This window comes from Lygodium microphyllum, chromosome 24 (assembly GCF_053477565.2).
Source record: "Lygodium microphyllum isolate KBCC chromosome 24, Lygodium_microphyllum_v1.1.10, whole genome shotgun sequence".
Taxonomy (NCBI): Eukaryota; Viridiplantae; Streptophyta; class Polypodiopsida; order Schizaeales; family Lygodiaceae; genus Lygodium; species Lygodium microphyllum.
This window is the reverse complement of record NC_141158.1, coordinates 106,047,260-106,191,438: the sequence shown is the minus strand read 5'-3', so window position 1 is coordinate 106,191,438 and position 144,179 is coordinate 106,047,260. Positions and strand designations below refer to the sequence as shown.

At 42.7% G+C, this 144,179-nt stretch overlaps 2 protein-coding genes and 1 pseudogene across 4 annotated transcripts; 1 reads left to right on the top strand and 2 right to left on the bottom strand.

Annotated features, from left to right (window-relative positions):
• Positions 1-27,662: 27,662 nt before the first annotated feature.
• LOC148015484 (uncharacterized) lies at positions 27,663-28,541 on the top strand. The gene is made up of 2 exons (XM_087665213.1): positions 27,663-27,959; positions 28,029-28,541. Exons 1-2 carry the CDS (start codon positions 27,663-27,665, stop codon positions 28,539-28,541), a joined length of 810 nt encoding a protein of 269 aa, XP_087521339.1.
• Positions 28,542-49,955: 21,414 nt separating this feature from the next.
• Positions 49,956-126,157, bottom strand: LOC148015482 (phenylacetaldehyde reductase-like). Of its 2 annotated transcripts, XM_087665561.1 has the most exons (7): positions 125,919-126,157; positions 119,371-119,540; positions 83,991-84,029; positions 51,430-51,618; positions 51,101-51,263; positions 50,814-51,003; positions 49,956-50,422 (listed from the first exon to the last, which is right to left on the bottom strand). In XM_087665561.1, exons 1-7 carry the CDS (start codon positions 126,022-126,024, stop codon positions 50,257-50,259), a joined length of 1,023 nt encoding a protein of 340 aa, XP_087521687.1. In that variant the 5' UTR covers positions 126,025-126,157; the 3' UTR covers positions 49,956-50,256. The 2 variants fall into 2 exon arrangements, with proteins under 2 accessions (XP_087521687.1, XP_087521688.1); XM_087665562.1 differs by lacking the exon at positions 83,991-84,029 and having other exon boundaries at positions 125,919-126,150.
• LOC148015483 (uncharacterized) lies at positions 70,289-77,966 on the bottom strand (annotated as a pseudogene). Its single transcript, XR_015688377.1, has 2 exons — positions 70,797-77,966; positions 70,289-70,668 (listed from the first exon to the last, which is right to left on the bottom strand). The product of XR_015688377.1 is annotated as an uncharacterized LOC148015483 (transcript).
• Positions 126,158-144,179: the final 18,022 nt, after the last annotated feature.

The following is a 144,179-nucleotide window of genomic DNA, read 5'->3' as shown; positions in this document are numbered from 1 at the left end:
GCTATTGGAGATCCTTGTGACGAGGTATTTCCATTGCCATAAGCTAACTATTTTAGCTATTGTTCTTCACATCCTTTTTTCATCAAGTGATTAACCACGTCCTTAGTCTCCATATCCTTTTTTCTTCAAGTGATGAACCAAGTCCTTTTTGGTGTGCTCTAGAGGCATTAGGTTGATCTCATGTATCTGTTCCATAGTTTCTAAGGTATCAATAATCAAATTCAATTGTGATTTGAGCTCCTCAAGATCCTCTATTTGTGGAGTGCAAGCCAATAATGATACTTCTTTAAAGAGTTTTTTATATTTAGCCATGATGTATTTATAGATTTTCATATGGACTCTATGTTGGTTCTTGCTATATAGAATTATATTCTATGTTACCAGTGGATATTTTTATCAAGGTTCCTTCATAAAGCCTTTGGGTCTCATTTTTCACTATGCCAATAGCTCCTATTAGACTGGCTAACTATGGTCTCATGTAAGCTTGTGTATGTAGCCTTCCATCACCTTGCACCTACCCTTGTCTTTCTCTCTCATGAAGGTGTTCTTTACCTTATCTTGTGTAAGTTGGAGTGCAACATTTGATGAAGGTAGTCTTTGCCTTCTCTTGTGTAGGCTAGAGTGAAATATTTGTTTATTGGTCATTGATCTCTATCATTTGTTTCTATAACTCTTCCAATTCTTCCTCCCTAGCTTTAATTATTGACTCACGCTCTTTGAATTGAGCATAGAATTTTTGTACCTGCTAATCTGATTGTACAATGAATTTTCTATAGGCTTCTTTAGTCTCATTTAGCTTATCTTAAAGTTCTTGTTTGACATTGATTGTATCTACTTTGTCTCTCCTGAGTTTTCCACATAGTATGTTTTGTCATTTTAGGTGATCTTGTGTGTTCTTGGTGGACTCAGTGGGGTTCTAGCCTTTTGTTCTAGTTGTGCTCATGACTTCTTATGTGGGCATTGCCTTGATAAGCTCTATAATCTATGCTTGAATGTCCCTTATTTTTGGCATGAGTTCTTGGATGCTTACCAAGTCAACTAGCTCTAGTTCATCTGCTACTTTCTCCTTCCCTTTCTTAGAATTATCTCCTCTCTCTCATCTATGATTTCTACCACTTGTTATGAAATGGACTAGTCTTATTTTTTCATTGCTTCCTCAAAGGATTCTCGTATTTTTATTTTGTATTCTTCTTTGTTTTGCTACATCTCATCTTTGTAATACATGGGGTGTTCATTGTCTTTGGACATACTTTTTTGTTCCTACTTTGATCCCCAGGTTCTCTTCTATTAGCTTTGGATTGAATTCAATTTTCACCTCCCTATCTTTATAGTAGTAGCCAAATTTTTGTGAATAGATGAAACTCTTGGTTTTAGTGCCTAGGAACATAATTCCTCTAGAGAGTTGTACATGTCATAAAGTGGATTCATATTCCTGAGGCTTAACTTAATCACCTAATCCACAATTGGCCATGAGTTCCTTGGTGGTTTGATACTTCTGAACAAGGCTTTGAAGGTTGGATGGAATTTGCAATCAAAGAATATTGATTCCCCACATGCTCACCTCGATGTTAAATTCCTATCTTTACCACGTGGAGAACACTATTTTATCTTCATTCTTCAGGGGATCTTTGTTGACCATTGGAAGTGGTGTGGGTTTAAGTGGAGGAGGCCATTGAGCTGCCATCTGCAAGTTAATAAGAAAGAGTACCCATTATCTAGTGAGAAAAATTAAGTCCAATTTACTTACCTCCTTTTTACCCATTTATCAAGTCATCAAAAAATTCACTCCTACAAATATGAATCTTGTGGATCTGCTCACTAAAAGCTTCCCGGTAGAATGATATGCCTTTCCTAAGAAGATGATGGGCTTAGGATGAGACAGTGTCTCTTCCTCATCCTGTTGTACTTTCATGTACACTTTGTACTTTGTCACTTTTTTTCTTGTTTCCTCCACACTTGGACACACTTGCCTTTAAATGGGAGGTTGTTGAGGGTTAAAGGTTGCCTATGCCTAGCCACCTATGTTTACTTGTATATTGTACCCACATACATGTACACCGCAAGTCGCAAAAGGCAAGTCACACATTTTGATTGTTGGAGTTTCCACACACCAATCCCTCTCTTCTTCCTTGAACCTCTATAGTGCGCTCTTCTTGCTTCTGCTCGTACTTTCACTTCCACTCCACATTTTAATACATCCATATACACATACATCAATATTTAACATGGAGAGTTGAAGGGTTTTAGATCCTATATAGGATTATCGTAAGTTGTTCCCTCTAGTTGAAATGTAGGCACATGAAATGAAACACCAAGAAACAAGACCACGGGTCTATATAGTCCTATCACACAACATAGAGAAATCAATCTTATGCCATACAAATATCTAGGGTTCTAAAATTGAAGTTTTCAAGATGCGGTTAACACTTTAAACTCAGATTCCAATAATTTTTTTGCAAGAAAAATATATGAAATCAAATCTCCTTATTTCATTATTTGAAAGTTTTTACAAGGTTCAATTGGAGTAATATTGAGGTCGAGTTCAAGGATCCCTAAACTTTATAATCAATACCTTAGGGGTACTTTTGTTACATCAATGATGGTAATGGGATAATACATCTAATAATACATTTAGTATTAGGAATATGAGATTTTTGGGGAAAAAATATAGTTCAATTTGCTTTCATAACCCTTATAAGCTACGAAATACACTTCAAATTGGCTTTGTGACCTTTATAAGCTATGAATAAGTGTATTGATTTCAATCAATAAATTGACCATCTACTAAGATGTTAGCATTGGGATCCCTAGTCCAAGCTCTAGTCTCAAGGAACCACTAGTAAAATAGGGGGACAACAACAATGGCAATTCTACCACTTAAAATAGGGGGACAACAACAAAAGGAAAAGGAAAGATTGTTGTAGTTACCTTCAAGCAACAAGAAGAAGAGAAAGCCACTATGGAGGCTAAAATAGAAAAAGAAATAGCTCATGCTACCCTCAACAAGCAAGGACTCAATCACCAACTTTTGATTATTCAAATTCCTAAAAATTATCAAGGTCAATGTTTCAAAATTCTACTCAATTGTGAAAGCACTCATTTCTTCACCTCACCAAATTGTGCAAGAAGAAAGGGATAGAAACTACACTTACATCCAAGCTTTTGGTAAAAATAGCCAATGGAAAAGATGCCATCTCATCAAAACAATCTAGAAAGGTTGGATTTGATCTAGGTAATGTACCAATATGAGATTCCATGTCATGAGTTTGGATGCTTACAAATGCCTGATAGGGAGGATTGGTTAATCCCAATCATGTCCACATCCATTTCTAGAAACATGAATTTGGGTGCTTATAAGTGCCTTCTAGGGAGGATTGGCTAATCCCCAATGATGTCCATATCCATTGCTAGAAATGCTAAGCCTCATATAAAATTGGAAGGGAAGCCAAGTAATTACGCATGGTGAAGTTGCAAAGTCAAAGATTCAATTAGCGAAGACCTGACATATTGTTCTAAGCCTAAGAAAAGGGTTACCCATCTGGTTAATCCAACTTAAAAAAGATTAACTAGGATAAGGAGTCAGAAGAAGAACCTTCTTGAATAAAGAAATATGCGCATGTTTTCCTTGTCAAATTGATTGAAGTAATTAGGATAAGGATTTAAAAGAAGAAGCTTCTTGGATGAAGGAATACACACATGTTTTCCTTGTCAAATTGACTTAAGTAATTAGGATAAGGATTCAAAAGAAGAACCTTCTTGGATGAAGGAATATGCACATGTTTTCCTTGTCAAATTGATTGAATTTTCTTCGAAAAGGAAAGTTAACTATGAGCTTAAACTTGTACTAGGAGTTAGACCAGAGGCAAGGTGGCCTTATCAAATGTCAATCCCCGAGCCCATTGAGTTGAAGAAACAACTCAAGTAGTTGCTAGGCCAAGGCTACATCCAACCAAGTAGCTCATCATGGGGAGCCCCAATCCTATTTCAAAGGAAGAAGACGGTACTTGTCATCTCTGCATAGACTACAGTGGGCTAAACTAAGTGATAGTTAAGAACCAATATCAAATTCCCAAGATCAATGAACTTATTCACAAACTTCAAGGAGTAAATATTTTCTCAAAGACTGACCTATCAAGCTACTACCAAATCAAGATTAAAGAAGAAGATATCCCTAAAATTGCCTTCAACACAAGGTATGGACATTATGAGTTCATTGTAATGTCCCTTGGTTTGACTAATGCCTCAACCACTTGCAACTAGATGGTACAAGATATCTTTAGGCCTTATCTTGATGAGTACATCCTAGTCTCCTTCGATGATATCCTAACTTATTCCAAGGAGGAAGGAGATTGTGAAGGACAACTTAGATTGTGCTTGAGACCTTAATAGCACACAAGCTCCATGCTAAAAAGAGCAAGTATGCATTCTTTAATAGACAAATACAATACCTTCGATTTATAGTACCCAAGAAGGGAATTGTGGTAGATCTAGCTAAGGTCAAGGATGTACAAGAATGTTTGCTTTTGAATTTAATCAAGGAAGTACAAAGCTTTCTAGCTTAACTGGATGGTATAGAATTTTCATTGAGTATGCCTTGATAGTTGCACCTCTTACTGATTTACTCAAGAAGAGGATTGGGACCTAATATCAATCCAAAAACTATTTTTCTATTTCTCTAACACCTAAACAGTTTGCTTTTTCATTTTTCTAACTTTTGATTATTATTTTTAGTAGTTTGTTACATTTTGACTCTAGGATGCTTTTTCTTTGATTGTTAATCTTTGTTGATTGTAGTTTATCCATCTTTGACTTTGACTTCCTTAGAATTTATGACCTCTATTGTTTTGATTGTGGGGCATGACCCTTAGGCTTTCAATACTCTTATTAAGCTTTAATTAGCCCATCGAGTAAGTCTTTACCCCCCTTGCTGAAGGAGCTATATATGGAAGGTGTTCCTTCTCTTCACTTTTTTATCATAATCTTTATCCCCTTTGTTGAAAGCTATTATGATTGTTACATTGGATAGGTTTAGGTGATTTCATTGCACAATATGAGGCTTTTTCTTGAAAGCGTGAGAAAGACTAAGGATGGAACAATGACACTTGGACTCCCTATGAAAGGTAAAGAAAGGGCTATTTTTGTGCCTCTTGGTAGGATAGATCTAGATGTTTTAGTATCTAGAGTTCTTGTGTTTGTATTAGGAAAGGGTTCCTAGTATTCTCCCATGACTAGTAGGGCTTTACTTGGAGCCATGACTATCTATTCTAGGGTTTTGATTTGATGCAGAGAGTATGATAAATGCTAAGATTTGAGGTTCTATAGGGTCGATCTCAAGGTTAGCATGCTTGATGACATGTGTATACCTTGAGCTAGCTTGCATGTTGGGCTATGGTGGACTCATTAGGAGAGTATGAGTTGTTGTTGTTGTGATAGTGCTCTAGTATGCTATATGTATAGTTGAGTAGAGAGCCCATGAAGAGAATTATGGACCTAGTCATGTGGCTAGGTGGAAATATAACCTTCATGGAGGCTTTTAGCATGTCCAAGAATGGTGGAAGCCATGTAAATGGCATAGAGGAGCTAAAGGTAGAGGTGGAAAACTACACAATGCATGGAATGGTTAGTGTGGCCATGTTGATTGAGGAGATGACATTGATGGTGCTAACATCAATTTTGATGTGGCACAATACGTGCCTTTGTGGTAGTGACTTTTCCATTACCTAATTTGTTGGGAAGAAGCTATCATGACATAGTAAGCTTTAGCAAAATGCTACTTCTATGTTTAAGTCAAAAAACTTTGGTGAAGCTTTTAAAACATTATGATAGAGAAAGTCGTCCATTTTCACCCATCTCAAAAGTATATAAGGAAGAGACATGCAAGATATTGAGAGAGGAGGACAAAGATGATGGTAGGATGTGGGGGGAGAGGGAAGGATGAAAGTGTGAAGGTGACTATGGACAAGTTGATGGAGTTTGAGAAGCTAAGGTGGATGTGGAATCAAAATAAGATTTCTTGGGATTGAAGATCATGAAGAAGACTATGCATGTACTCATGAATTGAGAATGGTCCCCATAGCTTGTGTGAGACTTTAGAGCTGAAGTCATTGTAAAGGATGATCCAAGATGTTCTACTTGCCCACTTGCTTTGGAGTTGTAGAAAATTGTGATGTTGATGCTATTGATGTGCAACCTTTGGGTTCACATCAAATTTTTTTTGGATGGAGACTATTTGTACAAAGGGGTGATCATGTTTGAAGCTGAGGGTTTGTGTGTATTAATTATGCTTTTGAAGAGAAGGATTTGAAGGGAGTGAACCTTGAAGTGGAAGCATGGAGTGAAAGCAATAGCCATGGTAGAAGAAGAAAGAGCAAGAGAGAGGGAGACCCAAGATGTGGGAACTCCAATAGTCATAATGTGTGACTGGCCTTTCCTTTTTCAAATGTCACTGAAAAAATAAAGAATAAATTGACAGTGATGGGCACCCACCACTTGTTGCAAGGTACAGGTGTGCGGGTAATAAATACATAGTACTAGGCACATGTGCTTTTACCCCTAACAACCTCCCACTTAAAGACAAATGTGCCCCTAGTAAGGAGAGAACAAGAAAAAAGTGACAAAGTACAAGTGTACATAGAGTACAATAGGATGAGGAAAGATGCCATCTCATCTAATGCCCATTAACTTCCTAAGGCAAAATGCTCCACTAACAGACTTTTAGTGAGCAGATCTACAGGATTTTGGTCAGTTGATATCTTAATAATCTCAATGGACTTATCCTCAATGAACTCTCTAATAAAGTGGTAATACACCTACCTCAATGTACTTTATCTTCGCATAGAAGATCGAATTCTTAACCAAGTGAATAGCACTCATAGAATTTGAATGCAATGTAAGGACCACATCAATAATGCTAAGATTTGCCACCAAATAGCCTAACCAGAGAGCCTCCTTGCAAGCCTCAGTGGCTGCAACATACTTTGCCTCTATAGTGGATAAGGTTGTGCATTTCTGCACATTGGACATCCAAGAAACAACACCTCTATTAGAGGTGAAGACATAGCCAGAGGTGGACTTTCTAGTATCTACATGTCCTGCATAATCAGAAACAATATACCCCATGGTTCCTATACCTTGGACACCATAACACATACACATAGCTGATATGCCCTTCAAGTACCTCATGATACCCTTGATAGCATCCCAATGTTGTCTGCCAAATGTAGCCATATAGCAACATGTCACAACTCCCACTACAAATGCCATGTTAGGACGAGTGGCTATCATGGCATACATCAAACTGCCCACTACAGATGTATAAGGGATCTTGGCCATCTTGGCCTTCTACTCATCAAACTGTAGACAATCGGCCTCACTAACCTTAACATGAGAAGTTAAAGAACAACCAATAGGCATAATATCTTGCAAATGAAACTGCTCAAGGAACTTTTGGATGTACTCTTTTTGTGATAAGTAAAGGAGCCCCTTAGAGCAATTGTGCATAATGCGCACCCCAAAAATATGTGAGGCACGTCCCATGTCCTTCATCTCAAAGCTCTTCTTGAGATGACCTTTCAAGGCATCTAGCTTATCATGAGCACTTTGTTCCATATAGAGTATCAAAATCATAAGTCTACCATCATGAGCCTTATTTGTGTATAAACATGGATCCATATTACTATGGGAATATTTCTCTGAATGAATAAAAGTATCAAACTTGTAATGCCATGCCCTAGGTGCATGCTTAAGGCCATAAAGGCTCTTTCTCAATTGGCACGCCAGGTGGTCCTTGCTAGGTTCTGCAAAGCCCTTAGGCTACTCCATGTAGATCTCATCATGCAAGCCCCCATAAAGAAACACCATCTTGACATCCATCTAATAAAGATCCAAGTTAAGCTAAGCAACCAAAGCTAGTACCAAGCATAGGATAGTCATCTTCATAACAGGAGAAAAAACTTCATTAAAGTCAACACCATGCTCTTGCTTGAAACCTTTAGCAACCAATCTAGCCTTGTATGCCAGCTTGGGACATCCAAGGATCCTTTTCAACTTGTACACTGACTTGCATAGCAAAGCAAGCTTTCCACTAGGCAAATGAACCAAATCCCATGTATGATTTTTCTAGAGTTAGTTATACTTTGACTGCATGGGCCTCTTCCAAGAGTGACTATCACCTTTATGCATTGCCTCATCATAAGTAAGAGGCTCACCAACATCTATCATCATAACATAATCCATAAAGGGTGCATGCTATGGTCTATCTCCAGTAGACCGTCGTCTCAAGACAGGTTGTGGAGCCTATACATCCTGTGGAGAATCAGAGACCTAGGCCACTAAAGCATGAGCCATTGTTGTAGGCTATCTAGCTAGCTGTAGAGTAGCACAAGGCTCCTCCTGAAATATCACCTTGCATACGTCAACAAGATTCTTAGACTGCTTATGCATTTTCTCCTCATGGAAAACATGGGGATTGATCAATCAAGTGTACGACAATAGTAACTGCATCAACCCAAAAATGATGTGGTAAGCCTGCCTAGCTAAGCACACTATGGACTCACTCCTGAATTTTCATATTTATACGCTCAACATACCATTCTTGGGTGGGATGTATGGGGTAGTCAACCGGTACTTAATATCCCTTTCATCACAAAACTTATCAAAGGCTTTATAAAATTATGAGCAAGCTATGAAGCTTTCCAATGAGAAAGAATCAAAGATGGTTAGATCGACTCATTTGAAGAAACATGAAATAACATTGACTAAAACCCTTACCAATGGAGAAACCTCCTAGAACTCCTCCTATGCTGCAAAGTGTTGCATCCACTAGAGAGACTTTATTACACAATCCACAAAAGGAGAAAGTCTCAATGATGGATAGAATGGAGGATAAATCTAATCAACTACAAAATCTAAACATCTATGTCATGAAGGAACCACAACGAGAGGAGAATTATGGAGACAAAGGAGCCTTAACTGTGATGTTGAGGATATGAGACCACAAGTTATAGGATGAGAATTGGCATCAAGCTATAATGGAAATGAAGTAGTCCATCTATGTCCCAAGTGCCCATATTTTCCTAGAAGAGGAGGAGACATGCATTTGAAACATTGGATCGTTTTGAATTGGAGGGATGATTATATTATAGAGATCAATATTGAAGCAATAACCTATGGAGTAGAAGCAAAAGATAAAAGGAAATAGTGTGACAAATTCAATAAGCATGGATGATGTTTTAGTGGCCCTAGTGAGGAGAGCTTGGATGGAGAGAAAAGACGTTGGAAGGTTCCTAGATTCATAGATATAAAAAGGTTTTAGAGGTAGAAGCCAGTGGAACAAAGAAGATGTTGAGACCTAGGAAAACATCCAAGACAAGATTTGCTCCTTGAAGAAGGACAAGAAAACTATTCATTACAGAGAGTGGTGAATGCAACCAAAGTAGAACCAAAGAAGGGATAATACATGTGCGGAGCTTGGAGAATCTTCTAAACATGTACCCTTCCATGGAAGCCTAGTATCATAAATAGAATATTTGGGAGGTAATTACAAAGGGTGGTGCTCAAGTATATTTGGGGGGAAATTGCTTATGGTAGTGCTCAAGTAAATGTGATAACATAAGCTTGTGCACAAAGGCTAGATTTGGAGATGATAGGTCTTTCAAAATCTTGGACTAGGCTTGCCAATTAGTCAAATATTAGATGTGCAGGAGTCATCCAAGACTTGGAGGTAAAAGTTTCTAGTATTTCCACAAAAATAAATTGTCATGTGATGCATTTAGGTTTAGGAGCTTTTCTGTTGATCTTGGGAAGAATCATGACTAGAATGAATTAGATTTATGCCCATAGGTTTAGGAACTTTTCCATTAATATTGGGAAGAACCACAATTGAGATCAATTAGTGCCATCCAAAACTAGGGATGGGGTCTTATTACTTACTATCTATGGCATGAATTGATTCAAAAGGAAGTTTAGTGTGGAAAGCCAATGGAGGATGAAAGTGAAGAGGTGGAAAGGACATGAAGTAATTCCAAAGAAAGTTTAGCATGGGGACCCAAAAGCCAATGGAGGATGAAAGTGAAGAGGAGGAAAGGACAAAAAGTGAGTCTTCCCTTTCAGAGAAGATGGAGAAAGATCAAGATCAAATATTGGTTCCAAACACAAAGGTATCTACTATTCTTTTAGAAGGGAGATCTATTCTCATCAATGTAATGGAAGAGGAAGATAATGGCGGCAAAGAAGAGAATATGGAGGAGCTATCAAAATGATAATACCCAAATAAGAGAGATGATGCTATCTAGGAGGAGAAGAAGGATTACCCATGATATGCTCAGTAAATACCCAGACATGTCCATTACTCTTTTTGAGGAGATTTGAGGGTAGAAAGGACAGAAATTACACATAGAATTGAAAGGATAAAGTCAAGCATGTGTGTTAGAGATTAAGTCCCTTATCAAATAAGCAAGATATAGTCTTGAAGAAAGTTGTGGATAAACTTCTAAAGGTAGGAATCATATAATAAGTATTCTTAAAACTTAAAATTTCAATGCATCGAGCTCATTCCTATGAAAATTAGAAAGCAATTTGCAAGTAAAACATAAAATCTCAAGTGTGTATGAAAGTCCACAAATATATTTAATCTATGAAGTGTACCACAGTTATTCGACAAATCCAATGCCTGTAAATTAAAATCCCATTACTAATTCAATGGATGAGAGAGAGAGAAGGGGGGAGAGAGTGTGTGTATGTTTGTGCTATCCTATGTGTTTAAACTTCAAAATAATAAAATCTCTCATTCTTGTGGTTGCAACTTTCTTGTTCTTCTTCTTTCATCTCCTTCATGCTTCATGCAACCATAGCTTGAGAGAGAGAGAAGAGAGAGAGAGAGAGAGAGAGAGAGAGAGAGAGAGAGAGAGAGAGAGAGAGAGAGAGAGAGAGAGAGAGAGAGAGAGAGAGAGAGAGAGAGAGAGAGAGAGAGAGAGAGAGAGAGAGAGTATATATGTATGTATGTATGTATGTATATATATATATATATAGAGAGAGAGAGAGAGAGAGAAAGACCCATCTTCTCCATCTCCTTGAGCATAGTGTGTGGAGTGGTAGATCAAATCAAGGAAGAGAGCTTGGAGCTTGCAGATGAAACCTTACTTGGATAGTTGGGTATCCTCAAAGCTTCAATTGTACTTGAGGAAGAGGTCACAATGAGTCTATCTCCTATCTTGTTTATTGATTTTTTCTTGATTAATCCAGAGAATGTGAAAGAAGGGGGCATGAGATAGGGAGAGAGAGAACTTGGAGTGGAGGACTATCAAGTGAGAGACAACAATGTAGAGAGAGTGCCATGGAGTCCTTGAAGGAATAAGGCTACCTCCCTTTAGGTCCCTTTGGTGAGGTGTAAGCCTCTACAGCAATAGTATACAACAATAGAATAGGAAATCACATTGTAGTAAAGAAAGGGTCAACATAAAGCACAAGGACTAGTTTTAACAAAGTTTGAGGCCCATATTATCATTGCATTGAAAGATAGCATGCAACATGAAACTCCACAAGGTGATCACCAATCTCCCCTATCCATCTCAATGACACTCTCCATCCATCTACCTTGTCATATATCATTAGGTCAATCTCCCTCCACTTTCCCATCTTGTACACCCTCCTCAATTCCTACATGACCTTTTCCTCACAAACAGTCCTTTAACCCTATGCATCTATAGGATTCAAAGAATTTTTCTCCTAACATAATGTAGGAGAAGAAAGATCCAACAAAAGCGATTGAAGTAGATAGCACATGTATTTACAAGAAAACAAATTAAAAATATGATCCTAAGAGTTGTATCATATTGACTAGAGTAGGATGAGAGTTGTTTTTTGAGAGCATCATTGTTTGAGCGATTACACCAACATATTAAATGGGAAAATAAGTTGCTGATTGAACATCTTATCAAAGCCTTCTTACTCATTTGTTGTCCACTTCAAAGCTTGCCTTTGTAAGAGACATTGGCACTACTTTTGTGTTTTAAAAATTATTTGTTATCACAATTTTCTATGTTTTTAAAATTCTCTTTGTCCACATGGCAATCAATTCCCTCCAATGTGGCTCCCCAACCATTAAACAAGCATTGGTAAATTTACCTATGGATCCTATATATAGGTAAACAAGCATGAGAAGAACATAGAATTTACATTCATGTTTGTAAGCAAGGCAAACCTTACCAGAGACAAAAACAAGACATTCACATATAAAAATTATCCAAATTAATGAATAAGTATGCATATGCATACACCAACAAATGTCTCTCTTGCCTTGAAGGGAGGATAGCCCATATGGCACAGATCATGTGAGAATGTAAAGTAAGATGGTATATTGAGAGGAGTTGCCATATCCCATACATATTTGGTTCTTGCTACATATATTTGGCATGAATACTAGCAACATACACTACAAGGATAGATTGGAATAGCGACGGGCAGTTCCGATGCAAATTAGCAGTGTTGCAAATGCGACGCAAATAGTGACGGTACTCAGACAAAAAAAACGGCCCGACACTCGAGCGTGGCATTTTTTCGCAAAGAGCAAAAGAGAGAGCGAAGCACTAGCACTAGCACTAGCACTAGCAACAGGAGTAGGAGCAGGAGCAGTAGAAGTAGCAGTAGCAGTAGCAGTAGCAGTAGCAGTAGCAGTAGCAGTAGCAGTAGCAGTAGCAGTAGCAGTAGCAGTAGCAGTAACAGTAGAGAGAGAGAGAGAGAGGGTGCACCTTGGGTGTATTCGACACTTCGGGAAGGCGCGAAAGGCCTATGTCTCCACGCCCAGTAAAGCGAAAGAGAGATTGTACTTGGAGGTGAATGGATGGTTTTCTTGACATGCTTTGCATATCTCCTCCTACACTCTGTATATCGAGTCACACATAAAGGAAAAAATGTGGTGAGGTCCGGTGCAATACCACGGGATGGCCAACGTAGGGTAGCTAGTCCCTCGCCCCCATGCATAACATATTAGACTTTACATACTATAGGCCTGCCCATAAGGGGATGGAGAGAAACAAAGAGAGGGGCAATAAAGAAAGAGAGAGAGAGAGAAAGAAAAATAGAAAATAAGAGAGGGAGAATAAGAAAGCATGTGGAAGAGAGAACGAGAAAGAGAGAATAAACATGAAAGACAAAGAAAACATGAAAGAGAAAGGGGAAAGAACATAAAACGAAGAGCATAAAGAAATGTTGTTTGTCGTAACATAGATCAAATGGAAAATGATGAAGGTCGTGATGTTCAAGATCACGAAGTATATCTTAATCAGTGTGTCCCATGTCCTTGCTCTTAATGCAAACTGGCAATTAGATGAAAATGTCGATTGTCTATAGAACATGTACAACGCTACGGCAAGTTTCAATTGAAGATCATTGATTAGGTAATCTCAAACTTTCAGCAAACGGTAAGAAAAGTGTATATCAATCATGCATTGTATTTGCAAACTAATTGAATATCATATACAAAAACATTGGATGTGGTCGTAAAATTTATTACAGGGAGGTGACGTCTCATCCCAAGGAGGAGTGAACCTATCGCGGCTAGTTAGAAGAGTTTGTGGGTGTCCAATGGATGGAGTGTCTGATCCAATCCACCACTTCGAAGGCACTACCCAATCTATACCGTCAATACTAAAGGAGACAAGCAGTCTTTCAGACTTTCCTACAATCTTGGAGCTTGAGATGGAGACAATGATCGATGCATTGATGCCCATGGATGTCGAGACATCTGATCCACTTAGAGAGGAAGCATCCATATCATTAGATGATGGATTCCGAGTATCTCGCCTGAAGACGTTGTTTGCACTTTTCAGTGTGCAAGCGAAATACAGGTGGAGCGATGCAAGTGTGACCGAGTTGTTCAGGTACCATTATTTTTTTAAAAAAAATTTCAAGGTGTTTTGTGATTTCTTTTTAGGTTGCTAAAGTATCATATATTACCACTTACAAATACCATACATAAGTCTCATGATGATGTACGGCATGTTTTACGAAAGCTTGGCACAGACTACAATAGCATCCATGCATGTGTCAATGATTGTGTAATGTTTTGAGGAGAGTACAAGACTATGGAGACATGTCTAAAGTGTGGTGCTCACAGGTATCGTCAGGACATGCAAGGGAAAACCACTCCTCAAAAAGTTTTTAGACACTTTCCACTTATCCCCCGTATATATCACATGTTTCACACATCCGGCCTGGCAAGCTTGACAACGTGGCATGCGCAGAATAGATCCACAGATGGAGTCCAATGAATATCAGTGAATTTACGCACATGGAGCCACATTGACTCTACCTTTCCAAGCTTTGCATGGGAGCCAAGGAATCTTCGACTCGGTCTTGCTATGGATGGCGTGAATCCTTTCGATCTCCACTCAACTTCTTACAATGTGTGGCTTGTAGTCCTTGTTAACTACAACATTCCACCATATCTTTCTATGAAGAAAAGTCACCTGATTCTTAGCTTGCTCGTTCTTGACCACTACAAAGTCAAGAATATGGATGTCTATCTCCATCCATTAGTTGATGAGCCTAAGATCTTGTGGGAGGAGGGGGTTATAGTGGAAGATATGAGCAAGTGTGATGGTCGATAGTTCACCAATATATGAGCCATTCTCATATGGACCATGCATGACTTTTCGAGATTCGCGGAGTGCTCAGGTAAATAGGCTTCCGTTCTCATTGGTAATATCTATTATAACTCGTTCAAGTTTGTATTCACAAGATAGAGGTGTTGGGACAAGTCTCGTTACCTTAGGTTATCATGCATATCCATTGTGTGGGCCACAGTTAGAATCCCGAAGGTTATGAATCATGAAGAAGATGGTATATCAAAGACACGCCGCTTTCTTACTGGAGGGTCATGAACTAAGAGAAGGTTTTCTTGGATGACCTCCAGCATGTGTCACTAAATTGATTGCTTATTACACATTCTCTATTTACTAAATTTATATCAATAAATTAATGACTTACTTTTCTTTAAGTGTTGATGATGATCTAGCATGGGGATGAGACCATTTAGAGATCAGTATTCCTAGTGCATCACTTAATGGGGTGATCAGAGCACTGTGACAGGTATATCTGGTACATGTGGTACATGTTATGAAGGGGGAAGGAAGTGTCTACCAAGTGTAAGAGTGTACACAAGAACCACGGAGTTACACATAAATGAAGATGGATTGAGTTCTAAAAAGAGGAAGTGCATTAGCATTGTGTGTATGTATCTATATGTACATTCAGGGACGCCTGGGAACGTTTACTTGTGTGTAATGAGCATTGCATTCATTTGGGGTCATCCTCTCCCTTACAAGTCAAGGTTTAAGGTCTTTTCTTTCATTAAGAAAGACAAGAGAGGTAATTCTCTCACTAAGAAAGACAAGAGACGTGATCAGGAAGTGAGGAGAGAAGTGATTTTCTCTTTCTAAGGTCTAAGATGACACAAGCTTTTGTGGGAAGTCAATCTTAAGATTGAGGCCCAAGGCAATCTAATGAACTCTCCTTATCTATGGCTCAAGGTGGTTGCATGGACCACAAGTTAAGAGTATACTTTAAAAGGCTATTTTTTAAAATATACATGGTGAATCCATTTTTGAAATATATCGCGATAGAAAGCTGATATCTAAAAACGGCCCTTGTGGGTTATCGAAAACAACGACATCTACAACTTTTGTTTTGGATGTTTTTCCAACCGAACAACGCACAGAGAGATATCCCGAAATTGGTGTTGCAGTGTAGGTCCTGGAACAGCCACATCTTGCATGAAGATCAACCTTTCCAATCTTGGCACTCAAGTCTCTCTCCAAGAAGAGAAGCCCTTGAAAGCCTATAAAAGAGGAGGCTCTCCTTGGGTATGGGAGAGGTGAAGGAAGCATCACTTTGCATGCATCCAAGAGGAGGAGAGAAGGTTCCAGTGCTATGGAAGCCCTACTAAAATCAAGTTCCAAGAGGAGAAGAAAAGGTGCAAGTGCTACAGAAGCCCTAGTGAAATCAAGTTCCAAGAGAAAGAGAGATGGTGCAAGTGTTGTGGAAGCTCTGCTGAAATCAAGCTCCAAGAGAAAAACCCTACACATATTGTGTAGGAGAGAAGGAGAGACTCAAGAAAGATCAAAAGGTGCCAACTTCCAAGTTGTGAAAGTGTTAGCCGGTTGTATACCATGTAAGGAATCGTGATCTTGTTCCCAAGATCTACAAGTTAAGAACTAGTTTAAGTGTAATGGAGGAGCTTGCTCCTTGTCAGTAATATAAATCCACAAGGGGGGGGGGGGAGGGGGGGGGGGAGGGGGGGGGACTGGCCCATCTTCCAGTCCCTAGTGTGTTGTCAATCTCTCTATCTTTCTCTCTGTATACATCTTTCTTTTCTCTCATATGTTCTCTCTCTGTGCTACCATAATATTTACCATATATCTTTTAAGTATATAAGAAAGTCAAGCGTGTATCACGGATCTTATAATAGTGGTATCAAAGCAGATCTCTTTGCTTTTGTCAAAGTAAAGGCAATCCTTGTAAGAAGAAGGTAAAGATGGCAACTGATGAACCACCTACAAGTAAGCAATTACAGGCTCAATTGACAAAGTATCCTAGCTTGTTGGAGATTCCTGAAGTACGTCAATTGATTGACAACTTAAGGGCAAGGGAAGAAGCTACTTATGAATAACCAAATCCTCCAAAAGATGGCGATACTAGAGGAAACACCATTGCACCAATTGATGGTGAAGGTGGAAAGTATCCAATTGCTGAGAAGCTTCCTGGAAGGAAGAAGGCCTCTCAGGTCAAGAACAGTAAAAAGATATCACCTTGAGTGAGGTGGATAAGGAGGGAGTCATCTCCCTCAATAAACTAGCTACTCCCCTGATTACTCAAGTTCCTCCTCCTCCTCATCAACTTCTAGTTCCTATTCTCTTGGTTCTAAGTCTCGTGCAATCCGCAAACGGACAAAGAGGGACCATAAGAGGAGCAAGCTTAAGAAGAATAAGACTTTCAAGTTTGGGGATAAGGACATAAAGTTTGACTCTTACTCCAGTAAAAGAGATCCTACTAAGGCGTTAGCCTTTGTCAGGCAATTTAAAGTTACTTTTTCTGATAGTAATTTCTCAAAAAAGTCCAAGCTCAGGCATGTAGGCATGCACTTGAAAGACACTACTAGCAATTGGTGGTTGACTCTCATTTGGAGGAAAGAAAACCTATGACTTGGGAAAAGTTCAAGAAGAAGTTTTATGCTCAATTCTTGCCTCCTGATTTTGAGAATGATATCAAGGAGTGGAATTGGCTAGACCAGAAAGAGCATGAAAAGGTCACTAGCTATGTGGACAAGTTTTGGTCTACTCTTCTCAAGGTTGCTCCTTTCATGGAGATCAATGATGAAGAGAAAAAAATGAAGTTTGAAGCTGGCCTACTCCCTCATTTACACAGAACCATGAACATGTCATGGGGGATTAACTAGTAGTAATAAGGAGACGCCACATGTGTGCAAGAAATATATGAAAATACCCCTTATCTACCCCCTATTTATGGAACCTTACCTTATAAAATGTACCTTCCTTCCCTTAAATAACCTCCCTCCCTTACACTCACGTGGTACCATATGGTAAATCCTAGTGGACCCCCAGGGAAGGTGGATCCACATGAAACCTTATCTCGCATAATGGAGTTTGCCATCATAGCTGAAAGTTTGCATACACCTAGTACATCTCGAAAGTGAGATGAATTCTTATAGAGGTAGACAAGAGCAATTCTATGATTAACTAAGAGACATGACTAATCAAAGAAGACCTACCTTTACCCATGACCAATATTCAAAGCCAGAGGGTAACAAGAAGAAGCGCAAGTATCTCTCACCCTCTGAGATACAAAAGTACAAAGAGGAAGGAAGGTGCTTTCTTTGTGGTGTGTTAAGGCATATGAAGCCTGATTGTCCTTTTAAAAGAAAGGAAGTAAATGTGGTTAAAGATCCTCCTCCACCATCCTCAAATTCTATTCCAAATGTGCAAGCTAACACTCATTCAAATGAGAAAAAAAGACAACTCTTAAAGGGTTGGGGGACACTCAACAATCAACGAGTTTTGATACTCTTTGATCCAGGGTCCACATATAATTTTGTGCCAACAGACACTGTTGAAAGGCTACAAATTCCACCGGATCAATTGGGAACACCAATTGGATCAGGTTTGGCATTTGAAGGACTTACAACCAATTCTACTCCTATTCAAGGGAAGTTGAATCTTAGAATTGGGTATTACCACAACCAAGAATCTTTTCTACTTGCACCCATAGGTAACTGTGATGTTATCTTAGGCATGCATTGGCATTATAAGATTAGACCTCTTCTCAATTTTGTTAAGAAGACCCTTGCATTTCAATTCAAGGGTCGGAACATAATATGCATTGCTGATGTTGGAGATTGGCTTGTGCAATGGTTAGTCATGTTAAAATTTCTAAAAAAATGAAGAAAGCTATTTCTACATACATGATTTTTGTGAGAGTCAAAAGAAGCTAATGATTCAAGGGCACTTGATGCTTCTAATGAACACACAATATCAACTAATGCTTCTAAGTCTTAGAATTTAAAAGAACCCCTCTCTTTAATTGATGAAGCCAGACATGATTTTATTAAACAATATGAAGATTGTTTTAGTGATTCACTCCCAGGAGAGTTACCTCCTAAGCACCCGAAAGATCACACAATTGATCTTATCCTAGGCAGTTCACCACCTAACCAACCGCCTTATCGAGTTAGTGCAAGTCAGCAACAAGAGGAGATCCTAAAACAAGAAAACGAACTGTTGGAAAAAGGGTTAGTTCAACCTAGCTCTTCTCCATACTGCTCTCCAGTCTTACTTGTTCAAAAGAAAGACGCTTTTTTCCATATGTGCATAAACTACAGATATTTGAATAAAATCATAATCAAGAATCGTTTTCCTATCCCAAGGATAGATAATATCTTCGATAAGTTGCAAGGGGCTATTATCTTTAGCCACATTGATCTCAAGAGCAGTTATCACCAGATACAGATAGCACATGAAGATGTTTATAAGATAGCTTTTCGTACAATGTTTGGACTATACGAGTTATTAGTCATGCCATTTGGTTTGACTAATGCACCCTCCACATTCAATTGAATGATGGAGAGAATTTTCAAACCTTACTTAAAGTTCACAGGTGTCTTCTTTGATGATATTATTTTCACAGTCTAAAGAAGATAGAAAACTGTGGAAGCTCTCGCTCCACCGCCAAGACCCACAGACCGCTTATTACTTCAAGTGTTCCAAGTGAGCTCTAATGGCTACCTCTCACACAGCCGATGCACCTTCAAACCTACAAATGTAGTGAGCTATGGGAGCTCTCGCTCAATCGCCAAGACCCGCGGACCGCTTATTGTTTCAAGCGTTCCAAGCGAGCTCTAATGGCTATCTCTCACCTAGCCAACGCGCCGTCGATCCTACGAGTGTAGTGAGCTTACCTTAGTGCCGATATGAGTTGCCTCCTCTCTCACACACGCCGGTAGCTCCACGATCCTAGATGCTAGCTCAAGTATCCTCAAGCCTCCTCCACCTCCAAGCTCCATCCTCCATAGTCGCGCACGCAAGAAGAGAGAAGAGAAGAGAAGAAGAGAAGAGAAGAAGAGAAGAAGAGAAGAGGAGAAGGTGAAGAGCTTCACCCTCTTGATCCCTCACTCTCACATACTCACTCCCTCACACTCTCACACTCCCTCTCTCAAGAGCACACACTAGCAAGAAGATGAGAAGGAGAGAAGAAGAAGAAGACTCCTGTTGCCACACACTAAAGAATAAGCTCTCATTCACTTTTTGAACTTTATATATACAAATCCTAAAATCCCATGGGCACCCATCCCTTTTTTACATGACCGGCCATTGTGGCAAGGTCCTTTTTCCCTTTCCCTCTTCTAGCCTTGTGCCTCTAGCCTACACCCATCTAATATTTTACAATTGGCACAGGAGGGAGCCTGGCGCTCTTTTACAAGAGTTTTCTGAGTTTTTTGAGGCGCCTTTTCATTTAAAGTTACGCTTTTTACCCCGGTTCATCTTTAGAGGCCGCATGTGTGTCTTTGCTCTTTTTCCATCTTCCTTTTACTTTTTCCTTCATTTTTCCGCCATCTTGACTTGGGGTTAACATTACCCCCCTCCTAGACGGGTGCCAATCCCATGGCACTTCGGCATTGGGTTGGTGTAAGGGTGAGGGCCACATGTAAACTCAGGTGTTTGTGGAAGCTTAAGAATGATGTTTGTCGGAGCAGCCAACTAGATGTCATGGGTTGACGAGGGCCTCTGAAGTTGGTGGTTGGGTGCTTTTGGGGTGTCTGAAGGAGAAGGTGCAGTGCTCTACCTAAGGGGGATGCTTCCTCAGCGTGTCGGTGCATTGTGCTCGTGCTAGTGGAATGGGGAGGTGGGTCTAACCGCAGGCGAGCCTGGGTGATATCCTACACTTGAGGACCCCATTTGTGCCAAGGGGGTGCGGTGCCAATGGCTTAGGGTGACAGGTCTAACCATAGGTGAGTGTTGCCTCCCTAGGTGTGTCCTGCCCTTGATGTGCCCTAAGCGTGAAGTGGGGGAGCAAAAAGGGCTAGGGGGTTAGAAGCGGAGCCAGTCGACCGAAGCCATCGGATACGCCTAACTTAAGGACCCCTAGGTGTAGTGATCGTCCTTTTCTGGTGCTAAGTGGTTCTACAAGTGAGTTTTTCCATCCATTCAGTGTGGAATGGCGTTCGTGCTTTTCTTTTCTTCTGTTCTTTTCTTTTTTTCTTCTTCTTCTTCTTCTTTTTTTTGGGATACATTTAGGGATAATATTACATTAGGAGTATGACAGCCAAGTCTAATTCTCATCATCTGAATGAGGGGGGGGAGGAGGGCGGATGGATTTGCCCAAAAATTGGTGGCTTTGCATGTACCCTTTCAGGTTCATGCGGACGTGGAGAGAGGTGGTGGATAGGAAGGGGTGATTACACCTAGTGAATTGGCTGTCACTCATGTCCTCTAAGAGAGCTAGGCAAAAGGAAGGTAGTAGACTAGCTCTCATCATTAAGCATGCCATAGCACAGCTATCGATAGCATTGGGATCAAAAAAGAGGGGAGACAAGCCATTTTCCAGTGGTGCCGAATCTTGCTTGAGTAGGAGCTTAAAGAGCCTAAGGTAATTACATGTAGTTATGAAAGCGGGATCGGGACAAGAGGAGAATTCCGCGAGGAAGCGCGTCATGGAGTCGGTTAAGCTTCCTAAATCAAAAAGTAGAGCATCCTCGAAGGAGGTGGCGTTGGAATTATAGATGACGGGGAAGTCATGCCTCCCATGGAGGGTGGCGACAAAATCCACGCCTACCCTACTAGGATACGCCATGAATGTGGGTTCGTTCCTCTCGTAGGGTAGGGTGTTGCAAAATGCCATCCAGGCGAGCATGTTAGTATTGCATATTCGCCTTCTCCAGAGGGGTTGGCAGTCGTAGCCCCTTACGGTGTGTGGCACTTTGTACACTTTGTCTTGCCAAAATTCTGCTTCCTCCGTGCCCCACAAAGTGGGGGTCTTTGCCCTGTCATCCAGCCACTTTTGGCCCATTCGGCTGCTAGTCGCGATCACCTCCTCCATTACTTTGATCGGCAGGACCCTTCTCACGCTGTTAGGCATAAGGAAGCTAAAAGAGAAAGGGTCCTTTTCGATTTCCTGCCGTTCCTAGACCACCAGCTCCGCGTGGAATTGCGTTGGGAGGTCACCGGGGCATGGTGGGAGGGATGTGGATGGCCACACAACTGGCTTGGCTTGCAGCCTTTTCCTGGCTTCTTCCACCAATTTTTTCCGTCACTCCTTGAGCGTGGCTTGTATGTCCAAGGGCGGGTCAAGTGGTTGATGTTCCTGAATGTGCTGCGAGGGGGGTTGTGGGATCACATCTTCCGTGAATCTGTTCGCGTCGACTTCGAGTTCAGCTTCCTCCCCCTGTCGGTTTTCCTGTGGTGCGCATACCCTAATCTTACTGTTCTTCTTCATTACAATGACTATAGGTGATACCCAGTATGTGTGCTCAATTTCGTAGATGAACCCCGCTCTCATCAACTTGTTGATCTCTTCTTTGACCGCATGGGCATGCTTGGGATTCACGGGGTACAATCGCTGCTTGGCTGGCATTGCATCTGGCATCATAGCTATGTTATGACTTACTATACTTGGGTCTACCCCCTTGAGTTCTTCTAAGGACCAGGCGAATATGTCTACATACTCTCGTAAGAGGGTAATGAGACGTGTCTCCTCCTTATCCGTCGAGTCATTGGCAATGAAGACAGGTCGTGATGTCTCCCCCTCCAGGGCTAGGTTCACCTCCTTGACCTTAGTGGGGCCTTCAATGGGTTCACTTATTTGCCCTTGACGTTTAACACCCTGCAGGATCACTACCCTATCGCCCTTTTTGAATCTCGTAAACCTTTTGGGGAGGTCATGTGCTTTTCGTTGTTCGTCCACTCTTGCGTCCTTAGACTGGTCCGGTCTTTCTTCTTTCAAGCGTCTGCGCCTCAGGTGGATGGGTAGGTCCCCCTTGGTATGCCTAGCCTTGGGATGCCTCGGTATTTTTAGGTCGCTTTCTAAGCTTAATTTCTACACGGAATCGAATTCTCCGCCTTTGATAGGTGAGGTAGTCTCCCTTGGTGGTCGCAACTTAGAGGGTGACTCTATTTTAAGCACTGGTGTGTTACCTGGTTGGGTTAGGCCTGCTTGTTCCAGATCTATGGCTCTTACACGTTCCAACCAAGTGCGGTTACAATCCACATGCATGATCCCTTGCTCCACCCCAAAGGTGTTTTTTCTCTTCGGCCTGGAGTTTGCCCATATATGTTCCATCACTCGTCCTTCAATGTCGTATTCTATGGTGTCTACCTCGTCCTCACCCTCTTTACTGAAGCGGCGGCGGTCCTTACATTTGTCATTGGAAGTATCTTCATCTGACCGCTCATCGTCTCCTAGGTCTTGGTCTGTTTCATGTGGTTTTCTAGGAATCAGAGCCCAATTGTACCTGAGGTTTAGGTCATGCACCCTAGCCCATCGCCACCTTGGTTCATTCAAGAGATCTTGGAGTGGCTTGAAGTTTGCTGCTGGATTGCCTGCTAGCTTGTCGGTCAAATACTCTACCACCCCCTGGAGCTCCCTCCAATTGGTTGGCACTTGAAAGGTGACAGGGTTGGGCCTTTCGCGAAGGCTTCCTGCCATCATGCAGATTGGCACACTGAGGGTGCACTCTTGGGTTCACTGATCATCTTAAGGGCCTGTTTGTACTCCTCGTCATCTGAAAACGGCAGGTCGATGGTAGCAAGGACATGCATCTAGTCTCGCTCCTCTTCAAGACATGGGATATACTTAATTAGGGGCCCATAGGGTTTCCTAATCTGGGTACCACCCTTGAGCATCTCCGAGATGGCGTTGAGATCAACTAGTGTAGTTTTCCAGGAGTCCATTTCTACCCTCATGACCATTGTTCTATTGCCTAGAAAGATGAGACCATTCCCCCAATCTTCTATCACTCTAGTGTTGCGCATCTAGGGTCGACCCAATAGAACATCGTAGTCCACTCCCTTCATGACTATAAAGTCAACCGAGAATTGGATTCCAACAATTCTTACCTGCCAGTTTTTTAGCAACCCAAATGGCTTTACTTTCATTCTGTTAGCTAATGTGATGTGAACCTAGCAGTCTCGACAGGTGGCTTGCCCTAAGTTAGGAGCACTGCATGACTCAGTACACTGACTCTCTCCCCTATGTCTACAATCCCCTTCCTTGTTATGTCACCTAGGGCTGAGACTGGCAAGACAGCGTGTTTATCGATGCCTTCCTAGAAAGCGTTAATGTGCAAGGATTTGGGCATGGAGTGTAACGTCAAACTCGGTATTTGCATCTCTGCATCATGTTCTTGTAGGTCTGCAATAGCTTGCTCTTGTGACCCTTCAACCCACTGCCTCAAGTCCTGCCATAGACTCGGTTGTTGCCTAAGCAAATCTCCCAGGTTTATCGTCATTGGGGTGGTCACTAGAGTGGTAAGGAGGTCATTGGCTACCCGTCCTTCTCCTATTCCGAATCGTCCTAGCCAGTGCCCCTGGCTCGGTTGCTGGCCCATGGAGTCAAGGCCTTGCCTAAGCGGTACTACTTGTGGCACCACCGCATTCGACGGAGGGGGTGAGAGCAGCGTGCTGATACTAGATAGATCCTCGATCTCATCCTCCAAGATGGGGTCCACATCTTTCAGGTGTTCCTAAGCCTCCTTTACCCACTCCTTCACCTTCTCAATGGTCTCTAGTTGGCGCTTTGAGTCGGGGTACTCCCCTACCTTAGTGCTTCCCTTTTCAGCAGTCTTCAGGGCTAATGTCTCTGCTTCAGCATCAGTGACTTTCTTTCCAACAGGTAGTGTTGTGGCGCTCTAAGTTTTCAGTGTGATTTTAGCTTCGGGTCTCTTCTTCCTCTGCCTATGGCTCTTCTTCCCTATTGAGGCTATGTCAAGATTGCTAGGGTCCGGTAGTGACATGCCAGCCTACTTCATTTGTGCACGGGTCATGACATGCAATGGTATAGGTGTAGCTTCATTGTCCAAATTCTCGACACCAAACAGCCCCAATGGGACGGATGGCACATTAGCTAAGTTTGAGGGTGTTTTTCACTTTGGATAGTCAACGAAAAGATGAGTGACTCCACACTCAGGACACCTTAAGTCAGCCTTGTCTCTATTTTGTTGCTCTCTTTCGGGATAGTGTGAAGAGATGTGTCTTGGGTGGCCATAAGTCCAACACATGATTGGTTCCTAGGTCTGCCCTCCTAGGTCTCTACCTCGTCCCCTACCCAGCGCCATCATTGGTACTGGTCGATAGTCCATAAGGACTGCATTGCCCTCATCATCATATGAAATGTAAGGGTATAGGTAAGGCTCCTCCTTATTTTGCTCTTCCACGTAGTGGATTGGCGCGTCGCTTGGCAGATGTATCACATAGGGTCCCGGTGGTATGGGTATGCTAGTGGGATTTATATCCATTCTAGGAACAGCCGCTTTAGCATCGTTTGGCACAGGAAGGGCCAATGGCGCTCTCCTTTCGAAGAATTGTTGCAGCCTGCTTGCTAGGTACGGATGATTGTACGGTTGTGAGTATGGAAGTCTTCTAGGCAATCTCCAATGTGCACTATCGTGACCAAGCCTACCACAGTTAGCACAAGGCCACGACTTGGGACCTTGACACTCAACCGACAAGTGGTTCCTGCCACAGTACATGCACTGGACATGTGGTCGTGTTGGTCATCTTAGCATTTCCTGCATCTTGGCTATTTCCATTTTCATATCAGCTAATTCTTGGTTGGTGTATGCAGCCTTTCCCTTGTCTTGGGTGCTTGTGTCTGATCGCTCGTCGGATGCTGAAGCTCTCTCCGAACTTCTCGAGTGGTTCTCGTCTTGGGTCAAGTTCCCAGAGATCCTCTCCTTCAATTGGTCGTCAATCCGAATGGCCTCTTCGAACACCCTTGCTAGCGTGTCTCGCTGCAAGCTCGAGTTGCCTGCCAAGGCTTTATACAGCTCTTCATTTCGTATCCCATTGATAAATACTGTCGACACTGCTCTTTTGGTCGATCGTTCACTCGTCAAGATTCTCTTGAAGAGACTCCTTACATGGGTCACATAGTCACGAATATCCTCTTTTTCTTTCTGCTTGACATTCATAAGGCGTACTAGCAAGTTATTCGAGTATCCGAGCTCAAAAAATCTCTTAATGAAGAGGTTTTTCAATCCATTGAAGTTTACTCGCTCCGCGGGATCTAGACTCATGTATCAAGTTCAACCCTTGTCTCCCAAGCAAAGCCGGAATGCTTGAGAGCGTTGAGTCAAGTCGGTGAGACCGTTGTCCTCACAGACCTGCTAAAACTACTCTGTAAAGTCGTACGGATTGTCCTGGGGCTGGTACTTATCGAGCTGCTTCATGACCACTGGTATCTTAGGCTGGCTCTTGAAGCCTTGGTTCACCCCTAACCCCGCTAGCAGTGATGTGGCCAATGCTGTAGCGCTCTGCTCTGCTGCTATGTTGTCTAGCAATCGCTTCGTGAGAAGCTCACTTAGCATCATATCTCCTTCTAGCGCTCTCTCGTGGTCAGTTCGATTACTGCCTACTAGGTTCAGCACTCGTTGTATCTCTCTCATCTCCACGTTCTGCCTCAAGCTCCTAGTTTAGTAGTCCCCGTTGTATTCCATTATGCCTCACAATGCTTTGTGGGCTAGTTTTCCTTTTTTCTCTAGGTCGGCTATAATGGCTTCTGCCGCTCTACCACGGTGCTCATATCGAGCGTGAGAGTCATAGTTACTCACCAACTGTTGGATTGCTTCTGAAAAAGCTCTTAAGTCGAATTCCGCGGGTGTTCTCCCTGTGGTCTGAGCTTTCCTCCGACATGGTTAGGGTCTCTTGCTCCACTAAGCTGTCGATAAGCCCAAGGAGGTCGGGTAGAGACAAGTATTCTGTTGCTATTGGCTTAGTCCTACACTGGGCTCCAATTGTCTGTTTACGTCTCCACTAGCTATTGTTAAGGCATTGACTCTCTTGACAACCTACTCTAGCTGCTAAGCAGCTGCATCTTGCAAAATTGCCTATTCCTTAAGCCAAAATCGAGTTCCGACCGTCGGGGTGGCTCACAAAGGTGAGCACCATTAAGATCTAGCTGGATCTGGTGTAAACTTCCACAAGATATGCAACAGTCTGACTCGGCCCAACTCATCTGAGTTATAGGGGCCGAGTAGTGACCTTGGACAACTGAATAGATATGTTTGAGGGCCAGAGGACAATAGTGGGCCAAGAGCCGAATACAAGACACTGGGCTGAGGGTCGAATGACAAGTTGGTCCGAATGCTTGATTCGAACGGCCGAGCAAAGGGCGTCCGAGTACAATGGGCCAAGTGGTTGATTCGGCCGAGGGCCGAATAGTAACTTGTTCGAGTGGGTTGGCCGAGAGCTTAGTGTCCGAGTGGGCTAAGGGCCAAATGGTCTGATTCTGGGGCTCGAATCTACTCGGACGGGTTGAGCCGTGCGTGACGACGACTGCGCCGGGGATGATCTCGTTGAATCTAACGATCCACACAAACACCAAGCACGCCACTTTCCAGATCACAACAAATACACAACAGGGAGGTTCTGATATACCTGAATCGTATGAAGAACTCCCAATGGCAAGGTCAAATCGAATCAATGCTGGAAACACACACACACACACACTCAGTAGCAGGGGAGCTGTGGATAGATCCATTGCCAGGCAAGAGAGTGGAGCACTTGGGTGTGAAAGTTGAACTTCTTGGGCAAATAGAGTTGTCTTTAGAAAGAGGTCATGTATACGACTTCAGATCTTTGGGCATTGGAGGATCTGGCATTTTTGCTCTCGCTTTTCATGCTCTAAAACAGCCTGCCCAGCCTGGGGTCACATACATTCACATTCGTAGTGTGCAGGATTTTTCTGTTCTTCCAAAGGGTTACACATTGTCAAGCTTAGAGGCATTGCAGAAGGAAGGCTCCTCGAATGTGCAAGCTGGGACAGCATTTGTGGATGTGCAGTTTCAGGAGGAGGTGAAAAGTGGGAAACTTTCTTCATTGAAGGTGGTCTCTCTGACATTCAACAGGTCTATCGAGGGGGCTTTTTCCCCGTGAGGCGACATGCCGCTCGAGCTCCATAACGTGGAGCTTCTAATCAGCCAGGCTATCAAGGAGGCAAAGAAAGATTTCAAGAAGGATGCGGATAATGCCTTGAACCAAGAAACCCGCCGGCTCCATGAGAGGATCCGGCGACTGGAGGAGATGGTGAAGACACTCACGGAAGAGAAGAGGGATCTCAAAACCGACCTGGACAAGCTACAAACGGAAGTGTCACATCTACGGGAGGCAAGAGAGGATGCGGATTTCAAAGCGGACCTCCGAGAGGTTATCACGAAGGAATGCCGAGAGGACCTCCAGGTATGCATTAAAACCGAAGTTGAGGCTTCGAGAGAGGGATGGGAGGAAAAAATCAAAGCAAACATGAAGGAAGAATTAGAAGGTAATAAGGAGGGGTGGATTGAGGTAGTGAAGAAGAACATTAAGAAGGAGGTCCAGGAAGAAAATAAAAAGGAGGAGGTAGTCCGGGTTCAGGAGACCTTAGAGGAGGAGAGGCTCAGGAACGCGCGTAGATTGAACGTGCGTATTACCGGGCTCCCCGAAGGGGCCTCTCCGGAGGAGGACACACGTGGGCTATGCACCCCACTAGGGTATACGAGCATGCCCTTTACTCAAGCATGGCGTGCAGGACGAGATACTACCAGGGTCAGAGCTCTGATATTACATATGAGCACACCGGAGGACAGAGCCGCTTTCTTTCGGAAGCGGATTTCGCTCCGAGGGATGACTGGGGCTCCCATCTTCATGGATGAGGACCTGACTCAGATGCAGATTGCACACAGACGAGCATGCATGCCACAGATACTCCAAGCACGTAGAGAAGGCCGTAAGGCCTTCTATCGAGATGGCCGGATTTTTATAGATGGACGCCCCACCAAATAGGGGGGTGTGGCCTATGAGACGGGGCAGAGGACTGTACAGGAGACCCCGATACATGTGGCAGTTTGGAACTGCAACGGCTCCCTATGGTCACGATCGGACAGGCTTGAGGAGATTTTACCCGACCATGATGTTATATGCCTCACAGAGACACATGAGAGTCTAGAGAGAGGGCTCCCACGCATTACAGGATTTGAGTGGGTATCTGCATACCGGGCTACTACTAGGCAGAGCACATCTAGGGGCTCAGGAGGGGTGGCAGTTCTATTCCGTCAGGGGATACAGAGACATATCCAGTTAGTGAGACGAGATGAGGAGGCCAATTACATATGGATCAGAGTGCAGATATCAGATGAGAGATGGATCTATATGGCAGTATGCTACTTTTCACCACGAGGGTCCAGATATGCTACTACGCAGGGTGATATTCAGGCCAGAGATTCCCCCTCCCCTTATTCACAGCTCTCAGAGAACATTATTCTATATTCTAGTTTGGGTGAGGTCTTCCTTATGGGGGACTTCAACGGGCGCACACAGAGCCGACAGTGTGAGAGTTTTGATATGGAGCAGCCAGAGATCATGAGAGCATTAGACCCTGAGGAGTTGGGGATCAGTAGGGAGTCAGCAGATACTGGGCCAGATGCCACAGGGTATGGAGGGCATTTACTTGAGCTTGGTAGTAGATATCATCTCGTTATTTATAACGGGATGGCACGATGGCCGTATTCAGGAGGTCTTACATGCTTCCCACGTGGGGGGGCGAGAGTACTGTAGATTATCTGCTCGGACCGATCGATGGGATGCATACTATCGAGTCCTTCGGCCTTGGGAGACTTCCACTCGGTGCCGATCACACCTTTCTCAGTTTCTCACTCCTCACCTCATTACCATCACCACCTGCAGATATCATACCCCACATGCATACTACCATACACTTCACTCATGAGCTCTCACATGTTTACTCACAGCATCTGGAGGAGCACATCACGTCACTTGATCCATACACACCCCTTGATACACTGACCACTGATATCACATGCATTCTGCATGATTATGCTACACTCAGTTTTCCACATCACACATACACGCACCCCCTCGGACCGGTACCATGCCACAGAACAGGTGGTATGATGATGAATGCAGAGATCTACGTCGACAGCTACGTGATTTGGAGGCCAGAGGAGAGATCACACACAGACATGCGCAGAGACGCATGCACCGCTTGACCCGCCGTAAAAAGCGGGAATGGGAGGAGGAGAGATATTGGGATATATATACCACCTTCTTATGAGCAGAGATTGTGTAGAGGCATGGAGGCAGATCAGAGAACCACTCTCACCCACACCGATACATGACCCTGCAGTATGGCATGGATACGCATAGAGTTTATATGATGTACCCGCACAGCCGCTGATACCCACACCATGTACACCGAGACCAGGTATTTCATCCTTTTTCACCACTAGTATGGTGAAACATGCTATCTCACGGTTACAGCATGGCCGCGCTCGAGACCAGTTTGATCTTCAGGCAGAGCATATTATATATGGCAGAGACACATTGGCTCCACTCATTGCTCACCTCTTCAACCGTGCATTGTCTGAGGGGTTCCCTGACTCGTGGACAGAGCACACCATTGTACCTATCCACAAGTCAGGGGATCCTATGGATCCTAACACATATAGGACCATCATGATTGGGCCAGTTTTGTCCAAAATTTATGGCACGGTGATGGAGAAGGAGCTCAGCATGCTAGCAGAGAGAGAGTGCATGCGCACACCCGGACAGGCAGGGTTCAGACGGGCATTTTCTACCATAGACCACATCTTCACTCTCCGTTGTCTGATCGACCAGACACGAGTGAAGAAACAGAGATTGTACTGTTGCTTTGTGGATTTCCGCAAAGCCTTTGACACGATTCCGAGAGAGAGGCTTTTCAGACGCCTACTTGATCTGGGGGTGGATGATGACATGATGTGGGGTATTTATGCACTATATGAGCGGGTTACTGGCAGAGTTAGATGTCCGGGAGGTATATCAGATCCCCTTGTGAGCACCATTGGTGTGAAGCAAGGATGCCCACTCTCACCGACTCTATTTGGGCTATACATTGATGAGATAGCAGAGTTTATTCAACAGCGAGCCGGTGGAGGTATAGATCTCAGTGGAGCCACAGTTCATATCTTACTATATGCAGATGACATTGTGTTGGTCTCAGACTCAGCTCAGGGATTACAGCAGCATTTATTAGCATTGGATGATTTTTGCATACAGAGAGGCATGACAGTGAACCTTGGTAAAACCAAGGTTCTTATATTCCATACATCAGCTCAGATATGCAGACAGAGTATTTTCATGGCAGCAGGAGGGAGTATTGAGGTCACTGGATCATATGTATATTTGGGAGTCACCTTTACAGCAGCTTCAGGGACTTTCTCGATGACACAGGCAGCTCGTGACCGCCTCACTAGAGGATACTCAGCATTGGCTCTTATGGAGCGACAGTGTCATCAGGCACATTTCCAGGAGCCCCGCACCAAGGGGTGGCTCTTTGATACTCTAGTCACTCCAGCACTGATGTATGGAGCAGCTATATGGGGGCCATGCCTTGCTGATTATGTATGGACATTGATGGAGAGACCTCAGGTGATCATGATATCTAGATTGATTCGCAGCAAGGCCTCAGTCCCACATGACATTGTGCGAGCAGAGCTTGCCACACCGCCCATGCTAGTCGAGGCATTATTTCAGACAGTCTGCTTCCTACACAGATTTCAGGATATGGACAGAGATCGCATTGCATATAGAGCATATATGGCATCTCAGGAGATGGCTCGAGCGGGGGATACCACATCATGGTATGCACAGACTAGAGCTTGGTTTGACATACATGGGCTGGACATTGATAGACTCCCACCTCTTCTATATGATACTCAGGCTCCCACTTACACCCTCTCTATCTCTGAGAGGAACAGAGTCATCAGACAGGAGATATGGCATATTTATATACAGAGGACATGCGTTAGCCCTGCACAGCCACTGCCATCGAAGATGGCACATTATTATACACAGTTCTTGAGGATATCAGAGCAGGGATTCATAGAGATTCCGAGATATATGCAGATCTATATGCCACATCGATTGAGAGTTCTTATTGGACAGCTCAGGGTATCATCACATCATCTTATGATTGAGAGTGGCAGAGCCAGTGGCATCCCGCGAGAGGAGAGGATATGCCCCCTTTGTAGATCAGAGGTGGAGAGTGAGGAGCATTTTGTTCTCAGATGCCCGGCATACTCAGAGTTGAGATCTAGATACACATTGAGCAGCTCACTTCAGGGATGTATGACTGATATGGATCAGAGATCATTTGGCCGTTTTCTAGGAGAGGCATGGCACATCAGAGAGCAGAGCACACAGCGGGTCCTAGTTAGAGAGGGGCCCACCCAGACGACTATTACACAGTTCTTTCAGACAGACAAAGTGAGAGCTACTGTACCAGCCTCCAGCCAGACCTCCGAGCTCACACTACAGTAGGCTGAGGACCAGCGTACCCGACACCGCACGAGGATCCGTGGGTTTCGGACCCCACAGCCACACCGACAGGAGATCCGGAGGATTCTTGATCTACATCGACAACAACAGATTGAGATCCGATGACACTCGACACATTGGATCTCAGATCTCCAGTTTGCTCTTTCTCCACCCCCGATGTACCACATCCTGCATCCAGGAGGGATCACCTACTATTAACGACTTCGACGACTACTACTACATCCCAGGATAGTATATCTCCGTGCATCTGTTACATATACACATCGCACCACTTTATCACAGCCGACAGTTGTTCCCCTATCACAGCCAACATTTGTTCCCCTTTTGTAGCCATTATCTGGAGTACCAGAGCTACATACGCACATACACATACACGACACTTATCACTCACAGCACCATATTTTCAATTTTCAGTTTTTAGCTTTTCATTCAGCACTTTTATTTTGGATAGTTGGACCTCATCAGTTGTATCACAGTTTGTCTCATAGGCCAGTTTTGGTATTTAGAAGGCGTTAATATAACTTTCTTTCTTTCTTTCTCTCTCTTTCACTGCTATGGTGATAAATGAGCTCCTCTATAGTCCCCTGGCCCTTAAAACCCTTCCTGAGTAGGGTTTTGCCATCCCCAATCACTCCCTTGCCGGTATTAATCGTTCCAACCACTCTTTTTTCCCATTTACCCCGATCTATGCCGATTTTTCCCTATTTTACAGCAGTAACCCTATGCTTCTCCAAATCGATTTCATAATCCTATCCTATACTAAATGCAACCAGAATCAAAAGCAAATGACTAAAAGGATCTCCACTTCTTTCCCAATCATACAACAACCAAAATAACCAGAATACTTACTTGTATCCGCTATTCAAAAGCCCCAATTTTCTACCTATCTAAAGCTCCAGTTCGGGGATGAATCCCTTACTTCGATGCTCGATATGAGGCGCGCAAGCGCTCAAGCTTGAATCTATTTGTCCCGGTAACGGAACCAAAATGTGGGAGCTCTCGCTCAACCTCCAAGACCCACGGACCGCTTATTGCTTCAAGCGTTCCAAGGAGCTCTAATGGCTACCTCTCACATAGCCGACGTGCCTTCAAACCTACGAATGTAGTGAGCTTACCTCAATGCCGGAATGAGTTGCCTCCTTCACGCACACCGGTAGCTCCTCAATGCCGGAATGAATTGCCTCCTTCACACACACCGGTAGTTCCACGATCCTTGATGCTAGCTCAAGCACCCTCAAGCCTCCTCCATCAAGCTCCATCCACCATGGCCGTGCTTACACGAGCAAGGAGAAGAGAGGATAAGAAGAGAAGTGGACATGGTGAAGAGCTTCACCCTCTTAATCCCTCACTCCCACACACTCACTCCCTCACACTCTCACACTCCATCCACCATGGCCGTGCTTACAAGAGCTCCATCCACCATGGCCGTGTTTACACGAGCAAGGAGAAGAGAGAATAAGAAGAGAAGTGGACATGGTGAAGAGCTTCACCCTCTTAATCCCTCACTCCCTCACACTCTCACACTCCCTCCCTTAAGAGCACACACATACAAGCAAAGAGAAGGGGAGAAAGGAAGAAGAGAGATCTCTTGTTAGCCACACACCAAAGAATGAGCTTCCATTCACTTTTTAAACTTTATATATACAAGCCCTAAAATAACAAGGGCACCCATCCTTTTTACATGGCCGGCCGGGCCCTTTTTTCCATTGTCCTCCTATCTTCCTAGCTTCCTTCCTACCGCCCATCTACCTTTACAAATTGCACGGGTGAGAGACCAGCACTCTTAAAATAAAGCTTGACGCTCTTTTACAAGAGTTTTTAGAGTTTTTTCAGGCGTCTTCTCTTTAAAATTGTACTTTTGCCTCCGCTTAGTCTTTTAAGGGCCGCCTTTGTATCCTTGCTCTTTTTCTATTATTTTTCTACATTTTGCTTCATTTTTTTGTTATCTTGAACTAAGGTTAACAAAAACATATATCTATTGTTTTTCAAGAGCTTCACAAGCATAGACTATAGGTCAATGCTAAGAAGAGTGAATTTTTCCTTTCGGAAATTCATTACTTGGGCCATATCGTTTCTCACAATTTGGTGAGAATGGATCCTGAGAAGATTCGAGCCATTGTTGAATGGCCTACACCTACTTCTGTACATGAAGTTAGAAGTTTCTTGGGCCTATGTTTATACTACAGGAGGTTCATACGAGGTTTTGTGTATGTTGCATCTCCTTTACATGACCTTACTAAGAAGCAAATGCCTTTTCGCTAGGGATCAATGCAACTATAAGCCTTTGAAAGAATTAAGTTTCTTGTAACTCAAGAACCAATTCTCGTAGTTCCGGATCTTCAAAAACCTTTTGAAGTTCACTGTGATGCTTTTGGGGATTGCATTGGAGCTATGCTCAACCAAGAGCATCATGCAGTAGCATTTGAGAGTCGATGCCTCAAGGACCATGAGCTCCATGCTCTAGTATATGAGAAAGAGCTTATGGCAGTGGTACATTCTCTTCAAGTATAGAAACACTATTTACTTGGTACAGATTTTGTTTATTAAAACAGATCACCAAATTCTAAGATACTTCCTCACTTAAAAGAAGCTCTCAGGGAAACAGATGCATTGGGAAAATTTCTTATCTATGTTTTATTTTCAAATCCTTCACACATCTGGAACTAAGAATGTGGTAGCAGATGCTCTATCATGGCGACCTCGAGTGAATGCAATCATAATTGTTTACCATAACGACTTCTTGGATTTACCCAAAATATATGCAACTGATCCCGACTTCTCAACCATATAGGATCAGTTTAACTCGGGTCAGTCGATTACACCTTACTCAATTCGAGATGGTTATTGGTATCATCATCAAGCAATTTGTGTAGCATTACCATTGCGACACAAGGTAATGGATGAAGCACATGCATCTCCATATGCTGGACATATAGGTATTCTACCCACTACTCAAGCATTGGAAAGATATTTCTTTTGGCCCACTCTTAGAGCTGACATTGAAAGATATGTCCGCGAGTGCAAGATATGCCAAAAAGTAAAGTATGACAGGCATAAACCACTTGGTCTACTGAAGCCATTACCTATTCCCAATGAGCCTTGGGAAAGTATAGCCATGGACTTTATCATGGAGATTCCTTGCACGCAAGCAGGCAATGATGAAATTTGGACTATCATTGATAGATTCAATAAGCAAGCTCACCCTATACCTGTGCGAAAGACAATCAAAGCTTCACTGCTCATATTTTCAAGCATCATGGCATGCTATATGGCTAAGCTATTCACTGCTCATATTTTCAAGCATCATGGCATGCTAAGTCCATTATAAGTGATCGAGATCCCCACATGACCAGCCTCTTTTGGCAAGCTCTCTTCGAAAACCTTGGGACAAAGTTAAAGTTTTCATCCTCTTATCATCCTCAAATGGATGGGCAAAGTAAAAGTGCTAATTCTAGTGTTCTGGACCTTTTGAAATCCTATGTCTTTGATAATCAAAGAGAATGGAAAAAATATTTACCTTTAGTAGAGTTTGTATACAATAATACGGTGCACTCTAGTACCACTGGTAAGGCACCCTTTGAGATCATCTATGGTAAGCCTCATTTACCACCCATTCTTCTTACGAAGGATAAGATCTTTGTAGCACATGAGTTTGCTAGAGACATTGATACAACTTTCACTCAAGTAAAAGCTGCTATCCAAAGGACACAAGAGAAGCATAAGCGCAAAGCTAATAAGCATCATCGTAAGTTAGATCTCAAGTTGGGACAATAAGTTCTTCTTAAGTTTGAGAAGGCTCGCTTGAAGAAGCAAAAAGGTCAAAAGGGTAAAGTGGTTAAGCTTTCTAATTACTATTATGACCCTTTCAAGATCACAAATAAGATAAACGATGTGAATTTTTGTTTGGATCTACCAAGTCATTGAAACATTCATAATGCTTTTCATATAAGTATGCTACATCCCTATATTGGAGAACCTCAAATGAAACCAATCAAGGAAGATTTACCTGACATAGAAGAAACATAAGAGTTCCTTGTGCCTGAAATAATTTTACACCATCAAGACAATACTTTAAGGTCAGGTAAGGTATTACTGAAATATCTGGTTAAGTTTAAGAATTATCCCCCATTGGACACTCAGTTTATGACTCTGAGAGAACTACAAGACTTTCCAGTTCTTCTTAAGGACTATTTATCCCCTCTACAGTTGAGGTCAACTGTTTAGAAGCAAAAGAGATATCACTAAATTGATTGCTTATTATGCATTCTCTATTTAATAAATTTATATCAATAAATCAATGACTCTCTTTTCTTTAAGTGTTGATGATGATCTAGCATGGCCATGCGACCATTTAGAGACCAGTATTCCTATGTATCACTTAATGGGGTGATTAGAGCACCGTGACGGGGATATCTGGTACATACAGTACAAGTTATGAAGGGGGAAGGAAGTGTGTGCCAAGTATAAGAGTGTACACAAGAACCAAGAAGTTACACATAAATGAAGATGGATTGAGTTTTAAGAAGAGGAAGTGCATTAACATTGTGTATATATATCTATGTGTGCATTCGGGGACGCCTGGAAACGTTTACTTGTGTGTAATGAGCATTGCATTCATTTGGGATCAGCCTCTCCCTTACAAGTCAAGGTTTAAGATATTTTCTTTCATTAAGAAAGCCGAGAGAGGTAATTCTCTCACTAAGAAAGACAAGAGACATGATCCTCTGGAAGTAAGGAGAGAAGTGTTTTTCTCTTTCTAAGGTCTAAGATGACACAAGCTTTTGTGGGAAGTCAATCTTAAGGTTAAGGCCCAAGGCAATCTAATGAACTCTCCTTATTTATGGCTCAAGGTGGTTGCATGGACCACAAGTTAAGAGTACAATTTAAAAAGTTTTTTTAAAAAAATAGACATGGTAAATCCATTTTTAAAATATCTCGTGATAGAAAGTCGATCTCTAAAAATGACCCACAAGGATTGTTGGAAACAACGAGATCTACAACTTTTGTGTTGGGCGTTTTTCCATCCAAACAATACACAGAGAAATATTCCAAAATTAGTGTTGCAGAGTAGGTCTTGGAACAGCCACATCTTGCATGAAGATCAACCTTTCCAATCTTGGCACTCAAGTCTCTCTCCAAGAAGAGAAGCTTTTGAAAGCCTATAAAAGAGAAGGCTCTCCTTGGGTGTGGGAGAGCTGAAGGAAGTATCACTTTGCATGCATCCAAGAGGAGGAGAGAAGGTGCAAGTGCTGCAAAATCCCTGTTGAAATCAAGTTCCAAGAGGAGAAGAGAAGGTGCAAGTGTTGCAGAAGCTCTACTGAAATCAAGCTCCAAGAGAAAAGCCCTACACATATTGGGTAGGAGAGAAGGAGAGACTCAAGAAGGATCAAAAGGTGCCAACTTCCAAGTTGTGCAAGTGTTAGCCGATTGTATACCGTGCAAGGAATTGTGATCTTGTTCCCAATATCTACAAGTTAAGAACTGGTTTATGTGTAACAGAGGAGCTTGCTCCTTGTCAATAATATAACTCCACAAGGGGGGGACTGGCCCATCTTCCAGTCCCTAGTGTGTTGTCAATCTCTCTCTATCTCTCTCTACATCTTTTTTTTCTCTCATATGTTCTCTCTGTGTCAGCATAATATTTACTATATATATTTTAAGTATATATAAGAAAGTCAAGTGTGTATCTCAGATCTTATAATAGCACGAATGAACGTCCAAAGCTGGTACGAGCTGAAAATGGTCAACACGGAGTCGCATCCAAACAGAATGTGACGGTTCTCAGTTTTCTACAAGTTGCCTTATTGGATCCAATTACAGATCAACCACTTGTTAGTTCCCATACATATTTTCAAGAATGTGGGTAGCTTACTATGGGACCACATCATAGGAAAGAGACACTGCAGTGGTGCAAATGGATTTGAAGGAGGTAAGCAAGATGGAGGTGCTTTAGCCCCAGTCCAGTGCTGATGGTTGCTTGCAACTACCTCACGCTCCTTAGGTTTTGTCTACTAAAGAAGAGCGCTTTGTGAAGCAAATTATCATGTCTATCTGTACTTCAACGAGTATGATGCGTTCTCTCATATCCGCATTTTCTAAAGATGAAAAATTATCAGGGCTAAAATCCCATGATTGGTATAAGATATGTCAAGTTTGTACTACGAATGGATTGTAAGTGGCCTACCTATTTTGCTATTTGGAGTGTAGTCATTGTTCGTAATGCTTCTTCATTTGTGGCAATTTGTACTACCGATCGTAATCGTAGGATGTCTCACTCCAAAAATACGTGGAGCGATTTACAGGTTGTCAAATTTAGTGCAATGGATCTCATAGAAGGAGATCAAGACATCCTCTATTGAATCCGCAAGGCGGGGAGCAGTGGAGACGGTCTGTCTCTTTGAGAAGTACCTACCCATCAGCATGCTCACGATATAAGCCTACCTCTTGGCGCATCTTGTAGATGAAGTGGAGATTGCGGGACCTGTCCATACGCGATGGATGTTCTTCTTGGAGTACTTTGTGAAAACCTTGAAAGGCTTTGTGCGACAACGAGCTCGGCTAGAAGGTAGCATGGCTGAAGGTTGGTTGGTGTCCAAGGCATTAGTGCATATCTAACAATAGCTACTAACGGTGGATTCAGATAACAGTATGCTATGGTCGCTGAAGGATGATGATAGATTGACCGAAGATGTGGTGGTTGGAAATGGGGTAGAAAAAAGAATGGATGTTGTAAAGGATAAGAAAGTGAATCATTTTTGTATGTTGCACCATGCCTCCATGGAGACGTGGCTCGCTAGGTACGAGCAAGCCAGGGAAAATCAAGAAGAAGTTTGATTCAAATTTCAGCATAGTAAGCGCCATCGACCAATTCGATATCCCGAGGGCATAGAGGAGATGCTGCGGTTTATGTCTATGCGATGGTTATATGGAGCTTTGATTGCAGCCTCTTGCGAAGGGGTGGAGGTCTCTATTGAGGAGTGAGAATTCTCGAGGGGATGTAGTCCAAAGGTGACCACATGTTTTATAAGCTATCGTATCATGATTTTATATGTAACAACTAATTAACTATTTCGATGTACAATACAAAATATACAATGTGGCGTGGTCGCACGAACAACATTTTCGCGTGGTGTGTATCGACAAAATGCACTCTACAATGGATTGTGATATCATGGCAAAGTTTGAGCAAGAGAGCCAACGGCGAGCCACGGATCCAAACACCGTTATAGAAGAGATAGAGTCTTTTGAAAACTTGCAAAGTATTATCGCGGTGGATTACCATAGCTTCTCCATGATCCTATTCGATGTGTAGTGGTTCAAAGAGGTACTAAAAGGAGCCAAGTCAACTTTTCGACGAGGTCCATTTGGATTTATCGAAATAGATTCCGAAAAAACGTGGACGAATTTGCGCGACACGTTTGTATTGCCGGCCCATTGTAAATAGGTGCATGAACTCATGTTTTTTAAAATTTTAATACGATATGGTATATGTCACAAATGTTAAATCTCTCTTGTACGTGATTTTGAATAGATAATTTTCTATCCAAACCCCTGACAACCTCGATGGTTGTATGTTGTACCTTCAGCTCCCTAAAGTGCGAGAGTATATGATGAAAGCAATGTTCCCAGCGTAGATAATGATAATATGCACATAGAGGGATTGATATTGCAAGGGTGGAGGCCGCCCAAAGCTTAGAGCATGTAGAGGAGGCAAAATCAGGTAACAATGATGAAAAGACAAGGGGCCAAGAATTCTTTGAGAACGAGGTGGACTCATCCTTTTGTGGTGATATTTCTATCGACCTTCTAGTGTATGCGGAGTTATGTCAGGAGATTGACATGGGGCCATAGGAGGCTACATCATACTTGGAGCATCCACCTACTCAATTCGTTGATGAATCGCTTATAAGGGTGCTCTAGAATATGCATTTTAAGTAAGATCATTTTTTTAGAGTTATATTACTGTGCTTTGCTTGAATCTTTATATTGATTATGCTAACATCAATTTTTGTCTGTACAGGTGACCTTTGTGGATATTTGAACAGCACAATGAGTCGAGGGATGAGCAACAAGGAGCTACAGGAGATCTTTACACATATGTCTCTAGATCAAATGGCTTGATTCAGAGATATGGCAGACTAGGAGCTGTCTCGGATACCATTAGGTCATTCCGTTATATCTACCTCGATACGCTCTGTTGCTTCAGTTTCTAAGAGACGAGATCGATGCTCTAGACTTGGACCGGATGGAGGGAGTGGTTTTGGGGCATGCTGCGGATACGTGGATGCGGTGAGCCCGCAGTCGGCTCAAGATACATGTGCTACTCCTCACTCTCGTGCAGGTTCGAGAGGGTATGGCTCTGGTGGTTGTTGTGGAGGTACCGACACAGTTTCTCCGGCCATCTCGTCATTCTATTGGAGTTGTGTCACCTATGGGATTTGTCACACTTGTGGGAACATCTACTTCAGTCACTTTAGCTTTTGCACTCAACCGTGCATAGGTGACACCCCTATGAGTGCTACTCTGAGAGATCCGAGATATACCATTCCTGTGGGTACACCAAATGTATAAGGGTCTCCTTGATATGCCCAGAAGCATGGTCACAGGTGCGAGACATATCTTAGATGTATCCCAGAGGGACATGGATACCTTGTAGATGATAGGACAGGAGCCGTCATCATGAATGATGAAGGGAGGAGGATGATGGCTCGTATGAGAGAATAGTACCAACAAGTTTTTCGACACAATGTCTTGGATCTTTGGAAGAACATATTGGAGTGAAGTAAGAACTACATAGAAGCATCCTTGTATAAGGAGTTTCCAATACCCACAACAACAAATAGGTTTATCACAGACTAGATGATGAAGTGCATGCGTGTATACATGTCATATAGACGATCGGACACATACAAGGCACTTAGGAGTGGAGCCTCAAGCCGGAGTGGCTAGATACAGATGACTAGCGCCAACTCAAGGAGAAGGCTAAAAAAATTCTCCAGGACGTTGGAGACAGCAGCGCGAGGCAATGAGGGCACGAGTGGAGGCAGAAGTGGTCAATCATCTTGGGAGTGACAGCCATATGACTTATCTGGAGGACTTTGTAAGTTTTTCTTTTGCTCTTTTTGCTTCTTCTTTTTTTACAATATCGCTTGTACTGGCAATCATATTTCTAACAGTTGTATTTTGTTTTCTTTGCAGCACTCCATTACAAACTGTGATTCCACAGGTCTAGAGACTCAATATGCAGATAGACACAGTCTCACTACATTGATCGATAGATTGTATATATACGGCGGCCCAGTAAGTCACTCATCTTTCTTGTTCATAGTTACTAATTTTAATTAAAATGCATTATTGTATGGTGGATTGATGTGTAGTTGTTTCTTTTTTTGTCGTTTGATGCTCCTTTGTGGCGGGACGACAGCTTTGGGATGGCAAGGATCTATAACTCATGCTTGGATCCCTGGAGTGCACATCCTCTTTTTTTTTTGTCCTGTGATTTATGTAGGCATTTTCTATGCACTATGTTATTATTATCCTTTATATCTTGCCATGATTCCATGAGCGCGCTTTCATTAAGTGATCTTGTATTTATTTTATGTATCAGTCTTGTGGATTCAAGTACACTTTACCTTCATTTTGACGACTATTGTACACTTTACTCTAACCCTTTTGTATGGCCCAAATACAACACATAGTGCTACATGTCAAACTGCCTTGCTACAATTTTTTTCCTCTGTAACCATCATTATTAGCATCGCAAACTTACATGCATGCGTCACTATTATTGTCGTAGTTTGTGTCGCAAAATGTCGCTATTTGTGTCACATTTGCGATGCAGATAGCGATACAAATAGAGATGCCAATAGCAACGGTTCTATGGCATCGCTAATACCGATGTATTTAGGACAAGGAAACTTTTGTTGTGAACATTTTCGTCACTTTGAACGTCGGTATGAGGTATGTATCTTGTAGTGATATACACAAATCTGGCAAGAGACAAGCAATCATTGGTTGCATGTGCTAAAAAAATCCTACAAAGAGAGATGTAAACATGTGAGATACTTGAGCTCATCACATATTGCCATGGTTACTCAAATGGGTGCCCATTTTATGGGGGCATATATTTTGATGGTAGGCAATCATCTTGTCCACTGTCATTTACATAGTGGGTAGTGGATAATTTACAATGTTAAAATGGTGGGCAATCTTGTGTTCTCATTGTTCTTTACACATCGACCACCTACCAAAGCATATTCTAGCTCTTCCTTCTGTATTTCTTGGTTATTGATCGAGGCACTAAAAAAAATGCATGGACCACCTATGGGCAATGAAGCACCCTAACCCCTAAAAATAGAGAAAATGGACAAGCAATGTAGTATAACACAATCAAGAAAGCTTGTGGGCCGAACCCTATGTAAAGGGAATTGCACTTGGTAGCTTGCCCCATAAAATCAAGGTTTTCATTGGTTCTTTAACATACTAGTCCCCCCACCCTATCTGTAACCACCCTGAACCTAGATAAATGGATTAGGTTTTCTTTGAAAACAATGCATTTTGTAGTTTATCTAACACTCTAAATTGAAATGCTTGTGGTAGTACTCCGCTTGGATTCTTTTCTAGTTCCTAGTACTTCACACGAGGGTTCAAAGGCACATTTCATGTGCCAAGAGGATTTATGGGAGATTGATATAAGGAATATAATTTAAACTAAATTAAAGATAACTATTTATAATAGTGAAATATTAATACATAATGTAAGTATTAATTCTAAATACATGTATGAATTATAGATCACATATAATTTATATTATGATAATAATAATATAAAATTATAATAAGGATATGGTATCTTGAAGATATATATATATATATATATATATATTCTTCTCCCTACCTATGGAATAGGACAAAACTTCCAATGTGTAGAGAGATCATAAACAAAGAAAAAAGCTCCAAAGGGAAAGATTTTATATGTTATCTTGTTCATGTCCATAATATGTGTATGTGAGTACATGCATATATATGTATATGTCTTTGTGTAGTCTCATAAATGTGTGCCCTCTCTTTTCTTATCATTTTGATTCTCTTTTCTTTTTTTTCATGTCTCTATCTTGCTTCATTTCATATGTGTGCATGTGTTTTTGCATATGTGCATATATGCATGTTTCTAAGTGCGTGTTTTATAAGTGTGTATCCATTCTCTCTTCTTCTTTCCTCACTCGTATGTTTACATGTATATGAGCATGTATGCATACATGTGTATATATATACATATATGTACACGTGTTTACACATATATGTGCTCACATGTATGTATATAGGTGCATGTATTGATCATGTGTTTTTAATATCTCTTTTTTTTTCAAGTAAAATGTGGCTGATTATATTACTCAAAAAGCTGATTACAACAGAGTGTTCCTGCTCAATAGACTAGCTGGAGCTGAAGCAGAGTCACTAGTACATAATGTAAACAAGCCTCTCAGGGCGGTCTAGGGGGGATGGGGGCAAGAAGCCATTGGGGGGGGGTGGTAATATCGCCAAATGGGGCTGCCTGCCTGCATCACAAAGAATAGACCCTGGCCACCACAGGTGCACATGAAGTGACCACGGAGCTCCTGACGAGCCTTGGACTCGCCCTGCACCTGATCCAATTGGCCGCGGAGGGAATGGATGATGGAGGTCCATAGCTCTGCTAAGGTCGCAAGTGCTAAAAGTCTCTCTCTGCCGAAAGCCATCTGGCATCGCGCCTTCCAAATATGCCATCCAGTAAGACTCCCTATGATCTTCCATATCTCTGAGCTGTCTACTGTGGGCTCTAGTACCGGGCCGGCCTCCCACCCAGCCCACTGGATGTGGGGGCGCTCACCTATCTGTGCCCCTTCCCTATCTTTGACCTGGAGGTTCCAGATCACTAGTTGACAGTCTATTTTCTCCTAGCAACCTGGGAGGCTCTGGATTAGGGCCTGACGGAGGCCCTGCCACACGCGGAGTAGGCTCTGCAGGAAAGGTGATCTGGGCTGATGTGAAGATCCATCTCAGGGACGGCCTCCACTCACCGCCAAGCCTCGGTTTACAATCCTGAAGGCCCTCCTGTAGTAAGACCTTCCAGGTCAGCCCGCCTGGTGTGAGACCGTGGACAATAGCTTGCCCAACAGGGCCATACTCTGATATTCTGGGTCTATGATCCCAAGCCCTCCCTCTGATCGATGTCATATGATGGTCGCCCACGCCACCTTGGCCCTGGAGTCTCTGGAGCCATCAGACCCAGACCAAAGGAAATTCTGCACTAGGCAACGAAGCTACCCTACGCACGATGAGGAGAAGCACCAACACGAGGCGATGTACCAGGCCGTCGCTAGGAGGACCTGGTTAACCACTAGGGCTCGACCGGCTAGTGAGAGGCGAACCGTGAGGTCAGTTTCCTCCAAATAGAATCTAGGACAGGAAGAAACTGCTGGGCAGGAGTGATGTCGAGTCCCACTTGGAACCCTAGGTATCAGACGGTCTGCCCTCTGCTCACCCATCTAAATCCCAGGTGGATGCCCTACTCCGTGCTGGAGTCCGGGTCTGTGAGGAAACCAACCGACTTTCGCCAGTTGATTTTCGCACCCGCTGCAACGCAGAACACATCAAGAGCCAGTCTCATTCTCTCCAGCATCACCTCATCGTCCTCTATGTAGAGGCCTTTGTCGTCTGCGTACTCTGAGTCTAACAACTCAGTCTCCTCTCTCATTGAAAGTCGGAGACCGCGTAGTCTGCTCACACGTGACCTGAGGAAGTGAGACATTGCCTCTGCGAAGAGTAGGAACATGTATGGGGCCAGGGGACAGCCTTGTCGGACCGATCTCTCCAGCCGAAACTCCTCCCCTCGCCTTCCGCCTATGAGAACCCTGCTAGTGGCTGATCTGTACAGGCCGGAGACCCCGCGAATCCAAGCGTAGGGGAATCCCAACTTCACCATGGTGCCCTCTAGAAAATCCCACTCCACCCTATCATAAGCTTTCTCGAAATCCAATAGTAGTACTGCCAGTCTCTGCCCCCTGTGCTGAGCCCACTCTGTTGCCTCAAAGAATGTAAATACATTGTCTAGGATGCTCCTATCCTGGACAAAGCCTGTCTGTGTGTCATGAATGATATATGGAAGCATGGGGCGTAGTCGCCTACCAATCATCTTTGCCATTGCCTTATAGGCCACTGACAATAAGGTGATCGGTCTCCACTAGGAGAGCTCCAACCGGTCTCCCCCTTTGGGGGGAAGACTGATAAGGCCTGCCGAGAGACTCTCTAGTATCTATCCTGAGGTGAAGATCTCCTAGAAAGCCCTCAGTAGGGGGTCCTTCACCACATCCCAGTAGATAGTGAAGAAAGCCTTAGAGAGGCCATCCTCCCCCGGGCATTTCTGCCCATCCTGTGTATGGAAAGCCTCCTCTAGTTCCTTCTCTGTGAAGGGGGCTAGGAGGGAGTGTCCTATCTCCTCTGTGACGAGGGACGAGGTGTGATCCCATACCTGGTGTCTGCATCTCTAACCTCTAGCTGAAGCTGTCTCCTGCTGGAAGAGGCACGTGTAATAGTCGGTGGCAATCTCCATCGCCTCATCAGGGCTAGAACAGATCCTCCCATACTGATCCCTAAGGCTGCGTATCTGCTCTCCCGCGGTGCGGGGCTGGTGCACCTGGAAGAACTCCCTGCACATCGTGTCCCCCTTCCACTCCCAAAAGGCTACTGAAGTGCGGAAAGAGAACTCTGAGTGCCTGTCCTCTAGGCCAGCAATGGCTGCACATGCGCGCACCTCCTGTGTGTGGAGGGTGGGGTCCCCTGGTGCCTCCTGCAATAATCTCTGAGTGGCTGCAAGGTCCCGCTAGAGTGCTCTCTCCTCCTCCCAACACTGCTACATGGCCTGTACGGCTGCCTCTTGGCAGATTCTGCCTGACTCGGCTAGGACCTCTGCAACCTCCTCTGCTATCCCGTCCCTCCTGACCCACTCTCTGGTCCAAATCTGCTCTATTTTTCTCGACACCTCCTCCCTCCTATAGATCGAGTCAGGAATCTGACAGGATCGTGTATCTAGGGCGGATATTGGGGGGTCAAGTGTCAGGAGAACCGGGCAGTGATCAAGATAACGTAGTGCTTGCCAACTGCTCAATCTGGCCTCCACGAGGGGGGTCAAATGTCAGGAGAACCGGGCAGCGATCGGATAACGTGGTGCTTGCCAACTGCTCCATCTGGCCTCCACGAGAGCCTCCCCACTCTCCCACATAAAACCTGTCCAACCGCTCTAGCAGGGCTCCACCTAGCCGCCTGTATCCCCAGGAGAAGTCCAACGACCTCTCCCTCCTGTGGAAGGAAGGGTCTTTCCATGCATCACGTGCTCCGACTGTAAGCAAAAAGACCTCCCATGCCTCCTGCTCCTCCCCAGCCATGCCCTGGTAGTTTCTTCCTCTGCCCTACTGGTCCTCCAAAGCCTCCAGGTTGTTGAAGTCTCCTCCAACAATCCAAGAGTCCACCTTTGGGAGTCCAGCTGCAATCTCCACCCAGAACCTGTTGCGTGCCCTAACCTCTGTAGGGGCATAGACATTGAGGACTCCAATACACGAGTCCCCAATATCTAGTCTGATCCATAGAACCCTTTCTGCCATTATCGTCCCGTAGTCTCGTACACAAGTGGTGAGACTCGGGCCAATAGAGGTGCATATGCCTTCGCTCCTACCGTGGGCACCTATGGCATGCTCCCAGTAAGTATGCGAGCTGTCTGGAAGTACCTTCCCAACCCACTGAGCCTGGGCGAGGGTGAGCTTGTGCTCCTGCAGAAGCAAGATGTCGATCCGTCCGGCAAGGGCAGGCTACAACTCCTGCTGAACAATCAGCTTCCTCGAGCCACGTGCCCCACTATCGTAGGGACTATTCACATTCCAAGATACAAGATACAAGCATCTGTTCGGTGTGGATGCTGCAGATGAGGAGGAGAGACTGTGAGGCATACAAGTGCGCTTTGCCGCCGGTTTCGATGGTGAACTCCAGTCCCCCATGGTGGCCCTCGGCCGAACCATAGGGGTGATAAATCCCCAGGTGGTACTATCAATGCATCTATCAGCCATGTTGAAAATCGCGACTCTGTACACTAGTAAAAGTGGGCCGCCTGTGCCGGGGGCCACTCGATCACATCCCTCGACACTCTCCACTGTGGGGGGGCTCGAAAGATAATGCTCAAGTGCGAGACGTCGACGCCAGCCCACCAGTTAATGTCCATCATGTCACCTGGCCAACTGTTGTGCAAACAGTGCTAATCCTTCATCTTCCATCCACTGGGAGATGTGATCCGCCACCTAACTCTTCAACTCCTCCTCAATCTGTGTAGTCATTCACTCCTCTGAGTAAGATGACTGAAGAAAAAAGGCATAGTTTGGTCCATCCGATGGTGCTAGTAGATGGACCTTACCTCTCCTTGACTTATGAACCATGAAGATCCCCAACTCTAGAGGTAATGGGAACTCTCCGTGCTCCGCAACTCGCAGGTAGGACCATGGGCCACTAGAGAAGAACTCTTGTGGCAGCAGTTGTGCCTGTCTCCGAAAAGTGTGGCGGGTGGCATGGGCGGATGAGCTGGTGGCTGTGGGAGGGGGGAGACTGCTGGTGTGCAGAGGAGGTAGGTGTGTGTGGCTCATCACCTCCTGTGGGAGGAGGGGGGGTGGGTCTAGGGGGGTTCACCTGACCTAGGTGCGGATCAGGGGGGGTGCTTGGAAGGGGGGGTGATGGGGGTGAAGAGGATCGAGATATGGTGGGATGGCTGGAGATGCATGGCAGGTGTGGGGGAGGAAGGGGGGGGTGGCCCTGGCAAGGGGGGGCTGTGGGCCAAGGTCAGTGGGGGGAGAAGGGTCATGGGATGGGGGGGATGAGGGGCCTATGGGAACTCAGGCGAGGCAGTCTGTGGCGCATGTGGAGAATGTGGGGGACTGCGGTCCTGTCGGGTGGGGCGGCCAAGGGGATTGTGGAGTGCTCTGCCGAGAGGGGGCCGCTTGCCCACCAACACCTTGCTGACGAGGCTGGGTCTCAGGAGCTGGCTGCGCCCCCCCTTTTCGTCTCCCTCTCTGTCGTCTCTGGACCTATGTGAAACCGTCAGCGTCCACCTGCGGACCTGCGGGCGGAGCCGCCTTGGCTCCAAAACGCGTACAAACTGCTGCCTGATGCCCAAAGTCGTGGCAGTGCAGACACTGCCCTAGTTGCCCAGTCACAATGACCTGCTACCTAAAGGAGTGCCCGCCTGCCTCAATCTCTAGGAACTGTGGGATATTCTTGACCTCTTTCACTGCTACCCATACCTTTGGGACCCCTGCAGCTGTCACTGCATCTGCGAAGGACACGGGAAGGACAATGCCGAAGAGTCGCCCAAAGTCTTCCACCAACTGGAGATACTCAATCACCAGGCCGGGAAAAAGAAGGGTGACCGGGTGCCAAAGAAACCTGTTGTGGAGTGCAAACGCCTCCACAGTAAAGCCACTTTACCAAGGGACCATGTATATGACCCCCTTCGTGGATGCATATGGTGAACTGGCGAGTAGCTCGCGAGCTGCGTCTGCCGAGCTAAGTCGGACCATGAAGATCCCTTGGCCCAATAGGACCGCCTCCATGATCTGCGTTGTGCCGATGCGCAGCGTGGAGTGAAGCCAGTCCCGAAGCTGGGCCCTGGCTAGGGAATGTCCTACTATCTGACCATAAATCGTTGTTTCCATTAGCTCCAGCTCTTTAGCTCGGATGGCTAAGAGCTGCTCCTCAGAGAGAACTATGCGCAAGGTGTTTGACTGGAGGGTACTCGGTGAGTGCGCCGGCGTCTGACCATAGGTTTCCATTGCGCGTCCCTTCTAGGAGAATCTACCTATCGCGCTTCTATGCTACTGGATGGCGAGTTGCTACAGGGGGAGGGAGCAACTGGAGGGGGAAGGGGGGGTGTCGATGGCGAAGGGGAGGGGTTTCTGTTTTCAATGGCGGTGGTGTGGCAGCCTGATAGAGGGCTAGGCCTCCCGGTAAGACAGCACGCAGGGGGAGGAAAAAGATAGGCCGAGGGGGGGGGGGGGGGGGGCGGGGGGGGGGGGGGGGGGCGGGGGGGGGGGGGGGCGGGCGGCCACGGGTAGGCGCAGTTGAAGGGGGCAGGGCGGGCACAGGGGTGGGGCAGGGAGGACGCAGGCGGCGCGAGGGCAGGCGGAGCGCAGGGAGCTGGCGAAGGCGAGAAGGATGGGTGCAAGTGATGACGAGGAGAGTGGTTCTTGTCGATGGCAAGGGAGGGAGTCGCTAGCGATGGCGCTGTACTGGCGGGGCACGACGAGCAGAGGGGACAGGGCGGGGCAGGGCATGACGATCAGATGGGCGGGGGCACGATGAACAAGCGGGTGGGGGCACAGCGACGTGACGGGCAGGAGAGCTTTTTTTACAGTCCCATCATCCTTGCTTCTGAGTGTTTTTAATATCTATTTGCATTTGTTTGTGGATTTAGAGTATGAGAAATTCAACTCTTTTGTTATAGTATATGTGCATTTGTGTATATTGTTAAGATCTATACACATTGCATGCACATGGTCTAATTAAAAAAAGAAAAAACTCTCTCTCTCTCTCTCTCTCTCTCTCTCTCTCTCAAAAGGGGGGGAGTGAGTGAGTGATAGTGAAAGCCACATACAATTTTTCAAAAACTACCGTTCCTCTTTCTATGAGCATATGCTTATCTAGCTCCTAGTGTTAGTAGATCTGCAATTCTTAGGTAATTATCCAAGTGTTTTGTTGTTATAAGGCCTGTGGGCAAAGGCTTTTCCACAGTCCTGTACAAGAATTTCTGACCTTACAGGCTTCTAGAGAAGATAGTCTTTAAAAGACTTGAGAAAGACAGTAGATCTGTGCTTGTTAATTAATTATTCAAGTATTTTTTAAAGGTCTGTTCTTCCCGCAGTCGTGTTAGCAACTTTTACGAGCAAGACAATATCAGGCTCATGTTCAGTACTGCTAATATTCCATTCTTTTTTTATAAAATATATGTCAACCATATTACAAAGTGTGATACAATATTTGATGTGGTGCTTAAAATGCAGTCCTTAGCTGTGAAGAAGGCTATCTGTATCCAAACTTCGAAGTGTTTATAAGACAATGGCCTCAGTGAGCAACTACTCAAACATACTGATTAGATACAACTTTCGGTTTTCCTCTTCACAAGACCCTGCTCCATTAAGCTCTCAACGCATTCTCTCAGTTCATCCTCAAGTGGTGTGAATTTGAACCCCAGACCCTGCAGCTTTTGGGTAGTAAGTTTATACACTGGCGCACGAGGAGTGTTCTCGTCTGCACATCTGCACAAATCATCAACAGAAAAACTTAGCTTTAGCAACATACCAACAAACCCAAGCAGCAAGCAATTGCTATCCTACACTAACAAAATATAGCAAAAGCCAGCAACTGTGTTAGATATCTGTGACTAAGCTCCAGCTGCACAAATCATTGACAGAAAATCTTTTCTTTAGCAACATTTATATTTGAAGAAGCAATTGCTATAACATTCCCCTACACTAAATATAGCAAAAGCCAGTAATTGTGTTGGAGATAGGTGACTAAGCTACAGCAGATACATGCATAGAGGCACCCCTGCATGCATACCACTGTAAAAACATATTGAACCCATGACTTTAGTCTTTCCCCTATACAGAACCTATACAGAAACTTGAACGAAAGAAAGAAACATACGTTGTTGGTATTGGATAATCAGGGTATAATCTGCGAAGGATCCCTGCTATTTCTTCATAATGTGCAACTCGCTCTACACACAGGTACCTCCCTGATGCTGTAGGTGTCTCATAAGCCTTAATATGGGCTTGGGCCACATCCTTTACACCTACCCATCCCCAAACTGCATTTGGGAATGTAGAAGCCGCACCTAATTCATTAATGAGAGCCAGATCAGCATAATTTAGCAAATACACAAGCACATTTTGTGCAGAAGTTCAAAAGCCAGATATTTTGGAGGTGAATACCATTCACGAGCTTCAAGATAATTTCTGAGCTTGTGTTCATGGTCTGCTGTAAAAGCCTTCCCACAACTGCTGCCGGAATTATCGTCACCAGATCTAAGCCATGTTCCTTTGAAAACTTCCAAGCCTCAGCTTCTGCTAGTGTTTTTGATACCATATACCATCCCTGAAACAACATACTGCAGAATTAACACATCACCAAATTTTTTCAACTTGTGAGACATGTTTTCTGAAACATTCATGAAGAACAGCATGCAGCTCCAGTAGCAGAAGACATAGTTTCATTTGACCACCTATTTCACTTGATGAAACAACAATGCAGAAGTGCTTACATTTGATTGCCGGCAATGCTCTGCGTCACTGAAAAAGGTTTCATCGACAACATCTTCTGGCTTTCTTGTTGGATTATGAAGTACAGCAGCTACAGATGACGTTAAGACAACCCTTTTGACAGATAAAGCTTTTGCACACGCCCTCAGTACATTCAATGTTCCCTTAATTGCTGGATCAAGCAGTTCTTTCTGTGCAACTCATAGCAAATGAATCAATTACAGAAGTTAAAAAAAACATTGGAGTGAATAGCATCATGTTTTAAATAGTATCAAATGTCCCACATGAATATGCACAGAAAGATGGAGACTTAAGAGCAGAAGCATCTTTTTTTTTTCCGTAAAAGAGCAGAAGCCTCTCTCTTTTTTTTTCGTAATGGATGTTATATTTATAAAGTACTAAACGACAAAAGAGTTACAAAAGTGATGGCAAAGACGCGGAGGAAATTGCCATATGCCAGGGAAGTAAGTCCTCCCGAGGGAGTAAGTCAGAGTGCCGAATGAGATCTATCTGCCAATGCAACAGACCTTTAAGCCTAGCAATATGTCCTTGAATATTAGAGGTTGAATTAAAAAGAAAAGCATTCCGAATGGTCCAATTGTGCCAACAGCCCCAGTATCTGAGAAAGTGAAACAATATCTTCATATGCGACTGCGCCGGTGTGGGATATTTGGGCCGCACAAAAACCCAATCAAAAGGGCTTAGCAAGAAACCAACCACTGCTCGCCAAACCACTGACAAGAGTGACCAGATTTTCTTAGAGGGAGGGCAAGAAATAAATCGATGACGGGCCGATTCCACATTGGTGGTGCAGAAGCACCTCTCTCTCTCTCTCTCTCTCTCTCTCTCTCTCTCTCTCTCTCTCTTTCGTGAATGAGTGTATATTAATATTGGAATATTTACATCCGGCCTTCAAGTCAACCAAACAGAAAGCCTCTCTTTCTTTTTTTCGTGAAGACCATCAAGTTGGCTTAGAAATAACGGAAAATAACAGTCATGAAGGAAAGCCTACACAGGCTCTAACACAGAAATATCACACTGAAAGCACTGCTAGTGTGGAGCGAACAGTGTCCAGCTAGGGAGTAGCAATATCAGGAAGAACCAGGTCAGCAGACACCATAGAGGTGATTTGCCACAACACTAAATCCCGGATTCGAGCCACATGACCATGAATCCCAGATACTGAATCACAAATGAAGGCATTCCGAGTACGCCAAATATGCCACAAGGCTGTCCATCTGAGAAAATGGAAAAGGCCTAAATAATCTAACCTCAAAGAGGTCATGGAGGTTATCTTCCCCAAAATCCACAAACAAGCTGAAATCCAGTGTTGAGGCAAGGAGGACCAGATACGGAAAACAAAATTCCAAATCTGTCTTGCAACAGGACAGGAGACAAAAAGATGAAGCACTGTCTCATCACATGTAGTACAAAATATGCATGGCCCAACAGAGATCTTACAAGCATGCAGCACATTCCCAATAGGAATAGCCCCAATAAGTAGCCTCCACATAACCATTTATTCTCAACAACAGGACTGCAAATATCAGGTATAACACTTTTCTTAATATTTTTTCTCTGCAATCCTAAATTTCGAGGCATTGAAGATGTTAGTTGGTTTAAGAAGAGAAAGATACATCAGGAACTTAGAAATTCTATAAGGGTTTTACTTTGTTTTTCTACACATGTTAAACGATGGGGTTTTGATGTTCTTGATGCATTGTTTTGTTCAAAATTTTTGAATGGAGGCCAAGAAAGCCTCCCTCTCTCTTTTTTTCGTAAAGATAATTGAATTAAGTCTCTCTCTCTCTCTCTTTTTTTTTTGTGAAGATAATTGAATTAAGTAGTAAATATTTACATCAGACCATCAGGTCAGCATTCTCTCTATATCTCTCTCTCTCTCTCTCTCTCTCTCTCTCTCTCTCTCTCTCTCTCTCTCTCTCTCTCAGATATCACAATGACAGTTTACTCACTGCCCACCACCCTCACTATAGCAATCAAAGGAATGGACACACTCCTGCCCAGGAGGATACAAGTGCATCTGGCAACCATGCCAAAGATGGACTCAAATGCATCCAAAATATCCCCCTCCAAAGAGGAGAACCACATCAAAGAAATACAAGCCAAAGATGTTGGGGGTACAGGTGCCTCCGCCTAGCTGCCCGTGTATTACTATACTTTACTACACTGACAGTACCCACCACTGCACACTGCAGGTGACAGACGCCCATCACAGTCACTTATTCTTTATTCTTTTAGTGACAGTTTGAATAAAGGAAGGCCCGGCCACACATTGTGGTTGTTGGAGTTCTCACTTTGAGTTTCACTCTCTCTCTTGCTCTTGCTCTCCATCCGCCATAGCTCTCACCGCCAAGCTTCTTCCTCCTGGGTTCCACTTCCCTTTCAACTGGTATCAGAGCAAAGGCATTGGAGCTTGCCCGATATTCTCTTCAGCCCGGATTTGAAGAGCTTCAACCCGAGCTTCAATGGCAGCCATGGCACCTTCATTTGCAGGTATGTCTTGATCTCCGGTCTCCTCCCCGAGCTTCCGGCCTTCCATTGGCACTTTGCAGGGCTACATCGAAGCCCCCTTAACATTGCCAAGTGCTCCAAAGCACTGCTGAAGGCCCCCCAGCCCCCAAGAGCAGCCAGCGCAAAATGCGGCGCATTTTTAGGGGGGCTGGGCTGATCTCCTCCTGACTTCCAGCTTCTTCCCCAGCTTCCTGGCACTGTTGGCAACCTTCCCGATCATTGTTGGACTCCCTGGCATTAGTTCTTGGCTCCCGACGATCAATTCGAGTGCTTCCATCTTCAACCATTGTTGTATACACAGTCCCAGGCCTGTCAAAACAGGACAGCACTTGACATTTATTGTTTGATGCTTCTTAGCATTGCCCGTTTGATGCCTATTGATGCCCGGTGATGCCCGGATGTTATGGGATGCTATGCCTATGCTTTGGGACTGATTTGGAGCAGATTTGGGCACCGATTGAGCTTCATTTAACAGTAAATATGTTGCTGTAATACAGTGGGCTGAAGCTCATTTACTTGGTGTATGCATTGGTTCTTGGATCCGGGGTGCTTATCGGAGATTTGAATGATCGTACCGATGTATTTGGAGATTTTCAAATACTTCTTTTTGGTTCCGGAATGCTTTTGAGCTTGAATTAGGCTCCGCCTTGGTTGTCATTCACTGGCATTTGGCTTCAGTTGGCATGCTTTGGACTGGTTTATGCCTATTGTCACTGCTTGACATTTAGGCTTCTTGCATTTATGCTTTGAGTCAGATATGGATGCCACTTGGTTTGCCCATGCTTGACAGCCACTTAGAGCTTCGTCTTCAGATGTATTTGAGCATTTTGGACCTACTGGGCATTACATTTGGTTGTCAGTTACATGCTATTTGAATGCTTTCAAACTTATGCTTTACGGGTCTGAGATAGCTTGGGATTTATGCTCCCAATGTACCCTACTGGGATTTGGCATGTCTGATGCTATGTACTCGATGTATTAGAGCGTTGCTTGCTCTATCTGCATCTAGCTTTACTTCCATTGGGAGTCTCTTGGTATATTCAGATGTACATAGAGTCTTACTTACACTTGAGCTTGAGCTTGTGGGATACTTACATGAATTTGCTCTCTTGAGAGATTTATGTCTTCAGTTAGTCTGTAGTGGGCTGATTTGATACGCCTATTGAGGCAGGCACCTATCTCTGTCACAGGTTTGTCAGTTTTGTATGTATCTTGGATGGTTATGCACTGAGCTTCTTGCTCTATCAGTTGTGCTTGTGTCTGGTCTCTTCACTTACCCCGAGACCCATTACATGCATGACTTTTAGACCTATGAAATGTCTCTTGCCTGACAGGTTATTGGTTTTCTTGGTACCTTCTTGCCCCTTGACACTTACTGTTGGATGTATCTTACTACCTAGCAGTTGCAGTGACATATGTATCAGTGATTGCTTCACTTTGGGACAGATTTACATACTATTGTCATTTATTCCAGCAACCTAAAATCTGTAGATTTCGAGCACTTCTATGAGGATAATGCTTACTGTTTGATGTTATCTTGGTCCTATTTAGTGGAGAGGTGGTTCTCTTGGTGATATCCACTCTTTCAACCAGTTTTAGCAGTGGTTTTAGTACATTTTCTGCTAATTACAGCAACCTGCAATTTTGCTTTTTTGCCTTGATTTAGGACAGTATGGCTGGTCATCTGAAAGACACATCTCTCTTTAATATTGCCAAGTTGGATGGTACCACCTATGGGTATTGGAAGTCCCAGATATGGCAGGTTTTGGTGCAGAAGTTGCAGATTAAACCCTTGCGTTTCAAGGGCGTTAAACCCGAGGATATGGATGATGATGTTTGGATGGAAGTTGATGAACTATGCAAGTCTACCATTATCTTGTCACTCTCAGAAGAGGTCCATCATAATGTTGTTGAAGATCAGAATCAGAGTGCATGGAATTTAAGGGAGAAGATTCAGGAGCTTTATGCGCAACAGAGTCCTGCGTCACAAATGTATTGCTGAAGCAATTAATGGATCTTCGCATGGAGGGGACATCCCTCTCATCTCATTTCAGTTAGTTTCATGCTATCATGAAGAATTTGTTGTCACACCGTATTGAGTTCAAAGACAACTTACACCCGTTGTTTCTGCTTGGCTCCTTGCAAAGTGCACGAAAAGTCTTCTAAGCGCAGTATTGTACCTGCGAATTCTAGTGTGACGATAGAAGAGGTTAATGTCATGCAGGCCACTGATTCAGATGAAGATTACATACTTGCAGCTTCTTCATGCGATGCCTTACAGGCTTCTGAGATACATTCTATGTATGCGCAGTGTTGGCTTTTGGATTCGGGTGCGTCATTTCATGTGACACCCTGTAGAGATCGGTTTTATACCTATCGTACCATCTCTGATTCTGTGCGTCTTGGTGATGACAGGCTCTTGATATTGTGGACATTGAAAATATTAGGCTGCAGTTTCCTTTTGACAGTTCTTTTATTTTGCATGATGTACGCTATGTACCTGCATTGACTCGCAGCCTTATGTCAGCTGGACAACTTGATGATGCATGGTATTTTGTGTCTTTTGGAGACTCTGCATGGAAGATTACTCGTGGCAGGCTTGTGCTTGCAAGAGGTGCCAAGTTTGGCAGCCTCTATCTCTTACTTGTATCTGGAACTACCTTGGATCATGTTTTGTCTGTGGGTTCTATCCCCCATGTATCCCTCTGGCATGCTCGTTTGGGGCATATGTCCCTTAAAGGAATGAAAATGCTCCGTGCTTTGCAGTATCTTCTGCCTTTTGACTCTTCGCATTTTGATTCTTGTGATCATTATTTGTATGGCAGGCAGACTAGAAATACGCATAAAAAGTCTGGTAAAACACGCATGGGTAAGCCATTGGCTCTTGTGCACTCAGATGTATATAGGCCCATGTCCTGTCAGTCACTTGGTGGGGCAAAGTACTTTGTTACTTTCATAGATGATTACTCACGTAAGGTTTGGGCTTATCCCATCAAGAGAAAATTCGATGTCTTAGACACATTTCAGTGTTGGCTTGCATTAACAGAGAACCAGTCTGGCAAAAGGCTAAAATGACTAAGGTCAAATAATGGGGGTGAATATGTATTATGTGCTTTTGAGCAATTTTGTGATCAGCGGGATATTAAGCGTCAGTTGATCGCCCCTTACACCCCAACCCAGAATGGTATGGCTGAACGCATGAATAGAACCATTCACGAAAGGGTTCGTAGCATGCTTAGCCAAGCTGGCTTCTCGTAGCCTTTTGGACTGAGGCAGTTACTACTGCAGTGCATCTCATTAACAGGTCGCCTAACAATGGCATTGACTTTCAGGTTGCAAAGGAGGTATGAGCAGGCAAGCCCCCCTCTTATGATCATTTGCGTGTCTTTGGATGTGAGGCATTCTTCCATGTGCCCAAGGACAAACATGATAGGCTGGATTCTAAAAGTGTCAAATACATTTTCATTGGCTATGGAGATGGAGAAGAGATGGGTTACTGTCTATGGGATTTGCAGGCGCGGAAAGTGATCCACAACCATGATGTCATCTTTCATGAGGACAAAATGTATATACAGCCTAAGAAAGTGGTTGAGGTACGCAGAGTTATCTTTCAAGAGGAGCCACCTGCTCCTGTTCAGCCTGCTCCACGGTCAGCTAGACAGCGTCCAACATCACCTAATGCTCATGGCCCAGATGTTAGATATGTTGATGTTAGACAGGATGTCGGTCAGACAGCGGAGTCTGGGTTGAGGCGTTCTACTAGAGATAGACGAACTCGTGACCGTTTTGCGTCCTCTATGGATTATGTACTGGTTGCAGATGCATGAGAGCCTCTCACTTATGATGAGACTATGCACAAGGGTGATTGTCACTCTTGGAAGAGGGCTATGCAGTCTGAGCTTGACTCATTGCATAAGAATCAGACTTGGGATTTGATTTCCTTGCCTCAGGATAAGAAGGCTTTGCCATGCAAGTGGATGTATAAGCTGAAAAGTATCCCTGGACACCCGAGCCGGCATACAAGGCTCGATTGGTTGCTAAGGGTTTTAAGCAGGAGCATGGTGTTGACTTTGATGAAGTCTTTTCTCCTGTGGTCAAGATGACCACCCTACGCTTAGTCTTGGCTTTGGTTGCACAGCTTGACCTGGACTTGTACCAGATGGATGTCAAGACGGCCTTTTTACATAGGGACTTGCATGATGAGATTTGCATGGAGCAACCTAAGGGCTTTGCAGACCCTGGCAGGAAACACCTAGTGTGCAAGCTAAAGAAGAGTCTATATGGCTTGAAGCAGGCACCTAGGGAATGGTACCATAAGTTTGATACATTCATGCAGTCACAGGGCTACGGCCGCAGTGCTATGGATTCGTGCTTATATACGAAGAAAGCCCGTGATGGTTCTTTACTGATTTTGGTCCTCTATGTGGATGACATGCTTTTAGCAGGGACAACTCATGAGGAGCTAGATGCTCCTAAGGCTCAGCTCAAGAAGAGCTTTGAGATGAAAGATCTAGGACAAGCCTCTCATATACTTGGTATGCGCATTACGCGCAATAGATCTCAAGGACTACTCTATTTGTCATAGAGGGAGTACATTCATAAAGTTCTTGAGCACTTTCGCATACAGAATATTAAGCCTATTGGCTGTCCATTACCTTCTCATGTGAAGGTGTCATAGGCCGATTGTGCGCAGACAGATGAGCAGAGAGCCGAGATGGCCAAGATTCCCTATGCATCAGCCGTCGCAGTCTTATGTATGCCATGATAGCCACCCGTCCAAATATTGCTTTTGCAGTTGGGGTTGTGGCACGTTATATGGCTACACCGGTAAGAAACATTGGGATGTCATGAAGGGTATCATGAGGTACCTGAAGGGCACAGCAGATATGTGTATTTGCTATGGCAGCCAGGATACAAGAGTTGTGGGGTACACTGACTCTGATTATGCAGGACATGCAGATAGTAGAAAGTCCACTTCTGGCTATGTGTTCACTTATGCTGGAGGGGCTATCTCTTGGATGTCTAGGGCGCAGAAGTGTACGGCTCTTTCTACTACAGAGGCCGAGCATATTGCAGCCACAGAGGCTTGCAAGGAGGCTATCTAGTTAGGCCGTTTGATTGCAGACCTTGGTATGACAAATGCTATTCCTACACTGCATTCGGATTCTATGAGTACCATTCAGTTGGCCAAGAATCCGGTCTTCCATGCGAAGACGAAACATATTGAGGTGAGGTATCACTTCATTCAGAGGTCGTTGAGGACAAGTCTGTTGACCTTGTTAAGATTCCGACTAAGCAGAATCCTGCAGACTTGCTCACGAAGAGCGTCACTACAAAGCGCTTTGCCTTCCTCAAGAGATTGATGGGCGTTGGATGAGATGACGTCTTTTTCCTCGTCTTGTTGTACATGTGTACATGTTGTACTGTCTTGTTTTTTTTCTCTCTCACTAGGGCAGATTCGCCTTTAAGTGGGAGGTTGTTGGGGGTAAAGGTACCTCCGCCTAGCCGCCCGTGTATTACTACACTTTACTACATTGACAGTACCAGCCATTGCACACTACAGGTGACGAGCGCCCATCACAGTCACTTATTATTTATTCTTTTAGTGACAATTTGAATAAAGGAAGGCCCAGCCACACATTGTGGTTGTTGGAGTTCCCACTTTGAGTTTCGTTCTCTCTCTTGCTCTTGCTTTCCTTCCGCCATAGCTCTCACCGCCAAGCTTCTCTCTCCTGGGTTCCACTTCCCTTTCAAAAGAACTCCACAATGAAGATATGGCAAGCTTTCAAATAGATAAAAGCCAAAGAGCTCCACAATGATGAGATGGTGCTCACCATCATAGAGAAGATAAAAGGGAAGGTCATACTCATATGACATAGAGACGTCACAAATCAAAGCTCCCAAGAAAGAACTGGACTCCACCACTGAAGACATCAATACACTCGTGCAAGGAGGGCAAGCTGCCTCACATAGAGAAATGTTAAGAGTGTACGAGGACCCAATGGCCAAACAGTAGTGCAACGCCAACATCAAGAGCTCAATGGAGAAGCAGATAATTAAACACGTATAAATAATTTTGGGATGAGCTCTCCTAGAAACTTCTTGTTTGTGAAAGTGCACAACAGAAGAGGACCACAAACACGAAGAGTGAAGGGAAGAGAGAGAACGCAATGAAAGAAAAGAATAGAAAAAGAAAATGTGCACTGAACTTCAAGAGAGTGCTGAACATGATGAGGATTGATCAGTCCCTACAAGCAATCCAAAGCGTCAATGACAGCATTGGATCAGGTTGATGATGGAAGACAGCACCGGATGACAGAGGGGAGTCCCCAAATGTCGGTGTGTGCTGAAACTGTGAGAGTGCAGAGCGGAAGAAGGAACACAAACACAAAGAGAAGGAGATAGCAGGAAGATGAAGGAAGAAAGAAATCTGCACTGACTGAAATAAATGCTGAATACAAACATAAGGACTGATCAGTCCTTGCGCGCAGCCTGAGGTATCAGTGAGGGCACCAAATTTGGCTGGAAATGATGATGGCAGCAGCAGCGACACCAAAGACGGAGGAGTATGCCCGAAGTCTGAGGAGCAACCTAAAAAAGATAATGTGCCCCAAGTGCTTGCTATATATAGCAGAAAACATGACAAACTGTCTGACCTGATGCTCATCGATCACCTGCCAGCTGGTAGTCGGCAGCATATAAAAATGCCAAAAACATCAGCTGACATGGTGGAAAAATCCAAGGAGGCAAGATAGGGTGGCACAAGCTGGGAAATGCAGAAAATGCTCAAGAAACTCAAGAAATGCTCACTAAAATGCTAGAGCTCCCATGTTTTCCATCAAACTCTAACAGGAGCTCACAACCGGGAGATGACTGACTGACGACACTAAAAGTGGCAAGCTAACACCCCCTCTCAAATCTTGGGAGTGTCTGAAGGCCCAACAATCTCATGTGATGAAGCATAGAAGCCTTGAGCAAAGGCTTCATGAAGAGATCCGTTGCATTGTCCTCAGTAGAACAGTAGGCCACTACTAGCTCGTAATCCACAATCCACTCCCAAACATAGTGGTATTGAACCTCGATGTGCTTCGCGAGCATGAAACATTGGGTTCTTTGCCACAACGAGGGCACTTTGGTTGTCCACGCGCAACTCCATAGGTCCTATCTATGTGGAAATCCAATCTCCATCGATAAGCAACAGAGCCAAACTATCTCCATAGTTGTAGAACAAATGGCATGATACTCAACCTCTGTAGAGGAAAGGGCCACAGTAGGTTGCTTCTTACTACTCCAAGATATAGCTCCCAATCCAAGGGAGGAGAAGGCATAACCTATAGTGGACTGTCTTGAATCCACATCACTTGCCCAATTGGCATCACTCCATCCAGAAAGAGTGGCCCCATAGGATTGAGTCCCTTGTAGATAGCGCAAAATGTGCAAAATGGCTTGCTAGTGAGCCTAAGTAGGAGTTTGCATGAAAGAAGGCAACAAAGCCACCACAAAAGAGATGTTTTGGCCAATCGGCCAAATCAAAGAGTGAACTAGGCACTTGTAACACGTGGCATCACTAGGGGGATCTTCTGCTACCCGAAGCTTGGACGCTCAGTCCATGGGGCAGGAAATAGCCCGATACTCAGCCATACCAAACTCTAAAAGAAGCTCAAAGATGTATCTATGCTGGGAAATAAAAATGCCTTGTGCCATCTAATAGATCTCCAATCCAAGGAAAAAGCGTAGAATCCCAAGATGATGCACTTGTTCTCCGCAACCTTGTAATAAAGGTTGGGGTCATGATTTGATCAATGGAAGCCACTTTCCAAAAAGAATTGATCAATCCGCTATTACCAAGCCCTAGGAGCTTGCTTCAGGCCATAGAGGTCCTTCTACAACTTGTAAACATACTCCTCCTTTCCATACATAAGAAAACTAGAAGGCTGTGAGACATAAATCCCCTCCTCCAAGATATCATTCAGAAAGGTTGACTTCACGTCCATTTGATTAACTAGCCAATGGTGATATGCGGCTAAAGCCAAGATAGCTCGAATGATGGGCATCCAAGTTGTTAGTGTGAAAGTCTCAAAGTAATCTAAACTTGCCCGTTGAGAGAATCTCTTGGCAACAAGACATGCCTTATGCTTATCCAAGGTCCCATCTACAAGATACTTGCTCTTATAGACCCACTTCACACCAATCACCTTGTGCTCCTTTGGAAAAAGAACCAACTCCCAAGTTTGGTTCCATTCAATAGAATTGAGCTCAGCCTGCATAGCATTGCACTAAACATACTGTGCAAAAGCCTCATCAATTGTAGTAGGCTCATGGTCCTTAAGAATGCTGTGACATAAGGACATAGTTCACATAGAGTGAACTATCCCGCTAGGCCTGAAGCCTAGCTAACCTATGTGGGTGAAGGAGCGTCTTAGGGAACTAAGTAATCCCTGAATCTTGCATGAGCCCCTAATATCACCGAGGAATGGTGATAGGCTCATCCTGCTACAAAGGAGACCGAGAAGCCTCCCGTACTTGTAAAGCACCTGTCTGTGGAAGACACTTTGCCTCACTAAGGGAAGGTGCATCATCCTCACCCGATGAAGAAGACTCCCCTCTGATGGCTCAATCCCCTAGAGCAAACCTGAGGAGATGGAAAGGGGTAGGAATACTCGATGAAGTAGTGGATAAAGGAGCTATCAAGGATGAAAGAGGAGAAGGTGAGGGAGAAGGGGAAGGAGTCACAGATGAAGAAGAGGTGCCAAGGGGTAACCTAGAAGGAAGGGGAGGGGCTAATGGTGGGAGTGGGGGGGGGGGGGGGTCAATCAAAGATGAAGAACCACCTGTAACAAAAGAACCATCTATCGGATCCTCGGAGGCCATAGCCTCATTGAAGATCACATCTCTGCTTACCTACCTCGATCTTGTCAGTTGTCCGAATGTAAAGCTAATAGCCCTTCATGGCCATACTGTAGCCAACGAAGATAAGCTTCTTCGAGTTTGCTTTGTGTTTTCTTCTTATCCACATGGACATATGCCTTGTATCCAAAGATGCAAAAGTGGAAAACCAAAGGCTTCCTTCCAAAGAAAGCCTAGTAGAGAGTCATATCTTGCATTGCCAAAGTAGGTGACCTGTTGCAGATATATTACGTAGTAGCCACTGCCTCACCCCATGAGGAATGGGAAAGGCTCCTATGCTCCAACATTGATCGGGCTATCTCAAGCATGGTCCGATTGGCATGCTCCACCATACCATTTTCAGACGATGTATTCGGATGGGGATATTCCACCCGAATACCATGGTCCCTACAAAACACAAAAAATAGGTTAGAACAAAACTTGCCACCATGATTTGCTTAGACACCGTAAACTTTAAAGGAGGTTTGCTTCTCTGCAAACACCTTCCACTCACAGAAGCAAGAGTACGCCTCACTCTCGTACTCCAAGAGATAGAGCCACGCATAACACTAAAGTCATCAACAATCAACATAAGGTACTTGACCTTCCCAAGGGAGGCCATGCCCATAGATCTGCAAAGGTTGGTGTAAACCAACTCAAGCGGAGTAGATGCTCTCCAAGTAGCAACCTATGGATGAGGCTATCCATGTTGCTTGCCCCTCAAGCAACAAGGACATAGTGTGTAAATGGGAGGGAAATCTGGAATTCCCTCCATCATCTTTCTCCTCAAAGCCCACCGAAAAGCATCAAGATTCAAACACCCATAATGAGTATGCCAAAGCAGTCCAAGCTCATGTGAAGACCGCGCAACAAAGGCTATGAGCGTATAGAGTCCATCCTCTTGTGTACTTGTCCAAAGAGCAGCTCCTAAAGATGCATTCTCCACTATAATTGTATCCTAGGTAAAGATGACTCAAGTACCTAGCTGTGTAAGAGCCCAAATCTCGTACATAAAGGACTTTGGCCAAATAAAAATGGCTATCAGGTGAAAAGGGAATGTTCTCTACTCCAAACACAAGGACTAATGAGTTGTCACCAATTTACATAGATCCCCTCTAGAATCTCATGTTCTAAAGTCAATCCTACTCGTAATTCATATGGGAAGAGACCCCACTATCCATGAGCCAAGGTTTCTTCTCAAAAGAAGAAGCAATAGCCATATCCTCCACCTCAAACAAATATATGAAGATAGACTATGTGGTAGGGGTATGGCCTTCGAATCTTTGGACCCCTCCTTAGGCTTCAAATGGGGTAACTTCTACCAACACCTCTCCTCAAAATGAGTACCCTTCCCACAGTGTAGATACTTGGGCTTCTTCTTTTCATCATTTCAATCATCCTTCTTGTCCTTTTGTTTCTTAGCCTAGGGCTTCCCGTTCTTCCCACCCCTAATCCTATAGTAAATGTCATGAGGACATGTATTTTTGAAACCTCACTTAACATGTGGATTAATTTTTAATCACATGATTAAGTAAATGCTGCACATGTGAGGTGCAACTGAGGTTAAAGTAAATTTACGATCTCGGGATCCGAAAAAATCGCAGGATGTCAAAAGCAAAAGTTGTTATAAGTTATGCGCATAAGCACTTGGTGGTATATGGTGCCAGTTGTTGGCCTATGTAAGTGTCAGTTGGTGATACTAGAGAAGTGGCGTTTAATGGTACCTAACGCCAATCTGATGGTCAAAGATGGCGCAGAGACACTCGGGAATAGAAGTTGCCTAGCTAATTTTTAATTATTGGCCAGTCAGATTATTTTTCAGGGCTCTCAAATAATTATTAGATTAATATTCAATAATTAAAGACTGAAATTTAATATTTAATTATAAAAAATATTGGAAAAAACATTTGGAAAGACTGCCACTTGTTAAAAATCCCCATGCAAGACTGAAAAACGTCTTTAGAGGCTGGAGAGAGGCATATTTATAAATTCAGCCTGCAATAGAGAGTGAGGGGAGGTTGCTGGTCTAATTTGCAGCCATTGGAGGACCTTTTGAAGTTGCCAAGGGCAGGAGAAGACCAATCAACAGCACGAGACAGCATCTATAGGCTGTTGAGACAAGGCAACAACACTAAATGACTGACTTTCTTCAGTTCTTTGCATCTACAAGCAGCTGTGGCAACGTAGCAGTTGCATTTGACTAATTTTCAGTCATTTTTTGCGAAAAAACTCTGAATTTTCTCTCTCTATAGCTTTCCCTCTCATCTCCCAACCATTTCAAAGCTTTGCTCTGAAGATCTCAGCATTTGGATCCTTGGAGGCTGAGAAATTTCAGATTTCTCTTCTATAAACCCTAATCTGTAGAGCAAAAATTAGGGTTTAGCAACAGCCTCGGGAAGCGTGCTAAAAATTGGAAACTCCAAGACTTAGATTCAACAAGGCTGAAGCTGTTTTTAGCCTATTCAAGTGGAGGGACCAGCAAATAATTGAATTTGCGGCATTTTCCATCTCCATCAAAGTGGGTAAAGGCCAATTGATTGCCCGAATCAAGAGGCAAATCAAATTAAGTACTTGCTGGCGATTTTGAACAGTAAGGAGAGTTGGAATACCGAAAGGGATTGAGAGAATCCCATTGTAAATTAACTTATTCTTCAATAAAGCTAAAGAAATACCGAAAGGAGCGCCAATTTTTGGGCCAATTGCGTATGCATTGTCCAAAGATCAGTAGGAAAATTTATATTTTCAGATTTGCACTAATTGTTTGCTGCTGTAATTAAGTTGTAATTAGGGATTTACCACCCATCCACGAAAGGAAGGCTAGTTACATGGTTCCATTGCCGGGATACCACTCAAACCCTTGATTTGGTGGGCCCGAGGCATCTGATTGCAAGCCAAAGCTTTGTGCTAGTGCTGATTTTTACTCTCAGCTAAGAAAATACAGCAATATGTCTTTATACAGTGAGATGGACTCGAGCAATGATGATGCCTCTCAGTATGAACGTTCACATGGGAATAAAGGAAATGCAATGCTTGACCTTGGACAAGGCTCAAATTATGGACAACAAGCTGAAAATGTTGCTGTTGGGCAAGATGCACGGCCTTCAATGCATAAGGAGGCTGATGACCAACAAAGTAAAGAGGAATTTTATGACCAGTTCAAGAATCGCATGAGGATAACAACAAACTCTTTGTTGAATCGGCAAAGGATCCTCAATTTACCCGATTTTTGAATGCTCCAAAGAAGGACAACAAAGGCAAGAAAAAGACATCTTCTACACCTTCGGGACAGCAAGATGCACCGAAGATAATGCCAAACCCTTCATTTGAAGCTCCCAAAGATGCTAATGAAATAAAATACTTGGTACCTACAAGGCAAGGAATGCAAATGCAAGGCCATAACAAAAGTGCCAATCCAATGGATTTTGGACAGCCAGGATATTTTGGTGGAAGCACGATTTTTCATGCTATGGTTGGACACGGACCGCATATGGGAATGTATGGCACAAATCCCTATGGTATGCAGTAACCAATGCATGGAGTGCGAGGCCCAATGTATTCGGGTATGGCTGGAAATATGCAAACCCTATGTATGGCAGCATTGGCTTAATGCCTGGGGCACAAAGTTGCATATTTGGTACTGCATCTACACCCCCGAATGCTTATGGGACTCAAGGAATGAATGTTGGTCATGCAAATGCTCCGTTTGGCGTTGCTTTTGATGTAAATTTAGCAAATGCACCCTTTTTGCAGAACCACTGTATGACAACTTGACACCCAAAGGGACAGCAAAAGACTATGATGAGGGTGGAAAAGGAGTGAAGTTTGAGTCCTTCGGCGGTATACAAGATAGGCTGAAAGCTTTGACTTTCATTCAGCAATTTGATGCAGCCTATTCAGGAGGCAACTTTACAGAGACATCTAAGATACGCAAGGCAACCACATTCTTAAAGGCAAATGCATTGCAGTGGTGGTCTATACTTCTTATTCAAGGGAAGTCACCTACCACTTGGGTCCAGTTCAAGCAAATGTTTGCTTCAAATTGGTTGATAAGTACCTTTGAAGTAGACATTGTGACAACCTGAAATCAGTTGAATTCCAAAAACTGCAAGAACTTGGATCAGTATAATAGTTTTGGGATGCATTGTTGCCAGTTCTTATCGCACAGTACCCCTCCATGAGTAGCTGGAGAAGTATATTTGTGGTTTGCCAAAGGGTATTGGGGATTTTTGTATTAAGTCCATTGTTTCCAGCACGTCTCAGCTTATAGAAACTGCTACTATAGCCGACACATTGCTCTGTAGAAAGGATGTAGGATTTCACGATGATGATGCCAAGTCACATGTAAAAGAGGGAAAGGCTCGGAAAAGGGTAAATCTGAAAATAAAGCTGAAAATCAGGGCAGATCTGAAAATAGGACTGGAAAGAGGAATAGTTCGCAGAGAAAGAGTGAGAAAAGTAATGCACTGTCATGTAAACCCCAATTATCGGTTGTCAATATGGTTTATCACACTAAGTTGGATGCCATGAAAGAGCAATATGTTGCTGATTCGAACTTTGCTAATGTTTATGATCAGCTTTGCAATGGCCAAAGGCATGGACACTTTGTGTACGAGATGGATTTCTGATGATGCATGGATGACTATGTGTCACAAAGCAGTTAAGACCTAGAGTTATCACCGAAAGTCATGCTCCTCCGTATGCAAGACATATAGGTATTGATACCACGATCAAGGCAATGGAGCATTTCTTTTATTGGCCAACTTTGAGGTATGATATAGAATAGTTTGTTAAGACATGTATCGTATGCCAGAGCTAAAGCATGATAGGCAAAAGATGCCGGGTTTGTTGCAGCCCTTGCCTATTCCAAATAGGCCTTGGCAGAGCATTGCAATGGACTTTATTTTTGAGCTTCCTAAGACACCTACAGGGAATGATGGGATATGGACTATCATTTGCAGGTTTAGAAAACAAGCCTATTTTATTCCGGTGAGGAATAAAATAAAGACTGATCATATGGCATGATTGTTTTTGTAGTACATCTTTAAGTATCATGGTATGCCAAAGTTGATTATTAGTGATCGAGACCCCCGGATGACCAGTTTATTTTGGAAGATCTTGTTTGAGAATATGGGTACCACGCTCAAATTCTCATCATCCTTCCATCCGCAAACAAATAGTCAGTCTGAGGAAGCAAATTCCACAGTGTTAGATCTTTTGAGGTGCTATGTTTCAGACCACAAGACATAGTGGGAGTAGTATTTTCCCTTGCTTGAGTTTGCTTACAACAACACAGTGCATAGTTCTACGAGCAAAGCTCCATTTGAGGTGGTTGAGGATGGTAAGAAGGTACCACCTATTCTGCAAACTAAGGATAAGATCTTTGAGGCTGATCGTTATGTGGAAAACTTCGATATAGCCTATACAAAGATAAAATATGCACTTCAGAGATCACAAAAAAAGTAAAAGAGAGCAGCTAATCGCCACAGACATGCTTCACAATTTGCAGAGGGTGATTATGTATTGCTCCGTTTTGAAAAGACAAGGCTGAAAAAGATGAAAGGAAGAGAAAGATTGTATTTGAAGTTGAGTATGAGATACTATGGGCCCTTCCAGGTGCTCGAGAAGATCAGCGATGTGGCATATCAGCTGAAATTACCTCCACATTGGTGGATACACAATGCCTTTCATGTCAGTTTGCTTAGACCTTTTTATGTGATGTACCAGAGGATATGTCTGCTGAAATTCAACCTGAGGTTGAGGAGCTAGATGAGATTTTGGTACATGAGCATATTTTGGCACCTAAGGAAAGAAAGATCAAAGGTAAAGTTTCTAGGAGATACTTGGCGAAATTTCAAAATTATTCACCAATGGATGCCAAATGGATGGAAGAGAATGACTTGGCAGACCATCCTCAGTTGTTGCAACTTTACCTAGATGCCGTTCAGTTAGAGCCGACTTTAGTTCAGGCTCTGTCACGTTCAATAGAGCAAGGGTCCAAAGTATTGCCTGATGCTCAAGGGGGAGGTAGCACTTCCACTCCTCTAGTTATGGACAGCTCTCGTATGTAGTCGATCTCGAATGTATATTAGTATGCATCCAAGGTTCTGCGCTGACAGTACGTTTGCCATGAGATCACTACTTAGTGTACTACTCACTGTGAGATGTATGTAGATGAGTATGAGTTTCACCCGAGCACTAGAACTATACTTTTGCATCAGCTTATGATCAATTTAGCATGAATTTTGCCTCAATTTTGAGATAAAATTTCTGATCGGTTTCGGCTTAATTTTTTATCGGCTTGAGAACTGTTTATGGTCACTTTTTGGATCAATTGTGCATCAGTTTTTGCACTGATTGCTGGTCAGTTTTTGCAATGAGTTTGTGATCAGTTTGGGGTCACATTTGCAGCAGTTTGTGATCAGTTCTCAGATCAGCAGGTGATCAGTTTATGATCAGATTATGCTCAGTTTTCAATGGTTTACATCTAGTCCCATGGACAACACTATATGTTATGATGGCATTGATGTTTTAGCCATGGTTTATGCTTGGTTTTTGCTATACTATGGTCTGCTTTTGCTAGATGAGTTGAGCTCATGAGAAATGGACATGTCACATAATAATTAGGCAATGTTTTTGAGATTGTTTGTGAGTCTTATGTTATGTTATGTTGGCTGGTAATTTTCAGCATATGTTGGGTATAGGAATGGTTGAACAATAGTGTGCAATGTTGTGTTAACTATAATGCCCTATGGAAATTCCATTGTAGGGGGAGGACTGTCATGAGGACATGTATTTTAGAAACCTCACTTAACATGTGGATTAATTTTTAATCACATGATTAAGTAAATGTTGCACATGTGAGGTGCAACTGGGGTCATAGTTACTTGGAGTTTCGGAAACGGCGAAACGGAAATGGTAGAAACGGAGTTTCGTCTCCAAGAAGAAACGGGGAAACGGGGATACAAGGAAATATGTGACCCCGATTTAATATATAATATAGATAATAGATGACAATAAGCCACACTTGTCACTTGATCGAGAAATACTTGACATACATGATTAACATACAATTGATTATTGACATTAAAATTTGATACTATCATACTAGGTCGGAGGTCCTAAATCCTAACTTCTATAACCTGTTACCTATAGCCTACATCAATTTCCAAAATCAAAAGATACATCAGGATTCATACAGTATACTTAAACGATGAAGATGTGTGCTCGAGGAGGCGAAGATTACAATGACAGTACACAAGTCTCTCAAGCTGTGTTGTAGTCAAACAGTTCCTCTTCTTTGTGTGGAAGAGGGTCCAAGTGCTCCAGTTTCTTTTGCAAGGACCTGAGCTGCAGTCTTGTGAAAGAACTCGAATGGCAAGACGTTTTTGCCAATTACATGACAAAAACAAGAAAAAAATATTATAATTGATTCTTGTATCATGATTCATGTTTGTCCTAAAGCTTGAAAGTTGAGTCTAGACTATGGTTTATGGGTTAGCCTACTTACCAAGGTAGGTGCGGATGTCCCATATTTCTCCCACCAAGACACAGGCTGCAACTGTGTCTCTCGAAGCTTTGTTGTAGGGCGACCAAAAGAGAGACTCCTATTTCGAAAGAGGAGAAGATCATCCTCTAGCCTTCACAGCATCTGCACATCTCCTCCTGCCCACTTTGAGAAGTACTCCTCAATGCCATGCTCTAGCTCCTCATTCTTGTATTGCATCTCATCACGCCATAGAGGATGCAATACGTGTGCAACAGCATGGATTGGTCTATAAAACCAATCCCATCGCGTGTTCCATACACATTGAAGCTCCTCAATCCTACATTGATACATGTATAAGTTTATAACAAATTACAATCATAAATACGCACACAATTAGTGTCTTCTAGACTCTAAAAATAAGTTAATACCACAATGGAAAAAGTTAAAACTTTAAAAGGAACTTACTTTGAGTGAGAAAGATAGGCATTGCTCTCAAAAGCCTCTCCGATCTTATCCATGTACTCATACAACAATCCCATAGTACTCCCCTCCATGTCAGTGATGCATAAAACGGAGTAGATAGGCTTGATGGACTTCACAAAAGCTTCAGCCTCCAAGAACCATGTCTCATCCATAGCTTGTTGTGCAAAAGCCCTATAATGTGTATCTTGATGCTCAGGCATGGCTGACCACTCTCTGGACACAACTGTGCGCATCAAGCCATGGCGCACTCGCACAATCCACTCAACAACTATAAACATATACGCAAAGCGTGTGCTAGATGGCTTCAACAACTCAAGGTCACTGTGTGCATGATAAATGCTCAACAGTTTAGGCCTCTTGGTGACAAAGTTCACCATGGACTTTGTAGTAGTAGAAATAGTGTCTACCCAATTCAATTTTTGCAAGTCCTCCATCAATAAATCAAGAAAGTGTGATGCACACGGAGTCCATCTAATCTTGGAATAGGCAGCCTCAAGCATTTGCCCCATGGAAACACAATTGGAACCATTATTCGTAATCACCTACACCACATTTTCTGGCCCTATCTCCTCAATGGCTGTGCGTATATGCCCATAGATATACGAGCCTGTGATCACTGTACCAGGAGCTAAAGCATCAATGGCTCTCCAAGAACATTGTCCCCTTGCATGAGGACACTAGAATGTTATAGACAGTGCGTTTACGTACATCTGTCCACCCATCACATAACACAGTACATCCATACTTTACCCAAGTGGCCTTCAATGGTTCTAACTGAGCCTGTATACGCATCTTCTCATTTATCAGTTCTCATGTGCGCATACCATCATAGGATGGACCTTCCCACTCGCATCCAATACGGCTAACGGCCCTCATGGCTGATCTCCATCGTGGCGTTCGCAATACATTAAAGAATATAGCACACTGTATAAAGCAGCAAGTGAGCTCCCTACTGGCCTCTTGAATAGCTTGCTTTTGCAAACTTGTCTAAATGCTTGCCTTCTGAAGTGACCCTTTTGCCAGCCCTGCCACTGTACCTGTACCAACTCCACTTTCACTACTAGTGGACCCTGCCAATGGAGTCCTGTGCGCCCCAGCCCCTGCCACTGAAGCTGCATCTGACTCCAATGTAGCTCTACTTCTCTTTGATGGCCCTGTTGCTGCAAAAGCTACATCATCTACTCCCCTCTCCCCTATAACTGATGCACTTTGATTGCCTAACCGACTGAGCTTCCACACTTGAAGAGAAGCCACCACCACCTCTATACTCGGTGAGGATCGTCACATGATCCCATGCAACATCCTTCACCATGATGGGTGCAGGGCCCAGGCTGCAACGTGAGATGGTCACAACTTCACGAATCAGAATCACGATTCACAGGCTACAATGTACAACCACACAGAAATTTGAGATAGAATATTTGAGATGAGAGAGAGAGAGAGAGAGAGAGAATATGTGTGTCTGTGTGCGTGACTTTGGAGTCCTCAGTCGATAAAGAAGCAGGCCCGACAGAGTGGAGAGAAGAAACGTAGGCAAGTGAAAAGTCGACTGGAATGTGGGAGTCTAGGGGCGCTCAAATTCGGGCCAAAGTTTTGCCCCAAATCGCAGTCTGCAGAAACATAGTTTCTTAGGAGTTTCCGTTTCTAGAAATGTTGTAGCGTTTCTAAAACGCCAGAAATGGCGTTTCGTGTGACTATGATCTAGGGTTAAAGTAAATTTATGAGCCCGAGACCCGAAGAAATCACGGGATGTCAAAGGTAAAAGTTGCTATAAGTTATACTGCACAGGTACTTGGTGGTATCTCGTGTTCAATTGTTGGCCTAGGTCATCCATTTGGCCATAAGTATCAATTGGTGACACTAGAGAAGTGGTGTCTAATGGTACCTAGCATCAATCTGATGGTCAAAGATGGCATAGAGACACTCGGAAATGGAAGTTGCCTAGCCAATTTAATTATTGGCCAGTCATATTATTTTTCAAGACATTGAAATAATTATTAGCTTAATTGTCAATATTTAAAGATTGAAAATTAATATTTAATTATGAAAAATGCTGAAAAAACCATTTGGAAAGGCTGCCACTTGTCAAAAATGCCCATGCAAGATAGAAAAACGTCTTTAGAGACAGGAGAGATGCATTTTTATAAATTCAGCCTACAAGAGAGAGGGAGGGGAGGCTGTTGGTCTGATTTGCAGCCATTCGAGGACCTTTTGAGGCTACCAAGGGCAGGAGAAGACCAATCAACAGCAGGAGATAGCATCTACAGGCTGTTGAGACAGGGTAGCAGTAGTAAATGACTGATTTTCTTCAGATCTTTGCATCTACAAGCTATTGTGACAAGGCAGCAACTGCATTTGACTGATTTTTACTCATTCTTCACAACAAAACTCTAAATTTTCTCTCTCTACAGATTTCCCTCTCATCTCCTAGCCATTTCACAACTTTGCTTTGAAGATCTCAGCATTTGGATCCTTGCAGGTTGAGAAATTTCAGATTTCTCTACTGTAAGCAAAAATTAGGGTTTAGCAATAGCCTCAAGAAGCGTGCCAAAAATTGGAAGCTCCAAGACTTGGATTCAACAAGGTTGAAGCTGTGTTTAGCCTATTCAAGTGGAGGGACCAGAAAATAATTGAATTTGGGGTATTTTCCATCTCCATCAAAGCGGGTGAAAGCCAATCGATTGCCCGAATCAAGGGGCAAATCAGGTTAAGGACTTACGAGTGATTTTGAACAGCAAGGGAAGTTGGAATACCGAAAGGGATTGGGAGAATCCCATTGTAAATCAACTTTTTCTTCCATAAAGTGAAAGAAATACCTAAATGGGCACCAATTTTGGGGCCAATCAGGTGTACATTGTCCAAAGATCAGTTGGAAATTTTGTATTTTCAGATTTGCACTAATTGTTTGCTGTTGTAATTAAGTTGTAATTAGGGATTTACCACCTACAACAATGCCCTTATCGCTCTGACGCCCATAAAGTGAGTGATTTGTATTTCCAACATAAAAATCTTGTCATGACATGCTCTCAGTGCTTGTTTCAGCCCATACAAGGCTTTGCATAGCCTATATACATAATCAGAGTGAACTATGCTCTCATAATCATGTGGCTACTACATGAACACTTCTTGCAACTAACCGTGTAAGAATACATTCTTTACATCCATTTGATGCAATCACCACTGTAGACTCTACCACTACGACCTGTATCTCTACTTATATTAGAGCATAGTAGCTATTCTGGACTGTTATTACTTTGTGACGAAGATGCAAAAATACATTTTTCTCTTCTAATATCAATATAGACATTAGATCTGCAAAATTAGGGATGGTATCTCTTTTGTTAATAAAGGTTCGAAACTACTTGTACTCCTCATGCAAGCCATCCAAAAGGCACTATATGATCATCATCAACTTGCACTTTAATAGATCTAAGAGCTTCAACAATGCTCTTAATCTTCAATGCATAGTCATTAATAAATAGATTGTCATGCTTGACATTGTTTAACTCAGACTTCAACTCTAACTTTCTAGCTTTGAAATTATACCAAAAAGTTTGACCAAGTTATTCCACGCTTCTACAGGACTATTTGCATCTTGTATATACCCAACCATATTGTTTGAAACACTACTGGAAAGCCAGTATAAAATTTTTTGAGCACCCTGATTCCATTCCTTAAATGCCTTGGTCTTCTCGAGCATGGCATTTTCCTCCGCCGATAACTCCAGAGCCTTAGCATTATCTCATTTAGTGAAGTCCTAATAACCTTTATCCATAAGAAAATTGGTCAATTTGAACTTCCAAGCATGGAAGTTATACTTGTCAAGCTTGTCACTGACAATATGATTAAATCCCTCAGACATTGTGTAGCAGGATTCATAAAACTGCTTTTATCAACCACCTACTATTTCAGGTAAACTATTACCCATACTGTACTCAGTACACAAGCATACCCTAAGCAACACCTGTAATGTCTAATAATATCTAAATACTATCTATCACATCTAGCACCTGCAACTTGTTTGTGAAATGATGAGGTTTGTAGAGTTCGTGTACCTAAATAGATTCGCAGATGAATAGTCTTTAACTCTTGAACAGAGGCCAAACCATGCCTGAAACGTAAATCCAACCACATAAGTGTAGACCAAAGATTTATAACACTCCCTCGAGCACTCCAAGCTCATGAAGATAGCTCGTCAATCAAAGATCGTATGAGAGAGATCTCCACAAGTGATCTCCATAGCAAGGCTTTCTTACAAGGCTCTTGTGCTTGCAGCTCACAACTCCTTGCTTGAACCCTGCTCTAATATCGAAAAGATAGGGGGAGAGAGAGAACTTGAGCTCTTGCAAGACACAAAAACACATAGAGAGAATGCACACAAGATAAAAAGTGAAAACCCTAGTCTACAAAAAAAAAAAACACATATAATATACAAGCGGTCCATAGTGTGAACACGCTACTAGAAAGTTAACTAGATAGATATCCATAACTCAGATAGGTGGACTAACTAATGTCTAGCTGTAAACATAGTTGTCAGGTACGAAAGGTATGATACGGTATGGTACGGTATGATAAAATACGGTACTAAATGGTACCTTATGATTTTATAAGGTATGGTATGATATTAGTACGAAAAAAAATTAAGATAATTTTTTAAATTACAAAAACCATAAATCATTAAATGATAGATCATAGAATACATATTTAAAGTGAAAACAGCCATTTTATTACAGAATAAGATGAATACATGAGGGTGACCATCGCGGTCACATGGGCTGCACAAAACACGCGATACAACTAGATTCTAGTATATCTAATACAAAAAAGAAAAAAACCTATGAATCTATGATGAGGCATCACTATCATCATCATCATCATCATCATCATTAGAACCATGTGAGTGCTCATCAAGAGAGTCTGAAGATGACTCCCTGACATCAGATGATGAGACATGCTCATACGCATCCTCACTGATGAGGTTATTATCATCATCAAATGATGGCTTCCTAGGTGGCGGCTGTGTAGGCAAGGTGGGGATGTCATCATGAGGCACAGGATGTGAGCTACTACAGCTCCGCCTTACAAATGTTTGCAAGTCACTCAAACCACCCCTCCTCGATGATGGAGGGTGTCAAATGACCATGCCCCTGCTACCACCTACTCAAACTCCTTTCCCACGAGCACGCTGACTGCGAGTATCACGAGTATTTGCTACTATAAGCTCTCAATAGAGCTCTGCAAAAATCATCTCCTCATCCACCTCCTGATGTATACTCGGAAGAGTGTCGCCCATCAACTTGAATCTATCAGCATTCACCTACACAATGCACTCATGCACATCAGATTGATCATTGTGAATGCTAAAGTCTAAATTGTAAAGTATACATTTCAAGGTTCAAAGTTTAAAACAACAAAATTTAAATGTTATGATTAAGCGTTTAAAATTTACCTGCTTCGAACTACCCATGCTCATCATAGCCCTCATCATGGGTAAGTTAGTGCGGCAATAGACTATAGGGAGTCATGACAATGACAACGGCACGGACTTTTTCCCAAAACTGCTCATTAAGGCACAAGCGCTGCATGCCTTTGGCCTACTCTGTCTCATGCTCATCCCACTCATTCCATAGAGTGGAAACCACTGTTTGGCGCAAGGCACGGACCGCACCTCATAAAGGCGCTCCAGTAATAACCGCATGTAAGCAAAGCCAGTTGAAGAAATCTTCTTCAACTCCAATGTGCTATGCTCACGATACATCGCAAGCACCTTTACCTTTACCATGAAGAATGTGACAATTGATGTAGCTTTGCAGACCATCCTCTTCACCCACTTGAGCTTTCCAATGTCCTCTATGAGCAAGTCCAAACAATGACTTGCACATCGAGTTCACACAATCGTGGGAAACTCGGCCTCAAGCAAACGGCCCATGCACTGACAATTCGATGCATTATCGGTAACAACTTATACCACATTTGAGGGGTCCACCTATAACCACAGTTAACAAATTACAAGTATACTAACAATACTTGGAGGTTAGAGAGGGAAAGAGAGAGTTGAGCCTTTCAAATTTTAACTTTCAACTTTATAGATCCAAAAATGAAGAGAGATGGGGACGGGGGCCTTGCGGTCCGGGGAGAAAGAGAAAATCAAGATAGATACTAGAGAGAAATTAGAATAGGGAGAGAGACAGTTATGTATAAATCAATTATCATAATGAAAGAAATGGAAACAAATTTAAAAGGCAATGTATACCTCAATGATAGCTTGTCGAATGTGGCGGTAGAGGAATACGCCCATCATTTTCCTCCCCCTCTTGCCGGTATCTACAGCCCGCAAAAAGTAAGTGTCAAGTGGACATGAGACAAGTATGTTGATGATGCCCTATTTCTTACGATCACTCCATTTGTCGATGAGAATGGAGCAACCATATTTTATCCATACGGCCCGAATAGGATCAATGACTCTATTAATCCTCTCCTTCTCTTCATCAATCTTTTTCGTCCTCATGCCGTTGTATGTAACACCGGTCCATCCTTCACATGTACCCACATTGGCAATGGCTGTTATCATCTTCTTCCATTGCTCTTGCTTTAGGACATTGAATGCAAGATTGCACTCAATCACCATACGTGCAATTTCAATGTCCGCAAGTCATTGCCTTTCTCTAAGAACGGCAACCGATCCATGCACATGAACGGAAGCTTAAGAGAGAGAGAGGATTGTCTCTCCAGCACTGTGTGAGCCTCCACTCTGTCTTTTACCGGGGCCGGATGCGGATGTGGAGCCCCCACCACCAATGGTAGAGGCCTCTCCCATATCGGTTTAAGATATGCCTACATTTGATGCTTCCTCGTTAGTAGGCATAGGAGTTGGTGCCGATAAGCCACTTCCTCCTCCTCTTGTGGATCCCTCTCTTATCTTGGCGAGAATCTCCTCCGAGATGTTTTGAGGGATCTCCTTGCATGGAGAGCAACCTTCCCCCCCCCCCCCCCGGTCTTGGAAAGATGTTGGAGAAGCCAAGTTGCACCACTTGTATAGCGCTTCCCGCAATACTTGCATGTCCAATGGTGGGAGTTGGACTTCTTTGTATCCCTCTCCACATGGATCGTGTGCAAATTGAAGGCCTCGTGCTTCTCACGAGTCATGGTACCGATGATCGATAAAGAGGCCACAGAGAGAGAGAGAGAGAGAGAGAGAGAGAGAGAGAGAGTGGGGGGGGGGGGGGGGGGGGAGGGGGGGAGAAAGAGAGAGAGATGCTTGAGTCTCGACTCTTGAAACTTGAGTCTTGAAAGTTGAAAGGGAGGAAGACTTAAGAGGCCCGAGGGTTGGGGTAAAGTTGAAAGAGCAAGAATGAGAGAGAGGGGATAGAAGATGAGAATGGCAAATGCTTTGATAGGGTGTTGGATAGAGGGGATGGGAGATGAGATTTGAGAATGGCAAATGCTTCGATAGGGTACGAGAAAGAGAGGATGGGAGATTAGATTCAAGAATGATAAATCACAAGTCCATTCAAGATCCAAGAGAGGAAGATAAGAATGGTAGGTGCTTGCTAAATTGGTATGGAAGCATGGAGGAGAGGAGCACCTTTTGTAGATGAGAGAAGGGTCAAAGTTCAAACAGTCAAAGAGGGGTCAACGGTCAAAGAGAGGGTTGCCAGTAGGAAGGAATCCAAAGAGGGTTGGGAGGGGGGGGGGGAGGGGAGTCCATGGTTGGAAAAGGGGGTGGGATGAGGTATCCAAGGCTCCCCCCTCCCCCAAAAAAGTGCCACGCATACAACCGGAACGCGTAGGAGCAAAGGTGGGGGACACAGGGAATGTGGGACGCGTAGGCGAGGTGGCCCAAATGGGCCCAAAATAACGTATGAAAATGTATGGATACGTACCGTACGAATCGTATGGTACGAACAGTACCGTACGTTGTACGGAGGCAACTATGGCTGTAAAGTATCACTAGAATGACATGCCGATACAGGTGCCAACCATGTCAATGATATGAAGGCGAAAACGGTCTCTAGGCATGTGAGTGTCAACTCGTGTTGAGCTTGACATCTCAACATCCAACCCCCATCAACTGCTGCTACATGGTCTACAACTGTCGTGCAGCCCTCCAATGATCAGCTTCCATCATCTACATCAGGCCATTTTTGTGTTTTCAGCACCTCTCTTTATCAACCTCTACTCTGACTAGTGGTTGTTGCACTCAGGATCTGTCTCCGGTGGACGATACATATCGACACCTCCCTCAATCCACTCCCACGAGAGCCACTAGCTATTGGACAGCTCTACCTTGAGCATTTTGTACATTATCTCATTCATTCACTTCAAAGTTTTTTCTTTTGTGTTCATTTTTTTGTGTTTTGCGTTTTGCATTTTGAGTTTTGAGTTTTGCATTTCAGATTTTGCGTTTTGCTTTTAGGATTTGTGTTTATCACATTACTGTCTGAGTTATTGTATTTTAGTCATGTTCGTACATTCTGTATTTCTCAATGTAAACCCTAGCATATCTTCACAGGTTGCATATATGCATTGCCAAACATACCACATAGTACTCCAACATCATGCCAATGTTACTATATATAGGATTTTGTATCCCACTTGACATACCCAAATACATTGGGGTTTGCATACCATGCATGGGTGGTTGCATGCCAAATATATTTTATCCTTGCATCCCCATGACTGAAGCATTATCAGCCATTGGTTGAAAACTTGAACCACCAACAAACTATCCCAAGTGACCCACATTAGCATGCATGCCTTGTTGTCCATAACTAAATGGATTGGCACTTCCAAGTTGGCCTTGCATATCCATCAATTGCCCCACTAGCATGATTTGCTTATGCTTATTACCCACATTTGGAACATCATGCTACTGGATTGACTCTTCCTTCAATACAACTTGCTGTCCCAAAACTCTTGATGAAAACGATTTCCTCTTCTTGCCTTTGCTGCCCTCCTTTAAGGTATTTAAACAGCACACAAACTGAGGATATTGCCAAGTGTACAAGCATTTCAATCTTTAAACTTATCGTCAAATTCTTATTTCTCTTGCTGGTGACTGATCATCAACATCCTTTTGCCTGGAAGACCCTGCAACTTGAACTTTAGCAACATTTTCAACATTGCATTTCCTCCTTCCCCATGTGAATGTGCATACTAAGAGGTATCATCACTACTTGATTCCATCTCACTGTATAAAGACATCTTGTTGTGAATGCTTAGCTGAGAAAAATTTCAGCACTTGAGCAAAGCTCTTGACTTCCAATCAAGTGCCTCAGGCCCATCACTTCAAAGGATTTCATGGTATCTTGGCAATGTAACCATATAACCAACCTTCCTTCTCAAAGAGGGTGGTAACGACTTGATTAATCAACAATTACAGCAAGCATAAGATTCACATCAACTAAAAATGCAAATGTTACCACTTAATCTTGGACATTGGACACCTAGTTGGCCCCAAAATCGGTGCCCTTGCAGTATTTCTTTAACCTGTATTGCTAAAGGTTGAAGTACGTGGAGATATAGCGCTTCCATTGTATGGTAGTGCTATTGGAAACGGCTCCCTACCGAGGCGCTGCTACCCTCGCCCCCGGCATCGTAACCCCGTCGAACTCCCCCCTGCTGACTAGCATCGTGCCCCCCCATCCCTCTCGCCTGCCTCTCGCCATTGCGCTGCCCCCCCTTCTCGGCATTAAGCTGCGCCTCCTGCTCCTCGCCATCATGCTGTGCCCCTACAGCCCTCCCTTCTCGCCATCACGCTGCCCCCCACCCTATCGTTCCCGCCGCCTGCATCTCCATTGTGCCGCCTCTTGTGCCCTCCCTCTCCCCCCCCCCCCCCCCGCCTACACCTCGTTCGTATTGTGACTCCATTCGCCTGCAACCCATTAGCGCTGCCCCCCCGCCCTGGTATTTCCCCCCCACTTCCCGCAGGCAGACGATGCAGGCCCACCACATTCCACGACACCACTCTGACCCCCCAGGCACTCGCTAGCCTTCACCTTGCAAATCCAGGTCCCCCCCCCCGTGTAGCTCCAGCCTGACAATCACCCGTGGCATCACGTGTCTCCACCACAGTTAGAAAATAGAACCCCCATCCTTGGTATCACACCACTTGCAGTAACACCCCCTCCTCCGACAGTACAACAATGTGATTGGTAGATTCTCAAAAGGGACACGCAATGGAAACCTCTAGTCAGACACTGGTGCATTCTGTGAGTGCCCCCCAATCAAATACCTTGCGCATAGCTCTCTTTGAGGAACAACTCTTAGTAGTCCGTGTCACAAAGCTAGAGCTAAAAGAAATAGCAATCTTCGATCAGGTCGTAGGGCACTCCCTATCTAGGGCTTAGCTTCAGGATTGGCTTCACTCCACGCTGCGCATCGACACGGCGCAGATCGTGGAGGCGATTCTCATGGGGCAAGGAATCTTCATGGTACGACTCACTTCTGCAAACGCAATCCATGAGTTAGTGGCCAGTTTACCTTATCCCTCCATGAAGGGGGTCATCTACATGGTCCCTTGGTACAGTGGCTTCACTGTGGAGGCATTCACGCTCCACAACAGTTTCCTTAGACACCCGGTCACCCTACTCTTCCCCAGACTGGCGATAGAGTATTGCCAACTTGTGGAAGACTTTAGATGGCTCTTCGGCACTATCCCTCCCGCCTCTTTTGCAGGCGCAATGACAGCCACAAGAGTCCTAAAGGTACGGGTGGCAATGAAAGAGACAAAGAATATACCACAGTTTCTAGAGATTAAGGCAAGCGCACACTCCTTTAGGCAGCAAGTTATTGTGACTGGGCAGCCTGGGCAATGCCTATGTTGCCATGACTTTGAGCATCTGGCAACAGAGTGCACGTGTCTCAAAGTCAAGGCAGCTTCGCTGACAGGCCCACAGGTGGACGTGAACGGCTTCGCATGGGTCCAGAGACGACAAAGAGGGAGACGGCAGGGGGGGAGCAGCTAGCCCCTCAAACACAACTACAGCAGCAAGGAGCAGGAGGGCGACCGTCGCCCCCCCAGCAAAACACCACACGGTCCCACTTCCTCACCCCACCTGACAGGACCATAGGCCTACACATCCACTCTCCACAGAGGTGTCACAAGCCACCTCACCCAAGGGCCCATATCCCCCACTCGCTCACTCCCCTCCCCTCTCCACGACTCCCCCCCCCCGACCCTAGTCCACAGTCCCCCCTTCCAGAACTACTGGCTCCCCCCACACTAGTGTACAAATCGGATGCTGTATGCGTACATAGCGAGCGCCGAAAGGTCCCCAAGAACAAAAGAACTCTACTTTTGCACAAAAAATAAGAAAGAAGACTTACGCGACATAAAGCAAAAAGACTAATTGGGTATAATCTCCCCCCATGCCTTGTGTGAGCGCTCCACAAAGCATGTATTTAATATATTATTCATCTCCAAACTCAAAAATAGCCCAAATTTACAATTAGCGCGCTTTAGCTTTTGTGTTTGCTTTTGTCCAAATAAAGAATAAAGCGGTTGGGCATCCAAAGAGTCGAGCTGTGCCCAAATACAATGTCCAATAACAAATATTTAAATCGTGCGTCCATGCACATACAAAATAATAAATATATGTCAAGCACTTTAATAAATAAGCGCATCAAAATAAATATTAACGTCACGCCTAAAATACGCGCCCATAAAAAATGATAATTTCTTCTAAATAACTTGAATACACGCTATCGCCCAGTGCTTCCCAGCGCCACCTGCTCTACATATCAACTGAAGCATTCATAATTGTTAGAAAATAATAAAATTAAACCAACAAAAGTGAATACCTAGCAGTCTTCAGCTACAAAATAAATAAATTGGTTAGAACTCAGTCCTAACCTTAATTTATTAAGAGTGCGCACTCTAAACTCATAAACGTCCATTAATTTAAATATGTATTTTACAAAATCACCCGCTATGAAATCACCCACTTGCACATTAAATTAACAAGACGCCCAAAAAAGACAGACGTCCCCATCGACTTTTCGCACAAGTAATCCACCTTGTATATAAGCCCCGGCAATAAATATAATTTTACGAAATCCACCGCAAAACCTCACAGAATCCACAGTAGAATATGCCTCCTTGCATCATACCCCCGGGGTGGAATAGCAATTGTTCTCAATTGCTATTAGCTCAATGTAGAGCCAACAGTGAGCGGTAAGCACTTAGGTCACGAGCGTGCATTCATTGAGCCTCTTCAACAGGATAATTTTTAAACTTAACCAAATATCTAGAATATCTACGGCCAGTTCTAGTGGTCATAAAGTCAGTATCTAAAATAGTTTCAAGTTCAAGGATTTCAGTTTCTTCTTCTAACAAAGGAATGTTTTCATAGACATGGTGTACAAGTAATTGGCCTCTAAAAGGTCGTAACAAATTGATATGAAAAGTGTTGTGGATTTTCCATTGTTAGGGTAATTCTAGTTTAAATGCATTGTCATTGATTTTGTGAATCATCTTGAAAGGTCCATAAAATCTTGGAGCTAACTTTACAACAGGGTGTTTGTCGACACTTTGTAATCTTCTCTTTTCAATACGTAACCAAACATAATCATCAACTTTAAAACTCATAGCTTTTCTTTTTTTGTTAGCTTGTTTTGTATATGATTGCTAGGCTTTCGCAATTATATCTTGAACTTCATAAAAAATAGTAGCATGCATATTAGCAATATCATCAGCAACTTGAACTTTGTTTGACAATGATGTAACAGGTGTAGGTAATCTATATCCATAAATGATTTCAAATGGTGTTTTTTGTGTAGCTATATGCGGTGTGTTATTGTATGCAAACTAAAGTAAATGTAAATGTGTATCCCATGTTTGTGGTTTTAAAATTGTATATGCACGCAAAAGATCTAAAATTGTGCTGTTAGTAGCTTCTATTTGCCCATTTGTTTCAGGATGAAATGCAGATGAAAAATCAATCTTTGTTTCTAAATTAGCAAACAAAGTAGTCCAAAAATTATTACAGAATCTAAAATCACGGTCAGAAATAATAACTTTTGACAAACCATGATTAGTAAAAACAGTTTTCAAAAACAATTGAGCAGCTTGAGATGCAGTTAACGTTTTCTTGCATAAAATGAAATAGGTTTGTTTGCTAAACCTATCTATAATAGTCCAAATCATATCATGATTAGCTTTAGTATTGGACAAACCAGTAATAAAATCCATTGAAATCTGTTCCCATGATCGTTCTGAAATTGGTAAAGGCATTAATAAACCATATTGTTTACCATGGTGTCGTTTAACTCTTTGGCAAATTAAACATTCAAATACAAAGTTAAAAACATCAGATTTCATTTGTGACCAATAAAAATCTTTAATCAATGTACGCAAAGTAGAAATAATTCTCTATGGCCTTGATTTGGAAGACAATGAATTTCGTGCAAAACAAATAATCGAAATGAAACAATTACACATAATCTTTTTTCATAAAACATAAATCCATCAATGTAAGACAATGAATCAATTGGAATCCAGTTATTTGCAACTAATTTATTCCAATCAGCTTGAAAGCTAGGGTCTTGGTCATAGGTATCTTTCAAAGGGAGAAGAAAATCAAAAGATATTACAGAGATATTATGAATAGTCGGTCTTCTACTTAAAGCATCGACAACAACATTTTCTTTTCTGGGTTGATATTGTATAAATGGATGAAAACTTTGAATAAAAGCAATCCATTTAATGTGTCTGTCAGATATTTGTGGCTGACTAAGGAGATGTTTAATACTTTGTTGGTCAGTTTTGATCATGAATTCAGATCCCATTAAATAGTATTTTCATTGACGTAAAGCTTGTACTAGAATACTTAAGTTCAAAGGGTTTAAGTTTGTAGCTAAAGTAGGCTATGGGATGGAAATCTTACATAAAGACAACTCCTATTCCAGATCCACTAACGTGAGTCACTACTAGGAAAAATGGTCTAGTAAAGTCAGGAAGTTGCAATACAGAAACATGAGTTAAGTCATGTTTCAGTAAATCAAAGGATTTTTGCTGATTTTTGGACCAATGATACACAATGCATTTATTTAATAATTTAGTTAAAGGTAATGCAAGCAATGAAAATTTTCTCACAAATTTTCTATAAAAGCTAGCAAGACCTAAGAAAGAACGTAATTCGTGCACATTTTTAGGTATCGGTCAATTCAAAATTGCTTCTATCTTTTTAGAGTCAACTTTAATACCTTTAGATGAAACAATATGTCCTAAATATTCAATTTGTGTTTGAAAAAATTCACCCTTTTCAAGATTAGTATATAATTGATACTCTTTCAATAATTTGAAAACCAAGGATAAATGTTCATAATGCTCGTTCTCATTCTTACTGAAAACCAATATGTCATCAAAGAAAACAATGACGCAATGCTGATACTTCAAAAATATGCGATTCATCATACGACTGAATGTTGCTGGTGCATTAGTTAAACCAAAAGGCATAACAAGGAATTCATAGTGTCCAAATTGTATTCTAAATGCAGTTTTGAAAATATCAGATGTGTCCAATCGGACTTGATGGTATCCAGATTTAAGATCTATCTTGCTAAATATTGCAGACCCTTGTAGTTTGTCCATAAGATCGTCTATCCTAGGGATCGGATATCCATTCTTGACAGTGATCTTATTTAGGGCACGATAATCAATGCACATCCTATAGCTATTATTTTTCATTTTCACTAATAGGACAGACGCACCAAATGGAGAACTACTAGGCCTAATGAGTCATTCGGTTAACAATTCTTCAACTTGGACTTGAATTTCTTTCTGTTCAATTTGGTTATGTCTATAAGGTGCTTTATATGGTGGTTGTAATCTAGGAATTAGGTCTATTTTATGATTTTCACGACGTATAGATAGTAAGCCAGGTGGTAAGTCAGCAGCAAAACAATCTTGAAATTGTGAAAAAATTTGTGGATGTCTAGGATACATCTGATTTTCTTTAACTTTAATTTCATTCACTGTAAACGCCCCGAACAACGTAGTATGCTTAACAATTATGATATTCGCTTGTTTTCGAGATTTAATATAAAAGAGAATGAACACTTGAAGCTGAAAATGAAAATTACTCACAAAATTACAGCCATGAAAATGTAAAAGTAATAGAGACAAGATTGAGGATTGAAGATGGGCAAACCCCCCCCTCCCCGAAGGAATGTATTTCTGCTCAACCCAAGTCCCTTAGGAAAGAGCTCAGTTACAATCAACCTGAGAGTGAGGAGAAGTAATTCTCACTCTCACAAAATCATGCAAAGATGTACAAACACACATGCATTATCTATTATGCAATGATAAGAACTGATTTCTTTACAGTATGAGAGAAAAAAGAAGGGAAATCAGCCTTTCTCCATCGTTGATCAGCAGTACATGGATAGGACTTGCTTCTTATTGCTAAAATGGAAAAAAGAGCTTGAGAAGGAGGTGCTGTAATGAATTTACAGGCTTGCTGTCCTGTAAAACAGCAGTGATAGAAGAGGGAATATGGAGGAATTTGATAATGGAGAAGTGGGAGATGATGATGGGGATAGATGGGGCCAGTTTCTGGCTATCTATGGGTGCTGTATATGAGTTTATAGCAAAGAAAAATGATGCTGAATGAAGAAAAACGAGCTCTTATTTATAGGAGAGGGAAGAGCTAGTACAAAAGGGAAAAGTGGAGTAGCACTAGACAAGTGTCCAGCCACATGTCATGAGATGTGACAAGTGGTGGGACACTTGGAAACTTGTGTGACAAGTGTCTTGACACTTGTCTCTTCTGTATAGCCTTCCTTTTTGGGCTGAATACTGTCAAGAATAGAAACAACCAAATTTAGTAAGCACAATCAGAATACAGAATTTACTATTTTTAGAATGACATCCCTATTTTTTAGGACTAGCATTTTTAGGCTAATTCGAGGCTCCTAAAATTTAGGGACCTCCTAAAATTTAGGGACCCCCCAATATGGATGTCATATGAAAGCTTTTTCCGTGTACATCGCAAAAACGGTATCAGAATCTTCATGTGACTTTCCTATGCAAAGAAATGTGCATTTCAAGCTTTCAGCCCACACATGCACATTGTACAAGCATTTCATGATCATGCCATCTTGTTGATTGTAACTGTTTGTTCTGGCGGATCTAGCCCACACTTCAAGGCATCAATCCTTTCTGTATGCGAGTCTAACCCTGATATGCGTGAGTTCTAGTCACAGGCGCCCAATTGGGCCATATAGGTGGAAGTGTGAACTATCTTTTCTCTAACCCACCACGTGAGTCCACCATAACCTGTGACTACTCATCAGTGGCCAGCTCCAATGCCCAAGGAGGAGACGTATCATGAGTCCCAAATTTGCATCGTCCTTGAGACCATGAGGACTCATAAGTGATTTTGTTGAGGGCTCGATAATCAATGCACATCCTGAATGTGCCATCTTTCTTTTGAACAAGAAGAACCGGTGAACAAAATGGTGAGCTACTTGGCCTAATTAGCCCACGGTTAAGTAGGTCTTCGACTTGCTTTCTGATTTCTTCTTGTTAAGGACGGCTCACATGGTATGGTGCTATATTAGGAGGAGAACTGCCCGGAATAATACCAATATGATGGTCTTCTGGCCTTTCTGGGGGAAGCTGATAAGGAAGATCTTCCAAAAAACAATCTTTATACTTTTCCAAGAGCTGAAGTCGCTCTTGGTTTTCAGCATTCATATTATCTTTTACATCAGCGACATAAAGCAAACAACATTGAACACAATCCTTAATTGCTCTAGAGACTTGCATATGGCTTACCATAGGTATGGTGTCTCCAGAAACTCCAGTTTGGATCTCGTACTTCTTGCCTTTGTTGGTGAGTTCTACCTTCTTTTTCTGAGAGAAGATGGTTGAATCTACTCTATGATTCCAGGGCATGCCAAGAATCACATCGCAGCCATCAAGGTCTCTGATACAGAAGGTATCTTCGTCACTGTAGCCTTGAATTTGAAACTTGAGCTTCCCAATGTAGGGTGTCACAATTTTCACTGTGTCACCTTCATCGGCATTTAAAGCTTGGCGAACCTCTGCCGGAGTGTCCATCTCTTCATTCTTTAATTCAAGCTCTTTAGCTAATTGCAAGGAAATGACATTTTCATTCGCCCCAAGATCTATCAAGAATAGTGCTTGCTTACCTTGCAACTGTCCCCAAGCTTTTAATAATTTGTGCATCTCTAGAGTGTGAGTTGTGTTTGCAACTACGTCACTGATAGCATTGATTTTCACTGGCAACTTAGGCTTGTTGTCAGAAACCTTGCTTTGTCCTTTGTTTGGACATTGCTTTGCTATGTGGCCTATTTGTCCACATTTAAAGCACTTCCCTTCTTTCATTAAGCACTACTTTACTTCTTCGGAAAGTTTCTTTGCTTGTGGGTATAGATTGGAGCGAAATTAAGGAGCATTAGAAGGTGCATAGGGCTTCATCTTCTTTTGATTTGATGGCTACTTTTGCCGCTGTTTTTGTCCTTCATTTGGGGCTGAATACTCCTCATCATCAGCTACTCTCTTCTTATCATTCTTTTGGAATGATTTGTTGCCATTGTGCTCCATTTCCCATGTCTCAACATGGTCAATGATTTCCCTGAGACTAGAACAATGATAATGATTAAGAGCAGTACGAAGTTTAAAATGCAAACCTCCTTGAAACTTCCTAAGCTTTTCTGAACTGCTGATCTTCTTGAAATGTTGGACCTTCAAAAGTAGCTCCCAAAATCTCTTGGTATAGTCACCAAGTGACTCATTTTTCCTTTGCCAAAGCTGATCCCATTCCATTTTTACATCTCTTTTGAAATGAACAGGAAGAAATTGGCTTTGTATCATGCGAACAAAGAACCACCATGATTTTGGGACAGCATGATCATATTCCAACCCCGTCCACCAAGTATGGGCTAAGTCGGTCAAATGTAAAGCTGCAAACTTAATCTTTTCTTTTTCTTTATACTTGTCACGACCATACAAAATTTGAAATTGACGAATAAACTTCAAAAGAAGATCAAGATTTCGAAAACCATCATACATATTGAACTTGATCTTCTTTTCAAGTTGAGATAGTGACTTAGTCTTCTTCTTCTTCTTATGCCTTCGTCCATGCCCGGATCTTGAGATTGAAGATGATGAAGTGCTTGATGGGGTTGAAGATGGAGACGAGGGTGAAGAATGTCAACGCCTTTGACGATGATGAGGTCTTCCATGAGAAGGGTGTGACTCTTCGTCACTAGAAGAGGATCCATCAAAGTAGATGCCAGATGACTTTGAAGAAGAGGATGAGCTTCAACGCGATCTCTTTCTTTGTCTTGAAGTAGAATGGAACTGCCTCTTAGAAGTAGTTGGACTTCTTGATCGGCTCCTTTCATTGGTATGGCTTTGTCTCCTTGAAGCAGATGGGCTTCTTTCCTTGAATTCTTTGGGATTCTCAACTTTTTCTAGTTTGAGAAGTTGCTCACGAATTTGCTGATTCTCCTCTCTAATACTTTGAATGGCTTGAAAGATAGCACTCGACCGATCCATTGAGACACTAAGAAAAATATGCTCAAGCACTCAATGCAAGGGCTGAAAATAAACTAACTTATAATTGTAACCACTACCAGTGTTGGGGTGAGGACCGAGCCAAAGCTCTGATACCACTGTAAACGCTCCGAACAACGTAGTATGCTTAATAATTATGATATTCGCTTGTTTTCGAGATTTAATATAAAAGAGAATGAACACTTAAAGCTGAAAATGAAAATTACTCACAAAATTACAGCCATGAAAATGTAAAAGTAATGGAGACAAGATTGAGGATTGAAGATGGGCAATCCCTCCCCCCCCCCCCCGCGAAGGAACGTATTTCTACTCAACCCAAGTCCCTTAGGAAAGAGCTCAGTTACAATCAACCTGAGAGTGAGGAGAAGTAATTCTCACTCTCACAAGATCATGCAAAGATATACAAACACACATGCATTATCTATTATGCAATGATAAGAACTGATTTCTTTACAGTATCAGAGAAGAAAGAGGAGAAATCAGCCTTTCTCCATCGTTGATCAGCAGTACATGGATAGGGCTTGCTTCTTGTTCCTAAAATGGAAGAAAGAGCTCGAGAAGGAGGTGCTGTAATGAATTTACAGGCTTGCTGTCCTGTAAAACAGCAGTGATAGAAGAGGGAATATGGAGGAATTTGATAATGGAGAAGTGGTAGATGATGATGGGGATGGATGGGGCCAGTTTCTGGCTATCTGTGGGTGTTGTACATGAGTTTATAGCAAAGAAAAATGATGCTGAATGAAGAAAAACGAGCTCTTATTTATAGGAGAGGGAAGAGCTAGTACAAAAGGGAAAAGTGGAGTAACACAAGACAAGTGTCCAACAGCCACATGTCATGAGATGTGACAAGTGGTGGGACACTTGGAAACTTGTGTGACAAGTGTCTTGACGCTTGTCTCTTCTCTATGACCTTCCTTTTTGGGCTGAATACTGTCAATAATAGAAACAACCAAATTTAGTAAGCACAGTCAAGGTACAGAATTTACTATTTTTAGAATGACATCCCTATTTTTTAGGACTAGCATTTTTAGGCTAATTCGAGGCTCCTAAAATTAGGGACCTCCTAAAATTTAGGGATCCCCCAATATGGATGTCATATGAAAGCTTTTTCCGTATACATCGCAAAAACGGTATCAGAATCTTCATGTGACTTTCCTATGCAAAGAAATGTGCATTTCAAGCTTTCAACCCACACATGCACATTGTACAAGCATTTCATAATCATGCCATCTTGTTGATTGTAACTGTCTGTTCTGACGGATCTAGCCCACACTTCAAGGCATCAATCCTTTCTGTGTGTGAGTCTAACCCTGATATGCTTGAGTTCTAGCCACATGCGCCCAATCGGGCCATATAGGTAAAAGTGTGAACTATCTTTTCTCTAACCCACTGCGTGGATCCACCATAACCTGTGACCACTCATCAATGGCCAGCTCCAATGCACTTTTCTTTATATCTAATTAGTGCAAAGGAAACAAATTTAATAAATCATTATATAGAAAAATTAATGAAAAAGGATACAAATTCTATTTCTATAGAGTTGTGACATTCACCCATATTAAGTAAGATTTGCTACCTTTTCGTAATGCACATGTAGCCTATGTATGACTAAGCAATGGAAAATTATCGAAAGTGTGCATACCATGCAATGTGATTTGTTTCCCATTAGAATTAATCTTCATTGAATACGTGGAATAATCTATATCGGGATTATACTGATGACGCCAAGGCATTCCTAAGATAATGTCACTAGATTGCAAAGGCACAACTAAGAAATTTCTAAGTTCAACATAATCACCAATTTTAATTTCTAAGTCATGCACTTCTTATGTTCCATTGTATCTAGTGTCTAAGAATGCAACCTTGATGCGATAATGAGGGAAAAAAATATGTAATTTCAATTCTTTGACCAATTTTACAGAAATAAAATCGTGTGTACTCCCATCATCATGTAAAACAGTCTTTTCTCTACCATGCACAAGACATTTCATCGTTAATAAAAATTAGAGATTTGGTATACCTGATATAATATCTGAAGTAGTACCGTTATCGTCATCGTCTTCCGTGAAATCTGGTATTTATTCATGGTCTTCATCTTCTGTCGCTCCCAAATAGTTGATGTGAACGGTTGGCTTTTTGGTTTGACAATTGACCGCTAGATGTCCATGTTTATAGCACTTGTAACAAATTATGGGCTTGGCTTTAGAAATATTATTGGTAATGGCAGGAAGTTTAGGAATGTTGGAATTTGGCTGGAAAGATGGCTTAGGATTTGGATTTGTGTTTGATGGTAAAGCAGAGGGTCGTGTCCAAGGTTTACGAAATGAAGATGGAAGGAAATAATTTTGATTGAATCTTCGAAAATTTGAATTGAATTGTTTTGAACCGAAGTTACCATTAGTTGGGAATTGTTGTGGTCACTTCTCTCGTCCTCGAATTTTGTCTTACATCATGAGCCAAGGAAATTGCATCTTCAAGAGTCATTGGCTTCAACATATTCACCTCCACATAAAAATGTCCAAGTAAGCCAAATATAAACTTGCGCTTATGGATTGCCTCAGGTACATCTTCGAGCATTCGAAGTTGCAATAAAGCATTCCAAAAACGCTCGGTATATTGTGAAATAGGCTCGCGATCTCTCTGTTGCAGAAGATTCCACTGTTTGATTGCTTTTTCGTAGAATTGGGGTAGAAGAAAATTCTGCAAAAATTTCTTTTGGAAAGTCTCCCAAGTAGTAGGACAATCAATGCTTTTGCGGATAACAATCCACCATAGGGATACTCTGTCCACTAAATGATTAGTGACACACTTAATTTTGTCTTTCTCAGTATACTGTTCTTCATGGAAATAATCATCAAATTGATTGATAAAGGCAAGTATAGTCTTTCCATCGCGTGACCCATTGAAAGTACGAAATTTGAAATTTCTTTTACTTATCTTTGTTTCTTTCCGAATAGATTGCGCTTCAAGTATCGTATCGATCGTACGTCGTATAATATCTTCAGATTACGGTCCATCTTGGTCAACAGTAAATCGTTGCAGACTGGCCAATTGAGTTTGCAAAGTTTGACGTGCTCTTCACTCCTCTTGAAGCTGCATCATAATTAGGTCCAGTTTTTGCTCCATCGTTGGTTTCGGTAAATCACCTTCGGCCATAAAATCTTCCATGGTTTGATCAGATATCCTGCAAAATTTCAAACAACCTCACACACTCGAAATCTTGTTAGCGGGATGAGCATAGCTCAAAGTCGGGTTTACAAGGCTTATTTCTCTCTTTTTTTAATGGCTTTTTGCAATATTTCTTCTTTGCGGATGCTGAAGTTGATGTCATGGTCTTCTTTCAAGCGTATACTTCATCCCTGTAGACTGCGTATAGCAATCGGTGTGCTAGGATTTTGGCTTTGCCAACCCGCAGGTGCGAACGGGGACTTGCAGAGAAGTCAAAAACCCGGTTCAGGATTAACCAATGTGAATGCAGGCAACTGGAAGCTTCAAATTGGTTCAGAAGTTTAAATAGTGTGAACATCCATAACAGAGGAAATAACTTATGATTACTGTGATTAAGCTTAATAAGATTTATGGGTCATTCTTTTTACTGTTGACGTGTAAGCGGGGGCCGTTTTTTACGCCACCGTCTATGGCGACGTACTCTCGCCACAACAGGACGAAATTTCAAAGAGCTTAAAGCTCTTATAAGCTTTTAAAGCTTATATTATACTTGAGCAATAAATAATAAACTTCCTCTTCTTGCTTATCTGTAAACAAGCGACTTTATGTGGAAGTTTGTCTACTAGTCCTCCACCTCGTGCGACTGGTCCTTCGTGATCAAAGGGTATAGCAAGGGGTTTTTCACTGCCACAAACACGTTGATATTGACGGATTGCCGCGAGTGACTGTAGAGCTCGATTGTTCCAGAAGCTTCACCTTCGTGCGAGATGGTAAGCTATTGGAAGCCCTCAATCTCAGCTTCGCTCTAATACCACTGGTGCGCAAATCGGATGCTGTATGCGTACGTAGCGAGCGCCGGAAGGTCCCCAAGAATAAAAGAACTCTACTTTTGCACAAAAAACAAGAGAAAAGACTTGCATGGCATGAAGCAAAAAAACTAATTGGGTACATTCTTTCCCCATGCCTTATTTGAGCGCTCCACAAAGCATGTATTTAATATATTATTCACTCCAAACTCAAAAATAACCAAAATTTACAATTAGCACGCTTTAGCTTTTGTGTTTTCTTTTATCCAAATAAAGAATAAAGCGGTTGGGCGTCTAAAGAGTCGGATTATACCCAAATACAATGTCTAATAACAAATATTTAAATCGTGCGTCCATGCGCATACAAAATAATAAATATATGTAAAGTACTTTAATAAATAAGCGCGTCAAAATAAATATTGGCGCCATGCCTAAAATACGTATCCATCAAAAATAATAATTTTTTCTAAATAACTTGAATACACGCTATCCCCCAGTGTTTCCCAGCGCCACCTGCTCTACACATCAACTGAAGCATTCACAATTGTTAGAAAATAATAAAATTAAACCGATAAAAGTGAATACCTAGCAGTCTTCAACTACAAAATAAATAAATTGGTTAGAACTCAGTCCTAACCTTAATTTATTACGAGTGCACACTCTAAACTCATAAACGTCCATTAATTTAAATATGTATTTTGCGGAATCACCCGCTATGGAATCACCCACTTGCACATTAAATTAACGAGACGCCCGAAAAGGATAGGTGTCCCCATCGACTTTTCGCACAAGGAATCCATTTTGTGTATAAGCCCCGGCAATAAATATAATTTTACGAAATACACCGCAAAACCTCACGGAATCCACCATGGAATATGCCTCCTGGCATTACACACCAGTCGTGTAACTTCGACCACCCGACCATCCTTCCATCCTCCCCCTCTCCACCATTACCCCCGCCAACCAATACCCCTAATCCCCACCCAGCACAGGTGACTCCATCCCCAGGTGGTGAGGAGCCCCATACACCGACATCCTCCACTCACTGGCAGTCTAGCCCCCTCTCCACACAGCCACCAGCTCTTCCGTCCATACCGCCATCACACTTTCCCGAGACAAGCACGACTGCTACCACATGAGTTTTTTCGTAGTGGGCCATGGTCTCACCTGACAGTTGCGGAGCGCAGAGAGTTTTCACTACCCCTGGAGGTAGGAATCTTCGTGGTATGCAAGTCAAGGAGCAGCAAGGTCTATCTACTAGCACCACCAAATGGACCAAACTACGCCTTCTTCCTTCAGACGTCTCACACAAAAGATTAGACATCAACTCAGATAGAGGAGAAGGTGAAGAGTGAGGTGGCAGAGCACATCTCCCAGTGGATGGGAGAAGGTGGACTGACACTTTTCTTCGAGTAATGGCCAGGTTGCATGATGGACATTAACTGGTGGGTTGGGGCCGAGATCCCACATCTGAGCATTATCTTTCGAGCCCCTCCGCAATGGAAAGCCCCGATTGATGTGATCGAGTGGCCCTTGGCACAAGCAGCCCATTTCTACCAATGTACAGAGTCTCACCTAGCCTGAGGGTACCACCAAGCGTATCCATGGTGGTACCACCAAGCACATCCATCATCCCCATGGTCCGCCTGAGGGTTACCATGGGGAAATGGAGTTCACCGTTCAGGCCGGCAGCAAAGCATATCAGCATGCCTCATAGCTCCTCTTCTTCGTCAGTAGCTTCCATACCGAACAGATATTTGTTCGGTCAGTCATAGGCTTCCCCATGAATTTACATCTTGCATCCTGGAATGTGAATAGCCTCCACTATAGTGGAGCACATGGTTCCAAGAAGTTGATTGTTCGGCAAGAGCTGCAACAGTCTGCCCTTGCCGGACGGATCGACATCTTACTTCTACAGGAGCACAAGCTCACTCCCGCCTAGACCCAGCGGGTAGGGAAGGTACTCCCAAATAGTTTACACACTTACTGGGAGCATGCCATCAGTGCCTACGGTAGGAGTGGAGGCGTATGCACCTCTATTGGCCCCGAGTCTTACCACTTGTATAGAAGACCACGGGACGATCGTGGTAGGGTGGGTTCTATGGATCAGATTGGATATTGGGGACTCCTGCCTTGGAGTCCTCAATGTTTATGCCCCTACTGAGGTTAGGGCACGTAGCAAGTTCTGGGTGGAGATCATAGCAGGACTCCCAGAGGTGGACTCCTGGATTGTTGGAGGAGACTTCAACAACTTGAAGGCCTTAGAGGACTAGCAGGGCAAAGGCAGAAACTACCAAGGCATGGCTGGGGAGGAGCAGGAGTCATGGGTGGTCTTCCTACTGACAGTAGGAGCACGCGATGCTTGGAGAGACCCATTTTTCCACAGGAGGGAGAGGTTGCTGGACTTCTCTTGGAAATATAGGCGGCTAGGCGGAGTCCTGCTCGAGCAGCTGGACAGGTTCGATGTGGGAGAGTGGGGATGCTCTCGCAAAGGCCAGATAGGGCAGTTGGCAAGCACCACCTTGTCCCCGATCACTGCCCGATTCTCTTCACACTTGATCCCCCAACATGTGCTTAGACACATGATCCTGTCAGATCCCTGACTCGATCTATAGGAGGGAGGAGATGAAGAGACAGATTGAGTAGATTTGGACTAGGAAGTGGGGCAGGAGGGACCAGATCGCAGAGAAAGTTGCAGAGGTTCTAGCCGAGTCGAGCAAGATCTGCCAAGAGATAGGCAGCAAAGCTAGGAGGAGAGAGCACACCGGCAGGACCTAGCAGCCATGTAGAGATTGCTACAAGAGGCACCAGGGAATCCCATCCTCCACGCACAAGAGGTGCACGCACGAGCAGCCATTGCCGGCCTAGTGAACCAGGCGCTCGGAGTTCTCATTCCATACCTTAACAGCCTTCTGGGCACGGAAGGGAGACACGATGTGCAGCAAGAGTACCAAACAATCCAAGTCTCTACTCCAATCAACCGATAGGTCCTATAGGGGTTAGTGCCAACCTGGAAAGGCAAGTTAGGAGCAAAAAACACTACATAGGACCATAAAACCACGCGTACCTCAACTTCAATGAAAAGTGCTTGTGAGTGCATGTGTGTTGGGTTGTGAAGAGATTCTCACTATCAAAAGTTAGACATACTAAAGAATTAATTGAGTTTCTATTGCAAATGGGGGCAAGAAACACCATATTCTTGGAGATCAAGGTGATAGTTGGGCACCTAAGCCAGTGTCTATGAGGCCTATGCTTGTTGAGGCTCCATCTACAAATGAAGAGATTGCTTCTTCACTAGATTGCCTACTTATGGATATTCCAAAGACTTTGGAAGAGATAGAGCGACAAAAAGAGTATTAGCCTCCTTCTCATTGGGCTTATGAGACACTTCGTGATGCAAGGATCGAGGGGCTTCCCAAGGAGTGGTAGCCGGGGATTACCTGCAAAGATTTGGAAGGAACCAAGTACACTCCATTGATCTTGTTTGCACTAACTATACTTTTGATGGCCCTTGCCATGTAAGATAGAGAGCTGATACTGGTAAAGGAAGCCTTACAATCTAATCATTGGCGAAAGACCAAGGAGCAAGAGTTGGAGTCCATTGATCAAAGTGGTACTTAATACCTTGTGCCTCGTCCGCTCATCAAAAGATGATTGGAGTCAAGTGGGTCTTTAAGACCAAGTACCTCAGTGATGGCACACTCCACAAGCACAAGGCACAATTGGTTGCCAAAGACTTTGCACAACGGCCAGCTGTTGACTTTCATGATACTTTTTCCCCAACTTATATAGCCACCATTCAAACAATCCTTGCTCTTGCTAACCATAGGAGATGGCCGGTTTACCACTTGGTGTAAGAAACTTGGAAGACATATTTTTAGTGAGTTTGAGAAATAATGCCATGTCACAACCATGGATCCAGATGAGTGGGATGAGTTAGATGAGCTTGCATGCTCTACCATAGAGCTTTCAATATCATACACTTTGCTCTTCAACATAGAGAAATTGAAATTTGCTTATGATATGTGGTCAAGACTTGAGAAATTATATACTCAAAAAAGTGTAGCAAGCAAGGTTTATTGGTTTAAATTTTTGATGGACCTTCCTATGAAAGAAGATATAGTCACGTTTGTACATTTGAATGATTTTAACTCTATTTTCAGCCAGCTAATTGCTTTGGAGTTTCACATTGATGAGGAGTTCAAAGCAACATTTTTGCTATGCACATTGCCCGAAAGTTGGGACACTTTTAGGACACCAATGAGTAACTCCAATGCCATGCTGTTATATTCAGATATGGAAAGCTCTTTACTCATGGAAGAGCTCAGTAGGCAAAATATTTCAACCAACAAGTCTTCCAATGCACTGCATCCTAGAGACAGATCCCAATAGAAGGGTAATTCTGAAAATAGAGCATGCAGCAAGTCTCGTGGAAAAATGTACAGTGCCATCATTGTGGCAAGAAAGGGCACTTCAAGCGGGATTACTTTAAGTGGAAGAAAGAGAACTGCAAGGGCAAAAGCATTGATGATAAAAAAAGATGAGAAAAAGGACAGCCAACATGCAAAGAAGAGTAGTGTGAAGATAAAGGAAGTCAACGTAGTCAGTGACGAGAGTGATAGTGATGTACTCTTTGCTTCTTCTTTTAGCGCACAGTCATTGATTGCAGATTTTGATGATGACATGTACACTTGGGTTCTTGATTCGGATGCTTCATGTAATACCACACCATGAGTGGCTTTCTAACTATAGTGGTGGTAGACATGGTGTTGTCCACTTGGGAGATAACTATGAATGTGACATTGTAGGGATTGGCAATGTACAGTTGGTATTTCAGCATGGTTCAGTGTTCACTTTGCATAATGTGAGGCATGTACCTCAACTCAAGAAGAGCTTCATAAGCACAAGGCAACTAGATGATGAAGACTATCACACCACTTTTGGGAATACCAAATGAAAGATATGTAAGGGATCTAGGATTGTTGCCCAAGACTCTAAGAGTGACACTCTATATCCATTATATGTATCTAGTGTGCATGATCATATTATCGTCATAACCGAGCAGCCAAGTGTGTCTTTGTGGCACAGATAGTTGTGGCACATGAGTCAAACTAGAATGAAAGTGCTTTCTCATTTGGGGTATTTGCCATGTTTCAGGTATGCTGATTTTAACCATTGTGATCATTGTATATTTGGCAAGCATGCTTAAAAATCACATAAAAAGTCTCTTTCATTAAAATATTCATCCTTAGAGTTGGTACATTCAAATGTATGTGAGATACCAAGGTTGTCTCTAGGGGGAAAGAAATATTTTATCACATTTGTTGATGATGCCACACAAAGTATGGGTTTATCTGATCCATCATAAAGACAATAAGTTTAAATTTTTCCTGGTACTTCCTAAAATATAACCAGCAAGACATTAAAGTGTCTTCACTCTGACAATGGTGGGGAATATGTATTCAAAGCCTGTCAGGATTTTCGTGATAGCAAAGGGATAAAGAGGGAGCTCACTACCCCTTATAATCCGCCCCAAAACGGTGTTGTAGAGCGTATGAATAGGACTATTCAGAAGAAGATTCATACCATGCAATCTCATGTTGCCTTACCTCATGGATTTTGACCAAAGGCTATTATGACAAACGTACACTTGATAAATCAATCACCAAATAGGTCTTTGGAGAGAAGAGTCCCTCAAGAAGTGTGGTCGGGCAAGCCACCTTCGTATGCACACTTGAGAGTGCTTGCCTAAGAGTCATTTGTGCACATACGCAAGGAACAATGCAGAAAATTGGAGCCAAAGTCCTATAAATGCATTTTCCTAGGATATGGTGATGAGGTGAAATGGGGTATAAATTATGGAATCCTAGAAAATAAAAATTATATGCAACAATGACGTTATCTTCTGGGAAGATTACATGCATAAACAGCCTGAAAAGACTAAGGAAGTCAGAAGGGTTGTGTTCTGAGAAGAAATACCTTTAGAACAGCAAAGAGTGCCTACTATACAGCAGCAAATACCTGTTGTAAACGACCCTATAAATGCAAGGAATGATACTGAAATTGATCAGTAAGAAGTTGCCTATGATATACCACGATTTCAGCAAGAAAATGTCCCATTAGAACAGCTGGAACCAAGACAGCATGCTGAATCATTTGAATAGCAAGTTGTTAATGCAGATTTGCCAGCTGAACAACCAACAAACACTGATCATTGGGTCCGTAAGTCGACCTTGGTGTGAATTATAATGCTGATTATATCATGTTGATAAATTGTGGTGAACCATCATGGAAGCAATGGACAAAGAAGACAGCCAAGAAATTGCAAGCTATGCTGTCAGAGATGGAATCTCTAAAGAAAAATGGTACTTGAAATTTCATGCACTTGCCAAAAGGACAGAGAGTCCTACCATGCAAATGGGTTTACAAAGCCAATACTTCTCCTTGCAGTGAATTCTCCTCCTTACGAATATCAGGAGGGCGCCAAACTGCAAAACGTAACATCTCCTGCCAAGATGCAATCAAATGAGAAAGGAGAAAAGACTCGGAGACCTTAATAGTCCTCGTGGAATTAAGCACATGCCACCAGGAAGCATGAATAACCGTGCTACCATCAGAGATACCAGTCCTTTCTATGAAAAATTTAGCAATATCTAACCAAGGATGACTTTGTACACATAGAGCCTGCAAAAGGGCTAGCCTCAAAGCAGCCATATGCAAATTAACATCCAATAAAGCTGCACCCCCCGTCCTTTTAGGAGTAGTCACATGCTGCCACAAAATCCACACCTATCCCAAAAGATTGCCTTTCTTTTTCCACAACATGAATCTCATAGGCTAAACCAATTCCAAAAGGGAGAAAAAACAATATCATACTAATCATAATGCATTGAGCAACTTTAAGTCTCACATGTAGACGCCAGCCTTGAGATTTCCAGCACATTAACCTATCATGAATCCGAGAGGCCATCCAATCCAGCAAGGCACGGGAAGCTACCGCCACATCGATAGGATATCCCAAATGTCTAGTTATATTTCCCCTTGAGATCACAATTCCATGCCAGCCCAAGGCGTGCAGATCATTCTCTGTATAGTAAAGTAGTGTAGATTTCTGAGTATTAATATGAAGATCCGATGCCAAAGCAAAAACATTCCACGCCACCATTGCTCGATTAACATTAGTGCGATCAGCCTTAAGGAACATAAAAGAATCATCTACCAAAGATTGACCCACAAGTTGGGTACCACTGGGAAGAGACAAGCCAACTATCTCGCCTTAATCAAACAGCAAAGGGCTGAGAGGGCAGCCTTGCCGAAGAGACCAAGATAAGGCAATTTCCTCCGTGATCCCTCCATTAAGTGCAATATGAGCCACAACACCCTAACTAATGGTATCAACAAGAGAAATCATGCGAGGACCAAATCCCATTGTAGACATTAATTGCCGCAAAAAAGACCAACTAACATGATCAAATGCCTTCTTAATATCAAGCTGAAGCATAATAACCTGCTGGCCTGAAGCTTTGGCATAGTCAATTTCCAATTGAATATTCAAAATGTCATGCATTATATTCCAACCTTTAATGAAACCATAGTTGTCAGGTACGAAATGTACGATATGGTACGGTACGATAAAATACGGTACTAAATGATACCTTAAGATTTTGTAAGGTACGGTGCGATATTTGTACGAAAAAAAATAACTTGATTATTTTGGACTAAAGATAATAGAATAGATATTTCAAGTCTAAATAGCAATGCTATTAGAGTATATAAGATAAGTACTTGAGGGTAACATGCCAAAACCTAATGCTACATACACAACATGCACGACTGCTACCTACAACTTATAACTACATAGATGGGAGTGGATACATCATACATGCATGATCATACAAATAAGAGAAGTGTGGGCTTGAGAGAGAGAAGACTGAGAGAAATTGTTTGAATCTTAAATAACCTAATCTCTTGGGAGAATCATATTAATATAGCAAGCATTTAGCTCGCCCCAAAGTGCAGTTCTAATGGGAAAGATGTATCCATTAAGTTGGTACCTTATGGTACTAATACGTAAGGTACGGTACCTAAAGTATGGTATAGTATCAAACCTTTCATACGTGGTACTAGTGCAACTATGGTTGAGAGAGAGGAAGAGGCTAGAAATGATATATTAACGTCTACAAAAGGCCAAAATGACCTATGAGACCATGAGTTACAATCATGTGTATGATGGTACAACTATCTGGGCAAAATATATAGCACAAAGTAAAATAAGAAAGGAAACTAACTATGGCTATGTGTAAAACATAGAGCTTTGTCCAATAACAATGACCTAGAGAGAGAGAGAGAGAGAGAGAGAGGAGAGAGAGAGAGAGAGGCTAGAGGATGATGGAGAGAAGCGATGGCGGATCCATGGACGTGCGTTCCCTGCGGACGTGCTCCCCCTGACCAGCGGTCGTTTGTACTTGCCTCCCGCGCTGCCTGACACCTTCGTCAGACCAGTGCTGGTCTCTTCTGCCCTGTTTGAGCCCTGCTCTCATCTATTTATGAACAGCCGTTCGATCTGTTTGAGACCTCTCGTCAGACCAGCGCAGGATCTTTTCTTCCTTTCTCAAGCACTGGCCTCGCCTATCTGTGAACAGCCTGCTCGATCTGTCTTGTGAACTGCTGTGCGTCATTCCATCCTGCGAAGCCCTGCTCTGCGATTAACAGAGAAAGAGAGAGCGAGAGAGAGGAGCCAGCGTGGAACGTCTGTCTTCTGCCCTGCTCACGCTCTGTCCCAGCACGACTGTCTATCATCGTCGACCTAATCTGACATTCTTGTGGCGCCCTGCCCTGCGTCTACTCTTGACAGCAAGGGTCTGACGACCTGATCTAATCCCGGGATGACAGCAAACTATTGATCTGTACCTATTTGTGAATACACAGAGAGAGAGAGAGAGAGAGCGCCTTGCAAATAGCTCCAGATCTCTTGTTAAAGTGGTGATACAACATGGCTGGTCTAGACATGGCCTTTATTGACCAAACGGTGGCAGCCCTTGGTCCGGATTCTGAAACAGAGGAACCAGAGGATATGGTTCCTTGCACAGAGGAGATGCCTCCTGGTCCTGACTTCCAGCCTGCAGGCAAACGCACCAAGCATACTTCGGAAGATACAATGGATCATCAGGAACGTTCTTATGCTCAGGTTGCTTCTGATTCTGTGGATTCTCAGGATGTTGAATGGGAGCATTTGTTGGAGTTTGCCAATACTCTGCTTGGTGATTATGTTCAACATAATCACGAAGCGTTTTTTGACTTTGAAACTGAAGATGTTTTGGAAGCCACTGTGGATCCTAAAAATGTTTTGCGCTCATTCTCAGTGTTTTATGAACGTGGTGTTATACTCTTCTTCACTGGTAGGATCCCAGTGCTTTCCTATATTCGCCAATGGCTGCAAAGTCTACTACAAGGGGCGTGTGTTGAAGAGATTTTTGTTCGGCCCCGAGGCTTTTATGAGGTGCTGTTGAAATCCGAGAAGCATCGTGCCGATCTGCTGACTAAACTGCCATTGTTCTTTGATCGTTGTTTGGTCCATCTTGTGCCATGGCGCCCAATGGCAGATTTTCAGCGCTTGCTTCCACACGAATGCCCAGTGTGGGTTGAACTGCGGCTGTCTATTGGCCACTGTTAAAGGATGCCATGGCTATTGTGGGCACTGTTTTGGTTCCCCCGAGCCTAAGGGCCACGAATCGTAACCGTTTGTGTATGTTATGGGAAACTGCTCGGAAAAGGCGTGCTTGGCTACGTCTTAATTGCTCTAGCATGCATCCTTTGTACTTTCGTTTGAAATGGGGTAACTTTGCAGGGCATTGTTTTTCGTGTGAAAAATTGAGGCATTTTATGGCCAAATGTCCAGCGAAGCAACCAACTTCAGATGCTGAGCATGTTTTGCCTCCCATGGAAGATATGTTGCTTGATGCTCCGTCGCAGGATGCGACCCAGCCACCTAAAGTTTTGGATAAAGGCAAACAACATGTTTCGGGTTTGGATTCCCGTGACAATGACTGGGTAGATGTATGTGCCAAAAAAGGTAAAAGGTTTTATGCTGGCATGGCGGATACTGTGCCTAATGCTTCACAAGATTCCTTGTGTACTTATATGCACAGGAAAGACATGTTGTCTTCAGAGCACACTGCTCATGCTATGGATTCTTCTACTCCTCACAATCAGCCCACTAGGAAAGTATATACGGATGGTCCAAAGGGCCCACCTGCTAAGTTGGCTTTTGATGCTAGAGGTAATGTGATTACACCATGGGATCGCCATTATCCCCTTTCCATCCCCAAGACAGTGGATACACCGTCTACCTCTAAATCTGGCCGTCAGAACTCTTTTGCCGTGTTAGCTGATTTTTTGGATGAGGGAGTCCTTGACATTCTAGCAGAAAAGGTTAAATCGAGGCAAGCTTTGCCTCGTTCCTGATTTTCTTTTTTGAATACACATGAAGATCGCCACGTGGAATGTGCGAGGCATTTGTTCTCGCAATAAGCAACATGCCATGTGGAGTTTATTGCATGAGAATCAGTGGGATGTCTTGTGTGCTGTTGAGCACAAGAGTCACGGTGAAGCAGGAAAAGTTGTGGATTGCCATGGGTTTCGCTTGTTTTATGCAGGGACACATACCATGAATTATTCAAGTGTGCTTATGATTGTACATGAGAACTATCAGCCTGTTCTTATTAAAAATGATGTACACGGTCGTTTTGTGGTGATTGAAGTTTTATCTGAAGGAGAGATCTTATGGTTACTTGGGCTCTATGCTCCAAATGACCCTTTATCCCGTCGCGATCTTTGGAATACTTTGCAGGCCTCCTTGTCACTTGGCAAACGGGGTTTTTTTATGGGGGATTTTAATATGTGTGTTGATCCTTCACAGTCCACATCAAAGCATTCGGTGATGGATGCTCCGAAAAGCCGTGTGTGGAATGCGTTTGCTCTTGCTGTACTTAAGCAAGATCTCTGGTCATGGCTACACCCTTCTTCTACAGGGTTTACTTTTCATTCTGCGCAGTATACAACTACATGGTCGCGGTTGGACCGCATGTACATCATGCAGGATGATGCTTTTCTTCCTGAGATGCTGGAAATGAAAGTGTTGTAGCAATATGCCTTGTCGGACCATTTTCCTCTACAGCTTGAGATACCTGTACAACCCATTGCACCTTTTAAGCAATTTCTGGATAGACTCCCTTTGCATTTCAACTCGTCTTATTTGAAGCATTAAACCTTCAGGGTTATATGCAGCAATTGATTGATAGATTTTTATTGGACTTCTCCTCTGAGGGCAATGCTTCTTTTGAACGATTGCTCTCTAATGTGCAGCGGGTTGTTCGGCAGTATGGGATCCATCATGCCTCTCTTTGTCGGTGGCGTCGACAAGCAGTGGAGGAATTACTGGCTTTGGTTCGTTCTCTACTATTGGAGACTCCAGATGATGTATTTTTACTACCATTGGCTATGCGTTTGGCTAATCTTATTAAAGACTTTCAATTGAAATCTTATCCGCAAGCCAAACTGCAAAATTTGACTGAGAATTTGCAAGATAGTGCTTGTCAGACTCATAAGTTCTTTCGAGCTCTCCATGCATCTCCTACTCGACAGAATATGACTAGACTCCAGGATGCAAAAGGTCAAATGGTCATTGACCCTCAGACTATTGTGAATATGTGTAGGAATTATTTTCTAGACCTTCTTAGTTCTACTCCTTCACCTTCTGACCAAATTACTCATGCCCGCTCAGTTTTCTATGATTTCGTCCGCAATCAGGTTCCACATGACATGCAAACTACTTTGGAGACAGATATTCGTGAGGCAGAGGTTATGGATGTTTTGTTACACTTGCCCAAGGATAAAAGTCCCGGATGGGATGGTCTCACCAATGAATTCTTTGAGGTTTTTGCTACCCGACTGGTGAAACCATTGACGGCTATGTTTCAGCAGGTTTGGAAAACGGGGTTCATACCTTCCTCATGGAAAGAAGGACTTATCAAACTGCTTCCAAAAGTTCCTTCGCCGTCTATATTGAAACATTGGCGACCAATTTCTTTGATGGGTTCTATGTATAAAATCTTTTCCAAAGTAATGGCGAATCAGCCCATAAGCATCTTTCTGCCATTGTGCATCCTCTTCAATATGGTTTCATTAAGGGCCGAAACATTCTGCATAATGTCTTAAATGTGCAAATGGCTATTGACTATGCAACGCACTCTAATCAGGAGGTGGTATTGATTCCATTGGACCTGGAAAAGGCTTTTGATTATTTAGACTAGTCTTTCATTGCAGAACTTATGTCTACCATGGGCTTTGGTACTCGGATGTCTCCTTTGATCTACATCATTAGTGTTGCGGCTTCTTCGCGAGTTATGCTGAATGGTGATGTTACCAAGCCATTTGTCCTTGCACGCTCTGTGAGACAGGGTTGCCCTTTGAGTCCTCTCTTTTTTGCCCTTGCGACTCATCCGGTTCTTTTGATGTTATCTCATATGGCAGCTTCTACTAAGTTGGCTGGATTGTCTCTTCCTTTTGGACAGCACTTCATTAGTCAATCCTTGGCTGATGACAGCTTTATGATTTTGCGTGCGGACAAGGATAATCTTCGCAAAGCATTAGATGTTTGGACTCTCTTTGGTCATGCTTCTGGTCTTCATATTAGTGCTTTCAAATCAGCCATTCTCAGTTGCACAGAGTCAGATTTGCAATCATTCGGCTGGCAAGGAATGGTTGCTCCCCGTGATTCCATTGTCAAGCATCTTGGGTACCCTTTGGGTGTTGATGTTCGGCCGAAGCAACTACTAGATTGGATTTCACAGAAACTGGCAGCTAAGTTTTTGTATTGGAAGTCGCAGGCTTGGCCCTTCCATGTCCGCCTCAAAGTGGCTCAGACAATTATGTTGCCAACGCTCACATATTTCTTGCCATTGCTGCCTTGGACTACTACTACTTTGAATGGTCTTACTCAATACATTCGTTTCATGTTATGGAAGAATGACTCCATGCATGCAGGCATTTCATGGATTTCTTGGTCGCATGCATGTACCCCCAAACGCATGGGTGGTGGGGCTATCTTGGATGCCGAAACTCATATGCTGGCACTCCGTTGATCTCTTTTTCGTACCATGTGCATGGATCATCACCTGTGGGTCTTTATAGCCCGTTATTTTCTTGAGGATCACGGGCTTGTGCATAGTAATACCCAAATTCGGAGCTCCTGGTGGCATGTTCTTAATGCAGACTCTCGGTTTTCTAGTCCTTCATCATCCCTGCTTGCTCATTTGGTATGTTCCTAGAAATTGGTTCTCCAGAAGGCTCAGTGGGATCTAGCGGAGGACCGCTTAGCTACTAACTCTTTTCAACTGGAATTGTTGGTAGTCTCGCGATTACTTTCTTGGGAAGGCAAACATGAGCTCAGACCAAAATTTAACCGCATGGCACGTTTGGGCTTGATCTCAGTTGCATATGCCACCCTTGCTAGTCGCAATGTGTTGATATCGTTTCGTATAGCCAGGAGGCTTTTCAGGATCCCTCGTGGATACCGTGATTTATGGGGACAGCTTTTGATGGTGCTCCAGAGCAGACAACCTTTTCCTGCCCTTGCTTCGGATCGTCCCTAGCAAAATTGGGACCTTGCAGACCGGCTGAATTTGGAAAAGGCATCAGCTAACCAAGTGTATCATCTTCTGATTAAAGATCATCAATGGCTGGTTACGAAAGCTAATACTGTATGGGGATTGCGTAAATCTCAATCATGGTGGAAGGTAGCTGTGATGGAGGGTTGGTTGAACAAGACACCTTTCAAATGCAAGTTCTTTCTTTGGAGGGTGATGATTGGTGGTCTTCCTCTTGCTTCAACCCTTTCTAAGCGTCGAATCTCCAACGGCAATTGTTTCTTTTGCACCACCAGTGTGGAATCTGCCCTTCATCAATTTATTTATTGCCCTCTCGCTAAGAAAATCTGGTCACTCTTGTCGGCGGTTTAGCGAGCAGTGGTTGGTTAGCTTGAGAGAAAAAGTGGATCTGAGAAGCTTGAGAGAGAGAGGCTTGGGGGAGAAATAAGAAAGAAAGAAGAAAAGGAGAAAGAAAAAAAGAAAGTTGTGGACTTAAAGGAGAGTGGCCAAAAAGTGCCCATTTTTTTATACTAAACCGTACATACACGTACTATACGGATCAGTCCGTACTACGTACGAAAACAACCCTAAATGAAACCATATCGACGTGGATGAACCAAGTGCGGAAATACTTTCTTCTATCTGTCGGCAATGATTTTGGAGAAGATTTTATATAAAGAACCCATAACAGAAATGGGTCTCCATTGTTTCAAAGAGGTTGGAGAGGGAACCTTGGGCAACAACCGAATGACAGCAATCTTCCAGTCTGCAAGCATCATACCAGAATTCCACACTTGCTAACACAGGCGAGTTAATGGGTCCTAAAGCTACTCCACATGGGCTGAAAACAGCTCATTAGAGAGCCCATCCCATCCAAGACTTTTCCTTTGAGGCAAGTGGGACAGCACTTCTTCCACTTCATCTTCTGAAATATTAGCCTCCATTAAATCCACCCATTCAAGTTTGACCTGATTACTAACCAACTTGCAAATATATCAGCGAGCAAGGGCATCAGAAAGAATCTCTTGCAGACCTAACAAGGACTTATAAAAGTCAACACTCATCCAAATGATGAAAGCAGGATCAGTCTCCATAACACCTTGCTCATCCATTAAATGCACAATATTTTCTCCGGCATATTTTTCGAGCAAAGAATGGATGGGATTCATAGCTTCAGCTCTGGCCAGCAATTTGTATTTCGCATATTCCTCTTCCTGAAGAGATTGAACCCTACCTCTGTACCATTCAATGCATGCAAGCAAGTCATCATTGGAATCCCCTGATTGACACAGAGACAACAAGTGAGCCAATAAAGATTGGGCATGCTGCAATTCAGCTCATAAGGAGGAAGCATGCTGAATACCATACTGTCAAGATAACACTTGCGCATTATCCCTAAAAATGGCCCATGCTTCCATCCCTCCAAATAGGACCCTCAAGCTAAAAGAAGCGATCAGTTGCTGAACACATTCCAAAAACTGATTTTGCTACAGAAAAGATTGGTTAAAACGAAGAGGAAACCGAGTAAGGAGAGCTCTCTCTCTTTTTTTTTTTGTGAAGATAATTGAATTAAGTAGTAAATATTTTACATCAGACCTTCAAGTCAGCTTTAGAAATAACAGAAAATAACAGACATGAAGGAAAGTCTACACACAATCTAACACAGAAATGTCACACTGAAAGTACAACTGGTGTGGAGCGAACAGTGTCCAGCCAGGGAGCAGCAATATCAGGAAGAACCAGATCAGCAAACACCATAGAGGTGATTTGCCACAACACTAAACCCCAGATTCGGGCCACATGACCATGAATACCAGATACTGAATCAAAAATTAAGGCATTCCGAGTACGCCAAATATGCCACAAGGCTGTCCATCTAAGGAAATGGAAAAGGCAGGAATAATCTGAACTCAAAGAGGTCATGGAGGTCATCTTCACCAAAAATCCACGAACGAGCTGAAATCTGGTGTCAAGTCAACGAGGACCAAACATGGAAAATAAAGCTCCAAATCTTTCTTGCAATAGGATAGGAGACAAAAAGATGAAGCACTATCTCATCACATGTAGTACAGAATATGCATCGCCCAGCAGAGATCTTACGAGCGTGCAACACATTCCCAGTAGAAAGAGCCCCAATAAGTAGCCTCCATATAGGATAGGAGACAAAAAGATGAAGCACTATCTCATCACATGTAGTACAGAATATGCATCGCCCGGCAGAGATCTTACGAGCGCGCAACACATTCCCAGTAGAAAGAGCCCAGCAGAGATCTTACGAGTGCGCAACACATTCCCAGTAGAAAGAGCCCCAATAAGTAGCCTCCATATAAACACTTTTCCCTAATACAGAACCTTAGATTTCTAGAGCTGGATGAATCTCTATTGCCACTTATTTTTGCTTTCCCGAATACACCATACTTTATTTGCCTTACCATGACCATCTCTTGGCCTCTACCATCTGATGATATATCTGATTGACTGACCTTTTCTCAAAATCATCAAGAATCACAAACATCCAATCACGCCAGGGAGACAAAAGCTGTAATGTAGGCAAACGAGAGTAGCTCGTAATTTTGTCCTATATGGCCGTCCCAATAACATGATACCCTCTAGGCACCCGAAAGTGCTGGCGAATACGCCGAAAGGAATAAAGATGGGCCTGTCCAAGAATGACGCCATCCTGGACTGATTGCGACCCCAAACAAGCCATCTAGTTAAACTTGTCTCTCTGCAGATCTTTACCACGCCTGTCCAACAACCTGGAGGAGGCCAATACCTTGCCTAGCAGGGAATTCTTCTCCTTGCGAGAATCCGGCGAGCACCAAACCGAAAAACATAACATCGCCTGCCAAGATGCGATCATATGGGAAAGGAGAAAAGATTGGGAGACCTTAATAGATCTTGTGGAGTTAAGCACAAGCCACCAAGAAGCATGAATAACCATGCTACCATGAGAAATGCCAGTCTTTTCTATAAAAAATTTTGCTATATCTGTCTAGGGATGAATCTGTACACAAAGAGCTTGCAGAAGAGCTAAACTCAAAGCAGCCATATGAAAATTAACATCCAAAAGCAGCCATATGAAAATTAACATCCAAAAGAGCTACTCCCCCCATTCTTTTAGGAGTAGTCACATGTTACCATGAAATCCACACCTGACCCAAGCGATTTCCTTTCTTCTTCCATAACATGAATAGGATAGGTTGAACCAATTCCAATACGGACTTCTTAGTCCAAGGAAGCAATGGTAAGAAAAACAAAATCATGTTGATCATAATGCATTGTGCAACTTTAAGTCTCACATGGAGAGGCCATCCTTGTGACTTCCACTACATAAACGGATCATGAATACGAGACGCCATCCAATCCAACAAGGCACGAGGAGCTACCTCCACCCCAATAGGATAACCCAAGTGCCTTGTTATATTCCCCTTAGGAATCACAATACCATTCCAACCAAAAGCCTCCAAATCATTTTTCGTACGAGCAGAGTGGATTTTTGAGCATTAATATGAAGTCCCGATGCCATAGCAAAAAGTTTCCACGCGACCATTGCCCGATTAACATTCGAGTGATCAGCCTTAAGAAACATAAAGAAATCATCTGCCAAAGATTGACCCACAAGTTGGGCCCCATTGGGAAGAGATAAACCAACGATCTCACCTTGATTGGCTAACTTATCCAACAAAGAAAGCATTGGGTGAGTAAGTAATGCAAACAACAAAGGACTAAGAGGGCAGCCTAGTCGGAGAGAGTGGGATAAGGTAATTTCATCATTGACCCCTCCATTGAGTGCAATACGGGCCACTGCCCCCTAACTGATAGTATCCACAAGAGAAACCATACGTGGCCCAAAACCGATGGTGAACATTAGCTGCCTCAAAAAAGACCAGCTTACATGATCAAATGCCTTTTCAATATCAAGCTAAAGCATGACCACCTACTGGCCTGAAGCTTTTGCAAAGTCAATCCCCAATTGAATATTCAAAATGTTATGCATTATATTCCAACCCTTAATAAAACCATATTGCCGTGGATGAACCAAATGCGGAAATACTTTTTGCGATCTGTTGGCAATGATTTTTAAAAAGATTTTGTATAAAGAGCCCATAATAGAAATGGGTCTCCATTGTTAGAAATAAGTAAAAGAGGGAACCTTAGGCAATAACCGAATGACTGCAATCTTCCAATGTGAAGGCATGACACCGGAATCCCAAACTTGCTGACACAGGCGAGTTAACGAATCCTTAAGTTGCTCAACATAGGTTGAAAACAACTCATTAGGAAGCCCATCCCAACCAAGGCTTTTTCTTTTAGGCAAATGGGAAAGTACCTCTTTCACTTCATCCTCTGAAATATCCGCCTCCATTAAGGCTACCCATTCTGGCTGAACCTGATTACTAACCAAATCACAAATGTATCTGCGAGCAGAGTGTACACCGTCAAACAAAATCTCTTGAGGGCCCAACAATGATTTATAAAAATCTACACACATCTAAATGATGGATGCAGGTTCTATCCTCATCATAACACCTTGCTCATTCTTCAAACGCACAATATTTTCCCAAGTATATTTCTGATGTAATTGAGCAAAGAATTGGTGAGATTGACAGTTGTCATCGTGCAAAGCTTCTGCTCTAGACAGCAATTCGTATTTAGCATATTCCTATTCCTATAAAGATTGAACTCGGCCTTTCAACCATTCAATGCATGTAAGCAAGTCATCAGTAGTATCCCCCAACTGACAAAAAAACAACGAATGGGCCAACAAAGATTGTGCATGCAACAATTCAGCGCGTAAAATGGAAGCATGCTGAATACCATACTGTCGGGATAACATATGCGCATTATCCCTAAAAACAAGCCATGCGTCCGTTCTTTTGATAGGACCCTAGAACGAAAGGAATCAATTATCAGCTGAATACATTCCAGAAGCTGATTTTGTAAGAGAAAGGATTGATTGAAACAAAGAGGCAAGCGAGCCAGGAGAGCCTCATAGGCATGAACAAGTCGATGTGTCATTTCCAAGATCAAAGGATAGTGATCAGACAAGACATGCTTTCGCTCTATCCACATATCAATGACTGCAAGGAGAAAAGAATCACTTTGACAAGCATAGATACTATCCAATTTGGCCCATGTGTTTGGATGCTGAAGAGAACAACGAGTATATCCTGAGTGTGAGGGATGCAACCAAGACCACATGTCTTATTTCAAAGACTCGGCTGCAAAAGCATCCGAGGTCTGTCACTCAAAACCATCCATAACCAAGTGTTGAGAAGTCGTATGATCTAGAGATGTACAGGCAATGAAATCACCTATTACAAAGCCTTGACGGGTCCATGGCAAGGCAATGCAAGTCATCCCAAAGCTGACGACGTTCACGAGCAATAGAAGGAGAATACACACCCACCATCCATAAAACTTCTCCCTCATATAGGATTTCCAAAATCATGAATCTGCCTCGATGATCCTGAGAAACCAAAGATGGTTGCAATGAAGATTTGACGGCCAACGTTACTCCAGATTTATGTGAAACACACCCACTAAAGAAAATAGAATAATCCTTGTATACATAAGATGATCCTACCAAAGCATGTTGTTTATGCTCCACAACACAAAGAACATCCCAATTGCCGGCTAACAAAACTTTCCACAACCAATACTGCTTACTGCCCAAAGAGATACCTTTAACGTTCCATAACGCAATTCTCATGATCGATTACAAAAAAGAAAAATACCGAATCCCCACCTTTCTTTGTCCCTTCAACATCAACTGCTTTTGCTTCCTAAAATCTTTCCATCTCGCTTTGAATCACATCAACCAGATCTACCCTTTGCAAACTAGCGATTGAAGTACGAGAAGGAAATTGTTGTTGCTGGGCACGGAAAACATCTCGAGGAGGCACCATCCTCCCTCGCGAATCAAAGTGCAAAGCAGTATCAGAGACCCTTTTTTCATTAACACCAATTGCAAATTGAGGTTTCATATAAAACCCCCTACCTCGGCGTTGAAACGCCTGAGTAATAGTCTGGGGAGCTGGGTGAACAGGAGTAGACTGAGGCTTCTATCTAGCATTACGGAAAACCACCGTAACCCAGGAGTTATCCAAAGGAGACAAGTTCTGAACCATCGAGGGCGATGCATGCTGATTTCCAGCTTGAGAAGCAACCTTCTTTCCATCTACTTGTCCTTGCTGGACAATCTGCTCAAAATCGGCTTTAGGCTGCTGAGCCATCTGCTGTGGAAGATGGTCATGCATATCAAAATCACGATCCAAAGATGGTTGCATTACCTCCTGGCTTCTATCGCATTCTGAAATGAAATGTCCCAATTGTCCACACCTAAAATAGTGTCCAAAAAATGTGCCCCATTTGAGCTCATAGACCAAAGTTTGCAACCCCGAAACCTGAAAATGAACTTTAGTTGGACGAGGTTCCCTATATCCCAAAGCATGCATGCCCTATTCCTGTTACGGGAGGCCAACCGAGATTCCACCAACACCTCGCCAAGAGATCTCAAAATGAAGGGAAGAACTCGGCAAAGATGGGCAAGAAAATCAACCACCTCGACCCAAATTGGGCATGCCTGCCTCAGTATCTCCTAAAATTCAGCCATAGGCCTCCAAGAAACCATATGGACTAACTAACCATCCATGAATAACGGGATACGTTGCATAATATGAGCACGCACTTCCGAGGAGTGGAAGAGAACCTCAAAGAAACACCTCGATCCATCATAGATCTCTTCCACAAGGGATGCCTCGCCTTGCCTTAAAACATCATCCTGACACATCTCCACATTGGCAAGCATGGATAGCAACGCACTTCCGAGGAGTGGAAGAGAACCTCAAAGAAACACCTCGAACCATCATAGATCTCTTCCACAAGGGATGCCTCGCCTTGCATAATATGAGCACGCACTTCCGAGGAGTGGAAGAGAACCTCAAAGAAACACCTTGAGCCATCATAGATCTCTTCCACAAGGGATGCCTCGCCTTGCCTTAAAACATCATCTTGACACATCTCCACATTGGCAAGCATGGATAGCAACCATGCACGGATGTTGGTGATCAATGGGGTCCTTCCCATAAAGTAAAAGATGGCTGCCCTCTCATGGAATGCAGCAATCTGCTGTAGAACCAGATCAACACCCATAACAGCGACCACATGTTCCCCTTGTGGTAAAGAGCTCTCTTTACCCTCATTAGCTTGAGCATATTCCAACATCAGATGATTGGTAGAGGCCAGCATAAACTGAAAAGACTCATTAGTCTAAGAGCACGAGGCCTAAACCTTTTACTGAGGCAAATTCAGGGCACACAAGTCCGGTTCTTCTACCGACATCTTGCGACGTTCACCCATCTCGTCCCTTCCATTATCTGCCCAAAATCTTGAATTGACGAATCGCCATCTAATTCTGCCAAGTCTTTATCTTCCCCATTTCCAATATGCTAGTCTAGAAAGACCATGTTAATACTATTAGATTCCTGCAAATTCACCATTTCCAAGGTTTATGCTGATTACACAGATTAATCCAACTTTGGCTGTCTTTCTCAGAACAGAACTAAACCTCTCTCCTTTAGTAGGCCGTTGTATCTTAGGACCATAGCCCCAATCTATACTCAATTGTTCAGTTTAAACAGGCCTTTCACAATCTCTATCACTCACAGTCTGTCTTACCCGGATTAGAGTAGGTCGTCACACCCTCCCTGTCAGGCGTAGAGCAGGGATGTCAGATTAGGTCAACGCTGATAACCAGGTGCTGGGACAGAGCGCGCTCGTGCACGCGGAAGACAAGCGTCTGGAAGTCAGGGACAAGAGACGAATCAACGGGACAAGCAGGACAAAACGAGACCCCGCTCTGGTCAAGCCAGGGAAACCAGGTTGCAGGACAGGTCGAGCGGTTGTTCAGAGGTCGAGCCCTAGTCTGTGACGGAAGGTGTTAGGCAGCGCGCGAGGCAGGAACACACAATCGCTGGTCAGGGGGAGCACGTCCACAGATCCACCATCTCTCTCTCTCTCTCTCACTCTCTCTCTCTCTCTCTCTCTCTCTCTCTCTCTCTCTTTTTCATAAAAGGTAATTGTATTAATTACGAAAAAAATGTACAAGTTTACATGATTACAAGATACACGATGGCTCTACGCCAACATGTGTAAAATCTCAGTACGAAACCACGAAAGAGTTACACAAGTCATGGCAAAGACGCAGAGGAAATTGCCATATGCCAGGGAAGTAAGTCCTCCTGAGGGAGCAAGTCAGAGTGCCAAATGAGATCTATCTGCCAATGCAAGAGACCTTTGAGCCTCGCAATGTATCCCGGAACATTAGAGGCCGAATCAAAAAGAAAGGCATTCCGAGTGGTCCAATTGTGCCAACATCCCCAATATCTAAGAAAGTGGAACAAGATCTTCATATGCAACTGTGCCGGTGTGGGGTATTTTGGGCGTACAAAAACCCAATCGAAAGGGCTTAGCAAGAAACCAACCACAGCTCGCCAAACCGCTGACAAGAGCGACCAGATATTCTTAGCGAGAGGGCAAGAAATAAATCAATGACGGGCCGATTCCACAGTAGTGGTGCAAAAGTACCAATTTGCCATTAGAGATTCGACGCTTCGAAAGGGCCGAGGCAAGAGGAAGACCACCATCATCACCCTCCAAAGAAAGACCTTGCATTCGAAAGGTGTCTTGTTCAACCAGCCCTCCATCACAGTTGCCTTCCACCATGACTGAGATTTCCGCAATCCCCATACAGTATTAGCTTTAGTAACCAGCCATTGATGATCTTTAATCAGAAGATGGTACACCTGGTTAGCTGAGGCCTTTTCCAAATTCAACCGACCTGCAAGGTCCCCAGTCCTGCCAAGGACGATCCACAGCAAGGGCAGGAAAGGGTTGCCTACTCTCGAGCACTAACAAAAGCTGTTCCCATAACTCATGGTGTCCACGAGGGATTCTGAAAAGCCTCCTGGCAGTACGAAACGATATGAAGACATTACGACTGACAAGAGTGGCATCTCCAACTGAAGTCAAGCCCAAACGGGCCATGCGGTTAAATTTTGGTCTAAGCTAATGTTTGCCTTCCCATGAAAGTAATCTCGAGGCTGCCAACAATTCTAGTTGAAGAGAGTTAGTATGTAAACGGTCCTCCACTAAATACCAACGCGCCTTCTAAAGAACCAATTTCCAGGAGCCGACCAAATAAACAAGCAGGGATGAGGAAGGACTTCTTTCCATGAGGAAGGCATGAACCCTATTTCCCAAACTTGCTGAAACATAGCCGTCAATGGCTTCACCAGTTGGGTAGCAGAACTCTCAAAGAATTCATTGGTGAGACCATCCCAACCGGGACTTTTATCCTTAGGCAGGCGTAACAAAACATCCATAACCTCCTCCTCACAAATATCTGTCTCCAAAGTAGTTTGCATATCATGTGGAACCTGATGGCGGACCAGATCATAGAAGACTGAGTGTGCATGCGTAACCTGGTCAGAAGGTGACGGAGAAGAACCAAGAAGATCTAGAAAATAATTCCTGCACATATTCACAATAGTCTGAGGATCAGTGATGACCATTCAACCTTCTGAATCCTGGAGTCTAGTCATATTTTCTCGAGCAGGAGAGGCATGCAGAGCGCGAAAGAACTTATAAGTCTGACAAGCACTATCTTGCAAATTCTCAGTCAAATTTTGCAATTTGGCCTGCTGATAAGATTTCAATTGAAACTCTTTGATAAGATCAGCCAAATGCATCGCCAGTGAGACAGCAGAAATACATAATCTGGAGTGTCCACCAACAGAGAACGAACCAGAGCCAGTAAGTCCTCCATTGCGTGTCGACACCGCCGACAAAGAGAGGCATGATAGATCCCATACTGCCGAGCAACCCGCTGCACATTAGAGAGCAATCGTTCAAAAAGGAAGCAGTGCCCTCAGAGGCAAAGTCCAATAAAAATCTATCAATCAATTGTTGCATATAGCCCTGGAAGATTGAATGCTTCAAATAAGACGAGTTGAAACGCAAAGGTAGTCTATCCAGCAATTGCATAAAAGGTGCAATGGGTTGTGCAAGTATCTCAAGCTGGAGAGGGAAATGGTCCGACAAGGCATATTGCTACAAGACTTTCATTTCCAACATCTCAGGAAGAAAATCATCATCCTACATGATGTACATTCGGTCCAACCACGACCATGTAGTTGCATACTGCACCGAATGAAAAGTAAACCCTATAGAAGAAGGGTGTAGCCAAGACCATAGATCTTGCTTAAGTACAACAAGAGCAAACGCATTCCACACCCGACTTTCCGAAGCGTCCATCACCGAATGCCCTGAAGTGGACTGTGAAGAATCAACACACATATTAAAATTCCCCATCAAAAAACCCCGTCTGCCAAGTGATAAGGAGGTCTGCAGAGTATTCCAAAGATCCCGGCGGGATAAAGGGTCATTCGGCGCATAGAGGCCCAGCAACCATAAGATCTCTCCTTCAAATAAAACTTCAATTACCACAAAGCGGCCATGTACATCATTTTTAATAAGAACAGGCTGATATTTCTCATGTACAATCATAAGCACACCCGAATAATGCATGGCGTGTGTCCCTGCATAAAACAAGCGAAACCCATGGCAATCCACAACTTTTCCTGCTTCATCGTGACTCTTGTGCTCAACAGCACACAAGACATCCCACTGATTCTCATGCAATACAGTCCACATGGCATGTTGCTTATGGCGAGAACAAATGCCTCACACATTCCACGTGGCTATCTTTATGTGTATTCAAAAAGAAAATCAGGAACGAGGCACCGCTTGCCTAGATTTAACCTTTTCTGCTAGAATGTCAAGGACACCCTCATCCAAAAAATCAGCTAACACGGCAAAAGAGTTCTAACGGCCAGCTTTAGAGGTAGACGGAATATCCACTGTCTTGGGGATGGAACGGGGATAGCGACGATCCCATGGTGTAATCACATTACCTCTAGTATCAAAAGCCAACTTAGCGGGTGGGCCCTTTGGACCGTCTGTATATACTTTCCTGATTACAAGGAGCAGAAGGAACCATTGTACGCGCAGCGTGCTCTGAAGACAACATTTCTTTCCTGCGCATATACGTGCGCATGGAATCTTGTGAAGCATTAGGCCCAGTATCCGCCAGGCCAGCATCAAACTTTTTACCTTTTTTGGGACGTGCCTCTACCCAGTCATTGCCACGGGAATCCGAACCCGAAACAGGTTGTTTACCTTTATCCAAAACATTAGGTGGCTGGGTTGCCTCCTGTGACGGAGCATCGAGCACCACGTCTTCCATAGGCAGCACAACATGCTCATTATCTGAAGACAGTTGCTTCTCTGGGCATTCGGCCATAAAATGCCCCAATTTTCCACACGAAAAGCAGTGTCCTGCAAAGTTGCCCCATTTCAAACGAAAGTGCAAAGGATGTATGCCAAAGCAATTAAGACGTAGCCACGCAAGCCTTTTCCTAGCAGTGTCCCATAACATACACAAATGGTTACGATTCATGGCCCTTAGGCTCGGGGGGACCAGAACAGTTCCCACAACGGCCATGGCATCCTTTAACAATGGCCAATTGACAGCCGGGCAATTTTCCACTTCAACAATGGCCAATAGACAGCTGGGCATCCTTTAACAATGGCGTCTGGAAGTCAGGGACACGAGATGGAGTGACGGGCAGGTCAAAACGAGACCCTGCGCTTGTCAGAGCCAGGGAAACACGCGGCGCGCGGGGCAGGAACAGAACATCGCAGGACAGGGGCGTCACGTCCGTCTGCCGGCAGGAAGGCTCTCTCTCTCTCTCTCTCTCTCTCTCTCTCTCTCCCCCCCCCCCCCCAAAGTTGTAGATCTGCAGATCGTGAACTGAGCGCCTGTTCCCCAGGTTGCTTGCGCTAGTACCTGAGGCCTGCACCTATCTGCACAAGAGCTGGAACAGATATCTCACTTGATTGAAAATGGCTGTCCTGGCAACCTGACTACCTGCACGAATTGTCCCTGTCCGACAGCTGCTCACAGCAGACCTGCCCAATAGCTACCTGTCAATCACAGCAGGTCTATCAATTGCAGCAGGCCTGTTGTGACACTCAGACCTGCAATGGATGGCCGCAGCTCCGTGTGTGTGTGTGTGTGTGTGCATGCGTGTGTGCATGCAAAAGAAGGGCAGGCAGGAGTCAAGGTAGGGCACAGCAACAGGCATGTAGGTCTGCAGAAGAAGGGCTGGCGACTGGGGAGGCAAGGTACAGGGAGGGTAGACACACAGGACATGGCTGGGCGTTGAGCCTCACGCATCACCTCTCCTTCTCCCTCTCTCTCTCTCTCTCTCTCTCTCTCTCTCTCTCAATTCTTAAAACTGATGCAACATGCAAGCTAGTACCTGTGGATCTGTTGCATCAAAGAAACAAGGAGAAGCCGTGTGGAAAACTCCATCACACCCCTCAATGGCAGCATCAAAAGACCCTTCATCTAGTAAGTCAGCTTTAAACAGCTGAAGCCCTTCATTTGCTTTAGGTAACTTCAACAAATGGGCTGTCACCTTGAGGTTCCCTACAAGCAGTGAAAACCTTTTGTGAATAGGATACTACGATTAAACTTTATATTAAGTAATTTTAAATCTCACTTTTCCATAAGAATTTTTATATCCTTAATAATGCCATGCAAACACATAGTTCCCTGCTGAATAGATCAGTGATAGGTTTAACCAAGGTAACAAGTTACTATGATACCACCTACCATCAGATATTTGTGCCAAACAAAGTTCAACATGTGCAAGCTCTGCACCATGGCAAATTTTTACCAAAGATATTTGTACACACACTTTCAACTGCAGAAAAGATGGTGAATACTTCTGTGGACTATTAGCAAGGAAAGATGGGATGCCCTTATTAGCTAGCAAGGCACATTAATCTGTCTATACTTCGAAATACACAAGACATGGGAAATGTTTTTGCTACTTGGCCAAGTACCATAATCTAGCTACAGGTTTCCAAGCACAAATACCAGGACACAACAAATCATCTATCTTTGAGTACCACAAAAATGAGATCAATAGCACTAGCTGGGGACAACACAACACTAGATTTGAAATACCTGCTAATTATCAACAACATACGTGCATTGCATGTCCTTAGCAAATGTATCACAAATAACAAACCACAGACCAAGAAAATGTGTGCCACCCCTAGCACACACTGCCATTTCTCCAAATGTTAGCTTGTAGTATGCCTTTTCTCCTTTCTCATATGTCTACCTTCCCTTTCAAGTGGTCTCCAAGTTGGACTTCATTTATTTGGTTTTTAGTCTTCTTATCTGCTATCCACCACGTCACAAAGGTTTGACTCTAACATCCTCAGTAGAATGCCAAGCCCACATTGAGCTCACCAACACACCTTAAAACTCAAATGGTAGGCTTCAAATGTGTTAAAATTACTATGGCAAGCTTGATTGCAACAAACAGACAAGAGCATGCAAGAAAGAGACAGAAACACAAAGCTCAAGTTTATTCTTCATACACTTAACAATTTTTATATTTTATACCTTAGCTTGCAAGCAATGAACATCATCTACATGTGTTATAGGTGAGTTTTCTCGTCTGCAAATCTTCTCTATTGATGCCTTCCTCCCAAGGTAGAAGACTCCATGTGAGAATATATTCTTCAATTGGCATAATTGGTTGTTGTCCATGTATAAGTTCAGCTGGCATATAGCCAGTCACTATACTGTGAGTAGTCCGGTCAGCCCATAATGCGAAAGGTAGCATTTAAGGCTATTCTTTGATCTTTCCTCTATAAGACTTTGCTAGAGCCTTGAGAATAGGTTGATGTCCTCTCTCACTCTTTCCATTGCCTTCAGGATTGTAGGCTGATGTCAAAGCCAACTTGATACCCAATTGAGCAAAGAAGTTGTGTGCCTCATCGGCATCCAATTCTCCTCTATCTGCAGTTACTTGCCAACACAGCCATATTTGCAAAATACTTCTTCAAGAAAAAAGTGACAAATAGCTTGAGTGGTCTTGGTTGTTAAAGCTTTACCTTCAACTTGATTGGTTAGATCTTCTCTTGCAAGCACTAAATACCGCATATTCCATATCCCTGTAGGCATGGTTACAAGATCAATAACTGAGTTATTGTGTCTTTGGTTATTGTGTCTTTGGTTCCAATGTAATCAGTTTTATTTCTACCCAATAATGGAGTCTACCCAAGGCTTAAGTATATTCTTTATATTGTTAATTTAATTTTGTTATGTGTATCAAATGATGGGTTACTTCATTGCCATGTTCACAAGGTGACCATTGGTAAAAGACAACTTTTTTTTGTACATGTCCCTATAGTACTACCATTCTTGCTTGACCTATCATATGTTGTGTGATACATTAGCACTATGTTGATATGTTGTGTTACTTATTTAAACAAGGCATACTTTAGTTTTTTTGCCCGTAAATATAGCATTTTTATGTGGCAAAGAATAACCTCAATTAAAGTCTTGAGAGACTGGTTCAACCCTATAAATAATGATTATAAACCAAGAGTTATTCCCATAAATGTGCACCACATTTATGGACTACCTCCCTCAAGAGACTAACATTGATATTGTACTCTCATTGTACCTCAAATACTCAAAGGCATGCATGAGAGAAAAAGAATCACATGAAAATAAAACTTGTCATGTGAGGATGGGGTACATCAACATGGAAAGTAGAAAGAATAGAAATATCACAATTTTTTGTCTAATTTAAAAAGAGTCCTTAAAATTTCCTCATCTTTTCTTCATGATGACTTGAGCTAAGATCAAATGAAAGTATTTTTTCATGTTCAAGAGTTCAAAGAGTGCTTTTTTATGTTCAATGTTCCTTTTGACTAGCTCTATTATTTGTCATGTTAACATGATTTTTTCCTAATGCATGTTGAATAGCATGTTGGTTCCTTACTATATACACAAGGTAGTGACTAGCAAAAGATCGATACAATCTATATCACCTTAGTCCTATCTCAAGTTTGGATACTTTTTTTAAAACTATTTCTAAATGTATCCAAATTAGCTATTTTTTAGGTGCTCACCATTTCAGTGTAAAACAAGACTAAACAAAACAAAAAACTCCAAGGAATGGCACATTCCTCTATAATTATGAAATGATGAAAGGACTTGTACTAACTCTTTGCCATACTACTTGAATAGCATGGGTTAAATGTTTCTATTTACAATTGCACTTTTGGTCTATGACTATTAAATAAAAATTAGGTCATATAAAGCCATTTCTTTCAAGGATCTAAACTACTTTGTTACTTGATTATTTTCCCTTTTGCAAGATCTCTTATATTATTATATATATTGAGGAGGGGTTTCAAGGATTCTACCACGTGACGCACACGCAGATCCCTTGAAACCTCTCTCTCTCTCTCTCTCTCTCTCTCTCCTGTGCCTTGCATGTTGGCAAAAGAAGATAATAAACACATTAGATATATGTTATTATATAACATTAATACTATATAATTGTGTTATGTAGTTATTATAAGATATATGTTATTATAATAAATGTTGTAATTTATGTGTTATATGATTAATATACATGCCAATGTGAAGCGCCAGTATGTGCAAACAATATATATGCCCTAGCTCTTTCACCAATTCATTGTGCAAGCATGTCACTTCAAAACATGGCATATCCACTACCCTTTATGCAAATAGTGATATAGGTTAGTTGTGACCTCCCTCTCTCTCTCTCTCTTTTTTTTTGTAAAAGGTAATTGTATTAATTACGAAGAAAGTACAAGATTACACGAGTACAAGAGGCACGAGGGCCATAGGCCAACGTGTGGGAAATCCCCGGACTAGGGTACTAAAAAGTTACACCAATCATGGCAAGGACCCAGAGGCAATTGCCAAATGCCAGGAATACAAATCCTCCTGAGGGAGCACTCTCTCTCTCTCTCTCTCTCTCTCTCTCTCTCTCTCTCTCATATGATGAATTGCTTCAAATAAGGTTGAATGAACATGAAACCTCTTTTGTAGCCAATTCATCACATGATGGTAAGAGTTCATGCTATTTATGGCTAATTATATTAAGAGAGTCCTATTGGAAACACACATGAGAAGCCACAAAGGTAATTATCTAAGGATTTGAGTTCAAAAGTTGACCATATAGGCTAATATCCAATGACTCGAGCTAAAAATAAGTCACTTGCATATTGAGTGACAAAGACTTTCAATCAAAGAGATTGTTTACGGGTTATACTAAGCAAGGTGAGGTGGGAGGCTTGGTTGATTATATCAAGGAGGGCACCATGAAGTAATGCACACATGAAATTGATAAAAACTCTAGTGTTGATTAATTATAATGCATTGAGATAATGTGTTCTTTTTTGCATCAAGCAATCTCAATAGTAGAAAACTATTTTATTTATGACAATAGATGTACAAAATGTGTGTGTGTGTGTGAACTTATGTTGCTTGATAATAGGAATGATCTCTCCTTATATAAATTTGTTTGTTCATTTTGTAAGTAGACTCCTTGGTACGATCAAACCAAAATACGAAGCATTTGTGTGAATCGTCTTGCAACATCAACCATTCCTTAAGACACAAAGTGCCCTAATTGTTACTATCAGTGGTGCAAAGCACTAGCTTAGAACCGATGCGATTTAATTTGCTTGAATATGCATCACATTAAAATATGTTTGGATGCAAAATGTGTGCATAGGGTAATTGTTGTCTCTAGAATGTCACCTTGCAAGTGTATAACAAATATTGACACGGGTGCAAAGCATCAACCTAACATTGGTGTGAAGCATTGAGAGAATTGACGTGCAAAGCTGCATGAAATATGCCATTAAACCCACCAAGGTTCTCCCAACACAAGGCACCAAGTGTCTGCTACTATTTATCAAGAGGATAACCATAGCATCCACGAAGAAACATACTTGAAATCTCTTCACTTCATAGGACGATAAGTGCTTTTTAACTAGTCCACATCTTCAAATCAATAAATTTTTGACATGAGATTCTTGTCTTCAAGCACAAGATTGTAAGGTGCCACATTTCAAAATAAAATTTCCTAAAAGCATGATTGCATGTCTTACTAGTTTATTGTTACCATATAAAAAGTATAAACTGATAAGCTCAATATCTACTATCGGGTATTTATTCATATACATTTATTATGAGTACCCACTTGAAACATGTTTCATGCCTAGCCATTGAATCCGGGTATTTATTCATATACATTTATTATGAGTACCCGCTTGAAACATGTTTCATGCCTAGCCATTGAATCATTAAATGTTCTTTAGCTGTGATCCTCAAGTGTTTGAATCTCCATGCTAAGAGGCATGTCTACTCCGTCTAAGAAGTCATGAAACATGTATAAGAACTCTAACAGCTAAGGCTGGTTAGACACTGAGCACAAACCCCCACCCACCCTCAAAAATAAATTTGCATGGATGTACGTACCATCCACGCCCAGATCATGTAAAGACAAAGTGGATTCTCAATAAAAAATTATTGCATTAACTAAAGTTTGAACTCCCATCAGCAATGGGACAGGCCATTGGCTTAACCACTACCCCATATGCAAGTTTTTGAAGAAGGGTTAGCGTTTTTATATCTAAACTCTATCCGCCTAGTTTTCGAAATTTAAATGGTGGGCGGGCAGCAAATTGACGGTGTGTAACCGCCCTAAGCCGTCCACCTTCTTTCTTCCGTATCGAATCCTATTCCGCCAATCTTTACCTCTCCTGCAGAAGAATTGTTAAAATATGGAAACTACTGTAGTAGTGGTCACTGGTAAGTGGCAATACTCCATGGCTGAAGTCTTGGTGGTCCTGGTTGAAATAGACTGTGCAAGCTCTACTGCATCCCAGGTTTTGCTGGAACCCTTTGTGCCTAGGCCGCACATGACTGATCTGTCACAAGTGTGAGAGGGTGGAGGTTTATTGTACCATACCATAATATTAGCAGAACTACATCACTGCAATGAGTTCTAATCGCATCCCCAACAGATATCAGTCAATTGATTTGATGCAGTTAATCAGTAACCCTTCCTTCTGAGATTATATGGTTATTCCATTGTCTAGCGTTAAAATATTTGCTGATTGTCTGAAAAGCTGCCGGGTATATCTATTAAGTATGATCAGCGGAAATTGTTCCCAACGTCTTGAATCAGATCAAACTGAGAGCTTTATTTTTGTTTCTCAACTAATAGCGAAAGCTCTGTGTCCTTCGGAAGATATTCGATACGTAGAATCATCACTTAATCTGTTATGCAACAAAGCTTTACTTCTTGGTCAGCAGATCAAACAATTAGTTTTTCCCACTTACTAAGCTGGTTGCAAGTGCACATGCTGGGCAACAGCCCGCCCTTGTTGTTGCATAAAAGACCAGGCCGATAGAGCATCTCGCACTTCTCATAAAGACACTTCTGGCCTACCAAGACTACTGGCAACAACCGATAATGTCGAAAGCTTGCACTGCCTCATGATTTGGCTTACTATCACCATTGTTTTCGTGCACTTTCTCATAGTATCAACCTAGTTGTATATGGAGATCCCCCACGGCTTCATCATTTGGCTTATTATCACTACAGTTTTCTTGCACTTCCTCGTAGGATCAACCTAGTTGTGCATTCCGTTCTCGTCCTTTGACTCGTGAAATTAAGCCTGGTTGCCGCCGCCATATAACTCGATGCTTGTGTTGAAAATGTCTGTCCCAAACTATATCTCAAAACGTGAAACAGCTTAACAGGCAAAAGCTGCCGTAATTGGATGCTGTGTAGAAACGGTATGTCCTAAACTATGAAGCAAAACGTGAAATGGCTTTAAATGCAAAAGCTGCCATAACCGGATGCTGGTATAGAAACTGTCTGTCCTAAACTATGAAGCAAACGGGAAATGTCCGAAAGACGAGTAGTTGTAAGATGCTGGGAGTGCAAACCTGGATCTCGAACAGCAGCTCTGACGTTGTAGCCACGCTCCAGGAGGAGCTTGACGAGCCATGAAGCGATAAAGCCCGAGGCTCCTGTCACGCAGACCTTCGTCATTGTTGCGATGGCCTTGTGGTGCGAGCGAGGAGGAGCGACGAGGACGAAGAACGGCAACTATTAAGCAAACACAAAATCTTTATTTGAAGGCCACTGGACCCAGAAGAGCTCCCAGGGCCTGCGGGATGCCGTGTAGTACCGTCTCTTGCCACGTCGCAAAAGGTTTCCAAAAGGTCGGTTTTCCAAAAGGTTTGGCCTATCACATCCTGTTGTTTTTCTAACAGAGGTTTTTTTAATCCTTCCGGATGATATACATCGTACAAGACACGTAAAAGGTTGCAAAATGCAGTTAGAATTTTCTTCCTAAGCTAGTCTTATTCTTATTCTTATTCTTATCTTATCTTACTACTACTATCTTACTTCTTATTACTATATCACTATATTATTTTAGTTATAGGTTTAGAAAGCTCTCAACCTCCGGCTCTAACTTACCCCCTTTTTCAAACCTCCCTTTTTTAATCAAACTCCCCCCCTCCTCTCTCATTTTCTCTTCCCTTTCTTTTTTTTTATTAAAGCTTTCCCCCTCCCTCACCTCCCTTTTTTAAATTAAAACCCATTTTTCTCTCTTTCACTTATAATCTCTCTCTCTTTTTTCCCTATCCCCCTTTTAATTCAATTTTTCCCCCCTCCCTCCTCTCTCTCTCATGTGTAGGGCCTAGGTTCTCTCTCTCTCTCTCTCTCAATTAAATTAAACTTTTTTTTAAATCAAAAGTTTCTCTCTCTCTCATAGTTAAATTAAACTTCTTAATTTAAACTTTTCTTTAATGAAATATTTTTTAAAAAAAATTAATTTAAAGTTTTTCGAACATAGTTTTTCATACATTTTGAGAAGGAGATAGAATAAAAGAGAGAGAGAGAGAGAGAAGAAGAAGAAGAAGAAGGGGGAGGAGGAAAGAGAATAGTTTTTTTTAATTAAACATTTTATTCTCCCTCACCTCCCTCTCTCTCATGCGTAGGGCCTAGGTTTTCTCTCTCTCTCTCTCTCTCTCTCTCTCTCTCTCTCTCTCTCTCTCTCTCAGATTAAACTTTTTAATGTAAATGTTTTGTTTAATTAAAATAAGAAGAGAGAGAGAGGGAGAGAGAAATATATAACGAGCAATATCTCATTTTCTCTTCCTCTTTTTCTCACGTGCAATAAGGAGAGAGAGAAAAAGGAAAGGAGAGAGAATTATATATAGGGAAAAGATAAAATTTCCATACTTTAAGAGAGAGACTTGGGGGGGAGGGGGGGGAGAAAGAAAGTCTTTTCTCACATGCAATATCTCATTTTCTCTTCCCCTTCCCTTTTTTCATTAAAGCTTTCCCTCCCTTCCCCCCCCCCCCCTCCCCCCACCTCCCTTTTTTAAATTAGAATCCCTTCCCCTCTCTCTCACTTATAATCTCTCTCTTTCTTTTTTCCATCCCTTTTTTTTATTAAATTCTTCCCCCCTCCCACCTCTCTCTCTCATGGGTAGGGCCTAGGCTCTCTCTCTCTCTCTCTCTCTCTCTCTCTCTCTCTCTCTCTCTCTCTCTCTCAGAGTTAGATTAAACTTTTTAATTTAAACTTTTCTTTAAGTAAATATTTTAAAAGCTTTTTTTAATTTAAAGTTATTCGAACATAGAATAAAAGAGAAAGAGAGAGAGAGAAGAAGAAGAAGAAGAAAAAGAAAAAGAAGAAGGATAAAAAGAAGTGGGAGAAAGAGGAAAGATAATAATCTTTTTTAATTAAAAATATTTCTTCTACCTCTCCCCCTCTCTCTCATGCGTAGAGCCTAGGCTCTCTCTCTCTCTCTCTCTCTCTCTCTCTCTCTCTCTCTCTCTCTCTTTCTATTAGATAACTTTTTTATGTAAACATTTTGTTTGATTAAAATAAGGAGAGAGAGAGAAAAAAAATAAGAGGAAAGGGAGGGAGGAAGAGAGAGGGGGAACAGAGAGAAAGAGAATTATAGAGAGAGAAAATATAAAATTTAAGAGAGAAAAAAATGAGAGAGAGAAAATAAGAAGAAGAAGAGAGAATTTAAACACAGTGAGAGAATTATAGAGAGAGGAAATATAAAATTTAAGAGCGAGAGAGTGAGTGAGTGAGTAAAGAAAAGAAAAATGAAAAGAGAGGAGAGAGGAGAGAGGGGGGAGAGAGACAAAGAGAAGAAAATGAGAGAGAGAAAATAAGAAGAAGAATTATAGAGAGTGAATTATAAAGAATGAATTTGAAAATAGAGAGAAAATTATAGAGAAAGGAAAGATAAAATTTAAAAGAAAGAGAAAAAAAAAAGAAAATAAAAAATAGAAACTTTTCTTTTAATTAAAATAAGGAGAGAGAGAGAGAAATATATAAAGAGCAAAAAAAAAATATGAGAGGGAGGGAGAGACAGAGAGAGAGGAGAAAAAGAGAGAATATAAACATAAAGAGAGAATTATATATAGGAAAAAGATAAAATTTACATACTTTAAGAAAGACTGGGAAGGGGAAAAAGAAAGTGAAAGAAGAAGAAGAAGAAGAGAGAATATCTAAAGAGAATTATAGAGAGAGAAAAGATAAAAGTTAAAAAGAGACAGAGAATAAAAAATAGAGGAGAAAGAGACAAGGAAAAGAGAGGAGAGAAAGAGGGAGAGAAGAAGAAAAAAAGAAAAAAAGAGGACATAGAGAGAGGAGGAAAAGAGAAGAGAGAGGGGGGAGAATAAAAGGGGAGAGAGAGAGAGAGAGAAGAAGAAAAGCGAGAAGAGAAAAAAGAGAGAGAGAGAGAACCAGGAGAAAAGAAAAAATAAACTAAAATAGAAGGCAAAGAAAGAGAGAGAGAGAAAAAAAAATAGACATAGGGAATTTGGGGGAGAGAGAGAGAGGAAAAAGAGGAGAGAGAAATATGAGAAATAGATTGTTGAGCGATCGCACGGCAACTTCATTTGCCGCTTCCAAAGTGTGATGGTCCAGCCCTCAAAGACCCGCGCGGGATCCCCTTTGGACCCCGTCTAGGCCCCGGAGCAGCTCTAGACCCTTCCCCCAACTCGACTATCTTGACTCCTCAACACGTCACGGGGCACCCCAACATGTCACAGAACACAACACGGAGCATAACACGACACGAGATTTGCACAATGGCCCATCTTGAGGGCTTCACATCATATTTATAGCTAGAAAGCATTTACAAGTTAGTTGGGGCTCAGCAAGGGACCATGTCACGGTGGGTGGGTGGAGCTATCAATGCGCTGCGACACGATGCCAACGCCGTGGGTGAGGGAGCTACAAGAGGTACTCCCTCATACACACCTCCCCTTGAAAAAACTCAATGACCACATCAAGTGGGGACGCACAACTTACTGGTCTTGCAAAACGGCTTTTGACTCATATTCATATTTATTGTCGGGGGTCTTAACACGCCTCACTATCAAGGTGGCCAGTGTCTACTCGCTAGGTGCCATGCTCACTGACTCTATTTACAACTCTGAAACATGGACTTTTGCATACTTCTTGCATTTCACCCACCACTGACTCTATTTACAACCGTGGAATGGAATGGGACTTGGGCAGAATTTGTGAAAGAGACTTTATTGGGCACATCAACCCATCCACCTGTTGACCAAATTTACAAGCACAGACTGGAGGGTAACCCAGTCAAAGACACGTTGTGCACCCATGCTCCAACTTGGTCCAAGTAGCTTGAGTGCGCAGAATTGCCTGTGAACTAAGAGCTCAACACATAGCTTTCACTCTGAATGCCAAGCCCAGAATGCAAGGGTCCACGCAATGACACCTCGCAGGAGAAGGCCCTCATTGGCCACATCTTGCAATCCGCTGTCGATGAAGAGAGTGTAAGAGATGCATTTTGCCTTGAACGCACCTCCCCTTGAAAAGAGCTGGACCTTCATCATCCAAATCTTCGATGATGCGCGCCCTTGAGTCTTCTTGCCCTTCTTGGCTTGAACCTTCGTTGATGCACTGTTCCTTCTGGCTTTTCTTGTAGTGCCCTTGGAGGCACAAATCTTTCTTGAAGCACGTGTTGAAGAAGACCGTCTGACCTGTTGGGGTGCAGCATGCCGTTTGGCCCTTCGTGCGAGATCCATTTCACTCGCATCTAGAATCCTTCCGCGCGTTGTAGCACCAAACTTGAAACAAATTCGGGGAAGTCTTCTGCTGGACTGAGCTGCACGAGGAGCACGTTATCGTGATGTTATGAGGACATGGTGTGAAAATGTATGGAATGCATCATCATCCGACTTCTCTATTGATCTAGAGAGTCAATGTGATTTGAGCCATTAGTACTAGCGCGAGTTGCATGGATTATCCGAAAATACTAGATTTTTGGATAATTTTAGTTTATTTTTTATATTTTTTATTAAAAAAATATGAAAAAGTTAGAAAAAGCTTCTAGATTAGGATGCATGCAAAAAGCTATTGCTTTTTCAGCCAGTTAGGGGATTTTCACAAGAAGGACAAATTGACGAAATCGCACGCGTCGCGATCGCTGAAAACAGGCTGAAAACTGCAAATTGAACTGAAAGAAAAAGAAGGAGTGATATGGGAGATCCGTGAGCAGGTGTCCTGAGGTTTTATCCCCCTTTCGGAGCCAACGGAGCCATCAGATTTGGGTTCCGGGCAGTAGAGAAAGAGCGGATTTTTTTAATCCACGTTTTTGGTCTACGAAGGAGCTCTAAGAGAACTAATGCCTAGAGATTGCTTCTGAGTAGAGCAAAGATTCTTGGTTATTTCAATACATATTGTTTCAATTCATTGTGATTTGTTTTTGTCGTGTTTACCACTTGGGTATTCTCTATCTTCTCTTCCATCTCCTATCTCTACTTCCTTCTACTTCGGATTCCCGGTGGATTCGACCTTTCGACAAAAACCCCTCCGACATTTCGACAAAAACCCCTCCGACAATGTGAGATAGGAGTGAACCGTACGATACGCTTGGAAGATGCATGCCGCTTAGCCCACCGCGCGAGATACATGTCTCCCGCATCAAATTCCCTCACCCTCGTTAAAGCACACCCCTTTGAAAGGATAGGATGAGAGCACCGACCCTGGTTGGACTGGAGAGCTGGAGCGCCTAGACAGCTCGTGATGACTTGATGGGTTGCATCAAACTGCCGCGCCTGTAAAGTGAGGGCCATCTCCCTCGCTACGATCACCTTCCAGCCTCTGTTGCCCAGATATGACTGTATCATGTGCAAGAAAAGAAGGCAGGCTCTAGATCTATCCGTACATGCCACATCCACTTGAAATTTCAGGCCCTTGGTGGCCAGATCAATCTCTACGAAGAACATGTAAGCCGTTCGGGTCCATTTCATAGCATTGAACATTTTGGCTTGCATCGTGAGGGTCATGTCCCCCGATGTAGTCACGTCGAATTGGCCCTGCACAGCCTGAAAAGATAAGAAGGCTCCCATCCGCTCAAGGAACTCTCGGTGAGGGGCCACCACGCCTCGCTTTGCTTCACAAAAGGGCTTGTGCATGCTCATATCCGTCTTGTCAGCCCGAATGAAAGCTAAGTCTTCACACCTCGCCCTCTCCTTCGTCGCTTGCTCCTTGATGAGCCGAATCTGCATGGAACTCTTCGAAGTGTGAAGCCTCCTTGCTTCCCCCTTGGTTTCATCTCATAGTCTTTCGGCCACTTCGACTCTGCCAAGACGGTTGCATCCCTTAGGCCCAGAGACGAGAATGGGCTTGATTGCACATGTGGGCTTTCCTGACTCCTACACCTTCCTGAAGCTCACCTCATGTTGAGCACGGGTCCGATGTCATTTCCTAACTTAGCCACTTGGGTTCGATTCCTGAAGGCCCATTTGTCATGGTTGGACCGCACTTGGAGTTCCCCAGCACTCCCAATCTTGATGCCGCGTGAGGGTCTGTCACCCTCGGAATCGGCCTTTGCTCCTCACGCTTGCTCGTTGCATGAGGGCTTTGCACCCTCTGAATCAGCCATTGAAGCGCAAGTTAACTCCTCCTCAGTTTTGTAGCAGTAGGACCTCACTTTCTTGCGAAAGCTAACCCATTGTTGCCTACTAGCCGATTCGGATTCAAGGGGCATGAGATTCGACAGGTTTGTCTCCTCTTTTGCCCCGGAAATGGACAAATAGTTCACAAGTTTCCAAATTTTTATCCTCTTCCTCTCCTTCGCACCACTTCCTTCCACACCAACTCTCCTTTTCCTCTCCTTCTTCACCCAAGATGCAACCATTCATTTACCCTCTTGGCGCAAGGAGCCTTCCTCAACACACCTGGCCATTTGTTTACCCTAGCAGCTCACGAGCTCCTCAACACTCCCGGCCATTCGTTTATCCTCACGAGCTCCTCATCACTCCCGGCCATTCGTTTACCCTCGTAACTCACGAGCTCGTTAAGACTTCCGGCCATTCGTTTACCCTCGCGGCTCATGAGCTCCTCAAGACATCCGGTCATTCGTTTACCCTCGTGGCTCACGAGCTCCTCAACACCTTTCTCCTCAAAACCGGCCATTCGTTTACCCTCACGGCTCACGAGCTCATCACAAGGGTTGCCCGTTCGTTTATTCTCCCGGCGCAAGGAGTCTTCCTCAACATCATTCTTCATCTTCATATCCACATCAGAAAAAACACAAGGTCCCAGTTTGTTACGTGGCCTTACTATATTATTTTCGCTACAGGTTCGAAAAGTTCTAAACTTCGAGAGGGCTTCCTAAACCCATTCCCTTTTCCAAACATCCCTTTCTCAATCAAAACCCCCTCCCCTCCTTTCTTTCTCTCATTTTCTCTTCCCCCTCCCTTTTTTCATTAAAGCCTATCCCCCTCCCACCTTCTTTTTTTAAATTAAAATCCCCTCCCCTCTCTCTCACTCATAATCTCTCTCTTTCTTTTCCCCCTCCATTTTTTAATTAAATTCCTCCCCCTTCCCCCTCCCCTCTCATGTGTAGGGCCTAGGTTCTCTCTCTCTCTCTCATATTAAACTTTTTAATTTAAACTTTTCTTTTAATTAAATATTTTTAAAAGTTTTGTAATTTAAAGTTTTTTTAACATACCCGAACCTACCCCCTTTTCCAAACCTCCCTTTTTTCATCAAAACCCCCTCCCCTCCTCTCTTTCTCACGTGCAATATCTCATTTTCTCTTCCCTTTCCCTTTTTTCATTAAAGCCTTCCCCCTCCCTCATCTCCCTTTTTTAAATTAAAACCCCTTCCCCTCTCTCTCACTTATAATCTCTTTCTTTCTTTTCCCCATCCCCTTTTTAATTAAATTCTTTCCCTCTCCCTCCTCTCTCTCTCTCTCTCTCTCTCTCTCTCTCTCTCTCATGTGTAGGGCTTAGGTTCTCTCTCTTTCTCTCTCTCTCTCTCTCTCTCTCTCTCTCAATTAAATCAAACTTCTTTTTAAAACAAAAGTTTCTCTCTCTCTCTCTCACTCACAATTAGATTAAATTTTTTAATTTAAAATTTTCTTTAATTAAATATTTTAAAAGTTTTTTTAATTTAAAGTTTTTTGAAGATAGTTTTTCATACATTTTGAGAAGAAGATAGAATGAGAGAGAGAGAGAGAGAGAGAGAGAGAGAGAGAGAGAGAGAGAAGAAGAAGAAGAAGAAGAATGATAAAAATAAGAAGGGGGAGAAAGAGGAAATAGAATAGTCTTTTTAAATTAAGCATTTCCCTCTCCTCTCTCTCTCTCTCTCATGCGTAGGGCCTAGATTTCTCTCTCTCTCTCTTTGTTAGATTAAACTTTTTAATGTAAACGGTTTGTTTAATTAAAATAAGGAGAGAGAGAGAGAGAGAGAGAGAGAGAGAGAGAGAAAGAGAGCAAAAAAAGGAAGAAAGGGAGGGAGGAATAGAGAGAAAGAGAATTGTAAAGAGAGAAAATATAAAAATTAAGAGAGAGAGGGAAAAAAGGAAAAGAGAGGAGAGAGGGGGAGAGAGACACAGAGAAGAAAATGAGAGAGAGAAAATAAGAAGAAGAAGAGAGAATTTGAACACAATGAGAGAATTATAGAGAGGAAATATAAAATTTAAGAGACAGAGTGAGTGAAGAAAAGAAAAAAGGAAAAGAGAGGAGAGAGAGGGGAGAGAGACAAAGAGAAGAAAATGAGAGAGAGAAAAGAAGAAGAAGAATTATAGAAAAAGAATTTGAACATAGAGAGAGAATTATAGAGAAAGAAAGATAAAATTTAAAAGAAAAAGAAAATAAAAAATAGAAACATTCTTTTTAATTAAAATAAGGAGAGAGAGTGAGAGAGAGAGAGAGAGAGAGATATATATATATATATATATATATATATATATATATATATATATATATATATATATATAGCAAAAAAGAAAGAGGAGAGGAAGGGAGAGAGAGAGAGGGGGGAACAGAGAGAAAGATAATTATAGAGAGAGAAAATATAAAATTTAAGAGAGAGAGAGAGAGAAAGAAAAAAGGAAAAGAGATGAGAGAGGGGGGACAGAGGCAGAGAGAAGAAAATGACAGAGAGAAAATAAGAAGAAGAAGAGAGAGAATTTGAACATAGAGAGAATTATAGAGAGAGGAAAGATAAAATTTAAAAGAAAGAGAAAATAAAAAAATTTAAAGAGAGAAAAAAAGGAAAAAATAGGAGAGAGAAGGAAAGGAGAGGAGAGGGGAGAGAGAGAGAAGAAGAAAGAGGAAAAGAGGAAGAGAGATGGGAAAAAAGAGAAAAGAGAAAATTCTTTTTAAAATTTAAATATTTTTTGAGAGAGAGAGAGGAAGGGAAAGAGAAGGAGAGAGGGGGGAAGAGAGAGAGAGAGAGAGAGAGAGAGGAGAAAAAGAGAGATAATATAAGCATAAAGAGAGAATTATATATAAGGAAAAGATAAAATTTACATAGTTTAAGAGAGACTTTGGGGGGGGGGGGAGGAGAGGGGAGAAAGAAAGTCTTTTCTCACGTGCAATATCTCATTTTCTATTCCCCTTCCCTGTTTTCATTAAAGCCTCCCCCCCCTCACCTCCCTTTTTTAAATTAGAACCCCTTCCCCTCTCTCACTTATAATCTCTCTCTTTATTTTTTCCATCCCTTTTTTTATTAAATTCTTTCCCCCTCCCCCCTCTCTCTCTCATGTGTAGGACCTAGGTTCTCTCTCTCTCTCTCTCTCTTTCTCTCTCTCTCCTTGAATTAAATCAAACTTCTTTTTAAATCCCTCTCTCTCTCTCATGTGTAGGACCTAGGCTCTCTCTCTCTCTCTCTCTCTCTCTCTCTCCTTTAATTAAATCAAACTTCTTTTTAAATCAAAAGTCTCTCTCTCTCTCTCTCTCTCTCTTTCTCTCTCAGTTAGATTAAAATTTTTAATTTAATTTTTTTAATTAAACATTTTAAAAACTTTTTTTAATTTAAAGTTTTTCACACATTTTGAAAAGGAGATAGAATAAAAGAGAAAGAGAGAGAGAGAGAGAGAAGAAGAAGAAGAAGAAGAAGAAGAAGAAGGAGGAGGAGAAAGAGGAAAGAGAATAGTATTTTTTAATTTAGATTTTTTCTTCTACCTCCCCCCTCTCTCTTATGCGTAGAGCCTAGGTTTTTTCTCTCTCTCTCTCTCTTTGTTAGATAAAACTTTTTGATATAAATGTTTTGTTTAATTAAAATAAGGGGAAAGAGAGAGAGAGAGAGAGAGAGAGAGAGAGCAAAAAAAAGAAGAGGAGAGAGAGAGAGAGGGGGAACATAGAGAAAGAGAACTATAGAGAGAGGAAATATAAAATTTGAGAGAGAGAGAGAGGGAGAGAGAGAGAGGAAAAAAAGGAAAAGAGAGGAGAGAGAGGGAGAAAGATAGAGAGAAGAAAGTGAGAGAGAGAAAATAAGAAGAAGAAGAGAGAATTTAAACATAGTGAGAGAATTATAGAGAGAGAAAATATAAAATTTAAGAGAGAGAGAGTGAGTGAGTGAGTGAAGAAAAGAAAAAATGAAAAGAGAGGAGAGAGGGGGGAGAGAGACAAAGAGAAGAAAATGAGAGAGAGAAAATAAGAATAAGAATTATAGAGAGTGAATTATAGAGAGAATTTGAACATAGAGAGAAAATTATAGAGAAAGGAAAGATAAAATTTAAAAGAAAGAGAAAATAAAAAGAAAATAAAAAAAGAGAAAAAATAAACTAAAATAGAAGGCAAAGAAAGAGAGAGAGAGAGAGAGAGAGAAAAAAAATTAGACATAGGGAATTTGGGGGAGAGAGAGAGAGAGAGGAAAAAGAGGAGAGAGAAAGATGAGAAATGGATTGTTGAGCTATCGCACTGCAATTTCGCTTGCCGCTTCGAAAGTGTGATGGTCCAGCCTTGAGAGACCCACGCGAGACCCCCTTTGGACCCCGTCTAAGCCCCGGAGCAGCTCTAGACCCTTCCCCCAACTCGGCCATCTTGACCCCTCAACACATCACGGGGCACCCCAACACGTCATGGGGCACCCCAACACGTTATGGAACGCGACAGGGAGCATAACACAACACGAGATTTGCACAAGGGCCCATCTTGAGGGCTTCATGTCATATTCATAGCTAGAAAGCATTTACAAGTTAATCAGGGTTCAGCAAAAGGGACCATGTCACGGTAGGTGGGTGGAGCTATCAACGCGCTGCAACACGACGCCAACACCGTGGGTGAGGGAGCTATAAGAGGTACTCCCACATACACACCTCCCCTTGAAAAAACTCGATGACCACATCGAGTGGGGAGGCACAACTTACTCGCCTTGCAAAACGGCTTTTGACTTAGACTCGTATTTATTGTCGAGGGTCTTAACATGCCTCACTATCAAGGCGGCCAATGTCTACCCGCTAGGTGCCATGCTCAGTGACTCTATTTACAACTGTGAAACATGGACTTTTAAATACTTCTTCCATTCCACCGACTGACTCTATTTACAACTGTGGAATGGAATGGGACTTGGGTAGAATTTGTGAAAGAGACTTTATTGGGCACATCAACCCATCCACTTGTTGCTGACCAAATTTACAAGCATAGAATGGAGGGTAACCCAGTCGAAGACACGTTGTGCACCCATGCTCCAACTTGGGCCAAGCAGCTTGAGTGCGCATAACTGCCTGTGGACTAAGGGCTCAACACACAACTTTCACTTTGAATGCCAAGCCCAGAATGCAAGGGTCCAGGCAATGACACCTTGCAGGAAAAGGCCCTTATTGGCCACATCTTGCAATCCGCTGCCGATGAAGAGAGTGTAAGAGATGCATTTTGCCTTGAACGCACCTCCCCTTGAAAAGAGCTAGATCTTCATCGTCCAAATCTTCGATGATGCGTGCCCTTGAGTCCTCTTGTCCTTCTTGGGCTGAACCTTCGTTGACGCGCCGTTCCTTCTGGCTTTTCGTGTAGTGCCCTTGGAGGCACGAATCTTTCCTGAAGCACCTGTTGAAGAAGACCACCCGACCTACGGGGGTGCAACATGCCGTTTGGCCCTTCGTGCGAGATCCATTTCACTCGCATCTAGAATCCTTCCCCGCGTTGCAGCACCAAACTTGAAACAGATTCGGGGAAGTCTTCTGCTACACTGAGATACACGGGGAGCACGTGTGACAGGAGTGAACAATACGACACGCTTGGAAGATGCATGCCGCTTAGTCCACTGCGCGAGATCCATGTCTCCCGCATCAAATGCCCTCACCCTCGTTGAAGCACACCCCTTTGAAAGGATAGGATGAGAGCACCGACCCTGGTTGGACTGGAGAGTTGGAGCGCCTGGATAGCTCGTGACGACTTGGTGGGTTGCATCAGACCGCCGCGCCTGTAAAGTGAGGGCCATCTCCCTCGTTGCGATCACCTTCGGGCCTCTGTTGCCCAGATCTGACTGTATCATGCGTAAGAAAAGAAGGCAGGCTCTAGATCTATCTGTAATGTGCCACACCCACACTGGTGGCCAGATTAATCTCTAGGAAGAACATGTAAGCCGTTCGGGTCCATTTCATAGTGTCGAACCTTCTGCCTTGCATCGTGAGGGTCATGTCCCTGATGTAGTCACGTCGAACTGGCCCTGCATGGCCTGAAAAGACAAGAAGGCTCCCATCCGCTCCAGCAACTCTCGGTTAGGAGCCACCATGCCTCGCTTTGCTTCAGAAAATGGCTTGTGCATGCCCGGATCTGTCTTGTCAGCCCAAATGAGAGCTAAGCCTTCACACCTCGCCCTCTCCTTCGTTGCTTGCTCCTTGATGTGAGCCGGATCTGCATGGAACTCTTCGAAGTGTGAAGCCTCCTTGCTTCCCCCTTAGTTTCATCTCGTAGTCTTTCGGCCACTTCGACTCTGCCAAGATGATTGCATCCCTTAGGCCCAAAGACCAGAATGGGCTTAATTGCACACGTGGGCTTTCCTGACTCCTGCACCTTCCTGAAGCTCACCTTCATGTTGAGCACGGGTCCGATGTCATTCCCTAGCTCAGCCACTTGGGTTTGATTCCTGAAGGCCCATTTGCCATGGTTGGACCGCACTTGGAGTTCCCTAGCACTCCCAATCTTGATGTCGTGTGAGGGTCTGTCACCCTCGGAATTGGCCTTTGCTCCGCACGCTTTCTCGCTGCATGAGGGCTTTGCACTCTCTGAATCTGCCATTGAAGCACAAGTTAACTCCTCCTCAGTTTCGTAGCAGTAGGACCTCACTTTCTTGCGAAAGCTAACCTGTTATCGCCTACTAGCCAATTTGGATTCAAGGGGCATCGAATTTGACAGGTTTTGTCTACCTTCCATACCAACTCTCCTCTTCCTCTCCTTCTTCACCCAACATGCAACCATTCGTTTACCCTCCCGGCACAAGGAGCCTTCCTCAACACACCCAGCCATTCGTTTAACCTCGCGGCTCACGAGCTCCTCAAGACTTCCGGCCATTCATTTACCCTCGCGGCTCACAAGCTCCTCAACACCTTTCTCCTCAAAACCGGCCATTCGTTTACCCTCGTGGCTCACGAGCTCCTCAACGCTTTTCTCCTCAAAACTGGCCATTCGTTTACCCTTGCGGCTCACAAGCTCATCTCAAGGGTCGCCCGTTTGTTTATTCTCTCGCTGTAAGGAGTCCTCCTCAACATCATTCTTCATCTTCATATCTGCATAAGAAAAAACACAAGGTCCCAGTTCGTTAAGTGGCCTTACTATATTATTTTCGCTATAGGTTCGAAAAGTTCTAAACTTCGAGAGGGCTTCCCGAACCCATTCCCTTTTCCAAACCTCTCTTTGTCAATCAAAACCCCCTCCCCTCCTTTCTTTTTCTCATTTTCTCTTCCCCCTCCCTTTTTTCATTAAAGCCTACCCCCCTCCCACCTCCTTTTTTAAAATTAAAACCCCCTCCCCTCTCTCTCACTCATAATCTCTCTCTTTCTTTTCCCCCTCCCCTTTTTAATTAAATTCCTTCCCCTTCCCCCTCCCCTCTCATGTGTAGGGCCTAGGTTCTCTCTCTCTCTCTCTCTCTCTCTCTCACATTAAACTTTTTAATTAAAAATTTTCTTTTAATTAAATATTTTTAAAAGTTTTTTTAATTTAAAAATTTTCAAACATAGTTTTTCACGCACTTTGAGAGAGAGAGAGAAGAAGAAGAAGGATAAAAAGAAGACCTAGAGAGGAGAGGGGAAGAGGAAAGAGAATATTCTTTTTTAAATTAAACATTTTTCTTCTTCCCCTCCCCCTTTCTCTATCATGTGTAAGGCTTAGGTTCTCTCTCTCTCTCTCTCTCTCTCTCTCTCTCTCCTTATTTTAATTAAAAAGAAAGTTTAAATTAAAAAGTTTAATCTAACTGAGAGAGCTCTCTCCTTATTTTAATTAAAAAGAAAATTAAAAAGTTTAATCTAACTAAGAGAAAGAGAGAGAGAGAGAGAGAGAGAGAGAGAGAGAGAGAGAGAGAGAGAGAGAGAGAGAGGAGGGGAGGGAGAGGGAAAATCGAGAGAAAGAGTTATAGAGAGAGAAAATATAAAATTTAAGAGAGAGAGAGAGAGAGAGGAAAAGAAAAAAGAAAAAGAGAGGAGAGGGAGGGGAGAGAGACAGAGAGAAGAAAAGGAGAGAGAGAAAATAAGAAAAAGAAGAGAGAGAATTTGAACACAAAGAGAGGAAATATGAAATTTAAAAGAAAGAGAATAAGAGAAAAAGGGAAAAAGAGGAGAGAGAAGGAAACGAGAGGAGAGAGACAGAGAGAGAGAGAGAAGAGGAAGAAGAAGAAAGAGGAAAAGAGGAAGAGAGATGGGAAAAAAGATAAAATAGAAAAATATTTTTTTAATTTAAATATTTTTTGAGAGAGAGAGGAAGGGAGAGAGAAGGAGAGAGGGGAAAAGAGAGAGAGAGAGAGAGAGAGAGAGAGAGAGAGAGAGAGAGAGAGAGAGAATTAGACATAGGGAATTTGGGGAAGCGGGAGGAGAGAGAGAGAGAGAGCAAATTAAAAAATTACAAACAGGGACGAAAAAGAGGAGAGAGAAAGATGAGAAATGGATTGCTGAGTGAGGTTGACTTTGCTTGCTGCTTAGCGTTCCATGAGCGCACGGAACACTAATAGCGTACGTGAACACAAAACAGGGAGAAGAGAATGGAAAAAGCATGCAAGACACAAGACTGGATACAATCTCCCCCTATGTATGGGTAAGCACATCTTGCATGTATGTATTTATATATATTAGAATAAGCATTTGTGCCCAAAATACATTGAAAGCATCCTTTTTGTGTTTCTTGCTTTTCCTTACTTTGCATAACTTGCTTTTGTGCAAATAAATCAAACACGCCCTATTCTAAATAGCTTTACAATCCAAAAATAATATTTTTATCCTCTAATAGTTACATTAAAATAAATCTATTGCGCATGTGCACACACAAAGTCCTTGCATTAATAGATGTATACAAAATATAATACTTTCGATAATATTTTTCCATGTTATAGAGTGCATAAATTCCACGCATTAATTTTGCTTAACTTCATCTAATTATTTGTTTACCACAACACAACACACGTTAGTATCCTTCCATCTATTTACCAAGCATAATGTGACTAGTATCACACGTGTGCACTTGTGCGATACATCACGGATCATGCGGCAAATAAACAAAATCCACAATAAATTTTAATAAAATAGCTTAATAAATATAATTCCATAACATATGATGTACATCATGTGCAAGGGTCGCGAAGCTTTGAAATAAAAAGTAACATGCCAAACCTTTTGGAAAACTCTACATTTTCTTATATCATGGTAAGCAACAATTCTTCAAAACACATGGCTAGACCTCATTTGTCCTTTCTAAAAGAAGGTTAAATTGCTAATTGAACTATTGTGGTTTATACTAGCCTAATAGAAAGTGCAAATTATATTTTACAACATTTTACACAATATACAATTTATATAATGTGTGAGGGTCAAATATTTAAAAATAAATAAAATGTGGCACACTAAACTTTTTGGAAAATTTTACCTTTTATTCTAATGTGGCAAGAGATGCTATTCTAAAGGATCCTGCCATTGTAAGACAAGTCGTTCAAAACACATGGTTGAACCTCATTTATCTTTTTTTCTAAAAGGAGTTTAAATTGCTAATTGAGCTATTCTGGTTCATACTAGTCTTCATACAACGTTCAAATTGTAATTTGCAACCTTTTGCACAATCTATGATGTGTAGTATATGTGAGGGTCTGGAAAAAAAAAAAGACAGGCCAAGCCTTTTCGAAAACTTTGCCTTTTCTTGTAGCATGGCCATAGATGGTATTTGAAAGGGTCTAGCACATGGTTGAACCTCATTTGTCTTTTCTAAAAGAAGGTTAAATTTCTAATTGAGCTATTGCGGTTCATGTTAGCCTACATAGGAAGTCTAATTTGTATTTTGCAACCTTTTGGAGAGTATATGATGTATATCATGTGCAAGGGTCAAACCTCTAAAAAAACATAATGTAACATGCCAAAACCCCTTTTTTTTTGGAGAAGGCTTGAAATTTGAAAGGTGCAAGATGCCTAAATGCTATATCTAAGATTTGAACTCACACACCCCTATACATACCCACACACTCAAACCACTTGGGTGACAACTAGTTGGTAACATGCCAAACCTTTTCGAAAACTTCACATTTTCTTATAACATGGCAAGAGGCGATATTCTAAGGGTTGTACCATTGTAAAATAGGTCCTTCAAAACACATGGATAAACCTCATTTGTCCTTTTTAAAAGAAGGTTAAATTGCCAATAAAACTATTTTGGTTCATACTAGCATATGTAGAAAGTTTGAATTATATTTTGCAACCTTTTGCATAGTATACAATATATATCATGTGTGAGGGTCAAACCTCTAAAAAAAAAAAAATGTAATAGGCCAAACCTTTTGGAAAATTGGGTCTTTTATTCTAACATGGCAAGGGATGCTATTCTAAAGGGTCTTACCATTATAAGATAGGTTGTTCAAAACACATGGTTGAACTTCATTTGCCTTATTTAAAAAAAGGAGTTTAAATTGCTAATTGAGTTGTTGCAATCTATAATAGCCTACGTAGAAAGTTCAAATTGTAATTTGCAACCTTTTGCACGATGTATGAAGTATAGTATGTATGAGGGTCAAACCTTTGAAAAAAACAAAATGTGACAAGCAAACCTTTTCAAAAACTCCACCTTTTATTTCTAACGTGGCAAGAGACTATATTCGAAAGGGTCTTATCATTGTAAGATAGGTTGATCGAAATACATGGCTAAACCTCATTTGTCTTTTTTTCAAAAAGAAGTTTAAACTGTTGTTAATTGAGCTACTGTGGTTCATAGTACATACTAGGTGTTAATAACTGTTTGCTCTATGGTGAAGGTGCTTAACATTGGTATCAAAGCAAGGTGATTGGTAGATGCACCAACATCACTATGGAGGCATACATCTATCCATGAAAACTACATCAATTCCATTATCTAGCATCAACCTTTTTATCTTTTGGATAAAAGCCATACACATTGGTTTATGATCCAAGTTCTTTCTCTCTCTCTCTCTTTTCAAGTTGGTTGTACAACCCCTTTTTCAAGATAAGTCTCTTTCATCTTCATCATGAAACATGCAAAATGGTCAACATCAATTGGAAGAAACACAAGGTTGTTACCTATTTATATGGTTCATTTTATTATTATTTCTTTTCTCATTTGTTTTACATGGGTCTCTTTACAAGGTTATGTCTATTTATTTTTATTTCTTTTAAATTCAATGATTGAAGTTAGATTGAAACCTCTATGCCATATGGGAATTTTGGCTTGAGAGGAGGAGGCCAAGCTATTTATTATAGTATAGAACTCACACACGTAAGTCGATGATTTGCATGGATCTTGGTTCTTTAGGGGGCTATCATAGTCAAAATAAGGTGAAAGAATATTTACAGACACATCAGTGCCATGTACCAAAAAGGTCAATTTCCTTCCACCATCTATCATGGTACCGTATGTGTGCATGCCTTGAGCATAGCGTAAGGAAAGAGAACATGGGAGAGTATATGAATTGTAAGCAAATGACAAACAAAGAATATGGAGAATCAAAAACTTTTATAATTGAAGATGATTATAGTAGACAATTGACACTTCCCAACCACATGCTTCTATCAGAACACTTGATAGCACATAGAAAATAAGAGAGAAAAAAGTTTGTGCATATTATAAACCATGGTTGAAGCTAATAAAAGAAGCCATAATGCTACGGTAAATAGAGCATTGTATACACATTGTTTTGAACTTATAAGAAAACTGACCACTGAATATATATTCAATGGATCAGCCAATCATGTATGGTATTTAGTGTAATGACCCTTTGAGTCAATTGGGGGGGGTGGAACCAGGGCATCCACCACTTGGACCTTGCAGAGAGGGGCTCTGCCTCCCTTGCACATTCGTCAAGAAGTCTAGTGGGAAAATCTACACCATGACAAGCCCTCTAAATAAGGACATAGTGCAGTAATGACTCTAACTCATGTATAACCAAGTTAGCAATGTGTCACCCTCCTCTAGGGGTTTGTCCTTAGCTATCTAGCTACACTCGACTGCCATCTAATGTTGAACTGAGGACTTACTAGGTATATCTACTACCTATAAATGCCTTCTCCTTGTATTGGGAATGGAGCATTGATCTCCAAAAAACACACACACACACACACACACACACACACACACACACACACACACACACACACACACACACACACACACACACACACACACACACACACACACACACACACACACACACACACACACACACACACACACACACACACACACACACACACACACACACACACACA

What these genes read in the sequence shown, in the direction of transcription:
- LOC148015484 (XM_087665213.1), top strand. Translation starts at nt 27,663, where the DNA reads ATGCCGCTCGAGCTCCATAACGTGGAGCTTCTAATCAGCCAGGCTATC. An exon ending in AATGCCGAGAGGACCTCCAG is followed by an intron (nt 27,960 to 28,028) that starts GTATGCATTAAA and finishes GCAAACATGAAG; the next exon opens with GAAGAATTAGAAGGTAATAA.
- LOC148015482 (XM_087665561.1), bottom strand. Translation starts at nt 126,024, where the DNA reads ATGACGAAGGTCTGCGTGACAGGAGCCTCGGGCTTTATCGCTTCATGG. An exon ending in TTGATGCAACAGATCCACAG is followed by an intron (nt 84,030 to 119,370) that starts GTACTAGCTTGC and finishes TACCAATTTCAG; the next exon opens with AACGATCATGGGAACAGATT. An exon ending in TATCTTGAAGCTCGTGAATG is followed by an intron (nt 51,004 to 51,100) that starts GTATTCACCTCC and finishes TTAATGAATTAG; the next exon opens with GTGCGGCTTCTACATTCCCA.